The sequence below is a fragment of the Micromys minutus genome (genome assembly GCF_963924665.1).
Source record: "Micromys minutus genome assembly, chromosome: 3".
NCBI classification, from domain to species: Eukaryota; Metazoa; Chordata; class Mammalia; order Rodentia; family Muridae; genus Micromys; species Micromys minutus.
This window is the reverse complement of record NC_137972.1, coordinates 86,757,923-86,902,101: the sequence shown is the minus strand read 5'-3', so window position 1 is coordinate 86,902,101 and position 144,179 is coordinate 86,757,923.

The window sequence follows — 144,179 nt, the reverse complement described above, 5'->3', positions numbered from 1 at the left end:
CTTACCAGTCTTTAAAGCTTTAGGAGCTGCTGATCTGAGTGGCTGATGGGCTGCGCCCTGTTCTGCGCCCTGAAGTCACCACCGGGTGGAAACAGAAGTTCCAAAGTTGTGTTCCTGGTCCCTGGATCAGGCAGGCCTGGGGGTGCGCTTACCATGTGCCCTCCGCAGAGATCTCTCTGCTCCCTGGCTGCCCAGATCTCCTACTCACCAGTCTTTAAAGCTTTAGGAGTTGCTGATCCGAGTGGCAGATGGGCCGTGCCATGTTCTGAACCTCAGCATAACTTTAAATTAAGCCAGTTATATATGGTAATTTTCATAGCTTCATGATTAATCTACAAAGGGGTAACTGTATCCCCACATTATGAGTAAGAAAATTAAAGCTGCTTTTATGTTTAACTTCTTTGAATTACTTGATCACATCTTTCCCCACTTTTATGTTAAATATTTAGTCTTTAGTTCTTCAATTTTAAGATTTCTCCCAAAGAAGTTTTCTTGTTGCTGACAATTGATTTCACTATCCTAGGTTTTTTGTTATTCCAGATGAATTTGGAAATTGCTCTTTCCAACTCCGTAAAGAATTGAGTTGGAATTTTGATGGGTATTGCATTGAATCTGTAGATTGCTTTTGGCATGACGGCCATCTTTACAATGTTGATCCTTCCAATCCATGTGTATGGGAGATCTTCCCATCTTCTGAGATCTTCTTCAATTTCCTTCTTCAGATTTGAAGTTCTTGTCGATCAGATCTTTCACTTGTATGTCCTTCAGTAGAGGAATACATAGAGAAATTGTGGTACATTTACACAATGGAGTACTACTCAGGTATTAGAAACAATGACTTTATGAAATTCCTAGGCAAATGGATTGAACTAGAGAATATCTTCCTGTGTGAGGTAACCCAGTCACAAAAGAATACACATGATATGCAGTCACTGATAATTGGATACTGGCCCTAGAAAGCTCTGAATACCCAAGAAACAACTCTCAGACCATATGAAGCTCATAAAGAAGGGAGGGCAAAAAGTAAATGCCTCAGTCCTTCTTAGAAAAATAAAAGAAAAAGAAAAAAATGTGTATTTATCGTATATTATTATATAACAAATCTGTGAACTATAATATTTTATAAAATAAAAAAAGATTTCTCCATATGTAAGCACTTTCAGATTTTATTTTCAACCTATGTTACAAGTATTTTGTGTCCCTAATTTGTCTTTTTATTATAATTTTTGATAGGCAAAGGCATTTTTCTTTTTGCCCTAGTCAAAAATTACTCTTTTAATCTCTTAATTTTATTAGCCATATATTATTTCAAACATAACTTGAAAGTCTTTTCATATATTAAATTAAGGGATAATTCCCTTATATTACTGTATGACTTTATTTTCACATTTAAGATTTTGGTGCATTTTGAATCGTCATTTTGTATAAAGCATGAGACTACATTTACCCACTTAATGTGGTTAATAGTTTGATTTTCAGTTGTTATGTCTAGGATTTAGGAATTTAGATCAGTGACAGAGCACATCCAAACCAAGTTCAAGGCCAGGGTTAGGTCTTCCACTCCACAGGGAAAAGGGAGTCTCTCTTTATGTTTATTATATACCAAATTTTTTATAAACTTTGGTTTAGTATTGAGTGTCTTAGTCCTCTTGTCAATTGCTCTATACATTTCAATACCTTATTATTTTAATTACAGAATCACTTTAATTGTTACTTGATATCTGATATAGTTACTTCACCTTAGTAATTTTTCCTTTTCACTGCTTTTCTGTATTAAGATTTTTTAAAGCATTGCAATATTAATATATAAGATTATATCAATATGCTAATTCACATTTATACTGGTGCAGTGGAATGCTTAGAAACTTTTAGGAAGAACTCACATCTTAGTAATGATGTTTGAGTTAGCTATATTTTCATCCCTACCTCCTCCCAGTAACCCCACATTCAGTCCCCTCCTCCTACAACTCCCCTTCTCCTCTGGAAAAGGAGATCATACCCTGGGTATCACCATTCCTCTGGCACACCAAGTGCATCCTCTCCCAGTGAGGCCAGACAAGACAACCCAGTTTGAAGAAGGGGTCTACAGACAGGCAAAAAATTCAGGGACAACTCTGCTCTAATTGTCGGGAGACCCACACAATATCTTAAATTTTAAGGTGCAATATTATATACATAGAGGTATGTTTTATTTTCTATTCTCTAATTACAATTTTGTTTTGCATGTAATTGGTTTTCATCTGTGACCTCATCAATCTCCATGGAGATGTGTATATGATCTCTCCGTGGAGATAGTAACATGATGTGCCACCTTAACTTGCTCCCTAATGCTGAAACAAATCTGGAATGAATATCACCTGACTGTAATATATTATTTTCTTAATGCAGTACTTTTCTTGAATTTAGATTATCTCTGTGTATGGCAGTTTTGTCTGTATGTACATTTGCACCACATGCATGCTTGGTGCTCACAGAAGTTAGAAGAAGGCATTGGATGCTCTGGGAGTAAAGACATAGTTGGTTATGAGCTGTCATGTGGGTACTTAGAACTGAACCTTGGTCCTCTGTAAGAGTAATCAGTACTCTTAAACTCTATCTCTCAAGGCCTAATTTTAATTTTCTCTTTTCTAATTACAATGACTAATATATTACCAAAAAAGTTGAAGCTTAGTGAATATTGTGGGCATCTAAAAGATTTATTCTTTTTTCTAATTGACATATCAGCACATGCATATTTATAGGGTACCATGTGATATTTTAATAAATGCATACATTGTATAATATATCAAGGTTTCCATGTCTTCCCAATCTTTATCATTGTTTTATAAAATATCACTCAATTTCTTTCCTTCTGGCTTTTTGTTTCTACTAATTTACAGGACAATGTTTTTCTAGCTTCTGGTAACTACTATTCTAATTTCAACTTCTATGAGTCAGTTAGACCTCACGTAAGAGTGAGATCATGACTCTCTGGGTCTGGCTTGCTTCCCATTCATTGGCCCAACTGGTAAGACTTTGTCTTTTCATAATTAATTCATGGTATCCATTCTTCATAATTGTGAAAATACTCTTGTGTTTCCCATTAGTACTATCATATTTAGAAAGCCTCACCTAATTTCTGTTTACTTGGATCATAATAATGTCATTTTAATTGCATGTATTCTGCTGCATTTGCTATGTTTCTTGTTCCTTAATTTGTTTACATTGTTTTTGCTCCTAACTGAAATTTTTTGAGGACTTAGAAAACCCGTTAATAACCCTGGGGTCTGCTCTTAGTATCAAGCCATGTATTTTCACTGCCAAACATGTTGATGTTGTTAAAGGCAAGTTTTATTACAATGGGCAGGAATGAAATTATTCCCAGGACTAGAAGGGCTAGCATGATCAAGCTATACATGTTATTCTTAAAGCTTGACCAAGATGAAAATGCTAATCTCAGGCCATAAATACTTTTATCAGCAATACCTGCAGCACCAAAGCTTAGTGGTGCAACATTTCTTGAATTAATAATCTCAGTGAGCATCCAGAGAGGTGTTAGAACTATGCCAAATACTCTGCAAGTGTCTCTGAATCTTCTCCCAATTATAGTGACTATCATTGTCAAGTTTATAAGTAACACAAATCTATTTGTATTTAGTATGACACTCGAAATGGAGTCTTACTTTTAAACTCAGAACTTAGTCCCCAACAATTTGAAAAATCTCAGAAAGAGCATCAGTTCATTGTTCTAAATGTCTGTCTAAATCCTTTTGAATATTCAAAACTTTGGTATCTTTTTTTGCTAAATGATTTTAAAAGTAGCTGTCTTAACTTTTTATGTCAAAGCAATTGCAGAAGCAGTGTTATTAGCTATTAATGTAATTAAAGCGGTTATTCTCCAGCAATAATCAAGTCCAATACCCTCTTGCTTCTGTTTAAAGCATGACTCACTTTTAGTATCTGCAAGACCCTTTTTTCTGAATACCACAGTCCTGTAATACTCACTGGCGATAAAACAAAAGCTGGTTGGTAAACAATCATTACAGACATGTCAGATTTTAACATTAACACAATTAGAAGGTGTATCTTTTACAATTTACATTAAATATAATAGAAAAAACAAAAGTAATATTAACACGACCGATTAATAATAGATTAGTGCTTTAACATATGTGCTAACATTTGTTCAAAGTCTAGATCCTGTCCCAATTTTATTCATTGTGAATGGAATTTCACAAGGCAATTGTGATTTTTAAATGTATGTTAAAATATCCAGAACTGGTATTCTCAATGAATACTGTTATTTCTAATATTGGGATTGATATCTAAACCAATCCAAGATTGAGTCAGAATAACTGGTCACATTAAAGAAAAGAGAAGAGTCATTACAACTCTTCTTTATTTGATTAATTTTTCTAAGTCATTTTCCACAGTCCCCATGTGCTCTGTTCCACAAGGTCTAAAAGCTTGAGGCAAGGCAGCCTGTTCAATCTGGGTTAAAGACAACCAAAGCTGGGTCAGGAACAAATGTCCAGTACAGCTTCCTGGTCACCATTGACAGGGAACACAGCAAGCTCACAGGTCAACATGATCCTTTGTCCCAGCATGAGCATGTCTCAACAGTCACTCTGGCAGCCAGCATGCTGTTGCAGCATCTTGTGGAAAAAACAACAACACACCCTCTTCCTAATATTAATTCCTGACCAAGATCATGCCATATGCCAGTATGTGGATCCTTTCATTTCACCTAGATATAAGTATGCCCAGTTGTAGAATGCCATAGACATTCAGCAGAGTGTTCCTTGACATGCAAATTCTAAAATAAAAAGAGCATGATTTAAATAATTGTGGTGTATAAGGATATAACTCCCCTTTTATTTAATAAATATATTGTTTTATAGTTCCACAATACCTTGTTCTTGAGAATTATAAGGGATCCCAGTAATATGGGTTAATATTAAATTGTAAACAAAGTATCTCAAATATGTGACCGTAATAGCCAGTTCCATTACCTGTTTTAATCTGATTTGGAGCACCAACCATAGGAAAACAACATAGGCCATGAGAAATTACACTTTTAGTTGCTTCTCCTGTTAAAGCAGTTGCAACTATAAAACCTGTAAAGGCGTTAATATTCAAATAAGTATTTTAATTTTCTAAAATCAGAAATATAAGTAATATCCATTTGCCATAATTGATTAGGTATAAGTCCTTGGGGATTAACACTATTATGTCGTATAGGTACAAATCAAGGACATTCAGTACAAGTCTTTACAAGTTGATGTGCATTGTCTAAAAATGTCAAATTGTTGTCTTAGGCTATCATTATTTTGATGGTATACAGAATAAAATTGTAATCTGCCTGGAATACAAACTCTCCTGTGCTGAGCTTAAGGTGAGGTCTTAGCCAATTAACATATATAACAACTTTTGAAAGTAATTTAAACTAAGTAAAATTTTTTTTAATTTTCTGTGCCACAATAGCTATGTGTGAGGTAAAATCCTGAGCCTGTGATGGAGCTAACAACTGCAGAGAAAGTAACACCAGCAGTTTAACCACAATCTTTCAGTTTCCTTTGCAACACCAGAGCACAACCGTAACTTTAGAAAGCAAAGCTCAAACCTCCAACAAACAACACAGTCTCTCCAAAATCAACACCAAGTGCATCATCTTCAGTCTACAAAATTTGGCTGCCAGTTGCGGCACATGAACACAGGGCAGTGCAGCCTCCAATACCTCACCAGACACTGCCCTAAATCCTGTCTTTTATAAGTCTGATCACTAATAGCAGAATTAAATATTACTTGATTTAGAGGTATCTGAGAGATCTTTTTCCCTGGGTTGGTTGATGCCTAGTGTTCTTGTCTAGAGTGACTTCAACTAAGTTACTAGTTTTAAACAAACTTTTAATTACCAATGTTACAGATCTTTTAATCATACCCAACGTCTCACAGATAATCTATAACCAAGACATGCAGAGAATATTTATACATTTAAAACCATTTAAAAACAAACATGAAAAGACCACACATCTTATAAATTTAAGCCAGATAAAATTCCCACTTTTTCTAGCTGTAATTTTAAGAGAGGAGCACCATGTCACCCGCTGAGCTCAACAAACACAGAGATTTTTCTTGGAGAAACAGTGAACAACTCTAAGCTGAGAAGCTGCTGACACCTTTAAGAGTGGCTTGTGCAGACATTCAGCTCCAAGCAGGTCTTCAGCTGAGCTAGACTCCTAACTTCAGGTTCAGGTCTCCAAAAGTCAATTGAGACTTTTTATTTTTACCTTATATTTTTCCCCTTTTTGACACTGGTTAAAACTAAATCAAGGGGTGAGCAACCAACAGATAACATTGTAACCATTTTTTTTTTCTTTTGAACATGAAACACAAAGCAACACACAAGCAATATGAAAACACAGACACAAGCTGACACACATGGACAGATTGGTGAGCCAGTAGACAAACAATACACAAGAGAGAAAAATAGCCTTCAATAAGTGGGATACTGCTGTAAAGAAGGTGTGCACAGATTAAATTGTGGACCAGCAGTGATAAACCCTGTAAGAAGGAACAAGGAAATGGTAGAGGTAATAGTAAAATGTTTTTTAGTGTATGTATTTACAGTTATGCTAAAAATTTAGAGGAGCAAAAATAATTATCATAGGTGGTTTTATGTCTTTGTACACAGATTAGAGACAGTTTAGTCCCTAGACTTGAGAGAGAATGGATTTGAGAAAAGCAGTCCTCCTGCCTTCCCGGGGATGGTTTGTTGAAAGAGAGGAAAATGAATGTAAACTCTTCCAGAGCTCTCCTAGGGACAGGGGGAAGTCAATAGATGCCCTGACTCTCTGGTTACTGCTGGAGAAATGGCTAGTCTGGTTCTGGGTCCCTTAGGAAGGATATCTGGGTCTCTTCTGACATCTATTAACACTGCTGGCCCACAATTTACTCTGTGCGCACCTTCTTTCCTGCAGTGTCCTTCACTGTATCCCACTTATTGAAGGCCCCGTGTCATGGCCAATTGACCAAGACCAGCTCACTCAAACAACAGGTTCCCCAGGGCAGAAGCAAGGATTAAAAAAGAAAGAGACAATAAGACAAAACTGTAGCTTGAACCCCAGCCAGTTCTGAGGCTGAAAGGTGTGTTTAATTCTTCCAGTCTCCTTTTATACCATTTTAATTACATGCAAGTAAATATGAGGTCAGCTCTAGGTTAAGGGAGCAAGCAAGACAATGAACACAAATAGACAGTGAACAAGCAAAGCCATAAACAACATCCGATAATCACTGTTTTTAAGGGCTCATAAAGATGACTAGGATATCTGAGCCTACTTCCCTATCCTAGACAAAGTCATACTCTTACCTGAAGCCTACTTCTTTGTTTTAGCCTAAAATCAGATTCTTGCGTAAGCTTACTTCTCTGTCCTAGCCCAATGTCAAATTCTTGCCAAGTGACACAAAAAGCTCTCTACAGCATCTCCCAAGAGCCCACCTACATAAGCACTTGACAGTTCCAAGAAACATGCCGTATTGGCTCATCATCTGAGTCTAAATCTAGTGCTCCAAAATATGTTTCTGAGAAAGACACTGCACTGACGTTGACACAAAGAACATTTAATGCAGTTGAATGGAACCAGAATTTCTTTGCAGAATAAAACAAAGCTCTTGAGATAATGTTTTACAATGTAAGAGACTGAGTAACAGTGTCAGGGGTACATCATGTTAGAATGGAAGACTGTGCACAGGCAACAGAAACATCATGTTCACCTGTATGAGTGTCCAGAGGCCTACTTTTACCCATTGACTCTGCGTACCCTAAAATAAGGAACGGAGACACGTTCTTTTATCTATAGACAAATAATTGCCTGCAAGATGTGTACAACAGTCTTAATAAGGTGACTGGTGCACAAAGGGAACAGAAATGATTCATTCACAGTGATTCACCATCATTTGCTCTGTAAAATAAAAATAATAAGCACCATGTAATATGAAAGGTTCAAAATCTGTGACCGATTATTTTCATGACGTGTTTAAGAATCTCTCAGTAAGGAAAAGTTTCTTTCGATAAATGGCATGAAAATAATGTTGGTTTCTTAGATATTAGATACTATTGCTTCTTTTTCTAAAATAGATCAGATATTGTGGTGAATAGTCATACCTCCATTGTATTCATAGGAAAGCTGCTCTGGTCTAGATAGGAAGAGGTCAATAAAAGAACCAAGTAAATACACTGTCAGAATTGGTAAGACAGTGGTGCAGTGATAAAAGACTGGACTTAAACCCCAAAAGTATGCATGCAACACACTGGGACATAAACAGGTTATTTTTGCATAAGCTGTCTGAAAGAATGCTAGGATGCATGAGATTCTGCATGCTCCATTGTAACATAACATATCATAACATCCTGAGCCTTGTACCAGCAAGAACTGGAACCTTATAAATGAACAGATTCTAGGTCAGTGTATATCAACCTGTGGGTTGTAAACCCTTTGTCAAACCCCTATCTCCTAAAATATTTGTTATAATTCTTAACAGGAGCAAAACTACAGGTATGAAGTAGCAATGAAAATAGTTTTGTGGATGGAGTCAACACAACATGAGGAGCTGTATTAACGAGTCACAGCATTAGAAAGGTTGATATCCAGTGTCCTATGTGATAGAAACATAATAATTAAACTTATATGAAACTGGTATATAAATCAGAAAGGCTAGTTATGACAGTCCTAGTGAAGTTACGGCAGCCATAGAACTTCAGGATCTTTCACAGGATGCCCACTGAAGCTATGTTGTTAAATAACAGTACTGAGTGGAGATACTATGGTCTGTTCATTTCTACCCCAAAACAGACTCTTCTATCTATGGGTGATATATAAACCCCTGTTAGCCTCGTAAAAATTTCCTCAGAGTTATAGCAGAACAGAAACTTATTTTCCCCCTTTCACAAATATAAGATCATCTCTGCACATTGTGAAGGCTCTCCCTGCTTTCTACTGTTCTTGCTCTCCTTTGATGAATATTATGCCCAACACATCCCTTGTACATCTAACTCTTTTGGGGGGAGAGTCTTTTTCTACAGTTCCAACAACCCAGGGAAACTCTCAATTTCTTGTAACTAGAGTCCTTCATGTTTATGGCACTGCCTTTGTCTTCTTGCCAAAGTATCAGGAGAGCTCAATCAGACATCTGTGCGTTGAGTCCAGCAGTAAGATGCAGCCAGATTCTGGAACTCTAGGCCAATAGCAATAAAATACTCATACTTTCTTCAAGTTTACCTTGCACCTTCCTTCGCTTTCCTGATTTGTTCCATTTATATTTTAGTATCAGTTTGTGTATTTCTTCTCCCAGGAAAACTTCTCTTACCTGGTCTCATCCAGAAGCTTTGGGTAGCCCTGTTTTATTTCTAAAGTTATTTAAATAGTTTTCTATGCCAATCACACTAGATGACACAAAACCTACATGGTTCCTCACCCCAATAGGATGCTTATCTTGTAATCAGTGACTTTATTTTGTATGTATTCATATCACCCATACCAAGCTCAGTATCTAATGTCAACTTGTTTTACAAGCGCCTGACATGCAAATATTTCTGATTGTGAGTTGACAGCAGAATCAGGCAACTTTAAGACACTACTGAAAGTGCCCAGCACTAGATGAAATAGCAGAAACATTCCTCTGCTTCTGCTTAGTGGACAAAAAGGATTATTCTAAACTTCAGAAACAAAATATTCCTTGAACCAGACATACCTGTTCCATGATGCTGTGACTCTCCTTGTGGAACACTTGGTGGGGATACAGAGGGTAGCAATCTTAGCAATCTGGGATCGAATTCAGTGACCACACAGCACAGAAACCAAAGATAATAGGGCTTAAGGCCAAGAACAAGAGCTGGGATTGAGTTGAGACACTTGAAGAACTATATTTTTGTAAATGTTTTCACTAGAGATAAAAAATTCTCACCAGTAAAAGAAACCTACCTGTACTGGACTTTGAATAAGAATAATAAATGTATACATAGGAATTTGAATTTTAGGTCTGTAGTTTCCTTTGTTCATGAATCAAGTTTGTGTTGCCCTACAATCTACAAACAGAAACTAACTCAGCCCTTAGTGCTAATCAAAACTACAAAGAGAAACCTTTTTGTATGCACCTTGTTTTAGCCTAAGCTAGAGATCCCATCTGCAGACACAATGACCTAAAATCACAGGCAACAATTCAGTGAATTATAGACAAGAAAACTGAAGCCCAGAACTGCTAAGCCATCTGAGGAGAACCAAAGCAGATGATGAAAACAGTGTCTGAGAAGACAAGGGTGAAATCCTTCTACCACTGTCCTATAAAGTTTCCTGTCCAGTACCATTAAACTGTCAGAGTGAGCGATAACTCAAGAAATAGCAAGTACATTTTAACTCTTCCAAATCTAACCCATCAGTAAGCATTTCATTAAGATCCCCAAGTTCCTTCAAGACTCACCAGGAAAGAAGGCTATGACCATTTAGCAATGTCTCCCATTGGTGCAAAAACACCAGACTTAGCAATGTTCCCAGTATATTTGTTGTTTCCTAATGGTGAATTCTCTGAAGAGCGCCTATCTTTAACTCAAGTTAGAAGTATATAAAGGAAAATAGTAATGACTATCACTGCTACTCCTGACATAAACTCTTCTTAAGTTACTATTAGTAAGTGCTAACCCCAAATGCTTCAAATATTCCACACTTTTTAATCAATTAAAAAATGGCTATTCATCTACAGAAATATGATGAAATTATATGCTTTAATTTTTAAAAATAAGTTTTTCCACCTAGACCAGCTGAGATCCAGGGGAACAGGCCTGGTGAGGTTGCATCATAAGTAACCAGAACACAGAGAGGGCTAGGCTGTGCTTGTGAAAAAGGATCCCCCAGCCCACACTAAGGGCCAGGCCTCTGTCAGAGAAACTTGGTATCTGCCCAGAAAGCCTGTGCTCTTGGACTAAACACACAAGCTCTATCCTACCTGGACCAGAATAGATCCTGGGGCACAGGCCTGGTGAGGTTGTGCCATAAGTAACCAGAGCACAGAGAGTGCTTGGCAGTGCTAGTGGAAAAGGTTCCTTTCCAGCCCACAGTAAGGCCCAGGCCTTTTTCAGAGGGAGCCTGGATCTGCCCAGGAAAGGCAGTCCTTGAAGATCAGCTCTATAGGCCCTCTTACACCTGGACCAGAGGGGAGCCGGGCACATAGGCCCAGGGGAATCACACCGGGACTTCTCAGAGAGTGCTGTACTCTCTGGGAAAAGGTCTGTTTTGGCCTAGAGAAAGAGCCAGGTCCCCATCAATAGTAATGAGAACCTGTGGACAAAGGGCTGAGCTCCCAGAACAGCCTCTGCAAGAGCTCCCACACCTGAGCCCAGAAAGACAGAGCTGAGTCACGGCCACCAGAACTCACTGCTTGCTCACAAAAAGCTGAACACTCAGAAGCAATTTTCTTCCTGAGCCCATGGGCCAGCAGATTCACAGGAGAGACAGGTGCCAGTCACAAGTCCACGTATAATCACAGATAACAAAATGCCAAGAGGAAAACAAAAGAACTTAAGCAATGAAAACCAAGACAACCTGGCAACATCAGAACCCAGCTCTCCCACCACAGCAAGTAGTGGAATGCCAAACACTCCAGAAAATGAAAACTCAGACCTGAAATCATAGCTCAAGATGATGATGAAGATCTTTGAGAAGAGCATGAATAGCTCCCTTAAACAAGTACAGGAGGACACATTAACAAAAAGAAACTTTTAAAGAGAAAACACGAAAATAACTCAAAGAAATACAGGAAAATACAACCAAAGAGATGAAAGAATTGAAACTGGAAATAGAAACAATGAAGAAAACACAAAAAGAGACAACCCTGGAGATGGAAAACCTAAAAAGGAAATCAGGAGTCACAGATGCAAGCATCTCCAACAGAATACAGAGATGGAAGAGACAATCTGAGGGGCCGAAGAAAATATTGAAAACATAGACAAAACATTCAGAGAAGATGCAAAAACCAAAAAGGTTCTAAACCAAAATTTCCAGGAGATCCAGGACACAATGAGAAGACCAAACCTAAGGATAATAGAAATAGAAGAGGGCGAAGAATATCAACTAAGAGGCACAGTAAATATCTTCAACAAAATTGTAGAAGAAAACTTCCCTACCATTAAGAGTGAGATGACCGTGAGCATAAAAGAAGCCTACAGAACTCCAAATAGATTGGACCAGAAAAGAAACTCTTCCTGACAAATAATAATCAAAACACCAAGTGTTCAAAACAAAGAAAGAAAACTAAAAGCAGTAAGGGAAAAAGAACATGTAACATAAGAAGGCAGACAAATCAGAATTACATCTGACTTCTCAATAAAGACTAGGAAAGCTAGAAGATACCAGAGACATTATACAGACACTAAGAGAACACAAGTGTCACCCCAGGATACTATATCCAGCAAAACTGTCAATCACCATAGATGGAGAGACAAAGATATTCCAGGACAAAACTAAATTTACACAATATCTGATCACAAATCCAACACTACAAAGAATAATATATGGAAAACCCAATACAAGGAGGGAAACTACATGCTATAAAAAGCAAGAAAATAGCTAAGCAAAAAAACCAAAAGAAAAAAGACACACAGACATAATCCTACTTTCCAACAGCAAAAATTGCAGGAAATAACAATCACTATTCCATAATATCTGTTAAAATAAATAGACTCTTTTCCCCAATAAAGGGACATAAACTATCAGACTGGATACATAAACAGAATCCAGCATTTTGCTGCATGCAGGAAATTCATCTCAGAGACAAAGACAGACACTATCTCAGAGTAAAAGGCTAGGAAGAAAACCATCCAAGCAAATTGCCCCAAGAAAAATGCTAGAGTAGTAGTCATTCTAATACTGAATAAAATAGATTTTCAACCAAAAGTTATCAAAAAAGATAAGGAAGGACACTTTTTACTCATTACAGGGAAAATTTATCAGGACAAATTCTCAATCCTTAATATATATGCTCTAAATACAAGAGAACCGATATTTATAAAAGAAACCCTACTAAAGTTCAAAACATACATTGCACCACACACAATAATAGTGGGAGACTTTAACACCCCACTCTCATCAATGAACAGATAATGGAAACAGACACTGAAAACAGACAAAGCAAAACTAGCAAAGGTTATGAACCAATTAGAATTTGCAGACATCTACAGAACATTTCATCCTAAAAAAACAGAATATACCTTCTTTTCAGCACTTTACATGACCTTTTCCAAAACTGACCATATAGTCAGTCACAAAATAAGCCTCAATAGATATAAGAAGATTGAAATATTCCCATGCATCCTATCAGATCACCATGGACTAAGGCTGGTCTTTAATAACAAAAAGACAACAAAAAGTCCACATATACATGGAAGCTGAACAATGCTCTACTAAACGATAACATGGTCAATGAAAAAAATAAGGAAAGAAATTAAAAATTTCTTATAATTTAATGAAAATGAAAGCACAACATACCCAAATCTATTGGATGCAATGAAAGCAGTACTAAGAGAATAACTCATAGCTCTGAGTGCCTCCAAAAACGAACTGGAGAGAGTCTACACTAACAGCTTGACAGAACAGCTAAAGGCTCTAGAACAAAAAGAAGCAGATACACCCAAGAGGAGTAAACAGCAGGAAATAATCAAACTCAGAGCAGAAATGAGCTAAGTAGAAACAAAAAGAACTGTACAAAGAATCAACAAAACTGGGAGCTGGTTTTTTGAGAAAATCAACAAGATGAATAAGCCCTTAGCCAGACTAACTGGAAGGCAAAGAGAGAACATCCAAATTAACAAAAATCAGAAATGAAAGGGGAGATATAACAACTGAAACTGAGGAAATTTAAGAAATCATCAGATCCTATTACAAAATCCTATACTCAATGAAAGTGAAAAATCTGGAGGAAATGGACAAATTTCTACACATATACTAGATACCAAAGTTAAATCAAGATCAGATAAACCATCAAAACAATCTCATAACACCTAAAGAAATAGAAGCAGTCATCAAATGCCTGCCAAACAAAAAAGCCCAAGACCAGATGGGTCAGTGCAGAATTCTATCAGACATTTATTGATGACCTAATACCAATACTCTCCAAACTTTTCCATAAAATAGTGACAGAGGGAACACTACCCAACTCATTCTTCAAAGCCATAATTACTCTCATTCCTAAGCACACAAAGACCCTACAAGGAAATAGAACTCCAGTACAAACTACTTAATGAACATTGATGCAAAAATACTCAATAAAATTCTTGCAAACTGAATCCAAGAACACAGCAAAATGATCATTCACTATGGTCAAGTAGGCTTCATCCCTGGGATGCAGGGATGTTTCAATATACAGAAATACATCATGTAATTCACCATATTAACAAACTTTAAAAAAAGAAAGAAACAGCATGATCATCTCACTAAATGCTGAGAAAGCAATGACAAAATTCAACACCCCTTCATGTTAAAAATCTTGGAAAGAGCAGGAATCCACATATCACACTTAAGAATAGTAAAAGCAATATACAGCAAACCAATCACAAACATCAAACTAAACAGTGAGAAACTTGAAGCAATCTCACTAAAGTAAGAAACAAGACAAGGCTGCCCACTCTCCCTCTACCTATTCTCTACCTATTCAATATATTACAGGAAGTCCTGGCCAGAGTAATTAGAGAACAAAAAGAATTAAAAGGCATAAGGATCTAAAAAAAAAGTAAAAATTACACTATTTGCAGATGACATGATAATGTACATGTGACCCCAAAAATTCCACCAGAGACCTTCTACAGCTGAAAAACAACTTCAGCAAAGTGGCTGGATATAAAACTAAATCAAACAAATCAGTAGCCTTCCTCTACTCAAAGGATAAACATGCTGAGAAAGAAATTAGAAAAAAGATACCCTTCACAATAGCCACAAACAATATGAAATACTGTGGTGTGTTCTTAACTAAGCAAGTGAAAGATCTGTATGACAATAATTTCAAATCTCAGAAGAATGAAATTGAAGTAGATCTCAGAAAATAGAAAGATTTTCCATGCTCATAAACTGGAAGGATCAACATTACAAAAATGGCCATCTTGCCAAAAGCAATCTACAGATTTAACACAATCTCCACCAAAATTCCAACATAATTCTTCATAGAGTTATAAAGAAGAATTTGCAAATTCATCTGGAATAACAAAAATACTTAGAATAGCAAAATCTATCCTCAACAACAAGAAAACTTCTGTAGAAATCACAATCTCTAACCTCAAGCTATATGACAAAGCAATTGTGTTAAAAAAAAAAAAAACCCACGTTATTGTTTCAGAAATAGGCAGGTAGATCAATGGAACAAAATAGAAGATCCAGAAATGAACTCTTATACATATGGTTGCTTGATCTTTGACAAAGGAGCTGAAACATTCAATGGAAAAACAGCAGCCTCTTCAGAAAATGGTTTTAGCTAAACTAGCAGTCAGCTTGCAAAATAATGCTAATAGATCCTTTCTACTCTGCTTGTACAAAGCTCAAGTACAAGTGGATCAAAGATCTCCACATAAAACCAGGTACACTAAAACTATTAGAAGAGAACATGGGAAAGAGCTTAGAACACAAAGGCATAAGGGAAATTTTTCTGAAAAGAACACCAATGGCTTATGCTCAAAGATCAAGAATCAATAAATGGAACTTTATGACACTGCAAAGTTTTTGTAAGACTAAGGACATTGTCAAGAAAACAAAATGGCAGCCAACAGTCTGGGAAAGGATCTTAATAATCTCACATCTGATATTAGTCTAATATCCAATATATACAAAGAAGTCAAGAAATTAGACTCCAGAGAATCAAACAATCCTATTAAACAATAGGGTACAGAACTTAACAAAGAATTCTCAACTGAGGAATATCGAATGACTGAGAAGCACCTAAGGAAATGCTCAACATCCCTAGTCATCAGCAAGATGCAAATCAAAACTACCCTAAGATTCCACCTCACACCAGTCAGAATGGCTAAGATCATAAACTCAAATGACAGTAAATGCTGATGAGGATGTGAATAAAGAGAAACAATCCTCCACTATTGGTAGGGTTGTAAGCTGGTATAACCACTCTGGAAATCAGTCTGGTGGTTTCTCAGAAAATTGGACATAGTACTACATAAAGATCCACTTATTCCACTTCTGGGCATATACCCCAAAGATGCTCCAACATATAATAAATACACATGCCCCACCATCATCATAGCAGCCTTATTTATAATAGCCAGAAGCTGGAAAGAACCCAGATATCGTTTGATAGATGAATGGATACAGAAATGGTGGTATATTTACACAATGGAGTACTATTCAGCTATTAGAAACAATGACTTTGAAATTCTTAGGCAAATGGATGGAACTAGATAATATCATCCTGTGTGAAGTAACCCAGTCACAAAAGAACAGACATAATATGTAGTCCCTGATGATTGGATACTAGCTCCAGAAAGCTCTAAATACCTAAGAAACAACTCATGGACCATATGAAGCTCAAACAGAAGGAAGGCCAAAATGTGGAAGACTGAGTCCTTCTTAGAAAAAAAATAAGTGTATAGCAGCCTCTCAGAGTGTGGTACAACTAAACATCAAATCATTAATAATTCAAAAGCTAAGAATACAGCCTGGTGGTAATCCTTGGTATTTAGAAATCATCATGTTTAATCTTTACACACAAAGAAAAAATTGACTATTTTCATGTTACGTTTTGTTTTATATGTACTTTATGCTCATTGTAACTAGTAAGCTTTCAATGCATGCTATCAAACCTTTAAAAAAAACAAGTACTGACTAAAATATATATTCATATAGTTTTATGTAAAAATTCTTTTAAAATCTGTACATTTATCTCTGTTTTTAAAATAAATTCATTTAATTAAAAGAAAAAAAACTAGGTACACTGGAAACTATTAAAAGAGAAAGTGGGGACGAACCTAGAAAACATAAGCACAGGGGAAATTTTCCTGAACAGAACACCAATGCTTTGTATTCTAAGATGAATCGTCAAATGGGACTATATGAGAATACAAAGTTTCTGTAAGGCTATGGACACTGTCAAAAGGACAAAATGGCAGCCAACAGACTGGGAAAGGATCTTTGCCAATCCTACATCTGACAGAGGGCTAATATCCAATATATGCAAAGAACTCAAGAAGTCAGACTCCAGAGAATCAAATAATCCTTTAGTGCAGAGATAAACAAAGAATTCTCATCTTAGGAATATGGAATAGCTGAGAAGCACCTAAATAAATGCTCAACACCTCCTGTCATCAGGGAAATGCAAATCAAAACAGCCCTGAGATTCTACCTTATACCAAAGAGAATGGCTAAGATCAGATACTCAAGTGACAGCAGATACTGGTGAGGATGTGGAGAAAGAGGAACACTTCTCCATTGTTGGTGGAGTTGTAAGCTGGTGCTACTGATCTGGAAATCAGTCTGGTGTTTCCTCAGAAAATTGGACATAGTACTACATGAAAACTCTACTATTCTACTCCTGGGCATATACCCAAAAGATACTCCAACATATAACAAAGACACATGCTTCACCATGTTCATAGCAGCCCTATTTATAATAGCCAGAAGCTGGAGAGATCCCAGATGTCCTTCAACAGAGTAATAAATACAAAAATTGTAGCATATTTACACACATGTAGTACTACTCAGCTGTTAGAAACAATAACTTCATAAAATTCTTAGGCAAATGGATGGAACCACAAGCTGTCATACTGAGTGAGGTAACCCAGTCACAAAAGAACACACATGGTATGCATTCACTGATAAGCTGATACTAGCCCCGAAATGCTATAAATAACCAAGAAACAATTCACAGATCTTATGAAGCTCAAAAAGAAGAATGGCCAGAAGGTAGATGCCTCAGTCCTTCTTAGATGGCAGAACAAAACAACCATGGGAGGAAAAACAGGTCATATATAGGAGTAGGGATTGAAGAAAAGATCATTCAGAGATTCTGCACCTGGAGATCCACTCCATATGCAGCCACCAAACCCAAACACTACTGCTGATGCCAAGAAATGCTTACTGGCAGGAACCATATATGGATGCCTCCTCGGAAACTCTGCCAGTCATACGGATACAGTTGAGGATGATTGCAACTAACCATCAAACTAAACAAGGGGACTCCAATTAAAGAGCTAGAGAAATGACTGAAGGAGCTGAAAGGGATTGCAACCTCATCGGAAGAACAACATTATCAAACCCCTCAGAGCTCCCAGGGACTAAAACACCAACCACTGAGCACACATAGAGAGAACCATGGCTTTAGTTGCACATGTAACAGAGGATAGCATTGTCTGGTATCAATGGGAGAAGAAGCCTTTGGTCCAATAAGATGCATTCATTTTCCTAGGAGAATGCCAATGCACTGAGGTGGAGAAGGTAATTGAGAGAGGAAGCACCTTCATGGAAGAAAGTTTAGAGGAGGGTGGATGGGGGAACTGGGATAACATTTGAAATGTACATACAGAGAATATCCAACAAAAATTAAATTTAAACAAAAGCCCTCTTCCTTCACAACCTTCCCAGTAGTATTTGTTATTGTTTCATTTTTTGATGATAACCATCCTGACTAGGGAATTAATTTGAAAAGAAAGGAGAGAGAGACAGAGACAGAGAGAGACCGACAGACACAGAGACACGCAGAGAAACAGAGAGAGAGACATACCTGGAGAGAGACAGAGATACAGAGAGAGAGGAAGAGAGAAAAGGAAAACAAGGCAGACAGGAATGAAAAAAAGATGGAAGGAAGGAAGGAAGAATCATTCTTCAACATCCTTGAACAGAGCAAGTGAGACCTGGGCTCTCAGGTTGGGTTCTCTTTAGTTCCCTTTGACCTCTGAGCTCAGCTTCCTGTCTGTCAGAAGGGGAAAAGTCCAGACCTTTGATTTTCAAAATGTTCTCGTTTCAGGAGAAAATACATGAGGAAGTTCTTGTAACAGTCACAGAGTCTCACAGAATGAGGTGTTCCTTCAGCATTGGTACCTCACTTGCCGTTTCCCAGCATGAGCTTGCCTCATGCCCAGTGAGATGGATGTTGGCCATATCACGATTCAGATCCGCGGACCAACTGTTGTTTGTTCTTACGCTAGAAGCCATAGCAGCTAAGGTGGGCCTCTTTCCAATCACATGCTTTGGTTTCTAATTATCTTACACAGCACCCACACAACAGTAAGTCCTGCCCTGTCACTATAAGAATTATCAGAAATGAAACTTCTTCCTGAAATACTTCAACTCTGGAACTGTAAGTTTTCCCCAAGGGTCTTGCCTTTATGCTATGTTTCAACTCCAGCCCCCTCTGAGACTTACCTATCTTTGAGATATCCTTGCCCATGCCAGAATAAAGAAAACTTCACAACTACCAGAGCAAGGAAAGATTGTCCTTGGTTCAACAGGCAAGTTTTTGGGCTGCATGTTGGGTGTGTATATAAATGGGTACATGCTTTCCCTAGCCTCTAGGTCTAAACCCTGTCCACCACCTATTTCTTAGTACAGGAAATTCCTACCACTATAGATGTCTGTGTTCCTACCTTCTTATCGATGTCTGCAATATACTTAGAAATTTGAGTGCCTCTTCCAGTTCTTAGACTCCTGGCCTGCTCTCTTTGGTTTATAACAAGTTCTTTGACCCTTTTGTTATTCTACAAATTCACAGGATTTATTGCCCAGTGTTTCTCCAGCTCCCTGGACACCCAGATGTTATCCTTGCCTGTATATCAAACCATCAGCCTCAGTCAACCTGCCAGGACCAGTTCCATTCAAGAACAGAAATGCAGATGCTCTCCCTTCTCTAGACACCAAACCCTGCCTTGGCTATCCAGAAGTCTCTGCTCTCTCTAACTCAATGACTCTGTTTCCAGAGACTCACTACAGCTCTCAGGGTACATTCTTTTAAATAACCTCACCTGCTAGAGTAGAATCAAGAACAGAAAAGGACACAGATCATAAAGAGCCCCATAAGTGTTCAGAGTAAACACCCCGTGCAGTTCTCACCTGGAACAAGAAAAGAACATCACCAGCAGTGGAGAAGTTTTTCATTCTCTTTCACGATCACAAAGTCCCTACTCATGATAAAGAACTATACAACTCAAGCCATTATTAGTCAAAGCAGCCTGGTGCCTGCTTCTCCACCTAAAATATATGATTCCTATCACTTCTCACACAACAAATCAGATTTGCCTATCTATTCCTCACAGGTATCAAATCATACAGCCTCTCATTCCTGTCTTCTAGGTTCATTTTGATGCTTGTGAGACTTTCTCTTATAGTCTGTGTACTGGCAGTTTATTCTTCTATATCATTAGTAAATGTCTATCATATAATCATATCATTGTCTACTTCTCATAGGCACATAGTTATTTCCAGTTGTGTCCTATTTCAAATGGTAATTTTGTAAATATCCTTATGCATAATTTCAGTGGGCCTAACACATCTCCTGTTGTATATGTAACCAGAAGTAGGTACACATGTCTTGACTTTTGGTGAGTGGGAGATTTTCCAATAATAAAATACCAGTTTGTAATGCATCAATAGCATATGGCCTTTCATTGTAAACTAACATAATTTCCCTAGTGACTAATGTTTATTGGCCATTTGTGTATTCATTTTCCTAAGGGTCTGCTCATGACATATGCAAGCATATTGTATGGTACAATTTTCTTTTCCCGTATGGTTATTTGTGCTGTCACTCTGTTCATGGGGTTGATGAAGAAAAGCTCTTAACTTAAAGAAAATCCAAATATCTAATATGTTGTCTGGCCTGAAACACTACAGGTAACACACTGCCTTTGTGGGGGAGGGAAAAAAACACTTTTATATCAGGTCTGCTGACTTGAAAGTCACTCAAAATAGTTTTTGTGGAGCTAAAATTTTAAATTTATCCTGAAAGTTTCTGTTCCTGTATTTGGCCTGGCTCATATGTGTTTAGTTAGACAACTAGACTAACCCTTGCAGAGCTATATTCTCATCCCTGTATTCTTCCTTTCAAGTCACACGTTCTCTGAGAACTGCTTGCTTACAGACGTTCTAGAAGTCATCTTACAGAGGCTCGTTTACATTAAGAACTGGTAAAGGGTCGACACTCATATTTTTGTTCATACCACTTTATAAAATATAATACTGTATCTCTTGGAATTTTACTAGTTGCTTTTTGAAACAGTCTCCCTATTTGTTTTTCAAATATGAAAACCTTTTGCAAAAGAAGACTACATTCTCGATCAAAGTAGATGGGAATTATGGGAAGAGATGAACAGATGTCTATTTATCCAAGATAGGAAACCAACATCGAGTGAAAGGAATGACTCCACTCAAGTCTAGATGAGTGAACCAGTGAGTTTTGTGGGTCACTTGCTGACGCACAAATAAAAAATGGGTTACAGGAGTGCAGGTAATTCAAAAACAACCGCATCACTACAGAGCCATCCTAAAATGAAGACAACCTGTGAATGCAACATCCCTTGGGCTCCCTGCACAGTTTGTAGGCAACACTGAAGAGTCATCACTCATAATGAATGCAACTTTCATTAATTTTTAGCTTCTTGACCTTTCTAAGTATTGTAAGATTTGTGAACTTCCTGAGCCGCTTTAATTTTATTAGCTTCCTGACCTTTATAATGCTCCTCCTAGCCGCCAATGGAGGAAATAACTATACAACATTACTCTAAATTTGATGACTTGAAACATTAATTAATTTTACCATGCCTGGTCACCTGTTTACGTTGTACTAATATCAGTGAGTACAACATCAGCTAGACTCACTCACATATTTGTGCATGACCTGTAGGCTACACATAATTCTACTTCTAGAACTTGAGCACATATCTGATGAGTGAGTTAGGTCATATGTTCGTCAGCATTCAGTCAGTTTGGGCTTATTTTTAAGATGGCTACCAGGATCTAAGAAAGCAAATATTTAATTTAAGGCCCCTTGAAATCTAGTCTCCAAAAACAAATTTTTAAAAAAATGACTATTGCTACACATACTAGTAGCAAGTAATAAAACAAGCCCAAACCAAAACAGTAAGAAACTATACCTTAACAGTGGGGATACTGCAAAGACATGGATACAGAAACAATAAAAGTTGCAGTCATTTTGAGAAACATATTAGTAAGTGTTAGTTATCTTTAAAATGCCTAATATGCTGTGATCATATTCATCCCGCCATGATCCTCTCTGATGCTTCCTCTTCCATCCACTGGTCCTCTTTCTACTTATGGACAGTTTTAAAACATAAGTTCTTTATCCATTTACTACTTTCTGATTTACCATCTGAGAATTTATAAAATTGTTTGTGCAAAGATCAAAATATACTACAATTAGTATACATACAAATCAAACATACTAATTCTGTCTTTCATGACTGGAGCTTTAATCCCTCTAATAGAAGAAGGCTTTCATGCAGTTATTTAAATGAGGATTTACTTTTTCATTCATTAAATGGGCAAATATCTTAAAATTCTAACAAGCATGACTAACAAGAAAATAAGATATGGATATGCATTAATGTACAAGTTTATAAAGTCAGAAATTCGTGGTGAGAAAATTACAAATGAGTAATCACAGATTTCACAAAGACACGATCCTGAGGCCATTTCATAAAGTTCTTTTTTAATAATGAAAGGCTGGGCAATTATTCAAAAAATTAATTACCTGAAGTCATTATGATTTAACTACATATAGTAGAATACCACAGTAATTTAAGATATGTAGAAAAATGCTAAATGATACAGGAGGAGAACAAATTAAGGTAGAAAAGATTACATATGCTATTATTTGCCTTATCTATAAATTAGTGACTGTTTCTAAAGTTATTAAAATTAGTGCTTCTGTGTGCAATCAGGATGAATGTTCTTCATAATAAATATGTCACCTACAGCAAATATTTTACCAACAAAATCCCACTCTGGGTCTGTCTTCAATAATGTTCTATTATCACCAGGCTTTAAAACTCTCTCCAGCTGTGAGGATTCCACTAACTTAAGATGCTTCTGTAGATTGTAAAACACCAGGCCCAAGTCAACGTTCTGTTCTCATGGTGGCTGTCAGGGCTCCGTAAGCAGCCTTTCTGCCCACTTCACAGATGTGCCAGAGTTATCTAAGTACATGCTCTTCTACAAGCCAGGCTTTCATAGAGAAAAGTTGAAGGAAACACTCATTATGTACGATTACAAATTCTCTCCTGTACTGACCTCAGGGACTGACACTTGTCCCAAATTTAGTGGTTCAGTGACAACCGGCTCTGTTGAAACTGTGACCAAGTTTATATGGGTTCCACTCAAGAGAACCTCAATCTATGCCCACACCACATATTCTTTTGCTTTCTGCTCCCTGCACCCTTGGCTTCTCTCTTGAGGAAAAAGGTTCCAATATAGTCCCCCAAATAATAACATAGGCCAGATGGCTTGCTCATGCTACAAGACAATTGTGTCTCTACTGGTAAAAGTGATCCATCCTAATAGCCACAGAGGACAAGGCTTGATGGCATATGATGGGCAAGATGAGAAGTTTTGAAATAGAAGGTTCCCTGAAGCATTTGTTGGAGATTCCCCACTCGATAATATTAATAACTGGAGAGTTAAAGCAGTCATAGCTTCATGTAAACAAAGCACATAACCTTTAGGGGTTAACAACCTAGAAAAGCATCTCAGATTAACTGAAGCACTGATCATAGGTGTAATATATCTAGGAGACACCACGGAGGAGTAAGATAATAAATTTCATTCTGGGCTTTGGAGGGTCATCTGTTTCTATGGCAACTATAATTTGCCTCATTATTTCCATGGCTTTAGGACTTCTCAGAATTGCTGGTAGCAACTGCCTTAAAAGTGATCTCCTAGAATATTGTCATTTTCCAGAGAGTTTTTCATGTTATAGATTAGGAATGAAATATAGTGTTTATCACAGCTCTGAGATGTCCAGCCACACTTATGGGACACACATAGGCTTATCTATGACATCTAAGGAAATATCCTCCATGGAGCTAGTCCTGAACCAAGGCAGACAGAAAGGGCCAGTGAATAAATCCTTCTCCGTTTGTCCCTTGAGCATTCTTTCTTACACTCTAGCTATTTATACTATCTATCATGAAAGATGATCTAGTAAGATGATGCCATCAATGTTTCTGCTCATGCCACATGGTTATGACCTAGTAATCTACCTTTGAATTATCCTCCCCATCTTTGTGAATCATTCTTTTATTCTAATCTATTACAGCACTTCCCAATAGAGAAGTTACACATAACCTTTCAGCCCACAGAGAGGGCCAGGGCAGTTTATACTCCTATTTAAAAAATGGGCTATAGAACTAAACATAGAATTCTCAACTGAGGAATATTGAATGGCTGAGAAACTCCTAAAGAAATGTTCAACTTCCCTAGTCATCAGGAAAATGCAAATCAAAACAACCCTGATATTTCTCCTCACACCAGTCAGAATGGCTAAGATCAAAAACATAGGTGACAGCAGATGCTGGCGAGGATGCGGAGAAAAAGAAAAACTTCTTCACTGTTGGTGGAGTTGTAAGCTGGTACAAGCACTCTGGAAATCAGTCTGGTGGCTTCTCAGAAAATAGGACACAGTATTACCTGAAAACCTAGCTATTCCACTCCTGAGTATATACCCCAAAGATGCTCCAACATACAAGAACACATGCTCCACCATGTTTATAGCAGCCTTATTTATGATAATCAGATGCTGGAAAGAACTCAGATGTCCTTCAACAGAGGAATGGATACAGAAAGTGTGGTACATTTACACAATGGAGTGTAGTGTTCAGCTAGTAGAAACAATGACTTCAGAAATTTGTAGGCAAATGGATGAAACTAAAGACTATCATCCTGAGTGAGGTAACCCAGTTACAAAAGAACACTCATGGTATGCACTCCCTGATAAATGGATACTAGACTCCAGAAATCTCCGAATACCCAAGAAAAAAAATTTACAGACATTTATGAAGCTCAAAAAGGAGAAAGGCCAAAATTGGATAGTCTCAGTTCTTCTCAGAAGGGAGGACAAAATACTCATTGGAGGTCATTTAGAGGAACAGGAATTGAAAAAAAAAGATCATTCAGAAGCTGCTTCACCCAGGGATCCACCCCATATGCATCCACCAAATCCAAACACTATACCTAATGCCAAGAAGTACTTATTGGCAGGAACCAGAGAGAGATGCCTCCTCAGGACTATGTCAGAGTCATATAGATACAGCTAAGCATGCCTGCAGCTAACCATCAGACTGAACACTGGAACCCTAATGATGGTGCTAAAGAAAGGACTGAAGGATCTGAAAGGGGTTGCAACCTCATGGAAAGAACAACATTATCAACCTTCACAGCTTCCATGGACTAAAACACCAACCTTTGTGCACACATTGAGAGACCTATTGTTACAGTTGTTTATGTAGCTGAAGATACCAGTGTCTGGTATCAATGTAGGAAGAGGCTTTTGGTCCAGGGAAGGCATGTTTTCCCAGTGTAGGGGAATGCCAAGGCAAATGGAGGGAGAGAAGAAACAGGAGTGGAACAGGGGGAAGGGATAACAACTCAAATGTAAATACAGAGTATCTAATATATTTTTTTTTAATTTTAAAAAATGTAGATCCAGAAATAAACCTGCACACCTATGGTCACTTTATCTTTCACAAAGGAGCTAAAGACATTCAATGGGGGAAAAAAAGTTCTTCAACAATTGGTGCTGGTTCAAGTGGCACTCAGCATAGTGAAGAATGCAAATCAATCCATTCTTACTCCCTTGTACAAATCTCAAGTCTAAGTGGATCAAAGGCCTCCTCATAAAACCAGGTACACTGACACTACTAGAATAGAAATTGAGGAAGATCTTAGAACACATAGGCACAGGGGAAATTTTTCTAAACAGAACACCAGTGGCTTATGTTCTAAGATCAAGAATCAACAAAAGTGACCTCATAAAATTCCAAAGCTTCTGTAAGGCAAAGGACACTTCAATATGACAAAATGGCAACCAGCAGATTGGGAAAAGATCTTTACCAATCCTACATCTGATAGAGTGCTAATATCCAATATATAAAAAGAACTCATAAAGTTAGCTTCCAGAGAATCAAATAATCCTAATAAAAATGGGATACAGAGCTAAACAAAGAATTCCTGAGGAATACCAAATGGCTGAAAAGCACCTGAAGAAATGCTTAACATGCCTAGTAATCAGGGAAATGCAAATCAAAACAAACCTGAGATTCTACTTCACACCAATCAGAATGGCTAAGATCAAAGCTCAGGTGACAGCATATGCTTGTGAGAATGTGGATAAAGAGGAACACTCTTCCATTGTTGGTGGGATTGCAAGCTGGTTCAATTGCTCTGGAAATCAGTCTGGTGGTTTCTCAGAAAATTAGGCATAGTACTACCTGAGAACCCAGCTATACCACTGCTGAGCAAAAGATGTCCCAAAAGACGTCCAACATATAACAAGGACACATGCTCCACCATGTTCATAACAGCCTTATTTATTTATAATAGGCAGAATCTGGAAAGATCCCAGATGTCCTTTAACAGAGGAATGGATACAGAAAATGTGGTACATTTACACAATAGAGTACTAATTAGTTATTAAAAACAATGACTTCAAAAAATTCTTAGGCAAATGGATGAGGTAGGTAACCCAGTCACAAAAGCATACACATGGTTTGCAGCCACTGATAAGTGGATACTAACCCAAAAAGTTCATAATTCGCAGACCTCATGAAGCTCAAAAAGAAGGAAGGCCAGAATGTGGATGTCTCAGTCCTTCTTAGAAAGATGAACAAAACACTCATGATGGGAAATACAGTAACAAATAGAGTAGCAGGGATTGAAGAAAAGATCATTCAGATGCTGCCTCACCTGGGGATCCATCCCATATGCAGCCATCAAACCCAAGCACTATTGCTGATGCCAAGAAGTGCTTACTGGTAGGAGGCTGATATGGATGCCTCCTCAGAGGCTCTACCAGAATCATACAGATATAGCTGAGGATGCCTGCTGCTACCCTTCAGACTGAACAGAGGGACCCCAGTGAAGGAAAGTGAAAGGACTGAAGGAGCTAAAAGGGTCTGCAACCCCAGGAGATGAACAACATTATCAACCAAACAAACCCTCCACAACTCCCAGGGACTAAAACACCAACCAGTGAGCAAACATGGAGAAACCCATGGCTCCAGTTGCATGTGTAGCAGAGGACGGCATTGTCTGGCATCAATGGGAGGAGATACCTTTGGTCTAGTGAAGGTTTGTTTTCCCATGGTAGGGGATGAGGTAGGAGTGGGTTGTTGGGAGAGGGAGCATCTTCATGGAATCATTGGGAAGAGGAGGGAGATGGGAGTGGGCTGGGGAGAAAGGAAATAACATTTGAAAGGTTAATAAAGAGACTATCCAATAAAATGGGGGGAAAACACTGAAGACAAGCTAATCTGGAGAAAATGTAGACCAAATTGTACCCTAACCCTTGCATACCTCAGAGAGTGTCAATAATGCATTCAAGTCTTTCTTGCCCTAAGTCATATCCTTATAACAATGTAAACATTCACTATAGCATGTCACTATGAGGATGATTCATTTGGACTCTCTGAGCCCCACCCCTTAACTGCCTTAAAGATTGTTGGTACTAGCTAGTAATTAGCTTATTAGGTGTTACTCAGACTGCTAAGATGACCCTTGCATGCTTTAGAGACAAACTTTCATGTTACAAAACCAAAGAAAGGAATGAGCATTTTGAGACAGACCATGAAGGACCATTACTTTTGAAGTCTAGAAAGAGAACTCTCCAGAAAAGGCCAAGAGTCAGTAGATGCCAGCCATATAATGAGGTAGGGATTTATATTTAAAACCTTACCTGAAAACTTAAGATAGGGCTCTTACAAAACTTGTATTTACTGTAAGTGACATAAACCTGAAAGTCCACCTTGGGCTGCCAATTAAACAAAAGAGTTTGAGCATTTGCTTATTTTTCAGACATAATAGAATACCTTTAACCACAGCCACGGTCCTAATTTTGTAGGAGGTTCTGCAGTTGACTTTGTATAGTCATTGCAGAAATTCATGAAATAAACCATGCTAGGGGAACTGCTTTATTTTGACCCATGGCTCCAGAGAGCTTTCAACCCATCCTGTCATGTAAGACAATCCAATTGCTGCTCTGTATGTTGCAGCATGACAGACACATGTTCTCACGGTAGCAGGTCAGGATGCAATGATCAGCCAGACTACAGGCTAGACAATAGTTTTCAAAGTCCTAGCCATTGTGCCCTATTTCCCACCAATAAGTCCTTAGTCCTCAAAGGCTCCGTGGTCCCACAAAAGCATCACAAGCTGAAAAACAAGCACTGCAGAATCATCCTGTAACATTTTAGATTCAGACTATAATAAATACCCATAAATTTTGTGAGGGTATGGGAATTCAACAAAGACTTGTGTGGTCTAATAGAAATTCACCATTCTCTTCTTGGTTTAACCCCTGACAGCAAAGCCACCAAGACTGTCCTCAGCCAGAAGATGAGAGAATTCCATGAAAAAAAAATAGCTCAAGAGAAAATCCTTAATATATTGACACTGGCACTTTATACTCTTCTCTGTAAAATGTCAGGTGACACCTGATGACAGATGTCAGTGGACCTCTTGTTCAGGCCAGATTATCCAAATAGCCTGTAAGTGCCTGGCTTGTAAACCAACCAGCTAAGGATCAACAGATATTTGAGACATATCCAAAATGAAGAGTAACCAAAAGGTGCAGAGAAAAAGTAAGGTGGGGGGGGGGGGGGAGTCAGAAGGAAAGCAAGAGCAGAGAGAATATTTTCAAAGAACTGTTAACTATTGAGCTCTAGAAAAGAATTTTTAAACATTATAAGAAATATGTTACCAAACAAAAAGTAAAAGAATGCAACAAGAGATAGCTTGTGAAAATTAAAAGATAAGAGACACATCAAAATGCATTGTGTTAAAGAAGATGAAAGCTGATTAGGTCTCCAGGAAGGAAGGGTGCTGATGGAGTCACTGAACCCCAGCCACCTGGGCTGGCCCCACCTCAACTAGATCCTGTCTTCTCTCTTCTTTCACAGAGCTTCATCCACCCTATCAGGTCTGTCCATCTAGCACTCAGAGTCAGACACAGGCCCTTGAGCTTTTGTTCATTCTTCTGCTCACACAGTGCCAAGGCCCCTGAGTCTACACAACGGTTTGTGAGACAGACAGGTTAGCCCAGAATGCCAGCTACCAGGATGAGTAATTTTGTCTGTGCAGGTACTGCTGGGAGACCCACAAAATGCCCATTTACTGTGCACCATGAACTACAAAGAAGAGGGGGTCCACTCCCTCCCAGCGTCTCCAGATTCCTAAGTCAAGTCCAAGTGGATGGTGAGACCAGATGCAAGCACCAGTCTTTGCCACCCATCCTGCTAAATGCTGATTACTTTAGTGTGCAGGCTTTTGCCCTGATAAAGAAAAACACTTCTGCCTCTCTGTGACTCTTTTGTCATGATTAATCATCCATGATATTCACAAAGGAACAAAGAAAAAAAAACTTACAGCCTATAGAAGTCTAAGTTTTACCTTCTGAATAACTACTGATATCAAATACTAAAAATATGCTTTAGTTTACAACAGAAAAATATTATTTTTATTTATTTACTTACTTTACCTTTACATGTGTCGAATGTTTTGTCTCCATACAAGTTTGCGCACCATTCCTGATGATTATGGAGACCAGAAGAGGGCATCAGATTCCCTGGGCCTGAGTCACAGACAATTGTGATTAGCCATGTGGGTACTAAGAATCAAACCCCAGCCCTCTACAGAGCAGCCAGTACTCTTAGCCATTTCCTCAGTTCCAGCACAAAATTTTTAGCTAGGCGTCTTCTATTGGGTGTTATCTTCTTCTCTTTAGCAAAGCACATATCACATCTGCATTATCGTCCAATTCTGGCATGTGACGTCCTTAAATTTCTGTTCAAAAAGAGCAAAGTAAATTCTGGATCTCTTCTGCTATCAAAGCACAACAGAAGTGATTGTTTACCCATCTATGTAAAGCTCCAAGCTGGTAAGCAGGGAAGCTTGTCAGCAAACTGTCCTGGTTCTGAGCAGGACTTGCTGTTCATTCCCAGGACACAAAATTTCCCCAGTTGCATCATTTAAATTAAATTGGTGTGATAGAAATTTGAGATCCATTTGTCAAATTAAGAACCAGAAAGCGAGATTGCATGCAGTGGACACCAGGCAAATGCTTTAGGGTACCAACAGGTTTTGTGAGAGTTATGGTATAAGAGCAGAACAGAAATATAGCTTCTTCTCTTAGACCTCCAGCCTGCCCTACCCCCCAAGCACAAGCATATACAATGGGTTTAACATAGGGCCTTAGAAGATACACACAGATGATACCGATAATAAGCTAAAGCACCCCTTTTTCAGTGACTCATTAAGGCCCTTCCAGGGCTTTGGGACATAGATAACATGGTTTCTGCCCTTCAGGACCTTGAAATACAATTATATAATTAAAACAAAATAGGGTAGTAGAGGCACTGTATGCAGATATAAATAGCAACCATTCTAATACCATAAAAATTCCAGAGCTTATCTCTGGAGGAGTCTGGAGGTAATCTATGCAGACTACTTAGAACGTATCTGTCAGTCATGGAATGATATGTAAATATATTGGTCATATGTAGTCTGACATATATTTTAGAATTCATCAGTCAACATGTCAGTGAAAACCCAGAAGCAATACAGAAAGTCACTCTGTAAAAGAGCTAGGAAATGAGCAAGTAGCAGGTGAGGCAGGGTCAGGGACATGGTCAGTGGGCACAGGATAGAAACAGGTCTAGCCTGACCCTCATCCAGTAATCCCTTTGAGAGAGTTTTAACTTTCCAGTTGGATTATCTCCAGGTGTCACGCAGGCAGACAGGAGATTGTTTGAGTTTCTCACCCAAATGCATATTTTGATTCTTATTCTAAGTTTAGCATCTTCAAAAAAGAGAAATCCTTACTGACCAACCCAAACCCACTGTCTCTTCTGTCCCCTGAACTCAGTATGAATTGCAAGCACCTAAGGCATGCCTCACGTGACAGAACATCATCCCAAGATGATTGATTGCTTGACAGTTTCCAAGGAAGAGGACAACCAGAGGACAATTAAAATACCAGCCTCCAAATATGGTGGCACAGGTTTGTAATCCCAGTACTGAGGAGGAAAAGGCATATGGGCTTGCTAGCCATCCAATCTAGACTATTGGTCACAAAAGCAAAGTAGAAAATCTGTTAAGGAATGATACCAGAAGTTGACTTCTGCCCTTTTCATTCATGCATGTACATGCATGCACAGTTGAATGCAAACAAACAACACACAAAAGAATACAGCATCTTCTCTTAATGCTGGAATTTGCATCTTTTAATTTTGTCATCATCCAAACACATGGGTGTTCAATAAGCACTAGAGAAATGAACGTGTTTTATGCCTACATGAAGTCTGCTTTCCCCCTCTTGGAAAGTGAAATGGATACACTTCTCCCTGGTCATCTGACCAAATATAACTACTACTAAAATCTCTGGCCGGTTTCCTCCAACGCATGAAGCTGACCTGGTGACAGGGCACTCTGTACCCACACCCCGCTGGGAGAGAGCCAGTCTCAGAGAGGCACTGACACATCTGAGAGCACGGGAAAGACTTCCACCACTGTTCAAATTCCTGTCTCAAGAGGAACCCACCGGGAGCACTCAAAACACTGGAACCATAGAGCAGTCTGGGAAAGGACCCTTTCATTTTCTGCCTGTACCAGGAGCTGACGCTGTGCCACAGCTCTCTATACCCAGTCAATCCTGAAAGAAAAGTGGTCCCCCAGAAGTGTTGAAACAACTGAGAGCACAGGTAAGACCACAATTTCTGCTCTGTGGGTTTCACCCAGAGCCCTCAGGACGCAGGAACAGAGGCGCAATCTGGGAGAGAATCCTTCAAATTTCTCTCTGTGCCCCGTGCTGACCCTGTGCCACAGCTATCTCTACCCAGCCCCTGCTGAAAGATAACTGGATCCCCAGTAATACTGACTCACAGGCTTACAGGAGGGTGAAGCCACTGTCAGAATCAGCAAGACCCCTTAACAGCAATGATAAGCAGATGGCAAGAGGCAAGTCCAAGAACATAAACAATAGAAACCAAGGTCACATGGCATCATCAGAACCAAGTTCCCTCCACACACCCACACACAGCAAGTCTTGGATATCTAGACACACTGGAAAATCAAAATTCTGATTTAAAAATTACAACTCATGATGATGTTAGAGGACTTTAAGAAGGTCACAAATAACTCCCTTAGATTAAAAACAGAACAACATGGGTAAAAAGGTAGAAGCCCTTAGAGATTAATAGAAAAACACCAGCAAACAGGTAAAGACATTGAATAAAACCATCCATGATCTAAAATTGAAAATAGAAACAATAAAGAAATCACAAAGGGAGACAACCCTGAAAATAGAAAACCTAGGAAAGTGATCAGGAGTCATAGACCCAAGCATCACCAACATAATACAAGAGATGGAAACGTGAATCTCAGGGGCAGAAGATACCATAGAGAACATTGACATAATAAGCAAAGAAAATGCAAAATCCAGAAAGTTCCTAACCCAAGAAATCCAGGACACAATGAGAACATCAAAGCTGAGGATAATGGGTATAGAGGAGAGGGAAGATTCCCAAGTTAAAGGGCTAGTAAATATCTTCAGCAAAATTATAGAAGAAAACTTTCCTAACATAGCAAAACAGATACCCATAAACATACAAGATGCCTATGGACTTTGGAATAGACTGGACCAGAAAAGAAATTCCTCACATCACATAATAGTCAAAACAGCAAATGCACAAAATAAAGAATGAATATTATAAGCAATAAGAGAAAAGGGTCAAATAATATACAAAGGCAGACCTATCAGAATCATACCAGTTTTCTCAAAAGAGACAATATAACCTAGAAGCTCTTGGACAGATGTCATACAGATCCTAAGAGACCACAAATGCCAGCCCCGGCTACTATATCCAGCAAAACAGTCAATTAACATAGATGGAGAAACCAAGATATTCTTTCCACAAATCAAGCCCAACAAAAAATAATAGATGGAAAAATACAACACAAGGATAAAAACCAAATCCTAAAAAAAGCAAGAAAGTAAGTAATTTTCTTTCAACTAACCAAAAAGAAGAGAGCCACAGATACATAAATCCACCTCTAACAACAAAAATTAAAACAAAAAACAACAATCACTATTCCTTTATATATCTCAACATCAATGGACTTAATTCTCCAATAAGAAGACACAGACTAACAGACTGGATACATAAGAAGGACCCAAAATTTTGCTGCATACAAGAAACACACCTTGGTAACAAAGACAGACACTACAGCAGAGTAAAAAACTGGAAAACAATTTTCCAAGCAAATGAACCCAAGAAAAAAGATGGAGTACCCATTCTTATATCCGATAAAATTTATATTCAATCAAAAGTTATTTTAAAAAAGGTAAGGAAGGACACTTCATACTCCTCAAAGAAAAAAAAATCTACCAAGATGAAATCTCAATTCTGAATATCTATGTCCCAAATTCAAGGACACCTACATTCATAAGAGAATCTTTACTGAAGCTCAAAGCACACATTGCACATCACACAGTAATAGTGAGAGACTTCAACACCCCACTTTCATCAATAGATCATCATGGTACCATCTCCAAAACTGAGCATATACTTGGTCACAAAACAGACTTCAAGAGATACAAGAAGATTAAAATAACCCCACGCATCCTATCTGATCACCATGGACTAAAACTGATCTTCAATAACAACAAGAACAACAGAAAACCCACATCCACATGGAACATGAACAATTCTCTACTCAGTGATAACTTGGTCAAGGAAAAAATTAAAGACTTTTTAGAATTTAATGAAGATGAAGGCAAAACATACACAAACTTATAATAGCAGTGCGAAGAGGAAAACTCATAGCTCTGAGCACCTCCAAAAAGAAACTGGAAAGAACATATACTAACAGCTTGACAGATCATCTCAGAGCTCTAGAACAAAAAGTAGCAAATACACCCAACAGGAGTAGAAGTAGGAAATAATCAGACTCAGAGCTGAAATCAACCTAGTAGAAACAAACAAAAAAAAACTATAAAAAGAATTAATAAAACCAGGAGCTGGTTCTTTGAGAAAATTAACAATATTAATAAACACTTAGCCAGACTGATGAGAGGGCACAGAGAAAGTATTTAAATTAACAAAATCAGAAATGAAAGGGGAGACATAACAACAGAAACTGGAGAAATTCAAAAATCATCAGATCTAACCACAAAAGCCTATACTAAACAAAACTGGAAAATCTAGAGGAAATGGAAAATTTCCTAGACAGATACCAGGTACAAAAGTTAAATCAGCATGAGACAAACAATCTAAAGAGCCCCATAACCCCTAAAGAAGTAGAAGCAGTCATCAAAAGTCTTCCAAACAAAAAGAGCCCAGGACCAGATGGGTTCAGTGCAGAATTCTATCTGACCTTCATAGAAGATCTAATACCAATTCTCTACAAACTATTGCATACAACAAGAACAGAAGAAACACTACCCAATTCCTTCCATGACACCACAGTTAAGCTTATAACCAAACCACACAAAAACCAAACAAAGAAAGAAAATCCCTTATGAATATCGATGTAAAAATACTCAATAAAATTCACACAAACTGAATCCAAGAACACATCAAAACGATCATTGATCACAATCAAGTAGGCTTCATTCCAGGGATGCAGAGATGGTTCAATATCCAGAAATTCGTCAACATAACCCACTAAATAAACAAACACAAAGGAAAGAAAACCACGTGATCATCTCATTAAATACTGAGAAAGCATTTAACAAAATTCAACACCACTTCATGTTAAAAGTCTTGGAAAAATCAGGAATTCAAGGCCCATACCTTAACATAGTAAAAGCAATATAAAGCAAAACAGTAGCCAACATCAAAGTAAATGGTAAAAAACTCAAAGCAATCTCACAAAAATTAGGGACTAGACAAGGCTGCCCTCTCTCTCATAACTATTAAATATAGTGCCCAAAGTCCTAGCCAGAGCAATTAGACAACAAAGGGAGGTGAAAGGGACACAAATTGAAAAGAAAGAAGTCAGAATATCACTATTTGCAATTGATATGATAGTATATTTAGGTGACCCAAAAATTCCACCAGAAAACTCCTAAAACTGAGAAACAACTTGAGCAAAGTGTCTGATATAAAATTAACTCAAACAAATTAGTAGCCTTCCTCTATTCAAAGGACAAACAGGCTAAGAAAGAAATTAGGGAAATGACAACATTCACAGTAATTCCAATCACAGTAATATGTAAAAATTCCTTAGTGTGACTCTTACCTAAGCCATGTCAAAGATCTGTATGACTAGAACTCTAAGACTCTGAAGAAAGAAATGGAAAAAAGTTCTCAAAAAATGGAAATATCTCCCATGCTCATGGATTGACAATTTAATGTAGTAAAAATGGCCATCTTTTTGAAAGCAATGCACAGATTCAATGCAATCCCCACCATAATTTCAACTCAATTCTTCATTAAACTAGAAAAAAACAATTTGTGAATTCATTTGGAATAACAAAAAACCCAGGAGAGCAAAAACTATTCTCAACAATGAAAGAACTTCTGGGGGAATCCCCATCCCTGACCTCAAGCTGTATTACAGAGCAATAGTCATATAAACTGTATGGTATTGGTGCAGAGACAGGCATGTAGATCAGTGGAATAGAATTGAAGACCCAGAAATGAGCCCATACACCTATGGTCAATTAATCTTTGACAAAGAAGCTAAAACTATCCAGTAGAAAAAATATACCATTTTCAACAAATGGTGCTAGTTCAACTGGTGGTCAGCATGTAGAAGAATGCAAATCATTGTATACTTATCTTCCTGTACAAAGCTCAACGAAGAATGGATCAAGGATCTCCACATAAAACTGGATACCCTCAATCTAATAGAAAAGAAAGTGGAGAAGAGCTTAGAACATTTAGTCACAGGGGAAATTTTCCTCAACAAAATATCAGTGACTTATGCTCTAAGATCAAGAATCAACAAATGGAACTTCATAAAATTGCAAAGTTTCTGTAAGGCAAAGGACACTGTCTTTAGCACAAAATGGCAACCAACATATTGGGAAAATATCTTTACCAATCCTATATCCAATAGAGTGCTAATATCCAATACGTACAAAGAGTTCAAAAAGTTAGACTCCAGAGAATCAAATAATCCTACTACAAAATGGGAGAAAGAGCTAAACAAAGAATTCTCAACTAAGGAATATCAAATGGTTGAGAAGCACCTAAAGAAATGTTTATCATTCTTAGGTTTCAGGGAAATGCAAATCAAATCAACCCTGAGATTGCACATAACACCAGTCAGAATGGCCAATATTAAAAACTCAGGTGACAGCAGATGCTGATAAGGATGTAAAAAAAGAGAAACATTTTTTTCATTGTTGGTGAGATTGCAAGCTGGTACAATTGCTCTGGAAATCTCTCTAGCTGTTCCTCAAAAAATTGGACATAGTACTACCTGAGGCCCCAGGGCAGAAAAAGAAATAAAACTTAATATTAGCAAAAAAATCTAATTATTTATGCTAAAAGCAATAGATAATCTCCAAATAAAACTTAAAACAAAAGACAAAAGATATATAGTGAACAGAAAACCAGAACAGTAAAAATGTCCCAGAACTTTGGCCTCTTTCTGTTGCTATGACAAAATACTGGAGGAAGACTAACTTTATAAAGAAAAGAAGTTTATTTATAGGTTCAAAAGCCTGCTGTGGCATCAGTTTGGCTCTGGAGCAGGGCTTATGTATATAAAAGGAAGAGGCTACATTTTAAAGTTTGGAGCCCCATTTTATAGAAGTGCATTCCTCTCTTGGTGTTGACAGAACTGCTCTGAAAATAGGCCAGCACATAGAATAACTCAACAACTCTATAAACAAACAGTTTCTAATCAACACTTACAGACCACTCATCTGAACAACAGGAGAATATATATTCTTTCCAAGCAGTCATGGGACATATATCAAGAGCCGCCATATCCTGAGGCATTAAACAACCACAAATCACAATTAAATCAAATTAGAAAGCAATAACAAGGTCATAGAAAATAATAAAATTCTAACAACTGACTTCTAAGTGTTTGTAAATAACCCAGGGAATAAATACAAATTTACAGAGAAAACATATCCAAATTTGGGGAAGAAAACTAAACCCTCATGAAGAAAGTAGCACTAAATAAATGAATTAGCATAAAGACAAATGTCTCCTGTCTCATATGCCAGCTCATATCCCAAATTAGACTGTAAAAACAACCAGCTAAACCAATCTGATTTGAGAAAGGGGAAGAAAATAGTAAAGATAAGATTATAAATAAGAGATATTGAAAAAGAAAACTCACAATAAAAATTAATTGAAATTTTGTCCTCTTTAAAGACCAGTATGGTCATAATACCTAAAGCAAGTCTAATAAAGAAAAAGAGGAGATACAAATCTCCAACATCAGGAACGACACAGAAATCATCACAGAATCTGCAGACACAAAACAAACCTGAGAGAGTACTAGAAATATTTCTGTGTGAATAATTATTTGCTGCCATCAAATGGATCATTTCCTTCAAACCTAAGTTGTCACAATTTACCAAGGATAAAATATAAAACTTGAAAAACACTGTAATTATTTAAAATACCTGATTCATATTATGAATTTCTTCCCCTAAATTTTGAAAATGGGATACATGCAATGGAGAATTCCATCAAAGAATAAATAGTAACTGTGAAATGCCTCATTAAACATGAAAGAGGACTGAGAATATTGCTCAGTCATGGAGTGCTTACCCAGCAGGCAAGAGGCCCCAGGTTTAACCCCAGTGTCTAAAAGTAAAAATTCATATTACCAAGCTGATGATAAAAACATGTAACCCCAGGAGGCTGAGGAGGAAGATCAAAAGTTTAGGACCAAACTTGGCTGCACTATATCACAAATCAATAATAATAATAATAATAATAATAATAATAATAATAATAGTAATAATAATAATAATTTTTGCTTCATTTTTGGAAGGCAGTATTTTCCTGATATCAAAACTACACAAAATGGAGGTAGGAGAGATGGGGGAAAAGCCTAAACCAATGTTTGTCACAAATATAGATATCAAAAATTTCTCAAAGTATAACCGCAGATAGCAATACAATTTAAAAAGTTTATGCTATGGGTCAGAAAAATTACTTCCATGGGTGCCATATTGGTAGGATAAAATTTTGTATATCTGTATATAGGAACAAGACAAGGGTCTTCTGCTCTTACCATAGTGACTCATTGTATTTTATATTCTGTCATGAAAGAAAGCAAGAAATAAAAGTTAAGGGGGTATAAAGTGAAAAGGAAGCAGTAACTATTTCTGATTATAGATAAGTGGTTGTCTTCGTGGAAAGAAGGAAAGAATAGAAGGAAGGAAGGAAGGAAGGAAGGAAGGAAGGAAGGAAGGAAGGGAAAGAGGAAGGAAAAAGGGAGGAAGGAAGAAAAGAAACAAAATAGTTTTAAAATATTAAAGCCCTTCAAGAACTAATAAGTGTCTTCCAAAGTCATAGAATATCAACACAAGAATAAATTGTATCCACTATACTAACAAAAACAATACCAGTGACTACAGTATAACAAAACCAACAAAGAAATAGGAAGATGCAAACTTAACAGACAATGATAGGACTTGGATACTAAGTCCAGGATGAGCACAGCATTGGGAGCTGTAAATAAGTGGAAAAATAAACAATGTTCATGGGTGACCACAGAGATGCTAATTTTTCCCAAACAGACAAACTTGCTTGAATGTCAGCATCCAAGCAATATTATTTAAACATATAAATATTCAAAATTTTATGTAAAAAGGTAAAATAACTACAGTAGCTAAAACAATTTATAAAATGATAAAGTTAAAGGAACTCAGTCTGATTTCAAAATTATTATAGGACCAGGAGGATATGATACTGAAAGAAAAAGAGGAATGCATGTGAATGAAATTGAATTCGGAACATGTGGATAGACTGAAAGAATGTGCCTGACTGGTTTCCCCTATCTGTGAAAAGTAAGTTAGAGTGAGGAAGAGCCTTTTCATTAAATTATTCTGTTTTGGTTAAACATCCATGTGTATAAATAAAAAACTTAAAAAAAAAATCTCACACCAAAATATGTCCACTTAACTCAGGATGACACAATATTAATATATAAAACTGAAAACCTTTCAGAAAAACATCTGAGAAAACCTTCAGAATCTGAACAGGGCTAAGGGTTCTTAGTCCCAAGACAAAGAGCACAATTCACAAAAAGGAAATTTGCTAAGCAGGCTTTTCTATATATTCTAAACCTTTATGTGAAAAAAAAGACCCTACTGATAAGGTAACTGAAAAGCTGAAGAGCTAGGGTAAAAATTTATCAGCCACATCCTTGACAATGAACAGGTATCCATAGTATCTAAGTAAAAAACAGTCTTTGAGTCTGACTACGGTTGGTATGTGGTGTTTTTATCTATTTCTAAGTCTTGTAAATAGTAAAATGAAACAAAATAAATATTTTTAATTTTCAAAAAGTTCTCTAGTAAAAATGGTTATTATACTTTTAATCCAATTTAAAAATGGATAAAATAATCTGTGCCCTGGAGCTAATCCTGTGCCATAGCTCTTCATACTCAAATTTCACTCAGGGAGAGCAGGTCTCTCAAGTTGCTTTCATACCTAGGATCAATGGTTTACAGACTCACAGGAGAGACAAGCTCCAGTGAGAGACAGCAGACCAGCTATCACCAGAGATAACCATGATGATGATGAGAGAGGACTTCAAGAAGGTCATAAATAACTCCCTTAAAGAAATATAGGAGAACACAGGGAAAGAGGTAGAAGCTCTTAAAGAGAAAACAAATAAATTCCTGGGAGAAATACAGGAAAACACAACCAAACAGCCAAATGAATAGAAAAAATGGTTATTTCCAAGATGAAAAATGGAAAGAGGAATGATGAAGAAGTTACAAAGAGAGACAACTCTTGACAGAGAAAACCAAGAAAAGAAATCAGGAGACATACATTCAAGAATCACCAACAGAATACAAGAGATAGAAAAGAGAATCTATCTCTATCAGGGGCAGAAGATACCATAGGAAATATTGACATAACAGTCAAAGAAAATGCAAAATGCAAAAAAGTTCCTAACCCAGAATATTCAGAAAATCCAGGACACAATGAGAAGACCAAACCTAAAAATAATAGGTGTAGAAGAGAGCAAATATTCTGAACTTAAAGGACCAGTAAGTATCTTCAACAAAAATATAGAAGAAATTTTACCTAACCTGAAGAAAAAAATAACATGAATGCACAAGAAGCCTACAGAACGCCAAAAAGATTGGAGCAGAAAAGAAATTTCTTACATCCCATAATAATCAAAACAACAAATCCATAAAACAAAGAAAGAATATTAAAAGCAGTAAGGAAAAGGGTCAAGTAATATATAAAGGCAGACCTAACAGAATTAGACCAGACTTTTCAACAGAGACGATGAAGCCTAGAAGATCCTGAGCAGATGTTAGATAGATCCTAGAGAAAACAAATGTCAGCTCAGGATACTATACCCAACAAAACTCTCATTTACAATATATGGAGAAAAGAAGATAATCCATTACAAAACCAAATTTATATAATATCTTTCCACAAATCTACCACTACAAAGAAAAACAGATGGAGAACTCCAACACTAGAAGGCAAACCACAACCTAAAAGGCAAGAAAGTAATTTTTCAATGAAACCAAAAGTAGAGAGCCATACAAACATAATTCCACCTTTAACAATAAAAATAATAGGAAGAAACACTCACTGCACATTTATCTATCATATTATCAATGGACTAAATTACCAAATAAAAAGACTAAAGGATTGGGTACAAAAACAGGACCCAGCATTTTGCTGCATTTAGAAAACACACCTCAGTAATAAAGACAAATACTACCTCAAAATAAAAGGCTGGGAAAAAATTTCCAACCAAATGGTCTCAAGATACAAACTAGTCATTCTAAAGTCAACTAAAATTGACTTTCAACAAAATGTTATCAAAAACAATAAAGAAGGACACTTCTTTCTTGTCAAAAGAAAAATCTACCAAGATAACCTTTTAGTTCTAAACATCTATGCTCCAAATGCAAGGGCACCACATTGTCAAAGAAACTTTAATAAGACTCAAAGCACACAGTGCAACTCACACAATAAAGAGTGGGAGGCTTCAACACCAGACTCTCATCAGTGGATAGATCATGGAAACAGAAACCAAACAGAGACACAATAAAACTAACAAAAGTTATAAACCAAATGGATTAACAAATATCTATGGCACATTTCATCCTAAAACAAAAGAATATACGTTATTCTCAGCAACTCATGGAATCTTCTACAAAAACTGACGATGTAGTTGGTCTCAAAACAGGCCTTAACAATACAAGAATATTAAAAATAATCCCATGCATCCTCTCAGATCACCATAGACTAAGGCTGGTTTTTAATAACAACAAAAATGACAGAAAGTCCACATACACATGGAAGCTGAACAATGTTCTACTCAATGATAATGAGGTCAACAAAAAATAACAAAAGAAATCAAAAACTTTTTAAAATTTAATAAAAATGAAGGCACAAAATACCCAAACTTATGGAACACAATGAAAGCAGTGCTAAGAGGAAAACTTGTAGCTTGGAGTGCCTCCAAAATGGAACTGGAGAGAGCATACGCTAACGGCCTGGCAGCACACCTGAAAGCTTTAGGCCAAAAGGAAGCAAATACACCCAAGAGGAGCACACAGCAGGAAATAATCAAAATCAGAACTGAAAGTAAGGAAGTAGAAGCAAAGAAAAGAAACTATATGAAAATCAACAATGCCAGAAGCTGGTTCTTTGAAAAACTCAACATGAGATGATAAACTCTTAGCCAGAGTAACCAGAAGGCACAGAGACAATATGCAAATTAACAAAATCAGTATGAAAAAGAGAAACATAAGAACAGAAACTGAGGAAACTTGAAAAATCATCAGATCCTCCTACAAAAGCCTATGCTCAACAAAACCGGAAAATCTGGATGAAATGGACAATTTTCTAGACAAATACCAGGTACCAATGTTAAATCGAGATCAGATAAACCTTCTAAACACTCCTATAACCCCTATAAAAATAGAACCAATTATTTAAAGTCTCCCAACCAAAAAAAGCCTAGGACCAGATGGGTTTAGTGCAGAATTCTATCAGACCTTCATAGAAGACCTAACACCAGTACTCTTCGAACTATTTCACAAAATAGAAGCAGAAGAAACACTAACTAACCCAATCTATGAATCCACAATTACATTTATGCTTAACCACACAAAGACCCAACAAAGAAAAAGAAATTCAAACCAAATTCCATTATCAATACAGATGCAAAGAAAAATTAATAAAGTTTTCAAAAACCAAATCCAAGAACACATTCAGCATGATCAAGTAGTCCTCATCTGAGGGATACAGGAATGGTTTAACATGAAAATCCATAGTCCACTATATAAACAAACTCAAAGAAAAAAACACATGATTATCTTAGTAGATGCTGGGAAAGCATTTGAAAAATTCAACAAACCTTTATGATAAAAGTCTTGGAAAGATCACGAATTCAAGACACATACCTAAACATAGTAAAAGCAATATACAGCAAACCAGTAGCGAACATCAAATTAAACAGGGAGAAACTGGAAGCAATCCCAGTAAAATTGGGGACTAGGCAAGGCTGCCCGTTCCCTCTCTTTCCATTCAATATATTACTAGAAGTCCTAGCCAGAAATTAAACAGCAAACAGAGGTCAGATGGATGCAAATTTGAAAGGAAAAATTCAAAATAAAACTTTTTGCAGATGATATGAGAGCATACTTAAGTAATCCTAAAAATTCCACCAGAGAAATCCTAAACCTTATAAACAACTCTAGCAAAGTGACTGGGTATAAAATTAACTCAAATCAGTAGCCTTCCTCTATTCAAAAGATAAACAGGCTGACAAAGGAAATTAGGTGAATGACACCATTCACAATAGTCACAAATAATATAAAATAACTTGGTGTGACCCTAACCAAGAAAGTGAAAAATCTGTATGACAAAAACATTAAGTCTCTGAAGAAAGAAATCGAAAAGATCTCAGAAGATGGAGAGATCTCCAATGCTCATGGGTTGACAGAATTAATACAGTAAAAATGACCATCATTCTGAAAACAATCTGCAGATTCAATGCAATCCCCATCAAAATTCTAACTAAATTCTTTATAAAATTAGAATGTGCAATTTTCAAATTTATTTGGGATAACAGAAAACCCAGGACATCAAAACTATTCCCAAGCAATAAAACAACTTCTGTGGGAATCACCATCTCTCACCTCAAGCTGTATTACAGAGAAATCATGATTTAAAAAAACTTCATGATATTGGTACAGAGATAGAAAGTTAGATCAATGGAATAGGAATGAAGACCCAGAAATGAACTCACACACCTATGGACACTTGATCTTGGACAAAAGAGCTAAAACCATACACTGGATAACAGACAGCATTTTCAACAAATAGTGCCAATCTGCATGTAGAAGAATGCAAATTGACCTATTCTTATTTCCTTTTACAAAGCTTAAGTTCAAGTTGATCAAGGACCTCCACATTAAACTGGATACACTTAATCTAATAGATGAGAAAGTGGGGAAGAGCCTAGAATACTTGAACACATAGACATTTTTCTGAACACACCAATGGCTTATGCTCTTAGATCAAGAATCTACAAATGGAACCTCATACAGTTGCAAAGTTTCTGTAAGGCAAAGAACACTGTCAATAGGAAAAATCAACAGATTGGGAAAGGATCTTTACCAATCCTACATCTGTTATAGAGCTAATATCCAAGATATACAAAGAACTCAAGAAGTTAGACTCGAGAGAACCAAAAAACCCTATTAAAAATGGGGTACAGAGTTAAATAAAGAATTCTCAACTAAGGAATGTCAAATGGTGGAGAAGTACCTAAATGCTCAACATCTCTAGTCATCAGGAAAATGCAAATTAAAACAACCCTGAGATTCCATCTCACATCAGTCAGAACTGCTAAGATTAAGAACTCAGGTGACAGCAGGTTCCAGTGAGGATGTAGAGGAAGAAAAACACTCCTCCATTTTTGGTGAGATTGTAACCTGGTACAACCACTCTGGAAATCAGTCTGGTGGCTCTTCAGAATATTTGACATAGTATTACCTGAGGATCTAGCTACACCACTCCTGGGCATATATCCAAAAGTTGCTCTAACATATAGTAAGGACATATGTTCCACTATGTTCATTGCAGCCTTATAAACAACCCAGATGTCCCTCAAGAGAGGAATGGATACAGAAAATGTGGTACATTTACACAATGGAGTACTACTCAGCTATTAAAAACAATGACTTCATGAAATTCTTAGGCAAATAGATGGAACTAGAAAAATATTGTTCTGAGTAAGGACATAGTATGTTCTCACTAATAAGTGAATTTTAGGCAAAAAAGCTTGGTACATCCACAATACAACTCACATACCAAATGAAGCTCAAGAAGAAGAAAGACCAAAGTGTGGGTGTTTCAATTCTTCTTAGAAGAGAGAAAAATACAAGGGATAGGGGGTATGAGGGAATTGGGAGGTAGAGAGGCAGGGGAGGTTTAAAAAAATGTGGCAGAATCAGGTATGGGAGAAGACAGGCATGTATACAAAGGGTCATGAAACTGAACAGAATTGTGTAGCAATGAGGTATAAGGAACTGGGTGTAGCCACCAGAATGTTCCAGATGCCAGGAAAGCAAGAGGCTCCCCAGACCCAACGGGAATGACATTAGCTGAAATGCCCAGCCTACGGGAGGGAAAACATATATAGACCATATCTAAAGGTTAGGCAAGACCCCCCCACCATTGGAGGATGGGGTCATTCACTCATCTCCAAATATTTAACCCAGAATTGGCCTTGTCTAAAGGAAATACAGGGACAAAGAGTGGAGCAGAGACTAAAGGAAAGGCCATCCAGAGAATGTGAGACCTGGGAATCTACTTCATACACAGATACTAAACCCAGCACTATTGCTGATGCCAAGAAGTGCATGCTGACAGGAGTCTGACATAACTGTCTCCTGAGAGGCTCTGCCAGAGCCTGACAAATATAGATGCAGATGCTCACAGATGGGACTAAGCATGGGGAGCCCAATGGAGGAGTTAGAGAAAAAACTGAAGGAGCTGAAGGAGTTTTCATCCTCATAGGAAGAACAACATCAACCAACCAGAACACCCCAGAGCTCCCAGGGACTAAACCACCAACCAAAGAGTACATATGGAAGGACCCATGCCTCCAGCTTCATATGTAGCAGAGGATGGCTTTGTCTGGCATCAATAGGAGGAGAAGCCCTTGGTCCTGTGAAGGCTCAATGCCCTACTTATAGGAATGCCAGGGCAGTAAGATGGGAGTGGGTGGGCGGGTGGGGAAGCACCCTCATAGAAGCAGGGGGAGGGGGGACAGCATAAGGGGTTTGCAGAGGGGATACCCGGAAAGGGGATAACATTTTAAATGTAATAATTTAAATATCCAAGAAAAATGTATAAAACACAAAGAGATTTTTTTAAGTATAGAAAGTTGTCAACTACATACAAAATGATATTCCAAATATATGAAAATGATGTTCTGTGTATATTTTGTATATATGAAAATTTAAAAAGGGGGATTCAAATAAAACCACAGTTGATTTCACCTGATAACTCCTGAACACATTTATCAGAGTAATTAAGGTAAAAAATTGTTGGCAACACCAAACACCAAAATCTTCCTGAGATCGCAGAAACTGCTTCAGCCATGCTTTCTGCTAATGGAATGGCAGATCAGCATGCAGCGTGCTGAGAAGGTAGTTTGGTTTTGCTTAAATCAAAACATGAGCGTACAACTCAGTGACCACCTTGGAGGCTGTATTCCACAAGGCACGGCATCTTGGCATAAATGTTCATTCGTAGCAGCTATTTTTGTAATAGCCCAACCTAAAAAGAACTCAGAAGCCTTTCAACAAGGGGACAACTAAATCTGCACTGCAAAATAGATAATATCCGGAAGAATACGATGAAAGCAAAGCCCGGGTCCTGAACGCTGTGTGCTACACAGCTCTATTCGGCTGCTATCACTGAATTTGCAAACATGGTAAAAACGATAAACCACTGAACGGACGAATAATTGTCAGAAGGGCAAAGGCTACCAGGGGCATCAGGGGTAGAGATACTCTGTGGGTTGACTGCATCAGTAGCAGCATCCCTGTCAAGGTATGAGACACTTCAGTTTTCCATGATGTTGCTCTTGCAATGAGCTTGGTAGAGAATCCACAGACACCCTCTTCAGTATTTCCGGCAGCTTCCTGTCAAGCTTTGATTCTGAGAAGCACACTCTCGAGTTTAAAAATAAAGTACCATTCTTCACAAGCTATCATGAATAAAAATTTACACGAAAATATTTCTTCCTTGGAATGCTCTTCAGTATCGTTCCCTGGATACCATCTAGTCTGCAGGTCTAGGAGGGCTACTGCTAGAAGCAGCCTGGTGGTCCAGAGGAAAACCGCACACGTAACACAGCTCATCCTGCTGAGCACCGGACTTGGTCAGTTGAGTGGTTGCAGCTGCAACTCAGCCCCAGCTCCACTGGCAAAGCAGGAGAGTGATTAAAACCACGTGAGGACTTTATGTTACTGTATATTTTAAAGGCCATGAGGACAGCATCCCCAGGTATCCCGCAGCATCGGAACAAAGAAGATAACCAGGGTGACCTCTGTGACGGTGCTCTGGAGACATGTCAAGTGAAAAGATAACCTGTGTGAAGCAAGAGGAGAGGTGTTCGCACTGGGGAACGTCAGATGCCTGCAGTTTGCAACAGAAAATGAAGTAGGGCTGAAGTGAAAAAGCAAAAATCCTTTTAAATCCCCCAAGCGCCTGTTTGGGGTCTAAAATACCCATCCCACCGTTTCAGCCACAAGCCCTTAAGGATTCTCTTCAAAATGCATGTTGCCAGTAACACAGGAGAGTCCTGTTCCGATCGTGTGGCATCTCCTGTAATACAAAAAACCACTGCGTCAAGTCATTTTATAAATCGTAATTCTGCAATAGTCTGCACTTCAGAGGAAGCTTGATTCGCGGATTGAAGACACAGAATCATCCTTTATCCCAATGCCAACACTGCTCTCTAGTGGCCATAAGAAATACCTGGCTTCCCAAGTGTTCCGTTCACTGCATTCTACACAATGGCCCTGTAGTTCAGGAGGCAGGGAGGCCCTTGGTCCCAGGGAGGCTTGATAACCCAGCGTAGGGGGATGCTGGAGGTGGGGCAGGAGAGGGTGGGTGGATGGGGGAATACTCTCATACAGGCAAAGGGTGGGGGGGGCAGATGTGCGATGGGGGGGGGCTGGTGGAGGGGAAACCGGAAGTGAGATATCATTTGAGTTGTAAAGGAGTGAAATGATTTTTTTTAAGTCCCTGTTGCTGTTGTTATAGCAAATAAAATGTTCAAGAGCAAGCTGCCAAAATTCACATATTTTCTAAGTGACGTTTTGTCCTTCGTTGACTTTCTTGGGCATGGATGAACTGCTTCAAATTTACACCTAATATAGAACTAATTTATGCAAAACATATTATATACCCTTCTATATCACTTTCCAAGGCCATATTCCTATTTCTATTATACGCCAGAGATTGTACATATTGCTCTCCGTGTTTGTGAGATGGGTATTTTCCCATCAGGTTTCTAGAACAGGCGACAAAGACGTCACAAAGCTGAGCGATTTCATCTTGTATCCCCACAGCACGTGCCTACTCCTCACACAGATCCCTAAGTTCCCAAGCCCTCGTGCAGGCAGAGTCCAACATGAGAAACTCCAGTCTTAGGTGAAAACAAGGTAATCATTCCAAAGGAGCCCCATTGTCATCCTCGGTCCAGAATCATCTACGGAGGAAATCAGGACCAAAGACAGCTCAATGGCTGGGGAGTCTCCTACCTACCCATGATTCCATCTGCATTAGCGGAATGAATGCCTCTCCTACCTTCTTTCTAGAACATTCATGGCCCCGCTGCATCCTGAGACACAAGTTTGTCTTAGGTTGTTGGGGACGGGGGCGGGAGGGAACTTGTTTGTTTGTTCTTAAGAAATTTTCAGTAAAATCTGAACAGATTGACTAAGTATCCTATCAGAATTCCAGTGACTCGGCCAAGCATTCACCAGACCAACGCCTGTATTCTCCAACTGCATCCATTACTTCCCAAAACATCTATACTGGGAGATGTCCAGTAACTGTTCAGCTGTTGTTCCGCTGGACTGGCCCAGATGCTCACCTTGCCATCTGTGTCCCTAGGAAACCAATCGTGTTCATCTTCATGCTTTGTACTGCTGGCTTCCTACGCTCAAGTGGGTAAAGCCCTTCAGAAGATAAATCTGTGTGCCTAGCCCCTTCTAGGATGCCCTGTGAGGAGTAAAGCCAGAGGGAATCAGAGAGGGAAGAACGCATCCGTGCAGTTCAATAGGAACAAGTCATCCTCAAGCACATGGGAACAACCAAAATAGCCTGGCAAATTATCTTGTCCCCTACCAAAAAATAAATAAATAAACCTCTTCAGTATATGCAGCTGCAAGCAATTGCTCACCTCCATTAAACACTCATGTAAAAGACTGACTCAAATGACCTCGCTGCCTACTCCCGTGAAAAACACCCTGTAAGAGACAAAGAGGGTCTGCGGAGACTTTTATCCATGTATAAAACATGTAAATGATCACTTCCAAGTATCAAATAACTAAGTGTCTGTGTCTGGTGGCTGCATGTTCTGGGCTATCCCCAGGACACATGAGTTATTGATTCTGTTGTTAAATATCTCCAGCTTCTCACAGAAATGTGAATCCTGTGCACCATCTTTAAGAACTGAACAAGGACTCGAAAGTCTCTACTGGGCACTTCTACACGGAACAGATGCTTGGAGGTTTGGAAACCACCAAATGTCTGTACTGAGCATGTGCAGGAGACTCAAGATCCCGGGGGTTCTACTGACGCTCGAGGCAATATGGTAGAATCTTCTGTAGCTGATTTCACTTCACTTTTACCCCACATCTTTGTCATTATCAACATTAGTATGAAGGTTTAGAGCAGTGGCTCTCAGTGACCCCCTTTGGGATCACATAGAAGATTCCTACATAGAAGATATTTACATCACAACTAATAACAGAAGCAACATTACAGCTATGAAGTAGCAACAGTATAGTTTTATGGTGGGGGGGGGTCACCACACCCATATTAAAAGGTCTCAGAGTTAAAAGAGTTAAACTCCTGCATTAAGACCGTTTCAAGGAAGGAGGAGACTGTCCCTGGTCACAGGACTCCAAAAAGGTCAAAGAATCACCTGCAAGCCCAACCGCAAAATCTTTAGGTGCTTTGCCTGCCCGTCAGAGAATAGGTCATTTAATACAAGAAGACTCAAACTTGGCTGCCTGTTAGTCACCTAAGGAAGTGTTGTTAATGGCTGGTAATATGAATTCAAACTCTGGGGAAGCTGACTTAACTGGTTTCTGGGGGTGTCCTGGACAGTGCCACACTTTACAACTTCCGGAGGCAACTCTAGTGTGTGGCCAAGGCTGGGAATTAAATAATACATCAGGAAGTGATTGCACACTCTTTTTCTCTCCACACTGTGTGCTGCACATGGGACATGTTTTGTTAGCTTGGGATTTTCTTAAATTTAGATAAGCCATTATTGATACAGGTTAAGGGGGTGGGCTAGAAGCTGTCCCTACTCAAAATCCAGTGAAAGACTCAGAAGGAAATGTAGATTTATTCTAAAAAGAACCAACAAGGAATGCACACAGAACAGAAGTGTATAAACAAAATTATACGGATGAATCAGGGGGGTGGATAACTCCAAACATAACTTCTAAAAACTGATACAGTAAAAACACTTCTAAGTACAGTGAAAAGAAAATGGGGCGATCCTTGGGGAGGCGTGGGTGGTAGAAGAAAGGGAGGAGAATAAAACCAGAATGAAGTCTATAGCAGTGGGTCTCCACCTTCTTGATGCTATGACCTCACTACTGTTCCTCATGCTGGGGGAAACCCCACCCACAACACTCCTTTTGTTGATATGCCATAGCTATAATTTTGCCACTGTTATAAATCATACCACAAATATCTAATATGCAGGATGTCTGATACATGACCCTGTAAGACGGGTCGTAACCCACAGATTGAGAACACGTGTGCTAGAGTAACTTCTTATAGGTCCTCTAATATTGGTTACTCCTAGGTAGGAGCCTTATAAATAACCTTGCAAACTCTTGGCTTGCCTGGGCTTTTTGTCTGTCCTGGAGAACTGCGTTCACCTTGGTTCCCTTCTTCCAGTGCACACCAGCGGCCTCTGCTGGCTACACTCAGCTTTGCAGTAGATGCTCTGACCTTGTAGAGAGTTCTGGCACTGCGGTGATCTAGAGTGCTCTAGTTGGGGGTTTAGGGGTCTTCCACAGTCCAGCCCTGTAGTTCCATGGCAGAGTGAGATGCCAAGTCAAAACCGTAAACAATGTAAGAGACAGATGATTAGGAGAACTCCACCGACCTCTCAAGTCTAGTTGGCAGCTGGATGAGACCAGGAATCTGATAAATGAGAAAGGTCAGTAAAAAGAGAAATCCCATTTTATCACTCTATTGACATTTTGTCTTTTACTGTCTATTTTAATGCTAGGTGAAGGCCCCAAGATCTGGAGTCTGCACGTAGCCCAATGTGCCCCCAAGTTAATTCTGATTGGTAAATAAAGATGCTGGGCAGAAGAGATGTAGGTGGGGTTTAGTTTTCCGGGGCTTGGTTTAGTTTTCAGAGGTAGGAGGGAGAGGTATCCATGGGTTAAGCTTCAATATAGCATGGCTCTGATGGCTGTGAATTGCAGCTAAGAGCAGCTCAGATGAAACATAGTAGTAAGTAATAATTTGGAGTTATCGATAGGAAAACAGTCTAACAGCATGGAGGGTAGGCAGCTGCCCAGCTTTTGTGCCGCTTAAGGTTTATTAAAAATATAAAGGCTGTGTGTGCTTTTTATCCAGGAACTCACTATCCAAAGGTGAGGTAGAAAACCTGGGCCAGGATTAAAACAATTTCTACAATAGGATTTAGTGAGGGAACACTCAGGACAGGAGCTATCGGGAACAGGAGGAAAGGATGCTGACAAGGTAAAGACTGGACCCACAGCAGGCCAGCTCACACAGAAAAACGCATACAAACAGGGCGCCCTAGTGAAGATGTCAAAAATACAAAACAAAGAAACAGTTTTAAGAACCTGTAGAAGAAAAAGGTCAACGTATGCTAGAAAGGCAAATACGTCAGAATGGCATGAGCAATCCTAGACACAATGAGCACATGGACTATGTATCTCAAGCCTGGAAGCAAAGGACTATCAACCAAGATTGCTACATCCCAGGGAGAGATCCCTTAAAATAGACAGGGGAGTTAGGACATTTCAAAATAGCATGAAGTAAGCTCGTCCGTGTCAATCAAAGGATACGCAAAGGAAGAATAACAACTTCCTCTCAGAGTACAGGAAATAATAAATGTCCTGAGAAGATATGGACGCAGGGCAGCCAGGAAGGAGTCCAGTGCATCTGACACAACTACAGAGACCATGCTTACTGCAACTGAGCAGGCTGTAATGCAGTCAGCCAGGGAAACTGTAAGGAGTGATAGACAGCCAGTCACAAAGGAAAGGTTAGTTTTCTCCAGTGAAGTCTCACTGGGCATACAAAATGCACCTACGGCAGGCCCCAAGCCGAGCAGTAGAACGCCAACACAAGATGAACTCAATGGCATTTTTGGTGAGGTTTCTGGGGTTTTGGTTTTGTTTTGTCTCATGATGCTTTTCTCTGGACCTTTTATCTTTTCAACCTTTTGGGTCATTGGCTATGTGTTTTCTGGTACTGGGTTTTATGGGATGCCTGTAAGTGTGAATGTATGTGTCTTTGCAGCGTGTGTGCCTCTTTTGCCTTTCACTCCCCCTCTTTTTTCCTGTTTGGTTGTTTATTTTGTCATATTCTACTTTGTTTTTATTTTATTATTTAGATGGCATTTGTTTTCTAATGAGAAAGAGAAAGTAATGAGAGGAGTTGGGGGAGGGGAAACCATAACCAGAATGTACTGCATGGATTTTTAAATTTTTCAATTGAAAACGAAACAAAACAAAAAGAGCTGGTAAACATGGCTTGATGATACCCCTAAAGTGCAAATGCCCTCGATGCATGGTGAGGGATGCAGTCTGTCTGGTTTTAAAAACTAAATCCAGTTGCCTCTTAGAGGCTCTCAGAGAGGGGCTCAGAGGATGGAAGACAACCAAGCCAGCGAAGAGAAGCCAAGGAGAACTGGCACAGCCATTCAGATAAGCCAACTTCAAAACAGAACAGAAACGAGATCCTAAGATTACACGCTCCAAGGGGGGGCAGAGATTAGTCAGTGAACTCACCCCAACTCCTGCAAACCTAGTGGGGTTTGCCTACAGTTCACCAGCAGAATGGGAACGAAAGACCAGAAAGGTCTCTTGTTCTTAGGGCCCCAACTGTTTTGCCCTCAGCAGTAATGAATGTATTAATTTCATAATAATGGGTTTCTCAAATGTGATCATGAGGAGGTATTAGAAGATAGGAGTAAAAACATTCATACTGCGTCAAAAAAAACAAATAGTCTATTGGAAATGAAGCACAAGTCAATAGACTCCTGGGGGGAAATCTCTGCAGCTTCTTTAGATCCCATGGATGTCATCTAATCCTCCCTTAGTCTGTAAATAAACATCTACTTACAATGATGTTGAAATACCAGCAGGAGCAATCATGCGACATTGCTGCCTGCTTTGTTCTGTGTCTAGCATCTCATCCAACTACTGTATGGTCTCATCCTGTTTGTCATAAGAGCCCTGACAGGAAGGCTTTTACTACTGCAGTAATATCCCTGTCTTATGGATGAGGAAACAAACAAAAGACTGAAGTAGACCATTAAAGTCACAACGCTTCTCCTGAAAGCAGTATTCTAGAAATTACTCCAATGATCTCTGTCTTCACATTGACTGAGTGCCCCAGAGTATGGTGTCAGTGATGAGCTGTCCCTTCTGAGATTAGACTTTCAAACTTTGTGACTTTCACCTTGAAACCACTCTGTCCCAGTTCTAGCTAGCCCATTCTAGTAATGCCAGCTACCCTAAAGAGAGCTACCCTGTGGGTAGATTCACACACCGTGAAACTAAGGTAGCCCAGGCCAAAAAGCCAGAGTAAAAATGTGGTACCCATATACTCCACAAGAAATCAAACCCTAACAACAGACATGTTAGTGACTCAATAGGAAATCTACCCAGATTGATCCTGAGAGTACTGTATCAACATCTGGACAGCTGTGAATTTTACAGACCAAAAACAGGATACAGCAGGATTCCTGTGCAGTCCACCAAAACTTCTGTAGTAGATAATTATGTCACACAGCTTTGGGATAATCTGTTTTAGTGCTGTTGATAAATAAGACATATAGTGGATTGAAGTTTCATGATTAAAATTCAGGGGTAGGTAACTTCAGAGCCTCTTACTTTATGTAGCAATGCCACCAATGATAGTCTATGGCAGTTCACATTAAGCCAGGCCACTATAGGTTAAATCCATGTGCTGTCTAGTTTCAAGTCAACTTGACACAGCCTGAGTCATTTGGGAAGAGAGCACTTCAATTGAGAAAATGCCCCAACCAGATTGGCCCATGGAAGATCCTGTGGTACATTTTCTTGATTGATGTTTGATGTGGGAAGGCACAGCTCATTGTGGGTAGTGGCACTCCCAGACAGGTGAGGCAACAAGTTATAAAAATGGGAGGGAACTCAGGGAGCTCTCAGAGCACAGGTAACATGGTGCTCTCTGGGAACAGGTCCTTTCTGGCCCAGAGAAATAGCCAGATCACCACCATCAGGACATAGGATCTGCCCACAGATGGCTGAGGATTCAGAACAACCTCACAAGCACTCTTCCACCCAAGTCCAAAGAGACACAACCAAGTCACTGGCATCAGAACTCACTGCCTGCCCACAAAGAGCCAAACACCCAGGAGCAATCTCCTTCCTGACCCCATGGGCTCTCAGACCCACAGGAGAAACAAGCTCCAGTCACAGACAACAAGATCACCTAACATCACAGATAACAAGATGGCGAGAGGAAAGTGCAAGAACCTAAGCAATGGAAATCAAGACAACCTGGCAATATCAGAACCCAGTTCTCCCACCATAGCAAGTAGTGGATTTCCCAACACATCAAAGAAACAAGATTTAGATGTAAAATAATACTTCATGATGATGATGGGGATCTTCAAAAAGTGCATGAATAACTTCCTTAAACAATTACAGGAGAACCAGGAGAATACATGTAAACGAGTAGAAACCCTTAAAGAGGAAACACAAAACTCACTCAAAGAACTACAGGAAAACACAACCAAACAGGTATAGAAATTGAAAATTAAATTAAAAATAATAAAGAAATCAAAAAAGTCAACACTGGAGATAGAAAAATCTAAGAAAGAAATCAGAAGTCATAAGTGCAAACATCATCTACATACAACAAGATATGAAAGAAAGGATATCAGGGGCAGAAGACAACATAGAAAACATTGACATGTCAGTCAGAATAAATGCAAGAATCAAAAATCTCCTAACCAAAATTATCCAGGAAATTCAGAACACAATAAGAAAACCAAACCTAAGGATAATAGGTGTAGAAGAGGACCAAGAATATCAAATAAAAGGAGCAGTAAATATTTTCAACAAAATCATAGAAGAAAACTTTCCTACCCTTAAGAACACGATGACCATGACACACAATAAATCTACAGAACTCCAAATAGATTAGAACAGAAGAGAAACTCCTCCTGACACATAATAGTCAAAACACCAAATGTTCAAATCAAAGAAAGAAGACTAAAAGCAGTAAGGGGAAAAAGAAGAAGTAACATATAAAGGCAGACCAATCAGAATTACTCTATACTTCTCAACAGAGACTATGAAAACTAGAAGATCCTGAGCAAATGTCATATAGACCAAAAGAGAACACAAATGCCAGCTCAAGTTACAATAGCTAACAAAACTCTCAAACACCATAGATGGAGAAACCAAGATATTCCAGGATAAAAGCAAAATTACATAACATCTGTTCAAAAATCCATTCCTACAAAGGATAATAAATGGAAAGCTCCATGACAAAGAGAAATTTTTCACCGTAAAAAAAGCAAGAAAATAATCACACAAGAAAACAAAAAGGAGAAAAGCACACAAACATAATTCTACCTCTAACAACAAAAATGATAGGAAACAACAATCACTATTCTTTAATATCTCTTAACATCAATGGACTTAATCCCCTCTCCCAAAAAAAGACATACAATATCATACTGTATATGTAAACAGGATCCAGCATTTTGCTGCATACAGGAAACTCATCTCATCATCAAGGACAGACACTACCTCAGAATAAAAGGCTGGGAAAAAACTTCCAAGCAAATGGTCCCAGGAAAACAGCTGAAGTAATAATTCTAATATAGAATAAAAATATATTTTCAACCAAAAGTTATCAAAAAAAATAAGGAAGAACACTTTTTACTCATGAAAGGTAAACTCTATTAAGATGAATTCTTAATCCTGAACTTCCATGCTCCAAATGCAAGGGAACCCACATTCATATAAAAAAAAAAACCCTACTAAAGCTCAAAGCATATATTGTACCACACACAATACTATTGGGAGATTTCAACACCCAACTCTCATCAATGGACAGATCCTGGAAGCAGAAACTGAACAGAGACACAGTGAAACTAGCAGAGGTTATGAATCAATTGGAATTAACAGATGCCTACAGAATATTTCATCCTAAACAAAAGAATATATCTTCTTTTCAGCAGCTTCTCTAAAACTGACCATATAGTCAGTCACAAAACAAGCCTCAACAGATATAAGAAGATTGAAATACTCCCATGAATCCTATAAGATCACATTGGGCTAAGGCTGGTCTTTAATAACAACAAAGACAACAAAAAGCCCACATGCACATGGAAGCTGAACAATGCTCTACTCAATGATAACAGGGTCAAAAAAAATAAAGAAAGTAATTAAAGATTTTTAGAATTAAACAAGACTGAAGGCACAGCATACACAAACTTATAGGCTGCAAAGAAAGCAGTGCTAAGAGGAAAACTCAGAGCTCTGAGTAACTCCAAAAAGAAACTGGAGAGAACATACACTACCAGCTTGACAGCACACCTGAAAGCTCTAGAACAAAAAGAAGCAGATACAGGAAAGAGGAATAGACAACAGGAAATAATGAAACTCAGAGCTGAAATCAACCAAGAAGAAACAAAAAAAAAAAAAAAAAAAACTATACCAAGAATCAACAAAATCAGAAACTGCTTCTTTGAGAAAAATCAACAAGATCGATAAATCCTAGTAGCCAGACTAACTAGAGGGCAAAGAGAGAGTATTCAAATTAACAAAATGACAAAAAAGAAAGGAATACATAACAACAGAAACTGAAGAAATTCAAGAAATCATCAGATCCTACTACAAAAGCCTTTACTCAATAAAATCTAGAGGAAATGAACTAATTTGTAGGTAGATATCAGGTACCAAAGTTAAAACAGGATCAGATAAACCATCTAAACAGTCCCATAACATGTAAAGAAATAGAAGCAGTCATCAAAAGCCACCCAACAGAGAAAACAAAGGCCCAGGACCAGATGGGTTCAGTGCATAATCCAATCAGACTTTCATAAAAAACCTAATACCAATACTCTCCAAACTATTCCACAAAATAGAAACAGAAGAAACTGTATCAACTCCTTCTTCGAAGACACAATTATGTTCATACCTACCCCACACAAAGAAAGGGAACTTCAAGCCAAATTCCCTCATGAATGATGATGCAAAAACACTCAATAAAATTCTTGAAAACTAAATCCAAGAGCACATCAAAACAATCATTCAACATAATAAAGTAGGCTTCATCTCAGGAATGCTGAGGTGGTTTGATATATGAAAATCGATCAACGTAATAGACCATATAAACAAACTTAAAAAGAAAAACAATATGATCATCTCACTAGATGCTGAGAAACATTTAACAAAGTTTAATACCCCTTCATGTTAAATGTCTTTGAAAGACCAGGAATCCAAGGCCCATACCTAAACATAGTAATAGCATTACATAGCAAACCAGTAGCCAAAATCAAAGTAAAGGGTAAGAAACTCAAAACAATCCCACTAAAATCAGGGAAAGAAGGAAATTGAAAAAGATCTCAAAAGATAGAAAGATCTCCTATGTTCATGGGTTGGAAGGATCAACACTGCAAAATGGCCATCTTGCTAAAAGCAATCTACAAATTCAATGCAATACCCATCAAAATTCCAACTCAATTTTTCATAGAGTTAGAAAGAGCAATTTGCAAATTCATCTGGAATAACAAAAAGACCTAGGATAGCGCAATCTATTCTCAACAATAAAAGAATTTCCAGGGGAATCCTCATCTCTGACCACAAGTTATATTACAAAGCAATTGTGATAAAAACTGAATTGTATCAACAGAACAGAGTTGAAGTCTCAGAAATGAATCCACACACCCATGGTCACTTGATCTTTGACAAAAGAGCTAAAAACAATCGATGGAAAAAGCACAGCCTCTTCAACAAATGCTGTTGGTTCAACTGGCAGTCAGCATGCAGAAGAATGCAAATCGATCCTTTCTTATCTCCTTGTACAAAGCTCAAATTCAAGTGGATCAAAGACCTCCACACAAATCCAGGTACCCTGAAACTATTAGAAGAGAAAGTGGGTAAGAGCTTAGAGCACATAGGTACAAGAGAAATTTTCCTGAACAAAACACCAATGGCTTATGCTCTATGATCAAGAATCGACAAATGGGACCTCATGAAATTGCAAAGTATCTGCAAGGCTATGGACACTGTCAAGAAGACAAAATGGCAGCCAACAGATTGGGAAAGGATCTTTACCAATCCTACATCTGATAGAGGACTAATATCTAATATATAAAAAACTCAAGAAATTAGGCTCCAGAGAATCAAATAATCCTATTAAAAATGAGGTACTGAGCTAAACAAAGAGTTCTCAACTGAAGAATATCAAATGCCTAAGAAGCACCTAAGAAATACTCAACATCTCTAGTCATCAGGGAAGGGCAAGTTAAAACAAACCTGAGATTCGTCCTCACACCAGTAAGAATGACTAAGATCAAAAACTCAGGTGACAGAAGATGCTGGCAAGGGGAAAGAGGAACACTCCTCCACTGTTGGTTGGGTTGTAAGCTGGTATAACCACTCTGGAAATCAGTCTGGCAGTTCTTCAGAAAATTGGACATAGTACTACCTGAAGACCCAGCTATTTCACTCTTGGGCATATACTCCAAAGATATTCCAATACATAACAAGGACATATGCTCCACCATGTTTATAGCAGCCTTATTTATAATAGCCAGAAACTGGAAAGAACCCAGATGTCCTTCAACAGAGGAATTGATACAGAAATTGTGGTACATTGGAGTACTACTCAGCTAGTAGAAACAATGACTTTATGAAATTCTTAGGCAAATGTATGGAACTATCGACTATCATCCTCAGTGAGGTAACCCAGTCACAAAAGAACACTCATGGTATGTACTCACTGATAAGTGGATACTAACCCCAGAAAGCTCTGACTACCCAAGAAACAACTCACAGACCTTATGGAGCTCCAAAAGAAGAAAGGCCAAATGTGAATGCTTCAGTCCTTGTTAGAAGAGAGAATAAAGCACTCATGAAAAGAAATACAAGGTCAAATAGAGAAATAGGGATTGAAAAAAAAAATCATTCAGAGGCTGCCTCACCTGGGGATCCACCCCATATGCAGCCACCAAACCCAAGTACTATTGCTCATGCCAAGAAGTGCTTACTGGCAGGAATCAGATATGGATGCCTCCTCAGGGTCTCTGTCAGAGCCATATTGACATGCAGTTAACCATCAGACTGTACTCGGGGACTCCAATGAAGGTGTTAAATAAAGGACAGAAGGAGCTGAAAGGGTTTGCCACCTCATGGGAAGAACAATATTATCAACCAACCAAACCCTCCAAAATTCCCATGGACTAAAACACCAACCATTGAGCACACACTGAGAGACCTATGGCTCCAGTTGCATAGGTAGCTAAAGATAGCAGTGTCTGGCATCAATGTGAGAATAGGCCTTTGATTCAGAGAGGGCATGTTTTCCCAATGTAAGGGAATGCCAAGGCACTGGGGTGAAGAGAGTGACTATGAGTGAGTACACCTTCATAAAGACAAGTGGAAAGGGAGGAGGGATGGGAGCAGGGTTGGGGAAAGGGATAGCATTTCAAATGTAAATACAGAGAATATCTAATAAAAAATTAAAAAGAAAAGGAAAGAAATGACTGGAACATTTCAAAGTAAGACATGGGCTGGGATGAGGCTCAGGGAGTGATCTAGTTTTGTTGCTATTGCTGAGATAAAACACTCTAACCAACATTAAGTTGAGGAGGAAAGGGTTTGCTGTGCTTAGAGTTCCCTGTTACAGTCCCTTACTAGGAAGAATATAGGACAGAAATGCAAGGACTGAAGCAGAGACCATGGAGAAATTCTGATTATTGGCCTGCTCTCAGAACCCATGTAAGCCCTTCATTTGTAAAACACTTTCCTCCAGAAGGCACCACCCACAATGGCTAAGCCCATCTTTATCAATTGTCAATCAATTAATTCCCCACAGACATACCACAGCCATGTCTAATGGGGGCAATTTCTCAACTGAGGTCCCCTGTTCCCAGCCGTCTTTGGTTTATGTGAAGTTGGACAAAACTAACCTAGCCAGGGGATAAGACCGCCTTGTGAAAGCATGGAGCCTGGGTTTGATGCTCCAGTCAAGAATGGCTGTTTGTAATCCCAGCACTGGGGAGTTGGGATATGTGGAGCCTGGGAGCACTCTGGTCAAATACCCTAGCCAAAACGATGAACTGTTCAATGAGGGATTCTGTCTCAAAGAAATTAGCCTAAGAAAATAGAGAAAGTCACTCTGTGCATTTCTCTGGCCTTCACATGGGTTTGCATTTGCAGCCATGCACATGTGAGAATGATAACATGTAGCTTATGTGATGATGCTCTGACAATCAGAGGATGATGGAGAAGATGTTGGTGCTGATGCTGACATTCCAGAGGATCGTCAAGACTATGTTTAGTTTATCAGACTGACAGGCTATGGAGTGACAGCTTCAGAACAACGTGCTGTTTTTTCTCACGCTGTTTGTTTAATGAAGAACTAAGCCTACAGATTAAACATTGTCACAATTTACATCTTAATCTATACAAATATTTCTGCTTCTAGTAGTTTAGATAGCCTTTGGTTTTCCTATTTTATTAATGGTATTAGCTTTGCTTGCTATTTTGGCTTCACGTTTATTATCTTTAACTTTGCCACTACTGTGTACTCCTCTTTACAAATGAGTCTACCATGAGAATTAACAAAGAGCCAGTGGTCACCCAACACAATTTCTAAGTAAAAAGAATATCACTCTAGATATTCCTAATGGATCATATATTGAGCATAGAAGCATCTTCTTGGGAAATTATTCACCAAGAACCAAAGACACAATTTGAATTTCCTGGTGCCTCATCTTCCATTGTGTGCCCAGGACTAATGAGCCCACAGTAGTGTCAAATGCTCTGCCTATAGAGTTCCTATCCAGGATACCAGGAGACAAGAGAATCAGGCCTGGTATAGTCAGAAAAGCATATCTAAAGAAGACCCTAAGGAGGCAGGGAGTTAAACTAGATAGAGCCACCAAACTGACAGCATCAATAGTAAAATAGACATGGACCACAGGAAGCAGCGACAGGAAAGTATTGGGTTTTTTAAGGTGATGCTGCACTGGAATAAAAACCCAAACCACACAAAGTATCTCATGTGCACAGTCTCAACACTTGGGAGATGAGACAAGAGACGGCTGTGAGTTGTAGGCCAGCCTGGGCTGCAGTGTGAGAGCCTGTCTTTAAAAGACTAGGAGTGAAATTAAATGAAAACGCAGTAGTAGACGTGATGCCAGAATGAATGAAGTAAAACAGTAGATGAGGAAAGGAGTTTGGACTGAGGGACCCTCCCAGGACACAACAAGAGGTCCTGAAACAGACAGTGAGGACAACATCAGAAGGGACAGGAATGTGCAGAGAAGAGAACTACAAGAAAAGGATCTTTCCCAGAGCTACAGAAAGGCCTGGACCTGCGATCGAGTTCGTGAGCGCGCGCACACACACACACACACACACACACACACACACACACGGTGTTCAGACTGTGAAGATGTTGCAGGGGACAAAGTGACTTTGGAGACTCGCTGTGATGATGTTCTGTGCAAAAGCAAAAGACTTCTGAAGGGCATCAAGAGAAGCTAATCTCCGAGAGCAAGCCTGAAACTGATTGAGATTGTTCAGCCGAGGAGCGAACATGAATACAGTGTGCTAATATCATCAAGCTGCCAGAAAGAACAATCATTCATCTCAGAACATCACCCCTTACTGTGCTAGAAGGCAGCCGGACAATAAAGGCGCTTCCAGGCATTCTATAAAGATGTCGGGAAATACACCAGCCTGGTGCTTTTAGGGAGGAAAAGGGAGAGACAAATGCAGAAGGAAGCAGGAATTCAAGGGAGGCAAGCAGGAGGGATTTAGAAGCCTCTGAGAGAAGAGGAGAAAGGGAGGTGAGAGACCCTGTGAGGAAAAGCCAAGGGCATTGAATAGCAACCTGGGATGTAAAAGAAAACTGCTTAGCATATATCAAAGGAACCAAACAAACAGATGCAGAGCAAGAAAGAAGGGAGAAATGGGTAAACAGAAGCTCCGGTGCCCGTTATAAATCCATACGCATAAACATGGCTTTTGTCTGTTTAGAAATAACCATTACAATAAAAACTTCAAATTCAGCTTTCCGGTGGATCTCCTCAAAACGGTGTTTTTTAAAAAGCATAGGAAGAAGCCCTGAGGTGATGCCCAAACCCTTAATCCTTCTGCCTCCCTTAGTCCTTTTGTCCTTCAGTCTGTAAATGTGAATCACATTAATACATTCCCCATTATAATTCAACTCCTGAGAGAAACTATAATTAATCATACTTTTAAATTTTCTTACTAAAGAAAATACTGATTTTTTTCATCTATAGTCATAAAAATCAAAGATGCTGTCACTTTAAGTTTTGTTGTGCTGAAAATATTTTGGTTTTGGTATATTTTGACAAGTTCCTGCTATTTCATCTAACTCAAACTCAAGCTTGTAATCCTCCTGCCTCAGCTTCCTGAATGCTGCTGTAACAAGTATACACCCCTAGATTCAGCCACTTACTGTTTTTTACATTTACATTGATTAATATGGTGCTATAGGTTGTTGTTTCAGATATCTTTTTTTCTTTTACTGCTTGTAGGAGGGTAGAAATGTCTTTAATGGCCAAAAAGGGAGTTTTCTCAATTTGCCCTATTTTTAGTTCCAGATTTAGCACCCCAGCTTCGTATCATTAATGGTCCAGCACCAGTTATTTGCCTGCCTGACTTCCACTTTCTTTCATACCATAGCATTTCTTTTGCAGTTTCCCATACTGGTCTTGTGCTCTTGGTTTAGTTGATTCCCTATAAAAACCTTTTTTGACTGCCTCATGGTTTCGTGCAAAGCAGTGAGCAGAACTCCAAGCCCCCCAGGTCAGTCAGTCAATCCTAGCATCCGTCTGTGATCAGCATCCCAAATATTCCTGGCAGAGATGGCACTGAATCCTTACATTGCTGAATAGTAGAAGCTAGCGATTTGATATCTATAGAAGACACAGCCCACACATGCCTAACACAACTAATGATGGGGCATCTCAGAGGAGGGTCTTCCAAGGAAACAGACCAAAGTTTTGAATACTTTCAACACTGTTTCTACTCCCCTCTCCAACTGAGCATTTGCAACCTCGTACTGAATTAAAATGACTCTGAGTTACTAGTGTTGTCAGAGTGGGAAGGAGTTTGGCAGCCTTTAGGAGGAATAAAAAGCATCTCAAAATATATAAACTGAAGTTATTAACTTGCTACATACTGCTTCCTGTTGAACTAGAGTGGAATTTTAAAGCAAACCTCGTTTGCCAGTATTTATGGTGAATAGAGAGGATTATACGGGACAAAGTTTAGATTTATCATGGTTAGCCTTAAAAGAAAAATGTACATTTAGTTCAGTGTTCTCAAGCACAGACCGTGGGTAGAACATCCATGGGGATTACAAAGAAGGACATGAAAATAGCAGACGACAAAGAGGACGTGAGGTGTGCCTGTCTACAGGCATTTGACTGTGACACTTTAGTCTTTAATCCTCTGGTCATCAGGAAAGCACATCCCACCTCTGCTATATGCAGAAAACGTGTAGATCTTCTAAAGAAATGAAGCTTGCTTCTACTTCATCAAGCAAGTGAAGATTATTGTGTAAACTGCCAACATGAGCTATCAATGGTACAGCTAAGGGGAAGGTTTTCCTTGTAGACATGAGGGAGAGAACAGCCAGAGGCATCTGGACAAGTCCAGAGCAGAAAGAGAAAGTGGTAGACTGGATATAGCAAGCAGACCAGACCTGGACAGGGGAGAAGCGGGAACAGAGTAGACAGAGAGAGGGGGAGGGGGAGGAAGGCAACTGATGAGGATAAAGAGTGATAAATTCTCCTGTGAATTCTCCTCTGTGTCTGTGTGTCTCAGTGCATACTGGGTATGTGCTTCGAAGACAGAGAACAGCACGGTTCTCTCTGCCCTTTGAAGGACTCCTGCACAGGCAATGAAGAGATGGCCATTGAAGATGCAGAGGTCACCACTTTCTAATCTTTTTCCTTAAAACAACCTGAGATACATAGCCCTTCATTTCTCTTAATAAAGGGTAACCTGTGTGTGATGGTTTGAATGAGAAAGTCTATGATAGGCTCATGCATTTGAACACTTAGACCCCAATTGAGGGCACTATTTAGGAGGTTTAGGAGGTATGGCCTTGTTGGGGGAAGTACATCATTCGAGGCAGGCTTTGAGCATTTAGACTTACATGAATCTCTCTGCTTCCTGCCTGTGTTTGAGACCCTGAATAATCTCTTTGCTCTCTAAGTTGGCTTGTCATGGTGACTTACCAACAGAAAATTAACCAAAACACCAAGTTGGAGGATGAAGAAACAAACAAGCATGCATACACACTGGGCGGGGGGTTAGGGGGCTAAATAAACAGACGTGAAAAGCCCTGGGGCTACTTCTATGTTAGCTCTGCACTCTGAAAACTTTCCCTTATTTTAAAAAGTTGAATTGTTGAATACTGTGGAACTTCAAAGTCAACTTGTCTGCAGACAATTTTATTTTTTCTCACCTGTATTTTTAGCTCTTTAAATGACTGAGTTTCATTCCTTGAAACTTAGGCGGCCAGAGAAGACCAAGTTGTGTTTGCTTGACTTCATTCTGTCTGAGATACATAAAGGTAGCCTCTGAAGCCAGGATTCCTTTGCACACTTCAGTCCAGTCTCCATCACTCCCTTAGGCTTCCCCATCTCACAGGCTGTCTTATGTCACCATCTCCAGCTGTTGTGTTTCTTTTAGATACCTGGCTCCTCCCACATATGTTGGAGCTGGAACCACAGGCAGGAATACATCCTCTTGTCTACAGTCTCCTTTCCCAGCTGCCCCCAGCACCTGATTGCAGTCAGGATCTCCTCCCCATATTCAACACTGCCTTCACGATCACCCAAATCTCTAAAGGAAACTACAGAAGGTGGCAGTCAAGGGGTTTGCTCCAGAGGTTATTGTTAGAAGTAATCATAACTCAAATCATTCTGACTCACTGCCTGGTCTTAACAGACGTCAATTACATCAGTTGACAGTGGCTGGCCCAACTTTGGGTAAGACTCGAGCGTGAATTCCAACAGCAAATGGCTCAGATGTTATCACACGAGAGCCCTTACTCTGGGAAAAGAATAAGCCTAATTTAGTGAGACTTTCTTTGTCATCACAGTGTCTCTATTTTTACTTTTCCTCTGACAGAGGAAACAACATTATCAGACCCGGCACCTATTAGGAGGGTGTGAACAAGCTGTACTTGAGATAAACATGGATGTTTTCCTGCATTTATTTTTCTTACTAAGCTAGATTATTTCATTTTCTGCCTCAATATGTAGAGATGTGGAGTTTCAGAACTTACCAGAATCCTGTAATTAGACCTCCTCTCAAACCTACTCTCTCCCTTCAAGAGTACAGTGACTCATCCTGCTGGAAGATGTATCATCTGGGTTCTCCGGGAGAATCTGACTGACACAGACATTGCACCTGCAACTCAAGGCATCACACAGCCATAGGTCCACCAAAGAGGTCAAGGTTGACTGCTCTGTTCCCCTTCCCAAGTCAAAGCTAAACCTAGAAGGGTCAAAGTCACTTCAAAAATAAATAATAGGCACTCTCTGTTCTGGCGAAGCAGTCATGGGGTGAAGGGTGGCAGACAAATTGGGCAGAGAGAGCTGTGGCCAAATGCCACTCCTATGGCTTATATTTTTAAATACTGCCCAATGTGTTTGTCTGTCTTCTTGGCAAATGTTTATTGCCCATCATGCCTCTTCTTGCCTCCTAGAGCAGGGGAAAAAATGGTATCTGCAGCAGAAGAGAAACAAGACATAGAGCAGCTCCTGTCAATCAACAGAGAAGCTGATTAAAGAGCATGCCAGTCTTCCACGGGAAATGGACAGAAGAGAAAACAATATCTCCCACCTCTCATGGGAGATAAAACTGAAAGGACTGTGAGAGATGACAAAATTTTATAAATTTAAGAATACTCCTAAGGCTTAACTAAGACTTTCTAATGGTGTTAAGTCAAAACCAGAGTTTTGTGGGGGTTTTTCACCCCTTAAGTAAATGCCAAAATAAAAGGCAGAAAGACTGGGAATAAGTAAAACATTTTAAAAATTAGGAGCAAGAGTCCAAAACCATGAGGCAGGCCATAGATGTTGACCCCCATCCGCACCATACCTCTAGTGATGGATAATGGTCACCCAGGATTCATAGTGGAACATCTCTCCTCTCGTGTGAAAACAGCAGAGCAAAAATTCAGATGCTCTGGATGAGTCCTTCTGTCTCCTGTGCTGGAGATCTTGCAAATAACACAGGACAAAATATAAAAGTAAGAGCCAGAATGACAGGCACTGTCAAGACCAAATGCAGAGGGAAGGGTGGACACAAGAGCAGACAAAACCAAGCACCACAGCGGACGCCTGGACTATCTCTCATCTGAATAACATGCTTAATGAACTTTCCATGACTTTCTTGATCAAATCTCAAAGCTTGGACCAAACCTTTTAGTGTGCTTCACCTCTTTCCTTATTTCCCTAAGGCATGTAGAAGTTTCTCATTTAATTAGAGTTATGCTCAAGATTAAAGGTCCCCAAATCACAAAGGCATGTAATGAAGGTCCTATGAATTCAGTCTTCACCTCCTTTTTATTCAACTCTTCTAACCAACTTCTCAACACCTTCCAAGGGAATCTTCTTTTTTTAATTATGTGATTATTTGAGTCCTGGTATACATCCCACCCTAGAGTACCATCTATCCTAGCTCCTTCTCAGACAGTGAGTCCCCTGACCCAGACATCACTGACTGGACTTTTCACTGCTTTAAGCTAGTAAATTCATATTCCTTGTTCTTACCCATCAAAAAGAAATGGTTCCCCTTCTAGAATTTTCTCTGCCTAAAAATACAAATTCTAGGAGTTCCAGTTTTACTGATTTAATATTGAATCAAGCAATGGCTCTTCACAGCAGTAATGAGATTTTCAAGATTGTTTTTTAATTGACTTAGAAGATCTCCAGAGAATAAGATAAGATCTTGATCAAAATATGCTGCATATGCCAGAATTAATTAGCTGTTGCAACACTGTAATTCATAATAAGAAGTAGGCTTTGGCCTTTGATTATTTCCTGGCATAGAACACCCAAACCCGTAATCTCCTGAGAAATAGTGTTTGTGGGTATATTTCTTTTTCACACTACAATTCTTATCTTCATTTCCTGTTGTAAAATTCTTAATCCCTCACAGCTTCCCAATGCTGAGAGTTTCTTTGATGAGATCCTTGATGGTAGGATTTTTTTTTTTTTTTTTTGATGGAAGTTTCTTCAGTGTGCTCCTGGGTGGGATAGTCTCATTTGTAGGTACCTGGATGGGCACAGATCAAGCAATGAATGTAGAGATTTCACCTGCCACCTCCACCATTCAGGAAGGAGAGGGGGAAATGTAAATCAAATGACTGACTAGTCATCCAAGTGATAAAACTTCCATTTAAACAACCAGAATGAGATTTAAACAACTTCCAGTTGGGTGGAGATATCAACATGATGAACATGGCTCATGCCAGCTCCACAGAGATGCTCCAAAACCCTCACCTATCTCTGTCCACATCTGGCCATTTACCCTAGTGACACATGAGCAGTAGTGGTGAGCTGTTTTCCAGATCTGTCCTGGGATCTGTTATAGGGTCTGTCCTATCAAATAACTAAACCCGAGGAGAACCTGTGGGAACATGCTTTCTAGTTTGTCAATAACAGGCATGAATTAAAACCTAGACGTGGAATGGGATCTGAGGTGAGGACAGTCTTGAAGGACTAATCCTTTCACCTATGTAGTCTTTGCATCAGAATCACGTTAAATTGTGGGATGCCCAGCTGATACAGAACTGGTTCAAGTATGTTTTGCAAAATGTGGAGAGCGGACACATCTAGTAACACACACACACAAACATTAACACAGAAAGATGTACATATGCATTCAAACACATACATACATGCACACATGCACACACATATATACACATGCATGCACACACATACATATGCACATGCACACATACATACATACACATACATACACACAAAAAAAACTACCATATATGGTGGGTCGAATTCGAATGATCCCCATAGGATCGTATGTTTGAATACTTGGTCCGCAGTTAGTAGAACTTTAGGGGAAGGATTAGGAGGTGTGACTGGGGTGAGCTTTGACAGAAGTTACCATTCCCATTAAATTCTCTGCTTCCATTAGTGGATCAAAATGCGTACTCTCAGTTGCTATTCCAGCCTCCAGCAGCCTGCTTTCCACTCCACTATCATGGACTGAAATCCTCTGGAACCATAAATCCCAAATAAAGGCTTTCTTCTACGAATTACCTTGATCACAGTGTTTTATCACAGCAACAGAAAAGTAACTAAGTCATCATATGATCCAGCAATCCCATTATTGGGTGCATATTCAATCAAAAGTAAGGTTTCCAATCAATATTTATATACACACACGATAAAATTATTCACAGTCAAGAAGTGCAAACAACCTGTGTCCAGCCATCAGTAAGTGGATCAATAATCAAAATATTGTATATGCATAAGTTAGAATATTATTCAGCCATCAAGAAGACAATTCTGTTACATGTTACATGTGTGTTGAGCTTGAGGACATTACACTAAGTGAAGTAAGCAGCCACAGAAATATGAGAGGTACATGATTCTAAAGAGGGCAAATGCTTCACAAAACATGAAGCAGAAAGGTGGTAACTAGGAGCTGCGGGGTGGCAAAAAGGAAGCATTTAACTGGCATAGAAGTGCCCCTGTTGTGAGGCAGAAGTTCTAAAGATCAATTTCACACCAATGTAAACACATCCAGTGTTACATGCTGAAACACAGTTAAGATGCTCCTCAACTTTAGGAGATTTTGGACTCCAGTTTAAAAAAAAAATTTAAAAATGAAGCGCTGACAGATTTGTATTCAAATATTACCTGTTTGAGTCTGGTAGTATGTGAGCTCAGAGTAAGACCGATGGCACAGTTGAAGTCAATAAAGCATGCTGCTAGATTCGTGTAAAATTAACATGCTGAGATTTGCACTGAATCAACCAGTATATTAATCTGCCAAATATGACCAAGCTAAGTAATTGCTGATGTATCTATAGCAAAGCCAGGGGTCTATGATAGCACCTACATGGCTGGTGCCCTGTATGAACATGAAGTATTTACCACTGCATTGGAAGAAGGCAAGACTCTCACAACAAGCACTTCCCAGTTAATGGTTGAGAACACTTTAAATTTTCACATTGAAAAGTCTAGAAAATGCTGACCAAATATATTGAAATTTTGGCTTTCCTCTCCTAGAACCACCATGTCTTGGACAATGAAGGAACTTAGGGTCTCTGGCGTCGCCCCTTCATCTTGAGCCTTCTGCACCAAGCTTTCACCGCTGATGCCTCAAGGCTGGTGACTGCATCTCCCACTGCTGCCTCTGAAGCCATCCTGTCTGGTCAACAGGCTTCATGGGGGATATACTCAAGTGGTTCAGTACTGTACTTAGAGACTTGAGCATGCTGCATAGGGTGCTGGGGTATTAATTCCTTTGCAAGCAGGCAAAGAGAAAAAAGTTCCTTTTTTTTTTTTTTTTTTCATGTTCTTATATAGGCTTCCAGCAGAAGGTGTGGTCCAGAACATAAGGGTGTCTTTCTGCCTCAAGGTCAGGATTAGAAGCAGATCTTCCTACTTCAGATTAAATGACAACAAAAATCCCTCAGAGATGAGCCCTCTATCTCTGAGGATTATTAATTCCAGTTGACAACCAAGAATAGTTATCACAGCTCCTTTTGGTAGGAGGAAAACAACTTCACAAGTTCCTGAGGAATGCTGGCTTTTGCCTAACCTCCAGAGTTTGAGGAAACAGTTTCCTTTGGAACACTGGACACTGACCAGGAAGTTCATCCACATAACATGTCAAAACGTCCTGTCTTCTTCATAGTGTGAGTGTAGAGTGAGAAGAAGCGAGCTTTGCTGTCCAGAGCTCAGTTGGTGGTAATTACCCAGTTTTGGTTTCTGTATGTGCAGAGTCCATTGTGGGCTTTGGAAAGCAATGAGCAAAGGGGTTTTAATTGTGATGAACAGAGGTCTGATTTTCACACCCTGGAATTCTCAGCCCCAAACTAAGATGCATTTGTAAATCTGGTGTGAGAGATGCTCTGGGAGAGAGGAATGACAGAGCGAGTGTGTAGACGAACAAGGGGAAAATCCCAGGAAAAGGCTTTGGGTTGGCACTGGATAGACATGGCCGCCCAGAGCAGAAGTCACTTACCCTCAGCCCTCCATCAGCACCAGCTAAGGCCTGAACTCCAGGGCAGGTAGCACAGCTCAGAGACTGTGCTCCCCCTCCTGCACCACACTGCTTTCCAGAGGATTCTTCTGCTGCCTCTGCCTTTAAAATAAGATTTAGAGAACTGACTTTAAACCTGAATTAATCCATATCTAAAAAAAAAGAAAAGAAAAGAAAAAAAACCCTGACATAATTAACAGTCCCATGGTCATGTTATTTTATCTGACTTTTTGGGTTTTGCTATCCTAAGATATGGTCCCCCATTGTACCCCAAACCCTGAGTGTGCCCATGGGCTCTGAAGAAAACAAGATCTGCTTTGATGGCGGAGCCATTCCTTCATTCCAGACATCTGTAGAGCTTCTAGTAATGGAAGCACTGAGCCTCTCCAGAAAGTGATAAATAACAAAGACAGCCCAGGGAGGGTCTGCTTTCCAAGCTTTAGATAACCTTGGGAGATTTATTTTCATTTTGAGTTTTTCTTCCTATAGTGGAAATAGATTTGCCACCTATCCCTCACCCCTGACCACAGCCAAAGCTCATTAATGTTTATGTGTGTCTCAGAAAGGCTCTGAAACCTTTAAAGAAAGAAAAGCAATCGGGAGCTTTCTGATGCTGGCTGACACTCATGATCCTGCAGGGACTTACCAGTCACCATGGCAGTGACTATTTTGAGGAACCAGCTCACCGTAAACCATGTTAACTACCCAGGGGGGAGGGCCTGTCTGCCCCAGTCATATTAAACTATTTTCCATCAATTCCGGCTTGCTTTCCAGCGGTTTTCTTCTTGTGATAGGTTTAATTTTTTGTGTCATAAAAGACCTTGAATGATACCAGATGTAATTAAAGTTACCAAAAGAAAGGTTCACCAGAACATATTAAATAGATTGTTCCAGAGATACAGTTACGGTGAAATTGGAAATCAGTGTAGGAAGCGTTCATCATCACTCCTGGGGAGAGTGGGCTGCCAGAACAGCAACCTGCCTCCCTTTCTAGCCTCTACTGGTATCATCAGTAGCCCCAACTGACATGCTTCCTAGGTAACAGGCACTGGAGTCATGTGCTTTAGAGGCACCACTGGCCATGGGAAAGAGTGGTTCTCAACATTCCTAATGCTGCGACCCTTTAACACAGTTCCTCGTGTTATGGTGACTGCCAAACATAAAATGAGTTCATTACCACTCTGTGACTGTAATTTTGCTACTGTTATGAATCATAATGTGAATATTGGTGCTTTCTAGTGGTCTTCGAGGACCCCTGTGAAAGAGAAATTCAAACCCCCCCAAGGGTCGTGACCTACAGGTTGAGACGCACTGATCTAGAAACTGTATGGATGGCATTGTTTACATGGCGCAGCTGAGGAAGCAATGCTCAGATCAGAGACTTGTCTGAGGTCACAGAACTAGGAAGTGACTGAGCTACCATTTAAGAACACCTAGCCTGACTCGAAATTTTTGGTCCCCCCTCCCCTGTCTCGCATGCGCACACACACACACACACACACACACACACACACACATTGACCCTACAAGTGGTCCACTGGAGATCCCTGACTTTCTGGAGATGGGAAAAGAAAGAATAAAGAAAGCTGATTCAATCAGGTATGTATTTCCTAGGTACAAAAAGTGATATCGTTTACAAGACAAAGGGAAACCTGAGGGCGTATCACCCTAAACGCCACCAGCGCCATCTCTACAGGAAGGAGTGACTAGTGTGAGACACACACAAAGTCTGCTTTCTGTGTTTTCTTTATCATCAACAAAGCCATTCTCTTTCCATTCTGAGTTACTTCCAAGTGACTCAGCTACGAACAGTAAGCACTCAGAAATATGAAAACCCTACACCTCGTCTTTGCCATCTCCGGTCTCCCCTTCTTTTATTCACCCACTGTTTTACAGAACAAGCACACAAGCCAACAGAGTAAACCCGGGTCAACACAAGGAAAGACCATGAAATGGCCCGAGTGTCTCTTCTGCCCTGCAATTTCTTACTATGCTGAAAAGGAAGTCAGCGTCCTAAACAGAACTCTGCCTTGGCCAATGTGTGCCTTTTAGGTTCAGCTTTCTATTCAAATCCCAGCTTTGTGTGGGAAATAGAGTGTATTTGATAATATGCTTTCAAATATGATTTCCATCTTCCGTATGGCCCAGCTTCCAGAAAAAATCTTCACACCTCATAAAAAAATTGATAACTTTATTAGAATTTAGTTCAAACTAGTCTTTTTCTGCACCCCACCGTCTGTCTGGTGTCTGAGTAATAAACATGCCTCCAAGAGCGGGCTGTAAACCATATTACTTAGGATATTACATATGGCTTGGCTCACCTGATAAAGACACCTTCCAAAATGACAAGTGAGGAGCAGTAGTTGAGATCAGATGCTTTGAATTGATTCAGGGAAAAAAAAAGCCATTTTCCAATTCATATTGAACTGTAATTTATTTTGTTTTGTCTTTTTATAGTGTTTTAAAACTCCTCAGTATTGCTCACCAAATAAATTTCTGGGTCCATGTTCGCCTTTTAGCCAGGTACAACTGACTGGTACCCCGTCAATGTCTAGCGAGAATTCGGGTTTCTGAAGGGCAGATGCCAAATAACTCAGTTTGGCCCCTGCCTCAGAATCTTGCACATAATGTTCAATATGTACAGAGACTAAAACAGCAGAATATGTAGGCCAGAGGGTACATTCCTGGTTGTTATACTGGGTTGCTAGACTGCCGATGTCTTTAGGATAAGAATGACACTTTAGGCAGGAGTATTCTGTACATATGATTTCCTGAGTGTCTGAATGTAGAAATTAGATTGAATGCTCTATGGAACAAACAATTAGCTGGTGAGCTGCAGAAAGCAGCTTGGGGTCCTACTTCAGCCCTTTGGGGAAGAATGGTTAATGACACTAATATTTTTAACTGGGAGGATGAGGGAAGAGGTGTGTATGAAAGAATCGTTTTCCTTGCTGGGTTAAGGAGAGTGACTATCATGTGGTAGGGTCCTCTTACCTGTAAACATTCCACTTTTGTGACTATTATAGTCTGTTATCAAGTTCCCTCAGGAAGGCCAGACCGGTCTATCTCCATTCCACACCAAGGCTCCAGAGATAGATATTCTGGAACAACTCTACTCCCCAGCAAATAGCTGGGGATAGTGAGGGGAGCCACTAGGGAAGAGCGCTTACTTCTACTGTTAGCACAGGCTGGGCTAGCCTACTCCATGGGAGATCATCAGCTAGACCCAAAGGCCATATCTCCATTACATATAGTACCAAAACAATTTTGCTATTTGTATCAAAACATGGTAACCCTAATCTCTGGCAGATATGTACTTAGAATTCAGAGGTCAATGATAAGCCCAAATTCTTGTGACATCTCAAATCCTTAGAGGAAATGAAAGTGTTTCAGAAAGCAGTGAATATCACCATACTCAAGGTAGGTGCCAACAAAAACAGCTCCCAGAAGTTATTGGAGAAAAGAGAAATTTATTTTCTAGAACTGTCTTCTTTAAATCAAAACCTCATCTAATGAGAGCAGGACACCCAATAGGGACAGGGCATCTGAAAGTTCAAACCGTATGTTTCCTTTATTGTAATCTCTTGAATTTAGGATATTTAGTGGCATTGCTTCCAAGCTATAATAAACAGGTCATAAAATTCTGCAATTTTTCTTTAAGGTTGGATATTAACATTGGTGCTTAGACAGCCTGCACCAATAATCTCTTCCAATTATCTCTATATTTAGACTTAAAGAACACATATCGAAACAAGATTAGAAATCATGAAGATATGTGTGCAACAGTAAAAGCTTCAAATAACTGTGATGGAAACAAAAAAAAGCAACCACAGAGGTGTCACTTTAAGAAACTCCTCCTATCTGAGGATCAGGTAAGCTGAGAGATTGTCTCTCCTAGAAATGAGAAGAAAATGTCACTCATGATTCCACCAATCGAAGCATACACAGGCTGGACCTAAGTGCCCAACACATATTTAGCATATGTGCAGCTTGGTCTTTATGCAGGTCCCCCAACAACTGAAGCCAGGGCTGTCCCTGACCCTGTTACCTGCCTATGGATCCTGTTCTCCCAACTGTGCTGTCTTATCTGGCCTCAGTGGGAGATGATGTGCCTAGTCCTGCAGTAACTTGATGTGCCAGGGTGGGTTGGTATCAGGGAAGGAGACTCACCCTTCTTAGAGGAGAAGGGTATGGAAGACAAGGGGTGGCATATGATGGCAGACTGGGAGAAAGGGGGCTTGCAGCCAGGATACAAAGTGAATAGACAGACAGAAAGACAGACAGATAGACAGACAGACATAAACAGGGGAAAGAACAGGCATGGTAATACATACCTGTAACTCAAATCCTGGAGGTTTTACATAGGCAGATTATGGGAGCTTTCTTGCCAGCCAGCCTGAGACAGTAAGCGCCAGTCCCAATGACACATGCCACCTCAAAACCTAAGGTGGAAAAGAGCTTGAGGAAAAATACCACATCACCTATTTGTGACCTCCATACCCTCATGGGAAAACATGCCATTACATACCACAAACACGCACACACACACACACACACAAATGCCTTCTTTACAGGAAAGTCCAGAATTTTGGCATGTTTTCCTAGTAAGTTTGCACATAACTTTTAAAGCATAGGATTGACATTATTTTCCAAAACACAAGGCACTAAAATGTATTGTAATAATTCTGGTATGTTAATTTTAGTCCTGTTCCTTCTTTCCTTTCAAAGAACTTGAACATTAAAAGGGTTGAGAATTAAAATTTTGTTTTTACCTACATTCTATGCCTGTAAAACATGCATAAATAGTAAACTTATTGGAATGTATTTACATCATTCTCCTTAGTCAATCTCTAGATTAGAGCTATAAGAAGAGATATTCTTGAGAGTCTTCTTCTTCTCTTTCTCCTCCTCCTCTTCCTTCTGAATACAAACACTTTGTTGAGGGCTCTCAAAATCATATCAGATCCTAAGGACTTGCTGCCCTAAATTTCTTTTTATTTATAATATTTAAATCATTCAGATTTATTGGGGATATATGAGAGAAAACACAAAATGTGATGCTCCAAAACTTTCAGAAACCTCAGTACACAATCACAAGAGTTCTATAAAGTAGAATGGGTTCAGTTGTCACAAACATGGAGTGAGCTAAGTGCTACCAGGAAACAAAGCTAGAGAGGTACTGTCAACTGGAAATCATGAGAAGACACCACAGATGGAAGACCAGACTTCCAAAGACAAAGAAGGTTATGGTAGACAGGGTGAAGCAAGCCATTTCATTATGACAAGTAAAACGTGTCCTTGAAAAACTCCAGAGAACGAGGGTTGAAGAACTTGGCCGGATCATAGGATAAATGTGAGACCCTGGAGAAGAGAAAATGAGCAAAGAGTCTATGGAGGATCTTGAAGCTAAATATAAATTTGGGTTCTCTCTTTCAAAAGAGAGTAGAGAAAAAAGAAGGAAATTCCTCCTTGGTGCCCAGTTCTGACACAGTAGAATCCTGACTGAACTTCCTTGAGAAGCACATCACATAAAGGAAAGCCAAAAACTTGATGAACCAAAGGCAAAGAACTGCTCAGTGCCTCCAAAATGCAATGTCCTTAGTCATCCAAAGCAATGGATATAATTTGAGAATGGTACCGTCATTATTTGACTTGCCTACCAGCATTTTGTTTTAGTAAATATGACTGCCAACCCTTAAGTGTGCTTTCTACCAACCAGCCAAAATGGTCACAAATGAGTTCTTTAGTGAAGTCTACCTCACTGGAGTTGTCAGGTTGCTCACTGATGTCCAGATACAATTGAGCATCTCAAATAACCAGTAAGATAATGTTATCTTATCATGGCAAAATTATAGAACAGTTTCCCAAAAATTATGAACCTTAATAATTGGTTTCTATACAGCTACAAAAGCAATTAATTCTAAGGGATATTTTAGAAACACAACGAGGTCTAAGTAAAACCAGTCAAAGTAATCAAAGGGACAACCCTTATGTGTCATCAGCTGATTGCTTTTCTTGGGGGATATTTCATGTTTTATATATTTACCATCATATGTATCACTTATATCATGAACTGAGAACTAGCCTATAAAAAAAATAGTAACACAACATTCTAGGGGTCAGAACCCTAAGATAAATGTGGGAGAATAATCTTGGATAAATATAAGAAAACGTGTCTATCTGAAGACAGCTATGTAATAGTAGAGTGGTTATCTCTAACCATAGTAAGCTGTTTATCATAGAAATGTTCAATTAGAAACCCAGTCAGCACTGGTTAAGGCTGGAGATTTATACCTTACGGTAGTGGTAATCCTAGTATTTCATACAACTTTATCTATGTATTCACATCCCAGGCTGTATGTTCTTCTGAGACTCATTTGTTTACAAGAATTGAAAAATACTGAAAGCAGAAAACAAAGGGAGATTGTTCTTGAAGAACCTAGATATGCCCTATAGAAGCCAAGAACAATGTTTGGAACTCAGAAGGACCAGAAACAGGAAGAGGAGGTGAAAAGAAACAAGAATGCATCTTTCTATCTCTGTCCAATAACCCCTCAGTCTTTGGTTAAGACCAGTCGATACTTCTCCGTGTCTCTTCTTGAGCCTCCCATTCACTTCATTCTGCTTCTCTTGCCCTGTGTCAGATCAGCTTTCCTGTGTTCTTTTCAGTTTTGTAATTAAAACCATGTGAAATCTCATTATAAAGCCTCAGCTTTTAGATCTGCCCCTCACAGGCTTAGAGGCCATAGCTTGCTAATCAGGTTGTCCCTCTAAGGCTGAATCACACACGACTCTATGGTATGAGCTGGGATTAAAGTCACTCTTTTCAGAGAAAGAGATGTCAAAATACGTGAAAGGACGAAGACTACAGGGTAGGGATTATTGACAACCCTAACACATTAACTGAAATTACTTGAGTTGCCTGTCTGCCTAATGTCAAATTTCCTGTCAAAATCATAAGAGAATGGCAAGGCTTTGGTATAACTCAAAAAGAAAACAATATGTGGGAGGGATTGAGCATCAGGCTTCTTCATTATTATTTAGCTTCAGCTTTTAAGGGAAGGATAGCCTCGGGTAAGTTGTTTAATCTCTCCAGACCTCAGTTTGTTTATCCATAAAATTAGTGAAGTCTGTGTGTATGCATGTGTGCATGCATGTGTACATGCATGTGTGTGTGCATGTGTGTGTTCCACTATTCAGAGAGTAACAGTGCTTTCCACTTTAAACTTCAAAACAACTATGGCAAACCAAATGGTTTGTCTTCATTTCAGAGAGTGACTCAAAATTAAATGAAATCTGCTGCTCTTGCAGTTAATGGCCTAACTGGGCCTGCATCCAAAATATCCAGAGTCCTTTAAAATACTCTTCCCACACAGCATGCTGCTTCTCTGGATCAACTTTGTTGTTTATTGTTTTGATACACTCACAGCAGAATTATTTCACAGCCTGGTGAACAACTTACAACTTCTCAAATATTTCTTGGCACAACATGGTGCTCTCAATAACTCTGATAAATTAAATTTTCCCTTGAAAATAATTTCAAGGAATATTTTGGGCAAGAACAGATTTATAACTGTTACTTCCTTTACCTGGTGCACACCTCCTCTAAAGCACACATGCTCCTCTTCCCCAGTGCACATGTACAAGCACATGTAGGGACTATCTGTTAAAAAGTCCATTACACTTCAAGAATCAGAATCCCCCATAATTAAAAGATACAACTCTCACTGTGTGCTCAATTTTCTGATCAACACCTCAACCTGCAATCCCAGATCAGCATTCTACACCCTGGAGCCAACAGCTCAGCTTTCCTGCCTGGAGGCCTGCGGCCATACAGGTCAGCCAGAGGCCTGCTGCCATTAGGAAATACCAGTTACATGTGCAGTCCCAGGGGCCTGCTACCGCCAGCGACTACCAAGCCAGCCAACACTAAGGACAACCAAATAGCTAGAGGTCAATACAAGAACAGAACCAACAAAATGCAGGGCAATATGGCACTATCAGAACCCAGCTCTCCTACCATAGCAAGCCCAGGATACCCTGCCACACTTGAAGAGCAATACAATGACCTTAAATAGCATCATGTGAAGAGGACACAGGAAAGAGATAACTTTCTTAGAGAAATACAGGAAAATACAACCAAACAGATAGAGACCTTTAAAGAGGTAATGAATAAACATAAAGAAATACAGAAAAATATAATCTAATGGTGAAGGAAATTAATAAAAATATTCAAAACATAAAAATGGAAATAGAAGCAATAAAGAAAACACAGATGGAGACAATTCTGGGGATGGGAAACCTAGGAAAGAGAACGGGTGTGAAGGAAATATCTTATGTTTATGGATGTGGCACCTGTCAATAATAAATCTGATGGCCCATGCCTTAGGCAGAAAATGGGAGGTGGGACATCTGAGAGCCAGAAAGTATTCTGTGATGAAGCCACACTTTCAAAAACCTAATACCAATACTCACACAGACTCAGCAAAGAAGGATAATTTCAGACAGATCTTCCTTTTGAACATCAACGCAAAAAATAAAATACTTGCAAGCTGAATCCAAGAACATATCAAAAACATCATCCTCCATATCAAGTAGGCTTCATCCCAGGCATGCAGTACTGCTTCATTATTCGAAAATCCATCAATGTCATCCACAATATAAAACAAATTGAAAGAAACACATATCATCTCATTGGACACTGAAAAAAGCCTTTGACACAATCCAACACCCCTTCATGTTAAAAGTCTTGGAGAGATCAGAGATACAAGGAACATATCTAAACACAGTAAAGACAATATACAACAAGCTAATAGCCAACATCATCTTAAATGGAAAGAAATTTAAAGCAATTCCACTAAAATCAGGGACAAGGCAAGGCTGCCTACTCTCTGTATCTATTCAGTGTTGTACTTGAAATCCTACCTCAAGAAAGAAGACAGGCAAACAAGACCAAGGGGATTCAAATTGGAAAAAAGTCAAAGCACCTCTATCCACAGAGGATATGGTAGTATACATCAGTGACTCCGAAACTCTGCCCAAGAACTCCTACAGCTCATGAACACCTACAGCAAAGTGGCGGGTTACAACATAAATTCAAAGATCAGTATTATACAAATGATAAATGGGCTGAGAAATAAATCAGAGAAACAACATCTTTCACAATAGCCACAAATAATATAAAATATCTTGGTATGACACTAAGCAAGCGAGTGAAAGACCTGTATGACTAGAACTCCAGGTCTCTGAAGAGGAAACAGGAAAATATTACAAGAAGGCAAGATCGTCCATGCTCTCCAGAGAGCAGCATCAAGGTTTATTATGCACTACAAATGCACATATAGAAAACATACTGTGTTTGAACCATCTCAAGCCCTAAATACTCAGTCAACCATATCTTACCATGCTGTTACCACACACTAATGAAAGTCCCACCTGATGAGGTAACTCAGAAAGGGCCAGAAGAATGAACTGAAATCTGCAGCTGGTGGGAAGAGGGGTACAGGAGTGTCTCTAGGACATGCCAGAGTCCTGGGATTGGGGAAGTTCCCGGGAGTCTGTAAGGGTGACTTTATCTGAAACTCCTAGCATTGGGGTATGGAATCTGAAGTGGCCACCTCCCGTAGCCAGGCAGGATCTCCAATGGACGAACTCACAAAATTTGTAGTGTTTACAAGAAATACAGGGACAAAGACATAACAGAGACTGGGGGAATGGCCAACCAATAACTGGCCCAACTTGCGATTCATCCCAAGGGCTGAACACTTAATGATACTGTTATGCTTGAAGACAAGAGCCTAGAATGACTGTCTTCTGAGAGGCTCCACCCAACCACTGACGGACACAGATGCAGAGACCCACAGCCTAATACTGAACAGAGCTTGGGGAGTTTTATAGAAGAGTTGGGGGAGAAATGAGGTCCCCAGAAGGGGATAAGGACCCCACAAAAAGACCAAAAGAGTCAATTAACCTGAGCAATTGGGGTCAATCTCAGAGACTGAGCCATCATCCAAATGGACTTGACCTATGCCCAAAACATATATAGAAGGTATGAAGTTCAGTCTTTATTGGGGTCTCCCAGCAACAGGAGCAGGGGCTATCCCTAAAGCTGTTGGATCTCTGTGGATGCTGTTCCCCTAACTGAGCTGTCTTGTTTAGCCTCAGTGGGAGAAGATAAGCCTAGCCATGCAGAGGCTTGATGTGCCAGAATGGGGAGACACTCAGGGGGGCCTTCACCTTCTCAGAGGAGATGGGAAAGAGAAGAAGGGACAGATTGTGTTGGGAAGGACCATGAGGGGGGGGGGGCAGTGACTGGGATATAAAGGAAATAAATTAATTAATTAATAGAGAGAGAAAAAAAGCAACTCTCTACAGTCACTTTGCTAAAGACACAGTTCCTCTACCAAGTTAGGTTGCATATAGTCCTGGGGGTATGTGAGATATGTTTCCAATGGCATCTTGAGTCTACACTTAAACCTGTTAACCCAAAAGAAAAAGGGGAGCTGAGAAGGAAAGAACAGCTTCTGTTGGTTAAGAAGAGGAGGTCTTTTGGTACTTTATTTTAAGCTGGAGAGAGAGACAACACGGCATGTGGAGTTACAGGAGAGGAGTCTGTGTGTATGGGGTACAAGCAGCAAAAGCAAAAGGAGGATTGTGGGAAGAGACCATTGGTTTTCGGTCACCTGGCAAATTGAACTTAAACTTAGAACACCTCTTCATAAGTGATGGAAATTTAACCCGAGGCAACTAGGAAGTTCATGATTCTGATTTCATGTGTAGCTCTGAGTTGATGGTTAGGATTGGGTTTCTCCATCTCTTTATTCTGTCCTGACCCCCCTGGCTCTGGCCTTAACCCTACACTACACGAGGCAGCCCAGATGTTTCTCCTAGCTTTGACTGGCCCTGCATCGGATGCCTATCTCTTACCCATGCTCTCTGACTTGGAGAAAAGGCTATTTGACTCGCCGCTGCCCATGTGTCTTGCTCCATCCCTTAAATCAGGCATGTTACCAACACCACACCTGAAACACATGCAGCTGATGAAAAGATGGATAGTTCCCCCAGTGGAACATGAGTGTTTTTATGCAAAGGAGAAGCAAATTCTAGAGGCAAGAAAAACTGATGTGCACTCCATTGTTCATCTAAGCTTAGGTCTGACTTTCATCCTAGTTGACCTAGAGAAATTGATTCTAACTTTCCAGAATTTCAAGACTATATTAAAAGTAACATAATAAAAACCTGGCAAACAAACAAAAGTGGATTTAAAATCATGGTCAAAGGTCAACTGTTTAACCTCTCAGCACTTGGCTTCCAGATGGTGTTGCTGTGTTGGGAAGTTTTGACACCTTTAAGAGATACTACAACTTCCCGACATAATGGATTGTATCACTTCTTAAACTGCCAAAAAGCCAAAATAACGTTTTTCACTCTTTTAAGTTACTCCCTGTCAGATGTTTGGTAATGGCAATGAGGGAAATAACACAAACACGGTTTAAACAGTGTATGTCACTTAATAACAGACACTTATGGATTTCACAGTGATAACCTCACTGTCGATGATGACAAAGATGGTAATGATGACAATGATGATAACATTGACGACGCTCAGATCTAGAAACTGTCGCTCAGATCTTAGTTATTAGGCCATTTTTCTATGCTCATCAGACTTGTAGTTAAGGAACTCAGAGTGGTCATCCTAACATAAGTGTTCCTCCTCCTTTGCACCCAAAACCTTTCTTACCTTATCACCAGATTGATTTCTTCAGCCTTGCCATTTCTAAACAAATCCTAATATACAATAAGTGTGGTAAAAGTTGCATTTCTTCCTTTCTCTCCCATAAGATTAAAGGTTCCAAATAGATGCACTTGTGAAAGTCAGTGTCCCTACAGTTAAAACAAAATGAATGTTAAAGCCCTTAGGCAGCTGGTCCACTCTGCCAAGTCCTGCTCTTTTAACAGAGGCATCCTGCTCCCGTGCCACACTCAGAATTTTACCATTCTCCTTTCTCTAAACAACCAAAATATCATTCCTATTTACTAATAACAATGATCAGACCAAGTCTGGGAGAGCTGGCTTGGCTGGTAAAGCACTTGGTACTCCTGCAGGACCAGAGCTCAGTTCCAAGCACTCTCATCTGGTGGTTCACAGCTGCACATGACTCCATCTCCAGAGGATACAGTGGTCTCTTTTGGCTTCCACCGGTGTGTAAATGTGCACACGTGCTAAAAAATGAAATAAAATCATTTTCAAGTGTTTAAATCCCTTTCCACATCGGCCTGAGGCCAAGCAGCATGGAGCTCCCCCTGATGTACGGACATTCTGGCTACTTTTCTCCCCATTAAGTGCTGACTGAACCTCAGCTTCTCAATGACCCTGAGGTCTTTCTCAGACCATTAGATGGGAGGTAATATTTCTCTGCACATTTTAATGGGTATGTATTTCTAATTCTTCCTATGTCCTTTCTTTGCCTTTCACTTAGGACTAGAAAATCTTCACAAGGCCCCAGAGCACTGTCTATAATTCATCTTGTCTTCATCACATTTCATTCCACCCTAGAGAACGAATAATCTCTGATCACTGTCATTCATTCACACTGGGAAAATCCTTCTCAGAGGAGAAAAATCAATGCCCTATAATACTGGTTAAAATCTGAAGTAGTATTATTCTATGTTTTTCAATTATTGAAAACTGCTTTTAATAATAACAAACAACCAAACCTCGATTCTCTATTACTCTTTAAAGACTCGTTTCCTAACATTTACTCAGGGTCACCAGATTACATTAGTCACCAGTAGACCATGACACACTTGTTACCTTCTCTTATATTTAGTGTAGCTTAGGAAATGAAAGGGATCAAGGTACGCTGTGTATTCCAGTATATATGCACTCAAGGAAAGGGCCAGTCACGTGAACTGCATGTTTGTTCATCATCGTGATGCTCAGTAGGGATGAAGGCTGTGCAGCCAACAGTAAAAATGGAACGGAAATCCAGTGGGTTCTCATGGAAGCTCACACATCACTAAGCGGCATCTGAACCCATCCCACCCCACCTTCTTCATAGTAACTAACTGATACATTCACTTTTGTAGACGGTACAGTTTACAGAAAGCACTAGATAAGCAAGAATTGTTAAACACACAGACTTTTTCTCCTCAGAGGAAGGTAATGACACCTGTTCATCCAGAAGGCTGGAGTGGATGCTATCTAACAACCTGGTGATCTTTTGCTGTGCTATGGTGTCAGTCTTTATCGAATTCCCCAGAATTCTGAGCATTGTCTCCTGATCAATTGAACCCATCTTTATCCTTCTTATAAATCTTCCCTCTGTGGGCCTTTACCTTAAGCACTGTTCATCAATAGAACCATCTGTGGTTCTTTGCTTCTTTGTAGGCACCAAAGGTACAATTTGGCATCTCAATGATCCTTAGTCAATAAGGGGAAACAAATGTAATAAATAAAAATGTTGTATTGGCTGCCATCTAAGCACATGACAAGCATGCTGTACCCTAGCTTGCCTGTTCTACTACCTGAAATGGAACTATAAGAAAATACCCTTCACAGTGAAGCAGGAAGGAATTAGCTGAACCTCTATGAATAGCTGGTCTTTGTACAACCCCACAAACCAGGTGGCATTTAGATCTTTGGGCTCTAATTTCTCAAGGAAGAGAACTCTTTAAAATCCATTGTGAGGGGCCAAGAGTCCACAACGAAGCAGATCCAAGAAAGCCAAGCCCAGTCTCAAGAAGGGACTTCCTCCCTGGGATACCTGGGATCATTTTGAGCTCTCACTATGAAAGACATATCCTGCTGTTATAAGCATTTTGAAGAAGAACCGTGCAGTAAGATGGAAACCACACTGAGGCCACATAGCTGGTGACTGAAAACCCAAATACAGACTCCCCGACCCAGATCTTCCGGCCCTAACCTCTGTGTTACGCACACTCCATGACCATTTTCTACTGCGGTCTCCTGAAAAAAACAAAACAAAATAAAAAACCTGACCACAGTGTGGAATCAACGGCCACAGATAGAAACAGAAGCCCTTGTCTTCCAGCCCTAGCTGCCAGCCGTTTTGGGACCCCCGGTGTATATAACCAGTTGCCGGGTGTCTACACAGTGTGCATGGTGGAACACGATAGGTAAAGGCTCAGCCCTCCTCCTTCTGGAGAACGGCCGTGCTCCCACGCAGAAGTCTGCAGGACAGAGAAGCTTGGGAAGAACTGGGTTCTGTGAGTGACTGCCTTTAAGAGACAAGGGATCAGAAGAAGCTTCGATAACTAGACTCCTCAAAGAAAGGAAGACCGCTAAATTTAGAGAATCCCTGAGTTTAATAAAGTATCTATACAGAACATCTTTTTAAAAAGTTACAGTAAAAAAAGAAAGAAAAGATTGTTTTTCAGGCCTTCTGAGGTTGGTTTTATACCATCTTTGATACAGTACCAATAAGCTCTTGGCCACCGGAGACCTTGGGATTTATGTAAGTTGCAGAAAGAACCAATCAGTGCTTTACTTCTCTTTCCTTTAAGAAACAACCGGAAGCCTCTCAGGAGTGATTCGTCCTCCCCGTGAGCTCTGCTCCTAACTGTGCCTCTAATAAATATCACACACTTTTTCCTATTCAAGAGAACAGACCAGAAATTAGACATCCGAGTACCTTAAAAAAAAAAATCAAGAGAAAAAGCAAGTTCTAGTATAATATAATCACCCACCTTGGGACCAGAAAAATTAGCCACATATACAGGGATTGAATGTGTTTCTTCCATGGTGTTAAAAAATAAAGCTGATAAGGCGGGGGGGGGGGGGGGGTTGTTCGGGATGAGTATTTTAGTCCTGGAGGGAGCACACACACTATGAGATAATTAGTTATCCTGTGATAGACTGTTTTGCCAACATTTTACATAGTGAAACCTTGGGTAAAGAGTCCATTAAATTCTGTTTGCTCTCTGGGGACAGACTTCCTGCTCTGTAGAGAGGAATCATGAAACTGGGACAGTCACAAAATCTCAGGAGGTAAAATTAAGGAAACAGCCTCACCTTGGCTGGGAATAATTCACCCCATGAACAACTCAGGGAAACAGGCTAAAAACATCAAAAATGAAAATCTGTGTCACATCCAGTCCCCAGTTGCTATAAAGATTTACCTTTATTGACAAAAGCAGATTTTTCTGCCGTTAGTCGAGAATGTTCCCCGAAATAGTGACCAGCTCCAGAGCAGAAATAAAGGGTGAAGGGACATTTTCTCTTCCAACAATAGCAAAACCCAGTCTTTTGGAAATCCAATTTCCGAATAGAAGAAGGACTCTAAAAACTTCTACCTAGGCACATCGTCCAGAAGGCTTCAAGTCACCAGCTTCTATATTGTACTCAAGAGCCTACAGAGCAAACTGCTCCTAAGTACAAATTCCTTCTGCTCTCATGATAGCTTCCTTTCATTTGAGATAAACTCCAGTGGTTTTTGGGTCCATTCACAGTGCTTTGTGACCATCACAGCCTTGACTATTTCGTCTCATTAGCAACTCACTCCCCATCCCCCCACCCGTCCCCAGTCCGTGGCATAATGGAATAATGCACACCTTTTGAGTTCAGCTTCTTTCTCTCAGCAGAATACTTTTTCAATTCATTCCTGTGGTGGCATATCTGAGTACTTTTTAATTTGTCATTGCTGAATAATATTCCACTGTCTAGATGTACCACTCTTGTGTGTTACCATAGTCATTGGGGTCGTTGCCACCTTGGGACTCCTGTGGCAGTTGCTGCTTTGAAGTGGGCCTCTGGTATTGCTGTACCTTACTCCTATAAAGCGCTATGAAATCCCTAGTGATCTGTTAGAGTTTGGTCCTCCAGCACTTGTGCTATGTACCTCTTGGATTAGTTCTGAGGCACAAAAGATGACCAAGTCATTCATTTACTTGACGGTACAAGCCAGGGTCATTGGACTTTGACAACCGAACTCTCTGTTCTTCACACAAGAAGACTTTTTTGGCCCCAGCTATTCTGTTTTCAACTCAACCCAGCTTTCCTTGGACATGTGAGGGCAGACGAAATCGTTTCAGGCTTCCTTCCATTGCTACTCAAGGCTGTGGCTCCATGTCAGGCTCCTAAAGGACGTGAGGCTTCTTCACCGTTGCAGCCAAGACACTGTCTAGCAGCATGAGGCTGGGTGGGAATGCACAGAAAGCAGGAGCAAGAAGAGAGCCGTGGGCTGTGGACAGATGGCTATGAGCGACATAGACTCATGTTGCAGGCATTGTCATGAAAAGGGTTGTGGTCAGGTGGCCAATCAGCAGAATTCCTTACAGGCTACTTGCTGCCTTTCTTTTTCTTCCCTTTCCTTCTTATGAGACAATTACCCTCTTTGTAAATTAACATGAAAACAAAAGCCAAACAAACTAACAGAATCTATTACCCAAAGGGCGATAATCTAATTATACTATTGCAAGGTTATCCATTACCTTTACGGTATGTGCCCATCCATCACCGTGATAAATTATGGCCCCAAATACATCCATCTTCCATCCAGATAAGCCTTGGATTTACATACGCCCTTATGCCAAGAGTACAAACTTTCTACAACATTGAACCACTTGAATTTAAATTCTGATCCAAGAGTCACAAAATGTCAGAAGCCTGCAGAGTGGAGAGTCAAAAAAATAAAAAATAAAAAAAGAAAAAGAAAAAGAAACAGAACTGGACCTGAGAAATGGCTCAGTGGGCAAAGATGTCTGTCTTCATATCTTACTACCTGAATTTGATTACTGAGACTTACAGGCTGGGAGAGAAATGGTTCTCACAAGTTGTCTTCTGACCTCCACATGTGCATTTTAGTATACACACACACACACACACACACACACACACACACACACTAAATAAATCAATCAATAAATAAATAAATAAATAAATAAATAAATAAATAAATGTAACAGTGTTGAGAAGAACATCCAAAGTAGTTCATTGTTGCCAAAGTTTTAGTAAGAAAAATGAAGTTACATGTAATAAAATGATTAATTGTCCAGCTAACATGTAGCAAACTCATGAGTTTAAACCCTGCTTTCTAATTAAATCTGTCATTCAGTATACAGTTTGTCCTTAACTTTAAATGTGGGTCAGAATCTTGGAGAAGCTTCTTAAATTGCAGATTGCAAGCATAGGAACCTGGAATGTGAGTCTAATGAGCTCCTGAGTGCAGACAGTCTTAGAGTCTGTACACAGAAATAGCTGCCTGCCCATCTGCCACCCCACTGCAACTGTACAGAAAGAAGCTTCTCTACATTCCCCACCATTCACTGCTCATTGGGGTGGATTAGGCCTTAGTTGTGACTCTTTTCTCCAGTCAGGTCTTTCAACTTGTTCCCTTGCCTTTCAGAGCATTTGGACACAGCAGTTCACCCAAGAACTGCATGACCCAAACAAGAATATCTGGCCGTGTTATGGACCTGCTAGTTGTGCCGTCAGCCTGTTTAATGTCCCTTCAAAGACCCCTTACAGTTCTGCCACTCCATTCCTGTGAATGAGTTTTCTAGTTGAGTTCAAAACATTTTCAGATTCTGAAAGTGGAGAGATTTTTCTACTACGGTAACTTCTTTGAATAGACTGTCCACACCTAATTTTTTTTTATTTGACAGAATTTTCACCTTCCTGGAACGTTTCCCATAGAGAAAAGAATTTGGGAATACATGAGGCTAAGTTTGACATATTGTAATGCCCACAGGAAATGCCCTTTGTCCCCCACTCCCTTCACTAGCTATTTAAATACTTCAGAATCACATCAAGATTAGGCTTGCAGTCTAACCTGCATTCCTAAACGTCTAGAGCAATTGTTTCTATTCCTACAACTCCATTAGAGAAGTGAGAGAGAGAGAGAGAGAGAGAGAGAGAGAGAGAGAGAGAGAGAGAGAGAGAGAGAGTGCATGTGAATTGTGGGTATGTCTATGTGTATCACTTTTACCACTAAATCGTAAACTTCCCAGAGTTTTGAGATTATGATGTGCACCATGTGTGTGCCATACAGTATGTTCTAGACATGACATCTATCCTAACAATCACTGATACTTGTGACTGATTGATGGCATCATGTTATCAGCAACAATGATACTTTGTCCTGGGGAGCCTGAGGAAACTGGGACAATTCATTCTTCTCTCTCTTGTCATCACTGTCACCTCTTTCTAACCCCATGTCCCAGAACCTGGTCCTAGAAAAGGCTGCCCTCTTATCTGAGATGCTGAAGAGTGCTCAGCTGGAAGGGGGTTGGGTGTGGTTATGGAGGTAACTTACCAGTAACACTTGTTTGTCAAAATTCTAAGGTGCCCACAGTTTTCTCAGGCACAATTATAGCATAATCAGAAATTCCCAGAGCCAATGAACTCAATGTTATAGGGGAATTATGAAATGAAATGAAAAAGTGAAATCGTATACTTCTTGAAGAACACATGAAGAAGGTCCCTGGACTATAATGTGGGATGGGGCCCCCTGGGAGGTAAGGCAGAAGGGAATGTAGGTAGGGCTGAATGAGGAAGCCTTCTCAGCTGCTGTCTTCAGTGCCCCACCCTTGGACACTCAGTCTGTATTCTCAATGGTGCTCGATCTCCCTTTAAAAATAGACAGGGCCATTGTTCCTCAGCCACATTTAAAATGCAAATAGCTCCAGTGTTTCAATTAACATTAAGTCGCTAGTGGTTCCTGTCAGATTCTTTGCCAAGTGTAGCCTTTGAGAGCTGAATGATAAGAAGAGATCATCAAATGGAAAAAGAAGTCCAGAAAAGAAACAGGAGACTCGCTTTTGAGCCCAAAATAAATTTCATCCTAGATTTTGGCCCCAATTATATCTTCTCTAGAGTATTAAATCTACAGAAACTAAAATAACAACTGACTACCATAGGGTGGGATGCAGGAAATCTTCATGAATATGTATGGCTTGAGTTTGCCTCCCAGAGCAATCCTGTCAGGTAGACAGGAAGCCCACCTGATCAATGAAAGATACACACAGAGATAAAATGTGAGGCTCCAATAAACTGTGCGCATTGATCACTTGAATTCACTCTCAAAACTCAGCCACCTGCACATTTAGTTAACAAATAGTTCTGCCTAGCTTCTAATAGAGTTGTATTAAGTGTTAGAAACAAGCTGACGTTTAAAACAAACAAACAAATAGAAAACAGTGCAGACTCGGTCCTTAGAGAACAGGAAGTGCAGCTAAGTAAAAAACTGTCAGTCAATTTGTGACAGAAATAAAAGCAACATAACCGTTGTTTAAAAGTAAGGTTGGAGGAGCTCGTGAGATGGTTCGGTGTGTAAAAGAGCTTGGTGCTAAGTCTGACTTCAATCCAGAGGACTCCCATGGTGAAAGGAAAAAAAATGACTCCTAAGCTTTTACACACACACACACACACACACACACACACACTCACACACTTTAACACACACAAATAAGTAAATGGTGTAATGTAAAAACAATTTTGAAAGGTTGTAGTGGTAAGAGGATGAATAAATGAATGATGGTCAGAAATGTTGAACTGTCTGTTTCTGCAGAGTGTGAGGCAGGCCAAGAGGTTTTCAAACCCTCCTCACCAATCCAAGCAAAGACCCTACAGAAAGAACTTTATGGGCCTGGGCTGCATTCTAGGAACTCCACAGAGGGCAGTACGGCTGAAGGGAGGGAGAGCAGAGAGTGCAAGAAGGAAGTGTAGGGTACAGATGGAATCTGGGGAGGCAGAGATTGGGACTAGATCACGAGAGACAGGTTTTCCAGCATGGACTTAGATGTTTCTAGTAACAGTGCTATATGGTTCAAGCAAAATGATTTCCAGAAGGATCTATGAACCTAGAGCTCACCATTTTCACCTTTAGAAATAGAAGGTTGTGTCTCGAAAGGCACAGGGTGGTAAAAGGGGCTGCCGTCTAAGCACTTACACTTGTACATACTCACCCATACACACACACACACACACACACACACACAGTATGAGCAATAGAAAAAGATAGCTCACAACAATTTCTGGCTTTCATGCACCTACATGTGCATGCATGTGCACACAAATACATGAACACATTCTCACTCATTAACAAATACATAAACTAACACAGCATACACACACACACACACAGAGAGAGAGAGAGAGAGAGAGAGAGAGAGAGAGAGAGAGAGAGATGCTTTTGAAGACAGGGACACCCAACTAAAAATGCATAGCATGGTAGGTGGATGCACATATACATGGTAGGCACTGCACACATACATGGTAGGCGATGCACACATACATGATAGGAGGTGCACACATACATGGTAGGCAGATGCACACATACATGGTAGGCAGATGCACACATACATGGTAGGCACTTCACATATACATGGTAGGCACTGCACACATACATGGTAGGCAGGTGCACACATACATGGTAGGCAGATGCACACATACATGGTAGGCAGATGCACACATACATGGTAGGCAGGTGCACACATACATGGTAGGCACTGCACACATACATGGTAGGCAGATGCACACATACATGGTAGGTGGTGCACACATACATGGTAGGCAGATGCACACATACATGGTAGGCACTTCACATATACATGGTAGGCACTGCACACATACATGGTAGGCAGATGCACACATACATGGTAGGCAGATGCACACATACATGGTAGGTGGTGCACACATACATGATAGGCAGATGCACACATACATGGTAGGCAGATGCACACATACATGGTAGCAGATAGCACACATACATGGTAGGCAGATGCACACATACATGGTAGGTGGTGCACACATACATGGTAGGCAGATGCACACATACATGGTAGGCAGATGCACACATACATGGTAGGCAGATGCACACATACATGGTAGGCAGGTGCACATATACATGGTAGGCAGATGCACACATACATGGTAGGCAGAGAGCATACATAAATAGTATGAAAGCAGACAAAAGCTTGAGAAGCCTCAGTTCTTTCTTGAAGACACAGCTGGGTGTAAAATCCATAGTTTTCTGAAATCTGACTCTGGCAAACGAAAAATGGTGTTTCAGATCATCTTGGGGGCCACATTCAGCAGGCTTGTAACTTCCTTGGACAGATAGAACATGCTCTTGCCAGATTTCTGAGGTGGCTTCACCTGAGATCACATCAGAACTCTCTGTGTCCAACGTGGTAGTGCTCCTTAGCTTTCCAAGCCGGCCGTGCTGGATTTGAACAATAGCAAAGCGAAAATGTGAAATCCATCGAGCCAAAGCAGGCAGAAAACAGGCCAGGCTAGCATCTATCCTCCTAGATATCTCTTCCTTGATTTCTTTCTAGTGAAGTGGGGGAAAAGGAGAGAAAACCTCACACATTTTTCAACAGGAAAGGGGACAATAACACGCTTGGGACACCTTTACTATGCAGCCTTCTCCAGTATTTTTTCTTGCCACATTTAAGTATCACTGCCCTCCCCTTATCATTCCTACCCCTACCCTCCCACAAACAAATGCAAGCATTCACACAAACATTCATACTCACATACACACACATACACATTCACATACATACACACATATACACACATCCATACACATACACATTCATACATACACACATTTACACATACACACATACACACATATACACACATTCACACATACACACATTCACATATACACAAAAACACATTTACACATACACACATATACACACATTCACACATACACACATTCACATATACACACACATACCATTCTCACACTCAGCTCTTCACACATACATCATGACATACATGTTCAAATTTGCAGTCCCTATTTATTGTGTCCCTACTGATAAATATTTTAGCTAGGCCTGGTGACACATGCCTACAATGTCAGTGTTCAAACTACTGAGTCAAAAGGATCAAGATTCGAAGTGAGCCTGGGCTACCTTGCCATGGAATCTGGTGGCCAGTTTAAAGCAAGTTTTCCTGATTTATTTGTTAGTAACACTGTGGCCGTGTCAAGAAATAAAAGGACACACAGGTGATTGGAAACTTAGGGAGTTAACTCACAGCCTAAAGTTTCTGGGTGTAGATTGTGTACCACTCCCTGGACGCCACTACAGCTCCAGGAACTCGACCTCTGCGGCAGCTCTGCACTCCAAGCCCAAACTGTGAAAGAGCGTCCTTCAAGCACCTGACTGGTGAAAGCCAAACCATGTGCAGATCCTTACTGCACAGAAGTCATAAGATACCCCCTGCTGTGTAGTAAGGAGCACAGGAAGTTATGAAGTGTAAAGTGCATGTTAAGGGACTTGGTACAGTTTTTCCCATTGATTTTTAACACGATGAAAGTGACTCTAAAAAAAAAATAAAGAAAAATCTGAAGGCATTTTATGTTCGAGTCTGGCAACCTCTCAGTCATCCTGCAAAGAGTCTCTCAATGGAGACCACCTCCACTGCAATCGGTGAGGTTAAGGTCACTTTTAGCTAAAGGAGGACTAGTTTTGATAAGGGACCTTTGAAGACTTTAGTTCACTAAAACCATCAGCAGAGCCAGGAATTGAGGGCCAGCCTCCTCTGTGCCTAGGAGAAGGTTAAAGACAGGAGAAGACAGCCAGAGCACAACAGCCCTCTCCGAGGTGGGCAGGAGTTAAAGTCCCCAGGAGCTGTATTTTGCTTGCCTGTCACTACTGGGATCCCTCCAGCTCTTGACACTTCTGTTTCCCATGCTGAGGACTTGGCAAGGGAGAGTAGCCATTTCAGTCCAAACCAGCAAAATGAAACACTTCCCTCTTCCACTTCTTGGGCCAAAAAGGGGGGGAGTGACTCACTCCTTCCAGCATCACCTTTGTTTCCAACAGTCTGTGTTTTCCAACTTCACATCAGATGGGCCAGAAAACAGGTGTAATGAGCTGTGTGCTTCACACTTATTTGAATAAAAGAAGGAACTAAAACACAAAATGAAAAAAAAAAAAACCTGTATTTTTAGTTCCTCCCATGAACCAGACCCTGAATTAGCAAAAGGATGCATTACTTAATAAAGTACCTTGCTACTCTGTAAAATAATTATGAGTCTCTCACTTCCACCCCCACCCACACAGAAACTGAAAGCATTTGAACTCGGCACTGCTGCCTCTATGCTGGTGGGTGGGATGCAGCTCCACCTCTGGTTCCACAGCCCTGGGCTTCGATTACAATGTAGTCCTCAGCTCTTTCTAACCAAGCCTTTGCCAACCGCTCCTTTCTGTAACTTATAAAAATAATGGACACTGTTTACACTTTCAAGATGTTATAGCATTTTACTTATAAACATATAATCATTATGTCGTATTTACTGTTTCACAAGACATACCTGTCTCGATTTCTACTGAGGTTTTAGAATACACAGTCCCTCACCACTGGCATTATGCCGTGAAGGATAAAAATAATGTCAACCTACCAAAAATAATTGAAAAGTAAATGAGAATCCGTGAGCTTTAAAAACAATCACCTTGAAGTAAACAGCTCGAACTGAAGACGGAATTGGAGGGGCGGAGCTAGATCTATGCCTTCTTTGTGTTGCATGACGGTACAAACCTCAGAGAGCTCTGAAGATGAACTATGAATCTTATCTCATCCAAAATACCTCAGAAATCAGATTCCTGGAAGACAAAGATGAAATGGTATATTTGGATAATGAGGTATCTATAACTATAATGACTCCTATGATATGAATATGCAATATTCACAATCAAAATAATTGTCAACATAATATTCTGAAAGATATTTGTCCCAGATGTTTATATTCTCAAAGCGAGAAGCATGGGCTAAAAAGCTGAAAAGAACACAGGTGCCCTTCAACAAAGGAATGGATGCAGAAATTGTGGTGCATACACACAATGGAGTACTACTCAGCTATTAGAAACAATAACTTCATGAAATTCCTAGGCAAATGGATGGAACTTGAAGCTATCATCCTGAGTGAGGTAACCCAGTCACAAAAGAACATACATGGTATGCAATCACTGATAAGCGTATACTAGCCCAAAAAGCTCAGAAGACCCAAGAAATAATTCACAGAAATTATGACACTCAAAGAGAAGGAAGGCCAAAAGGTGGATGCCTCAGTCCTTCTTAGAAGGGAGAACAAAATACTCATGGGAGGAAATAATGGGACAAATAGAGGAGCAGGGATTGAAAAAAAAAGATCATTCAGAGGCTGCCTCACCTGGGGATCCATCCCATATGCAGCCACAAAACCCAAGCACTATTGCTGATGCCAAAAGGTGTTTACTGACAGGAACCTGATATGGATGCCTCCTCAGAGGCTCTGCCAGAGCCATACTGATACAGAGGAGGATGCTTGCAGCTCACCATCAGACTGAACACTAGGATCCCAATGAAGGAGCTAGAGAAAGGACTGAAGGAGCTGAATGTGTCCAAAACCCCATTGGAAAAACAAAATTATCAACTAACCAAACCCACCACGGCTCCCAGAGACTAAAACACCAACCAATGAGTTCGAATGGAGAGACCCATGGCTCCAGGTGCATATGCAGCAGAGGATGGCATCCTCCGGCATCAGTAAAAGGAGAGGCCTTTAGTCCAGTGAAGGCACATTTTCCCAGTGTAGGGAAATGCCAAGGTGTTGTGGTGGGAGAGTGTGGTTGGGAGAGGGAGCATCTTCATGGAGGCAGTGGGAGGAGGATGAAGATGGGATTGAAAGAGATGAAATAGCACCTGGAATGTAAATACAGAGAATATCTTATTTCAAAAAAACATGGGTTTGTAGTGAAAGAGTCCAAAATAGTAGTGAAAGAGTCCAAAATACTGTTTTTAAATCCAGTTCCTCCACACAAGAATGAGATATAATTTAATCTCCATGTGCCTCTTTCCCTTATCTTGAAAATGAAGAGTTTTCTTACATTATGGACTTACAGTGAGACACATAGGTGCGCTCTCTCTCTCTCTCTCTCTCTCTCTCTCTCTCTCTCTCTCTCTCTCTCTCCCTCCCTGTCTCTCTCCTCTCTCTGGATATATATAGTATATTTTATAAATTATATTATATTGATATCTTATCACTATCTAATTTACCATTAATCCAAGAAAACACAATCATCTTTGGCAGAATTTTATTTAGGAAACAAGGATTAAATGTGTGTATATGCATGTGTATGTATATGCTACTGTTGCGGATTAAATGTGTGTATATGCATGTGTATGTATATGCATGTGTTGCTATTATTCCTAAAGAAAGTTATCCAATAGACTAAGAACACAGTGCTTGCTATTTAATGACAATTGAAATATTCCAATCTCATAGCTTCCTCTGGGAAATATACAGATGAAAACTTTGTATTCTTTCAGTGTTTCTTTGAACATTCCAATACTATACGTGCGATGAAAGTATAATTTTTTTGTTTTACCTTTAAAACTAGTTGTGGACAACTTCTTGAGAGTTTCATACCATACGTTCTGATCACGTTCACTCTTCACTTCTCCTCACAACTTTTCCTCAACTCACTTTACCTCCCTGTACACCAACCTCGTGTCTTCTCCCCCTGCCCCCGTCTCTTTCGCAATTAATAATCTGTGCAATGCAACTTGTGCTGTTGCCTAAATACTCCTGAGTGTGGAGCCGTGCAACGGAGCGGGTCAACCCACCAGGAGCCACATCCTTAAAGAAAACTAACTCTCTTTTCCAGGGAAGCCATCAACCATCCAAAGCTTCTCAGCTGGGGTTCAGGGTGCTCGTGGAACCCTTTTCACTCTGTGTAGAATGCTGATGGTCTCCAGGGCCACCCCAGATTCATAGCAGACCTTCTACTATGGCCTCCACCTGTTCTCTGACTCTATCTCTAAATAATCATCCAGATCTTCTTCTTAAACCTTCTTCCCTTTGCCCCAGCCTTCAACTTCCAGGAATTCCCTGTGAAACCTCCAGTCAAGTCTGGCAGGAAAACAAGCAGGCCAACAAAGCAGGGAGGCAAGCATCAGCTCATCACTATCGCTCTGCTCTTCTGTATTCACTCTCAGTCTCAACCCCTGCAGCACACTACCTGGTGTGGCCTTAAAGGAAACTAAGCAAATCCTGGTGGAAGACCCCACCTGCTTCCCACCACCCTGCCCCCATTCTTGTGCCAGCTCTCCGTGCGTAAATGTAAGCTCTCGTTATCTGAAATGCATTCTATCCAGGTCCTTTAACAGCCACACCTGAAAGGATCCCGAAAGAATTCCCTACCACCCAATACACTGCTACCACACTCTCCTAAGAAAAAGAGTGAGCAGCAGAAGCCAAAGAACAAAACACCATCTCCATACAAAGATAAGACTAGATATAATCACCTAGAATTACAATCAACCCAAACCCAGATGCCTAAAAGCCACATAAAAGCAAAATCACTAACAGCCAAGACAGTATGCCTCCATTAGAGCCCAGCTACCCTGCCAAAGCAGGCCCTGAGTATTCCAATATAACTGAATCATGAGAAAAAATACTTGAAAATATAATATAATAGAGATCTTTAAAGAAGAAATTAATAAATCCCTTCAAGAAGTCTATGGAAACACAAACTGGAATGAAATGAACAAAACGCTTCAAGATCTGAAAGTGGGAACAGAATCAATAAAGAACACCCAAATCTGAAAATAAAATTTAGGAACCCAAACAGAAGCCACGGAGGCAAGCATTACCAATAGAATATAAGAGGTGAGAGAAAGAATCTCGGGGCTTTCCATCCTAAGCAGAAGAGTCCTTGGGAGCTTGGAAGAGCAGCAAGAACACTTTCCATCATAAGTGGAAGGGCCAGACCCGGCCCAGCTGAAACCAGACAGCTGAAACATGCACAGGTCCCTGGGAGCTCCGAAGAGTGGCAGGAACACTTTCCATCCTAAGCAGAAGAGTGAGTCAACTTCTTCTACCCACATTCTACCTTGAAAAAAGCTGCACAGAGCTCTCACGGTTCAAGCAGCAGAACTTCTGGACGAGCGGCCGAGCCCACATCTGGACGAGCGGCCCGCCCACGCAGAGGTTCCTGGGAGCTCGGAAGAGCTGCAGGAACTCTTTCCATCCTAAGTAGATGGGCCACACCTGGCCCAACCGCATCTGGACAGGCAGCCCACCCACGCACAGGTCCCTGAGGGCTTAGAACAGCCTGAACACTTTGCATCCTAAGCAGAAGGATCCACAGGAGAAAGGGGCTCCACACAGAGACAACAGCATCACCTATAATCACAAATAACAAGATGTCAAGAGCAAAGCAAAAGAACCTAACCAATGCAAACCAAGACAACCTGGCAACATCAGAACCCAGCTCTCCCACCACAGCAAGTAATGGATTGCCAAACACACCAGAAAAACAAGACTAAGACTTGAAATTATACTTCATAGTGATGATGGAGATCTTGGAGAAGTGCATAAATGACTCTCCTAAGCAATTACAGGAGAACAAGGAGAAATCACTCAAAGAACTATAGGAAAACACAACCAAACAGATAAAGATACAAGAAGACTGAAATACACCCATGCATTCTATCAGATCCCATTGGAGTAAGACTTGTCTTTAGTAACAACAAAAACAACAAAAAGCCCACATACACATGGAAGCTGAACAATGATCTGCTCGATGATAGCTTGGTCAGGGAAGAAATAAAGAAACCAAGGATTTTTTTAGAATTTAACAAAAATTACACATACCCAAACTTATTGGATGCAATGAAAGCAGTTCTAAGAGGAAAACTCATAGCTCTGAGTGCTTCCAAAAAGAAGCTGGAGAGAGCAGACACTAGCAATTTGACAGCACACCTGAAAGCTCTATAACAAAGAGAAGCAGATACAGCCAAGAGGAGTAGAGGCAGGAAATAATCAAACTCAGAGCTGAAATCAACCAAATAGAAACAAAAATAACTATACAAAGAATCAACAAAACCAAGAGCTGGGTCTTTGAGAAAATTAACAATATTGATAAACTCATATCCAGACTAACTAGAGGGCACAGAGAGAGTATCCAAATTAACAAAATCAGGAATAAAAGAGGAAACATAACAACAGAAACTGAGGAAATTTTAAAAAATCATCAGATCCTACTACAAAAGCTTATACTCAGCAAATTGAAAAATCTAGAGGAAATGTACAATTTTCTAGACAGATACCAGGTACCAACGTTAAATTGGGATCAGAAAAACCATCTAAACAATCCCATAATAGCTAAAGAAAGGGAAGCAGTCATCAAAACTTCCCAACCAAAAACAGCCCAGGACCAGGTGGGTTTAGTGCAGAATTTTATCAGACTTTCATAGAATACTTAATACCAGTATGCTCCAAACTATTCCACAGAATAGAAACAGAAGGAACACTACCCAACTCATTCTTCGAAGTCACAATTATGCTAATACCTAAACCACGCACAAACCATACAAAGAAAGAGAACTTCAGACCAATTTCCCTTATGAAAATTGATGCAAAAATACTCAATGAAATTCTTGTAAACCAGATCTAAGAAGACATCAAAATGATCATTCACCATGATCAAGTAGGCTTCATTGCAGGTATGCAGGGATGGTTCAATATATGGAAATTCATCAACTTAATTCACTATATAAACAAACTCAAAGGGAAAAAATTATAATCATCTCACTAGATGCTGAGAAAGCATTTGACAAAATTCAACACCCCTTCAAGTCTTGGAAAGAACAGGAATCCAAGGCCCATACCTAAACATAGTATAAGCAATATACAGCAAACCAATAGCCAACATTAAACTAAATGAAGAGAAACTTGAAGCAATTGCACTAAAATCAGGGACTAGGCAAGGATGCCCTCTCTCCGCCTATCTACTTAATATGTTACTGGAAGTCTTGTCCATAGCAATTAGACAACAAAAGGAAGTAAAATAAATACAAGTCAGAAAGGAAGAATTCAAAATATCAGTATTTGCTGATGATATGGTATTATACATTAGTGGCCCCAAAAATTCCACCATAAAATTCCTATAGCTGATAAACAACTTCAGAAAAGTGTCTGGATATAAAATTAATTCACACAAATCAGTAGCCTTTCGGATAAACATGCTATGAAAGAAATTAGGGAAAAGACACCCTTCACAATAGTCATAAACAATATGAAATACCTTGGTGTGATCCTAACTAAACAAGTGAAAGATCTGTATGACAAGAACTTCAAATCTCTGAAGAAGAAAACTGAAGATCATAGAAGATGGAAAAATCTCCCATGATCATAGATTGGAAGGATAAACATTGTAAAAATGGCTATCTTGCCAAAAACAATCTACAGATTCAACACTACCCCATTAAATTCCATCTTAATTTTTCATAGGGTTTGAAAGACCAATTTGCAAATTTATTTAGAATAACAAAAGACCTAGGATAGCAAAAACTATTCTCAACAATAAAAGAACTTGGGGGAAATCACTATCCCTAACCTCAAGCTATATTACAGAAGAATAGTGATAAAAATCCTCATGGTATTGGTACAGAGATAGGCAGGTAGATAAATGAAACAGAATTGACTGAGAAATGAACCCACACACTTATGGTCACTTGATCTTTGGCAAAGAAGCTAAAAACATTCATTAGAAGGACAGCCTCTTCAACAAATGGTGTTGGTTCAACTGGAGGTCAGCATGAAAAAGAATGCAAATCAATTCATTCTTATCTCCTTGAACAAAGCCCAAGTCCAGGTGGATCAGTGATCTCCACATAAACCCAGGTACACTGAAACTATTAGAAGAAAAAGTGGGTAAGAGCTTAGAACACATAGGCAGATGGGAAATTTTCCTGAACAGAACAACAATGGTTTACGCTCTAATATCAAGAATCGACAAATGGGACCTCATGAAATTGCAGTTTCTATAAGGCTAAGTACACTGTCAAAAAGACAAAAAGGCAGCCGACAGATTGGGAAAAGATCTTTATCAAACCTACATATGATAGACAACTAGTATCCAATATATACAAAGAACTCAAGAAGTTAGAATCCAGAGAGTCAAATAATTCTATTTAAAAAATGGCAGACAGAGCTAAACAAATAATTCTTATCTGAGGAATAATGTCCAATGACAGGCCTCATTTTACCTGGTGTCTGCCTTCACCTGCACAAAGGCGACTTACAAATCCGAAGTGTTGCTCACCAGACATCTTCTGGCCTGCTTCCTGCTTCGGGTTTTCACTTCCTCATTTCAGAGCAATTTCATCTTCTGTACTATTTTACTAAATGAATCATAAAATCTCCTTCTATTCATTTACTTCCTGGGATAATGTTCTGTTGTTACCAAAAGAATTTTAAAAACCTGGATTGCCCCTTGTTTCAAAAATGTTCATCCTAAACCAAGCTAGAAAGTTGGAACTCTATCTTTCAGCTAGAGATTGCTCAAATGGAAATGCGGTCCTTTTGAAGGTTCTATTATTTGGTTTTCCCTTCCGTTATGCTGGCCATGTGTTTATATAGAATAATAACCCCAAGAGGGAGATTTCTTAAACTGCATGCTTTATGAAGACTAAAGAAATTCTTGGTGTGATTGAACTCATTTTTGCCAGCAAACATTATACACCACTACATGGTTATATATAACAATGTATAAGATTTAGCAACTAGCAATAAGCTTTGGTCGTCACAACTAAAGGAACAGTGTGATGTCTCTGTTCAACTCCTGTGTCTTTCTCCAGCATGTTCTTCCCCTGGTGATCTGCTTTAGGGCATGCAAAGTGCTACAAACCCTGCTCTCTTCCTTTCCAGCTGAAACCTTATGTTTGTATAACCACTTCCCGGAACATAATCTGAGCACCGTGGGATTGAAGGAAAAAGCATTGCATTCGCCTAGTAATGTGGCTTCAAGTGAACCCCCTACATTTGCTTTGTGTCATCACTTTCTGTGTAGTCTCAATGCACACTCTCTAGCCTGGCAGTGTAGCTCTTAAGCTTACTGGTACAATGTTTGATTAGCATGTGTAAGAGTTCCATCCTCACCACTACAGGAAACAACTGCTTAAACACATGCACACAGATACACATGCACATGTGTGCACATCCAAGTTGCTGAGCCAACAATTTAAGAGTTTTCAGGGTATTGCTGTATTATGTGCTTATATATGTGTGCATACATGTTTCTTCATGTTTAAATATACAGATATGCATGTGTGAGAGGATACTAGAAGCCATCCCTTGGGTGTCATTCATCTCTATTTTTAAGACAGAGAATCTCATTAGCCTGGAGCTCACTTATGAGAATAGACTAGCCAGTGAGTCCCAGATCCTCCCTTCTCTACCTCCTCCCCAGCCCTAAGATTACAATGCACACCACTATGCCTGGCTCCTTTGCATGGAATTGGGAGCTAGAACTCAGGACTTCATGCTTGTAATACAAACACTTTACTGACTGAGTCATCTCTCCAATCCAAAGCATCATTATTAAAGTGTCCTAATAACCAACCTTTTGTACTGCAGGCTGAGACTATGAGAGGTTTCCTTTAAGTGTCTACTGCATTTAATATATACCATTATATTATAATAAATATAATATTATATATATATATATATTTATATAATAAAGCAATGTGCTGAGCTACTTTACATCCATACGTTAATTTCACAATTGTGAAATGTTAGATAAATTATGCATAATTTTCAGTATGTGCGTGTGTGTATGTGTGTGTGTGTGTGTTGCATATGAGAAGGGGGCATTTGTATTCATCACAGTCTATAAAGTATCTATTATGGTACAACAGTTGCTCCTTAAATATTTGAGGATGTTCCAATTGTACTCATTTCAAACTTTTCTAGGAAGCATTTCTAGGATAGCGAATGAAATAAAGCATTTGCCAGTTTAAAAAGTTTGCAAAATAAATCTGCCAGAAGTCCCCAGAGGCACACAGCATATGAAAGACCTTGAGAAGTCCTGTAGTGTAGAAATTCAGTTCTCTCTGTGCAGCCAATTTTTCTCCAATGAGAACATAATAATCCTTTTTCTTTGGCATAAATTTTTTGTAGAGCAATGCCCCATGATTTATCAACCAGTTTGAAAATTCAATTCTTCAAGTCAATGTCTCTCTATATAAATATTTTATTCACCTCATCTTACTGTGGCAAAAAAAACTTAATAGAGACCAAAGGAGTCATTCTTAGTCTCAGTTTTCTATTAACTAATAATATGATCAGGCCAATTCATTTCATGGGGTGTGGTTCTTGCCACAGAATATTACTAACACATACACATGAGGGACATGTGAATTTTGTCATATGAGCATTAAAAACCCTGATCACAAAACTTTGAGATCTAAAGTTCTATCTCCTTTAAGTTCTGCTGTGATTTACAAGGTTATCAAGCATATCTGAAAAGCCAATTTAATATTGTTATATAAAAGGAGCTGTCATATAAACTAAGCAGTGCTGATTGCTAATTAGCTAGCCACTGTGGAAGTAACACCTTTCATTTCCTTTGTCTCTTTTCTTGGCTTCTCTCCATCTCTTAAGGTGAAATACTGTCATCCAAGAACTTTCACTGGCAGTCATCCCTAACTCTTTCCTTTCTTATCTAGCTGTGTCCAGATCCAAATTTAGAGTTTATATAAACAAGAGCTTCATCTTAGGAACATTGTACCAGGCATCAGGAAGTCCCTAAGTCCCTGGGCCATGTGTGTGGGCAGTGTCACCTAAACCACTAGCCAACAAAATTTCACATGAGAGAAAAATAATTTTCTACCTTGTTTTTCCCTTTTCCCTATAATTGTGTTTTCTATTCTTCACAGCTAATTCTAATCTTAACTAAAAAAAAAAAAAATTTAATCTGCAGCATGTGACCAGAAATGAGATAGAACTGATTTAGCATGTGTCACTGGAGGACAGTGGAAAAAACGACATAGAAATGTATCTATGTTTTAACATGGAAAAAAGTGAATTTTTTTAAAGACCGAGTCTCCTATAGCCCAGGCTGGTCTTAAATTCCTAATTCTTGGTCCTCCGTCACTCAAAAATAAAATATGTCTCTTTTATACTGCCCCTTGATTTACCTTAGGGTGCTACAGGTTCACCAAGACTGACACATCTGATTAAATGCTAGGAAAAAGAAATCCGAATGTTCTAGTCATACACTTCTGACTGTAAATGTGATCAACCGAGCCTATACCCAGTTAGTTTTCAGGTTGAGTTGTAAAGTGTGAGGTGGGATAGCAAATGTTCCTTCTGCATATAATCTTTAAATGTTCTGGCTTGCCCTCAGTGATGGGCAAGTTCCAAAGACACAGCTATAGCAAGAAATAACTGATGTTCTACCATCTAAAGGTCACAAAATCTCAGGTACAGACCTGAGATCTCACCTCTGCCCACATGGCATCCTTAAAATGAGAGAAAGGAGTAGGTCAACACACACGGGTTGAAAATTAATCTTTGGCCTTCAAATCTTGTCCAGATAAGACCATGGCTAAGGCACTGCCTGGACATGTGCTATATTTGCATGAGAATGTTATGGTCAAGGTAACAATTAGCTAGCCAAAGGCTGCAACAGACAAGTCACAGGGGTGAGTGAGTCATAAGCATTCATATAGACCAACGGGTTAAATAAATGAGATGCCACTTCACTCCTGTCAGAATGGTCGAGATCAAGACCACTAAAGTCACCAAGTTCTGACGAGGATCTGGAGCAACAGAAACTGTCTCCATTGCCAGTGGGAAGGCCAAGTCACACAGCCACGTAAGAGGAACATTAGGCAGCAGATTGGTAAACTCTTACCATGTCATCCGACAATCATATTCTTTCTCCAAGAGTTCAAGACTTGTCTCTGCCCAAAAGATCTGCTCAAAGGCACTTATAACAGCTTTATTTATAGTTAGTCAAGAGTCAGAGGCAAGTGATAGAATAGGAAAGATCCTGACATTGTACCTATGTGAGGTGGTCAGCTCCTTAAGTGGTAGGACGATAAGCCCGATGAACAGACCATTGCCTTGTATCATAGATGTGAATCCTCTTTAAGAGGACAGGATGGTCCTGTATTTCTTGCTAGTCTTCAGCCTATGCTTTTGTCGTCGCAAACATTCTTTTCCTAGGCATCACCTCACAGCCAGGCTTCCCAGAATCATGTTCTGTGAATTAAGAGCTACCTTAAATTCAGGGTCAATGCTTTACTGCACACGGAACAAAATAAAATAAATCTGAGTTCTCCCAAAGGTAGTTTGTCTTAGTCGCAAATGTCCATGCTTTGATCCATAAATACTGGAAAACCTTGAAGAATGGTCCAGAGCTCAAAAGAAAGATTTTTATTTGTTAAAGGCATTTCTTATGTCCCTCAAAATATACTATATGGGTAAATCCTAACAAGACATTGGGCTCTTCTCACTCCAAAATCAGTTTCAAAGACTAGAGAGCTGGCTCAAAGGCAAAAAGCTTGCTGGGCAACCGTGAGGTCCTGAGTTACATCCCCAGAACCCATGTATAAAATGCACTTATAAGTTCAATGCTGGGGGAGGGAAGACGGGAAATGGTCTGGTGTGTGCTGACCAGCCAACTTAACCTAATAGGCAAGCCTCAGGTCAATGGAAGACACTGTTTCGAAATACAAGGCTAACAGCACCTGGGGAGCAATGCCTGAGGTTGACCTTTGGCCTCCACATGGGCATACATGTGCACCCACATGAACATGCATACACTGTTAAAAATTTAGATTCAATATGTAATAAAGAATACAAGGAACCCTAGGAAAACAAGAAGATAAGAGAACATAGCTAAGGGAGAGAATGTTTTGTGTGGGTAGAAAGGTTGCTTTGCCTAGACACATAGATCGAACATTGGAACAAGGCTGTGGAGTTGGAGGATAGCAGAAGATGAGAGAGAAGAGATTTCACCATCAATCTTCTCTACACAGTTTCAGAGTTAATAGAAATAGAAGTTTTAGATTAAATATCTCTTGAGCATCATCTAGACAGGAGAGGGGACACTAATAATTCATAAATTATTTTTTCCTTGCAAAACAAAGGAGAATTAGAACATTTTATGCCACAAAAAATAGATGGGTTTCAACCTTCCAAAAGAATAGGGGATGTTAAATATGAAAATAGTGCTTGGGAATTAATAGTGTCGTTAACATTTTAAAACACTATTTTGAGCTTAAGCAGCAGCAAATTCTAATACAATGGTGTTGGTGTGGCTAACAGATCACTGCTTCTATAAGCCCTGCTCTTGCATAGAGCATAGACACAGAAGTGGGTTAAACCCTTGCTCTTCCTTCTTTATGGTACACACAAGCAGAATTTTCAGGCAGCTCCAAGACTACCATACTGACACTGTGGTTCTCCGTCCGTTCTTCTCTTCCTACTCCAATCAATTTTACAACAAAATCACAATAGAAAGTAAGTATGGATCCCTTCAAGGAATCCAAGCACTTTCTCTTAAATTCATGACCAGCAGCACAATTATTTTCTGTCCTTTCACATATATTCACTGCATAATAGCTATACTTCTTGGGAATGATCAACTATCATCGGTCAACGAATTGCTAATATTTTGTTCCAGAACAATAAAATTGAAGTCTGAATACAGATTTTCTTTTATTTTTATTTTATGTGTGTGGGTGTTTTGCCTACAAGTATGTGTGCACAGTATATGCACATGTATGTATGCACAGTCCCCATGGAAGCCAGAAGAGAACTCCCCAAATTGGAGTAGTTACGAGTAGTTGTTAGACTCTTTATGAGTGGTGGAAATCAACCCTGGGTCCTCTGGAAGAGCAAGAAGAACTTTTTACTGCTGATCCATCTCTCCAGACCTTGAATATAGTTTTTAAATCTTATGGTGCAAGTGAACTCAAAAAAACACATTAACAAGCTATTTTCTTCTAACTTATTAGCCTTGCACTTTCTGAAGAAGAGTCAGGGAGACCAAGGAAGGCATCATGCTGACTGCCCAGCCCTGGAACCACTGACCTTTGCTTTCATTCTATAGCATTAAGAATGTGCTTGACCACCCGGTCTCAAGCACCACTGCCAGTGCCCCTTTCCTCCCTATCTGTCCTCTTTTGCACCGCAATCTTATAGTCTGACGTTCCATGCTTTACTATGAGTCTCACTAATAATTTACTTCCCGAGGAAAGCCAGCGAGTTTGGGAGCAGAATAAATGCATGCAGATGAGATCCATCAAACAGATAGACACTAACTTAGACCCTAAAAACCCAGAGGGTAAACAACTTCTAATGACCTATTTCTTTTCCCAAAGCTACCCCGACATAAGAGACTAGATTAAAAGCTTGAGAGGGAAACCCTAACTCCACAGGCAGAAGTCTTGGTGGTGGCCTTTAAAGTGTACCATGGGAAAGGTAAAAAGGCTCACAAATACCATATGCTGGCAAAGGCTTCCCGACCAGCCCCAGCCACTGCTACACCACCGGGCCCCTGCTACAGATGTGGTCAATAGGTCATTGGACAAAAGCTTGCTCCAGCACTCACAAGCCAAGGGACCATGTCCTAAGTATGATTCAGAAGAACATTGGGCTGTCGATTGCCCTGTGTCACGCAAGACAGAGGGACATCACGCCCAAATAACCCTCCAGCCTTCTAGGCTTGGCTATAGACAACTGAAGAGGCCCAGGCTCCCTTGACCTGACCACTGCCATCACGAACAGGGAGCCACGGGTAGCTATCATGGTATGTGAGCAGCCCATCTCCTTCCACTTAGACACTTACTCGGTCCTGACAGAGTTTTAGGGACCTACTTCTCCCTCCCATTTTCCTATTGTCGGGTAAGAAGACACCTTACCTTCCTCACCAGATTCCAGCACTTATATTTTTAGGAGTGTACCTCTCAGTCATTCCTTTTGGTAGTGCCAACATGTCCTGTCCCTTTATTGGAGAAGAGATCTTCTAGCTAAGTTGGGAGCCTCTATTTCCTTTGCTCCCCCCCCATTTGCCTGAACCCAAGCTCGCTAGCAACCCCACTGCTTTTTCTATCTAGTCAACCTACTAACACAAACATGTTTCCTTTACCAGTTTCTCAGGTAGACACCGAGTCTGTTGCTAAACACTCTTCTGTTGTCATCCAATTACTAGACCCTACCAGGACCCTTTTAAGGTGATTCTTGAGACACCTGCAGCTCTTTTACCACATACAAGATCCATGAGATCCCAGATGGGAGACAGAAGTTGTTGTTCCTGTTACAGGATTACCAGCCACTGTCCATAGGGGAGCCTGATGTGAACATCTGCCAGGTGGATCCCAAGGGTGAAAGCCAGCTGCACCCCCTTACGACGCCCCAAGACAGCAGGAAGTAGCCAATGAGACTCAACGCCCCTATTCCCCTTTCACCATCGGCCTCCCCCTCCCTTTTTTCTCCTTTTTATAATAAGAAAAGGGGAGGAATGGCAGCATTAGGACTGCTCCTAAAAAATCTTTCTTCCAAACCAAATATACTTAATCTCTACCTATAATGTATACACATGTGTGTTCCAGCATCTTGTCAAGTCCAGGTGCTTATTACATCTAGAACAGCTCCAGAGAAGCAACCTACAGATGCTTCAGCCTTCTCTCTCAGACACAGACGCTTCCACTGGACCTGTTCCTTCTGACCTATTTTCAGATGGTTCCACAGACCCTGGACAACAAGGAAACAGCCAACTCTTAAGACTAGACAAACATCCCTACCCCCACTTTTCTGGACTCTCTAAAAACATCACCCCAAACAAGCATGAAGCAGTTAAGAGATCACAATGACCCTATTCCTGGTCCACCATCGCCTCTAATTCTTATTTTTAATTAAACAAAAATGGGGGAATGTTGGGATTCTGTAAACCCCACCCCTCAGTTACTTAGCAACAGCCAGGTATACCCCACCCCTCAATTACCCAGCAGTGGCCAGGTATGCTCCGCCCCAGTGACCTGACACTATAAAAGGAGCTGCTTGACCCCTCCTCTCTCTCTTGGCCTCTCTTGCCCTTGTGCTCTTGCAGCCTTGCTCTCCCCTTTCCCTTCCCCCCTCTGTCCCACGTGCTCATGGCCGGCCTCTACTCCTCTACTCCTCTACTTCTCTCTCTCTCTCTCTCTCTCTCTCTCTCTCTCTCTCTCTCTCTCTCTCCCTCCCTCCCTCTCTCTCTCTCTCTCTCTCTCTCTCTCTCTCTCTCTCTCTCTCTCTCTGCCTCTACCACCCTCTTAACTCTCCCATGACCTGAATAAACTCTATTCCGTACTAAAAAAAAAAAAAAAAAAAAAAAAAAAAAAGTGCTTGACCACAGCTAGAGAGATGCCTTCATGGGTAAGAGCACTTGCTGCTCTTGTAGAGGACTTGGTTTTGTTTTCTGCTTTCCACAGGCACCAGATATGCAAGTATGCATACATACAACACTCATACATGTAGCAAAACAAAAATAAAGAATAAGCTTGTCCTAGAAACTAAAAAAAAAAAAAAAAAAAAATTGCTCTCTCACCTATAAGGTATGAGACTTTAAGGAAGGGTTTTGCAAAACTTCACTTCCTCTATTCATAATTCTGCCTCATGAGCTCTCTCTGGAGCATCAGATCCATGAATCCAATTGTCTTTCTGGCATTTCCACTTTAACAGTCCCAACAGAGAAAACCGGAAACTTTGTTCCTGGCTCTTAGCATCTTGCTCAAAACATTGAAGAAACACAAAAAGGAAAGCAGCATGGTATTTTATCCAAAAGCAACTTGAAAACAAAGAATAGAGAGGACCCAGTGGAATTGGCTTAAGGGCCCTAGGGTAATTCTTGGGGCTTCCTTTCAGGAGGAATAGTTGGTTGCTAAGAACAGGATGTGGATGATTTACTGTTTTGATGGTCAGGCATGGGTTATGTAAGCCTTTGCTCACTGAGTCTTTCCCATCATGCATCTGATTTAATTATATGCATGCTCATGCATAGGCAAAGATAGTAAATATGGTGGGACATTTTTTCCCCATAAAAGGTTACTCAAAAGGCAGAGGTTGCCTTACTGCACAAGAAACCTACAACAGGCTAGACCTACCCACTTCCCTGTAGTTCCAGGTTATGATCCTGGTCATGTCCAACTACAAAAAGGAGTCAAGGCTACTAGGGCACTTCTAGGGAGTTGCTGAGGTTTGTTAGGGAAGAATGACAGTTGTCTTATTTGGACAAGGGCAGATGGCTTGTAGGTTGATGGAGGTGCATCATGGGTTACTAAACTACCTGTGCAAACTGCCTCAAAAGAACCTCAGTTTAGTAAAAATCTGATGTATGAGCTTATGCTGTGAGCTTGTCTCCCTTCCATTTCCTCAGCTCTGCAGAGCTAGCCACATATGAACCTCTACTTCTGCGTGCATTCCAGTGTTACGTTCTATTAAGCTACCACTTTGTGTTTTGACCCACATGTGTGCATTTCATGCCACAGTCCATCCATGCCACCTTCACACTCACCAGGACTACTCTGAAAATGTTGCCATTCGCCCACTGATTTTTTCCTGAAGTGCAAACCCGTATCGCATGTTGGCATTCAGGAATCTGGCCAACCCCCTGATCGTGAACAGGCCTCTGAGTTCCTTCACTGTTCTGTGCCCCACCCCCATACACACACACACTCCACAGGGCCTGAGGAGATTCTGTCTCCCAGTCTTCTATATTGCCTACCAACATCTGTCCTTCCATCAGGCCTCAGTCCTCTCCCACTCAGAGACTCTCGCTTCGCCTGCTGCTGCTGCTTATAATGCAGAGTCACAGCACACAGCCATAGCTCCTCACTTGTTTTGTGACTCTCAATATCACCTGCTTTCCCATTTGACAAGAAGTTCCACGGAGAAAGAAACCAAAACTTGTATCTGATGTGGCAAACTCCAATAAACATCTGTTGAATAGCTGAATGGGTCAGTGAACATAAATTAATACAACTAGAAAAGTACATACCATCTCAAGGCTAAAGTCCCCCAAATCTGCCATATAATTTCTGTGTGCAGCCCCTTTTTATTAAAACAAGGCAGTATTGCATGAATCCAAAAATATGGCTTAACATATATACTTCATGGCTAGCATAGGAGTGGAACTTGATATATTTCTCATAAATATTTTTAAATTTATTTATATATTTATGTAATGTATAAGCATTTATATAAATAAATAAATATATAAAATAATTTAAACATAATATTTAGAATAAGTATAGTATAAATGAAATATATATATATATATATAATAAAAGCATATAAAAGCTATATATTTAAATTGTTTTTCCTAGAAGGACATAAACAGGACCATCTATCAAGAAACTAAAGGAAAGGCACCCAAACTGGAGCATTTTGGTGGACAAGGTACCTAGAAAAATCAGAGAATGGTCCAGGCAAAGAAGGAGAAAACCAATATCCCAGAGAAAGAAGCTCTGATTGGGGAGCAGAGCAGTGGAAAGCTTTCGAATGTTGAGCAAACAAATGAGCAGCTTGACCCCTCACAGGAAAAAGAAAGAGAAATAAATAGGAAGCCATGAATTGACAGAGCTGAGTCACTGATCACCTGAAGAGCCATGTGTAGTGCAGGCTCTGGCTACACAGCTGCCCTAGGAAACACTTGAGGTGGAAGTATGTATGTATGTATGTATGTATGTATGTATTTATTTATTTATTTGCGGTGCATTACTTACAACAGCAGTTCCACTGCTGAGTTTTTATCTTTTGGAAGCCTAAAAGATATCAGAGCAATGAGAGGCAATGGTCCTTCCTGCCTGCACTGTGTGGTTTTGTTCCCTATGCTTGGAGCAAAACAGTTTGAGGCCGGCTATAAAGGAGAGTGTCTTGATTACAATGTGAGAACTCTCACTGTGAGCTCTGTGAACAAGGGCAAGGTTAGAGGCTCCCAAAGGCCCTCTGCTTGCACGCTTGCTCTTGCTTTTGCTGACTCATTTTTTAAACAGCATACACACACGTACAAACATACTCGTACATACCCACATACACACACATATACAGAAACACACATGCACACACATACACATACACACACATACATGCACACACACACACACACACTCAAATATATGTCTCTTAGGCCCAACATGGAGGAGCTGGTTTACAAAAAGTATTTCACCCAACTAAAAAGAAGATAAAAGCATATGACACTGCCTTACTAGAAAAAGAGGAGGATGGAAAACACTCATTTATGATGTTTCTTTCACAGAACAGATGTCTAAGAGAAACTAGGGATGAGGCTCAGTTAGTAACTGTTTGTGTAACACACACAAAGCCCTGGGATCTAGCACTCAGGAGGTAGAAGCTGAAGGAGCAGGACCTCACAGTCATCCTTGGTTACCTGGTACCTTGAAGGGAGCCTGGAAAACTTGTATTAAAAACAACTCTAAGGGATACGGTAATCAACTTAAACTCTTGCCCAAGTTCTAATATCTTGAGTCCTCCAAAAAGTCTCTGGTGTACCATAATTTCCATGTGGAAAATTCTAAACTATCATGAGGACCTTCTCTTCAGATCTCCATAAATGCCTTTCTAACACGACAACTGAAGGGTTAGAGATGGAGAAACCCTGAGTTTCCTAACAGTGTCATTCTGGCCAATCTCAAGCACTGTACAGGACAGCCAATCATTTTTAAGGAACTACAGGTTTGAAATGCAAATCCTGTGTCCCCATATATGTAGCTTGAAGGTCACAGTATCTGCAAAATGTCTCAGCAAAAGAAACAGAAAAGATATAAATCCTTCATAGTATCCTGATGGCTGTCTGACCTGTCTGAAAAGTCACTATGTTTAGTCTCCAGACCCTGCCTATTTTCAATTCAGGGAGAAAAAATCAAGAAAATGTAGACCTCAAAGCAGAACTCTGAGATAAAACATTGCTTCTGTCAAGTGACCTGTGGAACATTAGCAGTGATTATAGAAAACACGTGTGTTACATTTATGACAACTGCAGAAGCTAAGTGTAAACTAATGAAGCCACTGACCACACAATAACGCAGAGCAGTACAGGTTCCACAGTCTATAACCTAGAAATAAATCTAAATTGTACAACCAGTCCGTATTTATAGTAAGAAGAGGAAAGGCAATTCATATTAACATAAAAACCTGTATTACCATGAAGTTAATTTAATGATCATAAAAATGCACAAAATGAACAGAGAGATGTTGCCTTCATCAGACAACTGGTCTCAAATAACATTGAGAAACAGGCGACATTGCTCCGAGAAATCATCTCACGCCTTCAAAAATCTTCCAACTTCTGTAAAAGCATTTTCTCCTCAAAGGTAGCTATTCTCCTGAATACCTGTCTGAGGACCCTACAATTTTATCATTGGCTGTAGGAAGTGTAGATGCCGATTCAGCTGAGAGTAGAATTCACATCCTCTAGTCATGGTTCCTTTAACTAGCATGTGTGAAAACTGCTGAGTAGGAACTGAGCGATTTGAGCCCATTCTGTTTATGTGATGGCTTTGACGGCTTTGTCTTGGTTTTGCTTATGTGCGATTCTGTTTGAACCGCGGTACCAAATACACTAAAGGACTGACTCACTGGAGAAGCTGAGAATAATGTCCTCCACAGTTCTAAATATTTCAAAACCAGAATGCTTCAGGACGAGAAATAGTTACTATGTACTTGGCACCTTCTAAGGTAGCCACGGGGAGTGTAGATATGTTATCCCCACCCCCGCCCCAACCCCCAGCCTCCTACCCCAAACCTTTCCTCTCCCCAGGATCCACTCCTTCTCCACCTCCCCTCAGAAAATAAAGCAGCCATTCCAGCGACATCAACCAAACACAGCATCCCAACTACAGTAAGACTCTGAGCATACAATCACATAAAAGCTGGACAAAGCAACCCAGCAGGAAGGAAAGGGTCCCAAATTAGACAAGAACAGCCTCTGCTCCCACATTTTAGGATTTCCATAAGAAAACCAAGCTACTCAGCCATAACATATATGCAGAGGGCTTAGTTCAGATCCCTACAGGCCCCCTTATCCTACAGGTTCCCATGAGTCCCGGTCAGTTTATTCTGTGGGCTATATTCACCTGCTGTGCCCCTGAGCCCTCTGGTTTCTCCTATTTTTCTTCTCCTTCCTCTGCAGGACTCTCCGACCTCCGCCTAATGTTTGGTTGTGGTAGTATACATCTGCTCCCATTATGCTGGGTGAAGTCTCTGTGGTATCTTTGATACCAGTTCTAATCAGATCCAGTCTTGGGATACTCTACAGGCAGAATAAATTATAGATCAAAGGTTTTATGTCTGGGTTGACGTTCCAAACCCTCCACTTGGTTGGTTCAGGCCCCACATCCCCCATTACTAGAGGTCTTTGCTAGGGTTACTCTTGTAGACTCCAAGGAGTTTCCATTACACTAAGTTTCCACCTAGACCCTGAAATGCCCCCTCCATTCCAGTTGTTTCTCCCACTATTTTTGCTTTCCCTTCCCCTCACATGGTCCCTCCTGTTCCCAACCCCACACGCCCCTAGTCTGCCTGAAAAATCAAGACTATTTGCCCTTCACTTCTGTCCCCCTTTACCCCTTCTTGTTATTTATTGGCTGGTGTTTTCAATGCAGCGCCACAATCCCGTCTCTAAGAAAGTCAATAGTTCATCCTACTCAAGACATGAAATGTCGTGAGTGCATGATTTATACTGTACAAAAGTCCTCCCTGAATGCTAATGAATACATCAGGACACGGTGGTGGTGTCCCTATTGACTCAATGGTCCTACAAATGGACCAAAACCTCAGACTTGAACTAAATGCAATATCCAATATCAATGTCAGTTCCTATTGCTGCTTATAAAAGAGCATCCATCCAAGTCAAAATCTAGGAGTAAGTCTACCACGGTCAATACCACAGCTTTTCTTTAATGTCTTTTTGAAACTCATACTCTCTAAAGCCTGCAAGTCACATAATATCCAGGTCTGACTCCTTTGGGGTCATGATCTGGGATAAGAGCCTTGGCTTCCTGTAATGTCTTAAAAGTAATCAAGGCACTTTACCCATGAGGCACTGGACCTGAGCACAGCCCCTGATGGAGGTCAGCTCTGTATTCTGTCACTTCTCAATCACAGCTATGGTGGTTTAAATACGAATGGCCCCAAAGACTCATGCGTTTGAATACTTGGCCCATAGGAAATGGCACTTTTAGGAGGTTTGACTTTGTTGGGAAAGTACCAATGAGCTTTGAGGTCTCCTGTATTCAAGCTAAACCCAGTCTCCTTATGCTGCCTGCAGATCTAGATGGAGAAGTTTCAGCTCCTCCAGCATCAAGCCCATCAGGGAGATGATGGACTAAACCTCGGAAACTGTACACCACCCCCAACTAAATGTTTGCCTTTATCAGAGTGGCCATAGTTGTGATGTCTCTTCACAGCAGTGGACACCCTAACTAAAACCACAGTACATCTCCTTTGCTGCAGGGATACTCTACCAGACACATGAATGATGGTCAGAGCAAGCCAGCTCATGGGTTCATTATGCCCCAGGCTGAGCCTGGCAGATGGCAGATATCAGACAGATGCCCTCACATTCTGGAGGTTTGAAGTACGGCTTTCACGAGAAAACATTGAGTGATTCCACTTCTCTTGGGGTTTACTAAGAAAAAATATTACCAGGAAAGATAAAGACTAACAATACATCTAAGCCATGTTCTACTTTGTGTGTGCCAACTCACAAAGTGCCCAAACACCACAGAAATAGTCACTTCATGAGACTCTATTTAGAATATGCCTCTTTATGGGACCCGCATTTTTACAGTTTCAGTTATTCTAGATGGCCCTTTCTCGGGGTTACAATAGATTATTTTTAGTTACGTTTTAAGAAACAAGGTAAAACTAAACAACTGCTGTATTCTACACCCTCTGATGAACGGAAGCTGTGAGGGAGCACGTATGATCCCTCATGGAGATAATGCTCCTTAGATTCCAAAGAGCAGTGGTTCTCAATCTTTCTAATGCTTTGAGCCTTTCATACAGATCCTCAAGTAGTGGTGACTTCCCCAACCACATTTTTTTTTTTTTTGCTACTTCAAAGCTGTAAGTTTGTATCTGTTGTGAATGATAATATAAATATCTAATAAGCAGGATATCTGATATGTGACCCCTGTGAAAGGGTTATTAGACCCCCAAAAGTGTCTCATCCCATGGGCAGAGAAGCGCTGCCACAGGGAAATGCATTGCAGAAGCAACCCAAATTTTGGTTCTTACTAACACCAGGAATGCTTAATACTCCCCCAGGGTGCTCGCCTTTGTGTAACATCATAAAATGGCAATAGACCCACAAATGCATCATTGGTAACTGGAGGGGTTTCCCCTGTGATTTTTCTTTCCTTCACTTCTCTGCTCAGATGATTGGTTTAATTTTGGGGAAGGATAGTAAGTGTATATCACACACAAATGTTCCTGTTGATGATGTAAAATAGGATTTACATCCTGGGTTTGAGATTTTGCAGTTTCTGCATGCAAGTCAGGCATGAGTTTCATCAGAAACCCTCATATAGTGGTAGGTGAACAGTTCTTAACTTTTCACAAAATAGGAGATATAATGGGAAGTCATTTGCTTTGTCTCCATCCTCGAGCAGATTTGAAGAGTGGAGTAAAAGAGAGGGAGAGAGGAGGAGGAGCAAAGTTCTAATTGTCACCTAAGAACTAAGGACAACCTTGTTCTAACACTCAACTTCCTGAGAAACTGAAAAATAGTTCTATAATCTTTTACTGTCCCTCAAACAGTTGGTGTGGTTAAATTCTATATGCCTGGAGTATCAACTCTTCTGATATGTCCTGTATGTGTTCTATGTAAGACTAGCCAGTTCAGAAGAGAAGGAAGAGCTTCTTCGATAATTCATGAGTGCCCACGTTCAATCCTCCGATGGTCTGTCATGTAATCCACTGACCTTCATCATTCAAGGAAACAGTGGTTTAAAGAGTTTATATAATAAACTCATAGATAAGGATGTAAATCCAGTCAATCTGGGTTCAGATTCCCACATTTAACCATAGAGAAGGCCATCAGGAAAAACATATGAGTACATTCTAGCTTCTTAAGTTCAAGACTTATTTATTTTATTTTGTATGCTTAAACATTTTGCCTACATGTTTGTGACCACTGAGGTCAAAAGAAGGCATTAGATCCCCTGGAACAGGAGTTAAAGATGGTTGTGAACCATGGATAATGGGAATGAAGCGTGGGTCCTCTGCAAGATCAACTGCTCTAACCACTGAGCCATCTCTCCAGCCACCATGCTAAATTTTGAACATCTTTTTTTTTAATTCAGATTTAAGACAGATATTTCCAACTTAAAAAAGAATCAGAACACGTTTCCTACAAAGACTTTTTATAAAACTTCCAGCATGTTAATGTTGGAACAGAGTCTAGTAAATGAGTTAATTAATACAACATCCTGTCACCAACTCGGCTATTCGGGAACATTATCCGACATACTGCACTTGTTTCTTCCAGACATATGAGCATCACTAGAAGATCCAAGCATTATGATGGAGTTCCTTACATAAAGTCTAATGCATATTGTGATGCTCTCACCTCTGCATCTTGTTACCGTTGCATGATGTCAAGTTTTCTCTCCTTTTCATCTTACTAACTACTTCATCCTTTCCATCTCCAGTGGCAACACTGGAGATGTTTCACAAAGCTCTTAATGTTTTCTTTACTTTTTATATATCAAGCCTCCATCTATTGGTGACCACCCTGGGATATAGCACATGATGATAAATACTCTACATATGGCAAAAAAAAAAAAAAAAGCATGAAGTAAAAACTTTTAAAATTTCCATGTTCTGCCCTTTGTTTTTGGCATCTACGAGAATGATTTCACATAAATGAGGTATAATAATTTGTATATGCTCGGCCCAGGATGTGGCACTATTAGAAGATGTGGACCCGTTTGAGTAGGTGTGGCCTTGTTGGAGTGTGGAGTGAGTGTAAGTGAGAGCTTTAATACCCTATTCTTAGATGCCTGGAAATGAGTATTCTAATAGCAGCCTTCAGATGAAGATGTAGACCTCTCAGTTCCTCCTTCACCATTCCTACCTGGATGCTGCCATGTTCCCACCTTGATGATACTAGAATGAATCTCTGAACCTGTAAGCCAGCCAAAACTAAATGTTGTTTTTATAAGAGTTGCCTTGGTCATGGTGCCCGTTCAAAGCAATAAAACCCTAACTAAGACAGAAGTTGGTACCAGAAAATGGGGTGTTATTGTGATAGGCCTAGCCATGCTTCTATTTGGAAGAATGTGTATTTGGGGACTTAGGATTTGGGAAGCAGTGGAATGCTTTAAGTGGAGTTTAATGAGCTATCATGGTAGAAATTTAGGAATATGGAAGACTTTGTTACTGACAGTGATTTGAATTGTATAGACATGGCCCAAGAGATTTCAGTGGAGAATTTCAATATGTGGCTTAGAGACTGTTTTGTGGTATTTTGGTGAAGAATGTGGTTACTTTTTGCCCTTGTCTGAAGAGTCTCCCTGAGACTAAGGTGAAGAGACTTAGATTAATTGCATTGACAAAGGTTGTCTCAAAAAATCCCATCATAGACTTTGTTCTCCGGTTAAGTCTCATAAAGAGCATTTTAGACAAGCATAGCAAGCTGAGAAAGGAAAAATATAAAATATATTGTTTGGTTATTAAAGAGGCATCAGGAAGTGAAATGGAGCTGAATCCTATGTTCTACTAGATAACAGATTAAGAGAGTGGGGCTTTGGGGTAAAATCCCACACCCCTAAATTTAGATTCAGGCATGGTGGTGCATACCTTTACTCCCAGGAGATAAAGCCAAACATATATCTAAGTTCAAGGCCAGCCTGGAACAAAGCAAGTTCTAGATGAAGAAAAGCGTAAGTCCAGGCAAAGTGATACACACATTTAATCCCAGGAGACAGGCATACAGATCTCTGCATTCAAGATCAATCTACAGTGCAAGATCCAGGACAGTCAAGCTTAGGCAAGGAAGGAGTTAGAAATCATAAAACTAGTGATAATGTTTAATAAAACAAGGAAGCCTTATTCCAGCTCCTAAAGCAGAGAATTTTGGCACCTTCGGCCATGTGTCTGTGACTTTAGAGTACATCATAGAAGGAACACTGAGACAATTGATGCTGGTTGGATAAAGCTAAGAAATTAGTGGTGGTTAAGAAGAGACCAGTATGCTTGCTTTGGCAGCATATACACTAAAATTGGAATAATACAGAGAAAATTACCATGGTCCCTGTGAAAAATGATATGGAAATTCATGAAGCACCCCATATTTATTAGAAATCAAGGAGCAATTTGGGACAAGATCATTCCAGGTTCAGTCTCTGCCTTTTGATAACCCTGTGCTACTGCTCTCTGTACCCAGACACTGGTCCCCATTAGTATAGGTACACAGATTGATAGGAGGGTCAAGTCACTGTCAGAATCAGCAAGACCACCTAACACCAGAGATAAGCAGATGGAAAGAGGCAAGTCTAAGAATCTAAGCAACAGAAACCAAGGTCACTTGGCATCATCAAAACCAAGTTCCCCCTCCACAGCAAGTCCTAGTTACTGCAGGATCTAAAATAGAAAATATAAACAATAAAGAAATCACAATCCTTGTGGTAGAAAACCTAGGAAAGAGATCAGGAGTCATAGACATAGATAGGCATCACCAACAGAATATAAGAGATAGAAGAGAGAATCTCAGGGGCAGAAGAAACAATAGAAAACATTAACACAACAGTCAAAGAAATTACAAAATGCAAAAAGCCAATAATACAAATCATCCAGGAAATCCAGAAAACAATGAGAAGATCAAACCAGAGGATAATAGGTATAAAAGAAAGCAAAGATTCCCAACTTAAAGGGCCAGTAAATATCTTCAACAAAATTATAGAAGAAAACTTCCCTAACCTAAAGAAAGAGATGCCCATGAACATACAAGAAGCCTACAGAACACCAAATAGATTGGACCAGAACAGAAATTCCTCTTGTCACATAATGGTCAAAGCACCAAATGCACAAAACAAAGAAAGATTATTAAAAGCAATAAGGGAAAAGGTCAAGTAAAATATTAAGGCAGACCTATCAGAACAACAGCAGACTTCTCAACAGAGACTATGAAAGCTACAAGATCCTGGGCAGACATAATATAGATCCTAGAGAGAAAAAAATGCCAGCCCAGGTTACTATATCCAGCACAACTCTCAATTAACATAGATGGAGAAACCAAGATATTCTATGACAAAACCAAATTTACACAATATCTTTCCACAAATCCAGCCCTAAAATAATAATAGATGAAAAATTACAACACAAAGAGGGAAACTACACACTAAAAAAGCAAGAAAGGAATCTTCTTTCAACTAACCCAAAAGAAGTTAGCCACACAAACATAATTCCACTTCTAACAACACAAAATAGCAGGGAACAACAATCATTGGTCCCTAATATCTCTCAACATCAATAGACTCAATTCTCCAATAAAAGGACATAAAGTAACAGACTGGATACATTAAGAGGACCCAAATATTGCTGCATACAGAAAACATACCTCAGTGACAAAGAGTTTTGTGTCTGTGTTTTCTGGGTTGTCTTATGCCCCTGATATCCTCTCTTTTATCTCTTGTAGTCTGTTTGTGATGCTTACATCTATGACTTATGGTTTCTTCCTTAGTTTTTCTATCTCCAAAATTGTCTCTTTTTGTGATTTCTTTTTGCTTCTATTTCCATTTTCAATTCCTTCACCTGTTTGGTTGTGTTTTCCTGTAGTTCTTTGAGTTATTTCTCCTATTTCTCCTATAATTGCTTAAAAGAGTTATTTATGTACTTCTCAAGGATCTCCATCACCATCATGAAGTATGATTTTAAGTCTAAATCCTGTTTTTCTTGTGTTTTGGGAAATCCACTACTTGTTGTGGTGGGAGAACTGGATTTTTATGTTGCCAGTTTGTCTTGGTTTCCATTGTTTGGGTTCTTACACTTGCCTCCTGCCATTTTGTTACCTGTGATTATAGGTGATCTTATTGTCTCTGACTGGAGTTTGTCTCTCCTGTGGATCTGAAGGCCTGTGGGCTCAGGAAGGAGATTGCTCTTGGGTGTTTGGCTCTTGGCAGGCAGACAGTTCTAATGGCAGTGACTTGGTTCTGTCACTGTGGGCTCAGGTGTGAGAGGGATTGCCAGGCTGTTCTGGGAGCTCAGCTGTCTGTACCTGAGGGTCCTGAGTCCTGCTGGTGGTCATACAGCCCTCTCCCTGAACTGGAAAGGACCCGACCCCTGAGTGCACCATGCTATCTGTGCTCTGAGAGATCCAGGGAAATCCCTTTCTGATCTCCTGTGGAGGTGCGAGGCTGACTCGCTGATCCTCAGGTCTTAGAGGGATTGCCAGGCTGTTCTGAGAGCTCAGCTGTCTGTACCTGAGGGTCCTGAGTCCTACTGGATGTCACACAGTCCTCTCCCTGGGCCAGAAAGCTCATCTCTAACTTTTAAAGTATGCTTTGTCTCTGGCATAGCTACACTAGTTTCCTTTCTGAGCTTTCAAATGCTTTTGCTGTATACTTAGACTTTAAATGTTTCTGTCTTATTATGTCCATGTGTATCGCTTATAGACAGACAAAATTCCACAGAGGGAGTCATGAAGCTCCACCCCTACCTAAGGAGCTATTGGTGGCCGATGGCTCATGGGATATGAAGGTCATTTTCCTGAGAAACTACTGATGCAAGCACATAGCAGCAGCATTCAATGGACTTGATGAGTTCTTAGAAACAGAGGATGTGAAATTGGAAAGACAGTGGAGCAGGTAGGGGAAGGATTGGGGAAGAGAGAATGGGACGGGATGGTGATCAAAGTACAGTGTCAGTATGTATGAAATCCTCAAACAGTGATCACCAAATAACAGTGTTCAGCCTTACAGGTGATGATTGTGTCAATTATCTTGCTCCTTTGATGAACTCTTTATAGCATTCCCTCCTTGAAACTAGAATTTGCCTTTTATATTTCACAGTTTCTTTGTCTATAATATGTGCAATAGGTGATCAGTAATTTTCATTCAATTGAGTGGCATTGGAAATTAAATCTAAAAAATCAAACTAATCTTTGTATTCAATAGTCTTAAAAGTGGGAGATAGATGTCTAGAAGGATCCATGATATTCCCAAATCATTCCCCTTGAATTTGACCTGGAGATAATAGCATTAACAAAACAATCAAGTTTTAGAAAGTCAAACGTCATGTGACTTCTGTCATTAGCGGAAGTCTAGATTTAAACTTATGTGGATGCACATACAAAGGCATGGACATAGAAGGGGATATGAGAAGGGAGGAGAGCAAGGCGTACAAGAAGTCAATGGCATATCCGTGGCATGAAAGCAAAAAGGAACCTATTTAGGAGGAAGAAGGGGATCAGGAAGGGGTGGTGCTGTAGGAGGGTGAGTAAGAACACAGTATAAGGATATAGATATTTAAGAATGCCATTGTGAGCCCATCATTTCTGTGCTGTCTTATTTACTTCCCTGATGCTGTGTTTAAACACCATGATCAAGTCGGCTTATACAAGAAAGAATTTGTGTGGGCTTACGGTTCCAGAGGGGTAAGAGTCTGTCACTGTCTCTCCAGGCTGTCATGGTGCCTAGAGCAACTGCTGAAAGCTAGGCTGACCCGAGACATTTTCAGATGAGGGACAAAAGAAACTTCAGGTTTGGGTCACTCTCAGGAGTGGGTGTGACAATACTTATCTAGTGCTAGAAGGGATGCCTCAAAGGAGTCAAAATTTCAGTTCCTGCGAATTTGGCTTTCCCCCTGAAGAGACTAAAGTTATCAATCCCAAGGACACTGGATACTCTGGCTGTATTTCTCTTAGGATACATTATCCTTTGTGCAACCTTGCTTGATTAGCCTCCTGATGATCTTGTCCCATCATATGATAGATGCTGCTGACTCTACACCACTGCTTCCTGTGCATCTTAACAATTTTGCTTGGCATAAGACATACTTGTGCAAGACCTCCTGATCCCAAACTTTACTATCTTCTCTATTTTCTATTCTCTATATCTTCTCATCTCCAGGGGGCTCTCCCTCTCTCTCAGTCTCCCCCTCCACCTCCTACCCCCTCCATCCCCCCCCCTCTCCCCTGTCAATGTAGGATGACCTGCTGGTCCAGGTCAAGCAACAAGCTGAGCATTCATATCTTGAACCACAAGCATGGAGCAGAAGCAGAAAACGCAACCAGAAATGGTGTGGGTGTTCAAACTCTTAAAGACTACCTCCAGTGACTTGCTTTCTCCAATGAAGCACTTCTCTCCCCAAACAGAACAACCAAATAGAATCCACATGCTCATATACATAAATAAGCCTATGGAGAACATTCTCACTCAAACCATCATTTGTGACTTAAAATAATCCAGCTCCAGTGCCCCTGGGATGCTTTTCTCCCTACCATAGTTTCCCTCAGAAAATGTCTTTTTTGTAGTGGTTTTCAGCCAGCTCCTCTGAAAACTATGTAATCATTTAACATAACTCCTGATCACATCCCTCTCAGTGTACATGTGATATATCTTGTCTTGTTTTAATACCTTGTCTTCTTTTTCAGAAGTCGGAATTCAGTATATAATGCTCTGCTCTGTCCATCTAATTTATAGTCAGGTCACTCCCCCACGCCCCTCCGTAAAGACCTGGAATTAAACTAGAACAAGTGAACAGAACCCTGGCAAACCTTCTCCTTCCTTTTTTCCTGACCAGAGACTCTCTGAAGAAAAATATAGACACTGCACTCCAAGTAACTCAGCAAATATAGAGACCGCAAGCCTTAAATTTTGATTCCAGTCTCCTCTATTTAACTCTGATTATTCAAACACCTTCCTTTTACTAAGAATCTGCATAACTTTTTCCTTGGAGCATAGGCACTCTAAAATATCATCAAGGAAGGTTATATAAAAGTAGCTTCTTTACTTATCAGCTTGGGAAGTTGTGACCTGAGACTAAGTAACCTTTCTACATGAAAACTTCTCAGAGCTGTCAAAACCTTGCTGTACACTACCAATGGACAAAGGTGGATAAAGAGCAAGTAACTCCTCGAGTATATTTTCTTGTCATATTAGGAGATAAACCATTGACATTCTGCTGGTACGTAAATCATCTCTGTGTAGACATGATGAGTGCAGATAGAAACCCTAACTAAAGCCGAGTAGGAAAGGAGGATCTTTTCCCAGAATCGTCACTTGAAGGGGTTTCAGAGATGGCTGGATGACTAAGAGCACTTGCTATTCCATAGAGACTAGAGTTCAGTTCCCAGCACCCTTGCCAGGTGGCCCACAAATGCCTGTAGCTGGGAAGCTTCAGTAGTAACAGATCCTGCCAGTATCTTTAGTGGATGAAATAAAGGTTAAGCAGCAAAAGCAACTAGAGACCAAGCAAGTTCAGAGTCATAATACATTTGTGCTTTCTTTTCCCCTGTATTTTGCATGGATCCTTAAATGATGAACTACTACTTGGACAAATTATCTTTGTTATCTGGTGGGCAACTCATCTTAACTTGGCCTCCTACAACTTCCTTAATTGCCTCTTTCTAGCCTCAAGAGAAAACTATTCTGCCTGCTTCCCAATGTGTTTCCTGCCTGCTTCCCTGTGGTTCCTGCTTGTTTCCCAGTGTGTTTCCTGCCTGCTTCCCTGTGTGCTTCCTGCCTGCTTCCCAGTGTGTGTCCCATATTCTTTCCTGTATGCTTCCTTCCCTGCTGGGTAAGGCATTTCTCACTTCTGTCGGTCCACTGAGTTTTTCCAAATCCATTTTCTATCTCAGGCACACCCAGGAGAAATGAATGAAGAGTTTATGAACAGATATACTCCCACAGTGTCTGCCAATGATGTAGCCATCAAAGACAGTGACTTCAGTACATTCACATCAATCCAGAAACCGCTCTGAGAATACTTGTGATGATTAGAGAATCTTGATGGCAAGCTAGTAAGACATGATTGACAAGAAGTTAGAGGTTACTGAGATAGTCCCTATTCAGCCCAATCTTTAAAAACCTACTTCCACACCTGATACTTTACTAGTAGTGATGAAAACAGAAGCATCTTCCTCTCAGAGGTTTAAAATACTTTTCCAAAAAGACTGCCCACTTGCAGGAAGACAAAGTTGCATCTGCGTGCAATTCTCCAGTGCAGTTCTCCTCTCTCTTCTTGCCCTTCTTGCCCCTCTTGTAACATCAGCAAAAATGGGAACCTGTCTGCAGTCACTAAAGTATAATGTAGATGCTCAATTTTAGGTGCCCAACCAATTCTACTCCTAGAAGAGTATTCCAGAGAGATGGTTTAACAAAAACAAGTGCTGTGCACATCAAAAAGTCACTAGAAAGTGTACTGGGGAATAAAACACAGGATATAACCAGCATACTTAATTCTAGGAAAATGGTAAATAGTTCAGCTGAACTATAAAATTACATAGTTTTAGAATATAGGACTAGAAACACTATAAATAGCAAATGAGAGGGCAAATTATAAAACAGTTCATCCTTAAACTCTAAAATGTGCATATAGGGATACACTTGAAAATGCAAATCAAATAGCAGGGTAGCATTCACTGTTGGTTTAGGTGAAGGTTGCATCTATTCTTTGGGGAGATATGAATTACACAGCCTTACATTGCCTCTGTGTGACTCAGAATTGCACTGAACAATAAATAATAGATTATGTGTATTAGCAGTTAAATTCCAGTTGTTAAAATGGAATTTTAGTGAAATTGCCTTCCGATGTAATAGCTAGTATGCATGTATGCATCTAAATATGTTCTTCTGTGTAATTCAAATATAGCTAGTGCTCAAAGCAACAAATGAAATGAGGAGCTGATAAAGGAAGTTGGTAGTTTTATTGGGGGACATTTAAGTGCTAATAATCCCCTTCTTGTCATCTGTATTCAGACACACACACACACACACAGAGAGAGAGAGAGAGAGAGAGAGAGAGAGAGAGAGAGAGATAGAGAGAGAGAGGCAGAATATTTTGAACTTCTTGTGTTTGATAGAATGTCTCTCCAAGAGCAGCTCATCCCAGAATAGACTCCTAGTATGGTTCCTAGTGTGATTAAGCAGTGCCAGTTGAAACAAGACTCCATCCTACATAACCATAAACACAAAATGAGCCATGGACGTTTCAGTCAGAAATAAAAAACTGCCCTGATATTCTCACATGGACAGTAGCAGGCGCTGAAACTTTGGGCATTCATCCTGTGATAAAACTTCAAATAAGAAAACTGAAGTTAAAATGTGAATTATTCCTTTCACAACAGTTCAAAAACCAGTGACCCACAGAAGCCAGCCTTCTGCATCTGTACCTTTAGAATAGTTGCAGGAGACAGAAATGTCTGTCTTATAGAAATAGTACCAGAAGTTAATATAAATGTTAAATCCCTTCAGATTCACAGTTGCTTCCTCAACAACAACACCAGTATCCTGGCCATTGGAATTTTTAATGAGGAGTCATCAAGATGTGCTCAAAAGTACAGTGGACAACTTGAAGATCAGCAGTTCAACGTCACATTTTACAACTTAAATGGAGATACTGGCAGGTTGAGTTGTTCAAAGTCATATCTACTCCACAGTATACATCTAGGAATAACTGAAGTTCAATTTGTCAGTCTTACGACCATGCGGAAGAATGACTAAAGCCCCAACCCTGACAGCACAGAAGAATCAACCAAGACTAGATGTTCCACAGTAAGTGAGAAGCAAAGACAAGGGTAACAAGGGTAATTTCTGGTGTTGTATCTTCAACAAAATCCTTGACAAATGCTAAGGTTATGATAAATAAATATTCATCAGCCATCGCTCACACTGCAGAGTCAACTGCAAATGGAATCATACTGATTTCCATTTTCCAAGCCAGTGACTTTTGCAACGGTGACAATCTGCTCCGCATTCAAGACTACGGGGGTGGGGGTGTACAGACCTCAGTCTGAAACAACCCATCAAACAAATAAGCAAAAAACAATCTCATAACCATTGTTGACAAGAGATCTAAACGCCTCTCCATGGGATACTGGAAGCTTAAAATAGTAGAAAGCAGCCGCATATTATTTTGTGGCCTTTTGTGGTAGCTTGGTTATACATCAATAGCTAAGTTCACTCCCAAAATCCAGAGTCATAAAGCTAGTATACATAATCGTTATATGACATCAGATAAAGTGGAAAGACTGCAACAGGTTAGAAAGTTTAGAAAGGTATAACCAAGGGTTTGTTTCTCTCCTGGACCCAAAATGTCCCAGACCAGACAAGAGCTGCTTTTCTTTCATCCATGATCATATTGTGTTGGATACACCCAGTGGGCAAAAGTGCACCAAGCAAGCACCAGCACTGTGCTGGTTGTTTTCAGTCCTTCTCCAGCACCTGGTGCTACAGAAGCAGCTCCCTTCTGTATGTTTACTTCCCCCTCTGAGCAAAATGCTTTGGGAAACATCTGTCTCTGAGAGGCGATGGATATTTTTAAATGCCTTCTTTTGGGGACCAGCCCCGTTTCTGCCCTTTGCAGCCTGCAGTTGCTGCCCAGACAGGGAAGGCTGTGGGTGGCAGGTGCTAGGTTTATTAGGCACCATCTGACATCCAAGCCAATGGGAGAGAAATTTTGCTTCTGCACAGCTGGATCTCACCTCTCTCATACTTTACTCTAATGCCAGAGTGGGAGAACCCTAGTTTTCAACTTCCTGAGCTTTCTCAGCCCTTGCTAATATAACCTAAGAAACCAAGCTTTCCTATAATTAAACTCAAGAAAGTTTGCCTCTGAATGCATCCACACTATTTCTGGAATAGGGAATAATTGCTGTGAGTTTGTAACTATCCAGAACACCTCTTAGCACAATGATTCTGCATGTTTGTGGGTACAATATGATGTTTCAATGTATGAGTCTACTGTCAGATTTAATCAGGATAATTGGTATATGCATTACCTCAACACTTATTATTTCCTTGTAGTGGGAACATTCATAATCACTTTTAGCTCTTTTGAAATATATAATTCATTATTGCTACATGTACCACACAGCAGAATACCAGGACTCATTCCTCTGATATAAATACACTCTTCCACACACTGACAACCCTGCCACCCTCTCCCTACCCTCTCCAGCCTCTAAGAACCTTTTACTTTTCTTCTAGTTCCACGAGCTTGGCTCATATTCCACATATGGATAAGATCACGTAGTGCTTGTCTCATTGTGTCAGACTTAGTTTACTCAACATGGCATCCTCCAGGTTTATTCATACTTTGCAAACAATATTTCCTTTCTTATCAATAGCTTAATATTATTTTGTTGAATAGATATATAGACATGATAGAGATAGATAGATAGATAGATAGATAGATAGATAGATAGATAGATAGATAGATAGGGTGGTTGGGCAGGCAGATAGACAGACAGACAGATAGGTAAGTAGGTAGGTAGGTAGGTAGGTAGGTGGACCATCCCTTCTTCCATTGATGGACATTTAAAATGACTCTACATTGTAGTTGCTGTGGATATGGCTGGGTATACATGAAAGTGCAGATGTGATCTAACATGCCAATTTCCTTGGTGATTACTTTAATCCCAGTGCAGAGAAAGAGAAAAGCCCTGTATACTTGAATTAGTAAAGGAAGAAAAAGAAATTGCTGTTTTGCCACTGTATTTGACTGGCTCACTGGCTGGCAAGTTCTGGGAATCTTCTCACCTCTGTTTCCAATCTACTGATGGGAATACAAGGATGACAGATGCTCATGCTGCTGAATGCTACTTCTAAGTGTGTCTGGGGTTTTGAACTTGGATTGTCATTCTGTCTCAGAGGTGCGTTAATCCGCCAGGCCTTCTCCCCAGCCTTGGATAAACAGATCGGAACAACATATCCAAAATTATAGGACACAATAAAAGAAGTGAGAATAAGAAAAGTCATAGCTATTAAAACTATAAAAACAAATTTTTAAAAAACACATGATTATCTCATGAGAAGCTGAGAAACATGTGAATTTTCTTTTCCTTTGAGTTTGTTTATATGGTGAATTACGTTGATAGATTTTTACATATTGAACCATCCCTGCATTCCTGGAATAAAGCCTGCTTGGTCATGGTGGATGATTGTTTTGATGTGTTCTTGCATTCAGTTTGCAAGAATTTTGAGTATTTTTGCATCTATGTGTAGGAAGCCGTTGGCGCCAATAGATGGCGCCAGCTTCCCGCCCATTGTTCAGCCTACAGAAACCTTTCCCCTCGTGTTGCTTGGCAACCACATAAGTCACAGCCCAATCTCTGGGCACGTGATTGAGCTACAGGAGGATGCACCAATCAGGTAGCAACACAAGTCTCTTAGGCATATATAGCAGTGCATTTCTCCCCCACGGGGGGAGATTGCGGGAGATAGTGGAGAGATTGTGGGAGACCCCACGTGGAGAGAGACCCGATAAGAGAGATTGCAGAGAGATCCCACGTGGAGAGAGACTGGGCAGAGAGATTGCACGTGGGAGACTGCACGTGAGAGGTCGCCTATATAATAGACCCCGGTAGGGAGTCCCTGGCTCAGAGAGAAGTTTCCTGCTCAAGAAGTCCCCTGCTCAGAGTGCTGTACAATAAAGGTTGTCCGCAGAAGAATCTGTTTGTTGTTGCACGCCTGTTCCTATCGGCGGGAAGCTGGGAGTGTGACATCTATGTTCATGAGAGAAACTGGTCTGAAGTTCTCTTTCTTTGTAGTGTCTTTGTGTTGTTTAGTATGAGAGTAATTGTGGCTTCGAAGAACAAGTTGGGTAGTGTTCCTTCTGTTCCTATTTTGTAGAATAGCTTGGAGAATAGATATTAGGTCTTCTATAAAAGTCTGCTAGAATTCTGCACTAAACCCATCTAGTCCTGGACTTTTTTTAAATCTTTTATTTTATTTTATTTTATTTTATTTTGGTTGGAAGGCTTTTGATGACTGTTTCTATTTCTTTGGGTGTTATGGGACTGTTTAGATGGTTTATCTGAAACTCATTTAACTTTGGTATCTGGTATCTGTCTAGAAATTTATCCATTTCCTTCATATTATCCAGTTTTGTTGAGTATAGGCTTTTTTAGTAAGATCTGATGATTTCTTGAATTTCCTAAGGTTCTGTTTTGTCTCCACTTTTATTTCTGATTTTGTTAATTTGGAAACTCTCTTTTTGCCCTCTAGTTAGTCTGGCTAAGAGTTTATAAATCTTGTTAATTTTCTCAAAGAACCAGCTCTTGGCTTTGTTGATTCCTTGTATAGTTCTTTTTGTTTCTATTTGGTTGATTTCAGCTCTGAGTTTGATTATTTCCTGCTGTCTACTCCTCTTGGGTGTATCTGCTTCCTTTTGTTCTAGAGCTTTCAACTGTGCTGTCAAGTTGCTACTGTATGCTCTCTCCAGTTTCTTTTTGGAAGCACTCAGAGCTATGAGTTTTCCTCTCAGTACTGCTTTCATTGCATCCCATAAGTTTGGGAATGTAGTGGTGTAATTTTCATTAAATTCTAAAACAATCCTTTATTTCTTTCTTTATTTCTTCCTTGATAAAGCTATCATTGAGCAGAGCACTGTTCAGCTTCCATGTGTATGTGGGCTTTTTGTTGTATTTGTTATTAAAGGCAAGCCTTAGACCATGGTAATCTGATAGGATGCATGGGAGTATTTCGATCTTCTTGTACTTGTTGAGGCCTGTTTTCTGACCGACTATATGGTCAATTTTGGAGCAGGTAACATGAGGTGTTGAGAAGAGTATATTCTTTTGTTTTGGATGAAATGTCCTGTAGATGTTTGTTAATTCCAGTTGGTTTATAACCTCTGCTAGTTTTGCTGTGTCTCTGTTCAGATTCTGTCTCTATGATCTGTCCACTGATGAGAGTGGGGTGTTGAAGTTTCCCACTATTAATGTGTGTGGTACAATATATGCCTTGAACTTTAGTAGTATTATTTTTAATAAATGTGGGTGCCCTTGTATTGGAGCATATATGTTCAAGATTAAGAGTTCATCTTGATTGAATTTTCCTGTGATGAGTAAGAAGTGTCCTTCCTTATCTTTTTTGATAACTTTTGGTTGAAAAATCTATTCTATTTGATATTAGAATAGCTACTCCAGCTTGTTTCCTGGGCCCACTTGCTTGAAAGGTTTTTCCCAGCCTTTTACTCTGAGGTAGTGTCTGTCTTTGTTTCTGAGATGAGTTTCCTGTATGCAGCAAAATGCTGGATCCTGTTTATGTATCCAGTCTGATAGTCTATGTCTTTTTATTGGGGAATTGAGTCCATTGATGCTAAGAGAAATTATGCAATAGTGATTTTTGTTTCCTGTTATTTTTGTTGTTAGAGGTAGACTTACGTTTGTGTGCTTTACTTCTTTTGGTTTCCTTGTGTGGTTATTGTTTTGCTTTTCCTTGGGTGAGTTTCCTTCATTGTGTTGTAGTTTTGCATTTATCATCCTTTGTAGGGCTGGATTTGTGGACAGATAATGTGTAAATTTGGTTTTTTCCTGGAATATCTTGATTTCTCCATCTATGGTGATTGAGAGTTTTGCTGGATATAGTAACCTGGGCTGGCATTTGTGTTCTCTTAGGGTCTGTATGACATCTATCCAGAATCTCCTAGCTTTTATAGTCTCGGTTGAGAAGTCTGAAGTAATTCTGATTGGTCTGCCTTTTTTTTTTTTTTTTTTTTTTTAATGTTACTTGTCCTTTTTCCCTTACTGCTTTTAGGACTTTTTTTCTTTGTTTCGAATATTTGATGTTTTGACTATTATGTGTCGGGAGGAGCTTCTTTTCTGGTCCAATTTATTTGGAGTTCTGTAGGTTTCCTGTATGTTCATGGTCATCTCATTCTTAAGGGCAGGGACTTTTTCTTCTGTGATTTTGTTGAAAATATTTACCGTGCCTTTAATTTGATATTCTTCACCCTCTTCTATACCTATTATCCTTAGGTTTGGTCTTCTCATTGTGTCCTGGATCTTCTGTATATTCTGGGTTAGGGGCTTTTTGGTTTTTGCATCTTCTCTGACTGTTTTGTCTATGTTTTCTATGTTGTCTTCAGCCCCTGAGATTCTCTCTTCTATCTCTTGTAGTCTTTTGGTGATGCTTCCATCTGTGACTCCTGATTTCTTTTTTAGGTTTTCTATCTCCAGGGTTGTCTCTTTTTGTGTTTTCTTTATTGTTTCTATTTCCGTTTTCAATTCTTTTATCTGTTTGGTTGTGTTTTTCTGTATTTCTTTGAGTGTTTTCTCCTGGTTCTCCTGTAACTTTTTAAAAGAGTTATTTAAGTTCTTTTCCAAGATCTTCATCATAATCATGAAATATGATTTCAAGTCTAAACATTATTTTTCTGGTGTGTTTGGCAATCCACTACTTGCTGTGGTGGGAGAACTGAGTTCTGATGTTGCCAGGTTGTCTTGGTTTCCATTGCTTAGGTTCTTTCGCTTTCCTCTTGCCATCTTGTTGTCTGTGATTTTATGGGTGATCTTGTTGTCTCTCACTGGAGCCTGTCTCTCCTGTGGATCTGAGGGCCTGTAGGCTCAGAAAGAAAATTGCTTCTGAATGATTATCTCTTTGTGGGCAAGTAGTGAGTTCTGATTGCAGTGGCTTCATTCTGTCTCCATAGGCTCAGATGGGAGAGCTCTTGCAAGACTTCTCTGGGAGCTCAGCCGTGTGCAGGTGGGTCCTAAGTTTTGATGGCAGTTGCTTGGCCTTCATTTGGGGCTGGAAATGACCCAATCCCAGAGTGCACCACTCTAGCTGTCCTCCAGGAGATCCAGGCTATCCCTCCCAGGATGGCCTGAAGGGTGAGTGGCAAGCTCCCTGTGGGCTCAGGCAGAAGATCACTTGAAAGTCTGTTCCAGGGTCTCAGCTATCTATAGGCGGTTCCCGAGTCTTGATGACCAAAGTGTGGATGTTTCAGTCTTTCTTAGAAGGGGGAACGAAAATATTCTCAGGAGGAACTATAGAGACAAAGTTTAGAGCAGAGACTGAAGCAAAGACCATCCAGAGTCTGCCCCACCTGGGGATCCAGCCCATATACAACCACCAAACCCAGACAATATTGCTGATACCAAGAAGAACATGCTGACAGGAGCCTGATATAGCTGTCTCCTGAGGGACTCTGCCAGAGCATGACAGATACAGAGGCAGATGCCCAAAGCCAACCATAGAACTGAGAACAGGGTCCTTAATGGAGGAGTTGGAGAAAGTATTAAAGGAGTTTGCAATCCCTTAAGAACAACAATACCAACCAACCAGAGCTCCCAGGGATTAAACCATTATCCAAAGAGTACACATGGACTAACTCATGGCTCCAGATGCACATGTAGCAGAGGATGGCCATGCTGGGTATCAATGGAAGGAGACGCCCTAGGTCCTGCCAAGGATCAATGCCCAGTGTAGGAGAATGTCAGGGCAGGAAGGTGGGACAGTGTGGGTGGGTAAATGTGTGAACACCCTCATAGGAGCATAGGAATTTGGAATATGGAGGAGAATCCAGAAAAGGGAAAATATTTGAAATGCAATTAAAATATATCTAATAAATCAGTTTATATTTTAAAAAAAAAAAAAAGAATTTAGAGAGGTGTTTGTTCCCTTCGGTGCTTGGCTTTTAAAACTTTGATCCAAGGCTGACAAACAGATCGCACAATACCTTTTGTTATGAATGACAAGTGTATCCATGTCAATGGACACAAACCAGCAAATGGAAAAACCCAACAGGCTTTCATGGTAAAAGCTTCCACTAAAGTAGACATAAAGGGGATGTACCAGACCCACAGCAAATACTGTACTTGGTGGTGAATGTTGAAACCTTTGCCTCTGAGATAAAGAACCAAACCAGCATCCTCCATTTTGTTCCATCTTTTCAGTACAGTACTAGAAGTCCTTGCCAGAACTATTTGGCAAGAAAAAGAAATTGTCAAGGAATAAATTAAATAGCTTTTATTTGCCAATAACACTGTCTTGTGTAGATAAAGAATGTACTAAAGAATCTGCCAAATGAAAGAACAAAAACAAATTTAATAAAGATGCACACACACACACACACATACACACACACATACACACACACATACACACACACACACATGCATGCACACACACAACACACACAGAGATACCCAGTTTAGCTTCTTACCTGAATTTGTAGCAATATAGATGAGCCAGAGGACATTATACTAAGTCAAATAATTCAGACACAGGAATCTAAAAGCATGATTATATAAAATTATAGAAGAGGGTGGAGTGTCAGCTACAAGCAGTTGGAAGGAGGTTGGAATTGGAAGAAATAAGGATAAAATATCTATTTTATAATATATGCATATTATTAATAAATATTTCATTTTTAATTGCTGAAAGTATAATTTTAGTATTACTATTGTAGGAAATATTTTCAAGGTAATTACTTCAAGTTAGTCATTTTACAATGTATGCATACTTCAAACTATGTTGTATAAAATACATATAATTTTACTTGTTCATTTAAAGTTAATTAACTAGTCTTTTTTTCTCAAACTACAAAATCCCATGTCAGAAAGAGGGATAGAAAAGAATGAGTCAAAACACAAATAAGCAGAATAGAGGAGTCTTGAAGGACAACATGCCACAAACTGAGGGCACAGTCATATGTCCTGCTCCACCCAACTCCACAGTGATAGTCTCTGTCACAAGGGGCATCTGGATCAGCCATCGGGTCTTTGATGATTTGAATAGGTTTAGCCACGTAGACTCGTGTGTCTGAATGTTTGTGCTACAGGGAGTGAGACTAATAAGAGGTGTGTCCTTGTTGAAGAAAGTGTGTCACTGTAGGGGTTATCTTTGAGTCCTATGCTCAAGTTCTACCTAGTGTGGAAGAGCTTCTCCTGAATGCCTGCAGAAGCCAATCTCCTGATGATGCCTTTGGATCAAGATCTAGAACTCTGGGCTTCTTGCACTCTCTGCTTGCACCCTGACATGCTCCCGGTGATGATGATAGTGGACTGAAGCTCTGAACCTATAAGCCACCCCAAGTAAATGTCACCTTTTATAAGTGTTGCCTTGGTCATGGTGTCTGTTCACAGCAATAGAAATTCAAACTAACACAAGTTCTTTCCCAAACCCTGAAGCAGGTTTGTATCCTCATCCATGTTGCCTGCCTTTCTTCTTTATCATCTACTCTCACCTTTCCTCTGTGTGGTGTGTGTGTGTATGTGTGTGTGTGTAAAATTTTCTTTATTTATGCATCCTTCATACATAGGTGATCAAACCTCCACACTGTTTATTACTTTCTCCGTTTGCCTCCTTTCTTTCCCTTTACCTCTTTAACTCTTCTCTTCCAAAGTGAAAAAATAAAGAAGCATGTAAACATCTCAAATTGTAGGACTATAGGGATAATAATGGGTGACCTCATCATTAGCGTGATACATCAATGCAAGCTCCTTGTGCCTTGATCCTCACATCAGCTACCATAGTTTGAAAGCAGACTCTCCCAAGTTAGCATGTTGCCAGTGTGAGATATTAAGGAGTGAGGTGAGAGATATTAAGGAGGACATAAAGAAATGATTAAGACTTTTCCGTTGTGGATGGGATGAAGGTGCTTATGGAAACCTTCTCTTACCTTGCAGCCTCCTGCCATGTCATGTAAAGACATGGGATCCCTCTTTCAGAAAGCTGACCTCAGCCTTCAGCAGATGTTTTTAGATTTTCTGTTCTTTGGGATGCTGGGAAATAGTTTTTATTCTTTAAACTCTATTCTTTATTAAGCACCAGTACGAAGTGGACCACGATACCCTTCAGGCATGCATTTCCCTTGAGCTTGTTCTACAATACGAAGTGAAGCACAGAATTGATCATGGTGGCATAGTTAATCAGAAGCAAATAATAAATTGCAAATGCCATGGAGCCCAGTCCTATAATCCATGCTATTAATGACTAGTTCTGTGGTATGAGATAAACCACACTCTGCAGTTATACTCTCATAATTCCTCAAAATCCTAATCAGTCTAATCGTAACCTTTTACAAAATAAAGCATATTGATATTAACAGGTAAGTCTGCTAACACATATCTATGTTCACACCCAGGAAGAAAGGTCTAGATCTCATGCATTTACATTGAAAGGCTTAAGCCGTATGCAAGTAAATATGCAGTGAAATCTGAAAGGACCGAAATATTGTATGTAACATGGTAATCTTTATGTAACCTCTAATACAAAGAAATACCTGTATTCATGCTCGCATGCAAAAATTTCTATCCCTAAGCATTATGGGAAAGCAATGTCTAAGAATACACTCTTTTTAAACAAAGTAGTTTTAAGGTAAAATAGAGATCTGAAATAAAAAGAAACAAACATTTGTGTTAGTGGGTGGGGGTAGCTCTGTGTGTGTGTGTGTGTGTGTGTGTGTGTGTGTGTGTGTGTGTGTGTGTGTTAAGCAGTGCATGAACATGAGTGTGCCTGTTCTCATACTCATCCATTCATATAGGAAGCTAGAACAGTACACTAGCCTCTCTCTCTCTCTCTGTTTCTCTCCCTCCCTCCCTCCCCCCCCCACACACACACATGGCTATTGAGCTTCTGGAATCTACTGGCCCCGCCCCAATGCTGGGCTTTTATAGATGACTAGTCAAGGTCAGCTTGTTGTGGTTTTTAGTTATGTTTCTAATTATGGATGTGGGAATTTGATCTGGGGTCTGCATATTTGTAGACCAAGTGCTACTACAACTGAACCATCTCAACTGCCCCAAAGAGCATTCCTTTTAAAATTGTTTACATCATCTAATCACATGCATGTTTTGTCTTTTAAACAAGCAGAAAGGTAATAGTGGAGGCCGCTTGCTTGGCTTGTACTTTCTGCAGGAAAATAAAACTTAATATTCATAGTCTGCAGAAACACGTGTATGTTTACTTTAAACCCGTGGGTAACATGATCCATCAGGACTTTCAGAATCAACAATGTCATTCTGTGTGACACTGTTTATGAAGCTTTGCAATGATACAAACCGTAATTTCATGGAGAAAAAAAAATACAATATGGCGTCCCTTCACAAAAGCAGACAGATTCTGGCCTGGTAAAGTAGCTGGCAAAAGATTGAGCTCCCTGGATATGCAAGTATGTGGCCTTTTAAATAGACTTCTTAGCATAAGTCTATGCTCTGTTTCCTAGAGAGAATATGAAGCTGAGGGAGGGACATGAGACAGTGAAGGTTTCAGACAGCTTCAGAATTCGTTGCAAATCTATCGGATGGAATAGAACATGTCACTGTGAGAGAGTCCTCAGGAAATAAAGTTCGGATATTACCCGTGGCCTAGATGATGACCAACACCCAGGAATCTTGACTGATCAGACAGGTCACGGTTTACGGTGTCCAAGTGTCACTTCGCCTGGTTCAACAGTGTCAGACGTGGCTTCAGGCACAAGACATCCATTTCTCTTTGCTCACTAGCCAGAAAGACAACCAAGTGAGTGTATCACTGCCTGGCTGTCATTCCAGTTGTTCATGGCACCAGTCGGCTTGCACAGCTGCACAATGTCAACACCCTGGATCCACCATGGTGGATGGAGAGAAGGCACTTGCAAGGTATGAGTCATGGTTTGTATATGGTTGGGCCAGAAAGTGGCACTGTTGGGACGTATGGCCTTGTTGAAGTAGGTGTGTCACTGTGGGTGTGGGCTTTTACACCCTAGTAACAGCCTTCAGATGAAGAGATGTAGAGCTCTCAGCTCCTCCTGCACATTGTCTGCCTGGATGCTATCATGCTCTTGCCTTGGTGATAATGAACTGAGCCTTTGAGCCTAAAAGCCAGCCCTAACTAAATGGTTTTGTTTTTTCTAAGAGTTGTCTTGGTCATAGTGTCTGTTCACAGGAAATAAACCCTAACTAAGACAGTGTGCAAATTGACTTCCAGCCTACACACACTCACACACACACACACACACACACACACACACACACACACACACAGGCCAAGAGAAAGGGGGGATGCTAACTGGGTTTTTTTTTTTTTTTTTTTTTTTTTTGATGTATAACATGATTAATTGTAAACTAACAAATACCTTTTTAGATTAAAGTTTGAAACTAATTTGCAGCATTTAAAGAATTACCTTTAACTCCATCCAGACAAAGGATGCACTGGAAGGGGGGGAAATCTTTTTATTTATTTTTTTGGTAACAACAAAAAGACTTTCCCCTCCACGCAAAGCTGCATGTTCTAAAAGACCAAGTGTGCTTTTTATTTCATCTGTGTCAGTATTTGCCCGCATGTATGTACATACTTCACATTCATGCAGTGCCCTCAAAGGCCAACAAAAGAAAAGTGTTATATCCCCTAGAGCTGGAGTTACAGGATGTTGTGAGCTGTCATGGGAATTCTGGGAACCAAACCCAGTGGTTCTGCGAGAGCAGAAATTGCCCTTAGTCTTTGAGCCATCCCTCCAGCCCCTTCCTAAGAGTTCCAAATCTGTATGCAAATCTCTCTTGGAATTGGTCACAACAACCTAGTAGAATATGATCCAGGTTGAAGGTGACCCAAGATAACACTGTTTACAAAAGCAAAAGATTAAAAGCAACCAGAAACAGCACCCCGAGGCAAGCAGCCAGCGAATTACTGTGAAGTGATATTTCGCTGACTAAATACAAAATTGTTACAATTGTTTCCATTCAAGGCATGTTTTGCTTCCAGTTGCAGTTTTAACAAACATGAAAAGGGTCGGAGAGAGAATGTAAAGTTGCTTAAAGGGTTCTTTTTTCTGAATGACAGCCCATTGCCATCTCAGGGGTCCTCTTCAGAAGCACTGGTAGGAATCCTGCAGATGCTACTGCTGTCTGGATTTCTACTGGAAGAAGAAATTGCAAGAGTTGCAAACATGGACTGGAACTCACATTTCTCCCATGGTAGTCTTTCCATTGCCTGTTGACATAGCATCAAAAAGCTTCGACTCTCCCATTCTCTCACAGTGATGGCTGCTCCTGGATTCCTGCTCATTGGTGATAGTAGAAGGCATGCTGGAAGTAAGCCTCTTTGCAAGGTAAGTGGCTAAAATATGACAGAGGTGGCTCATTGTTGAAATACACTAAATAAGGTGCAGTTTGGTGCATGAAGCAAGCCATCATTTGCATGAATGTGGTAATAAAGACAGTAGGCTTTAACATTGTCTTATATGATTGTGAGTGCATGAATGTCTCAGAAAAATGCACACACACTCGCGCACGCGCACGCGCACGCACACACACGCACACACACACACACACACACACACACACTCAGTTATCTGGGCATGGGAAGGACAGAATGGTAGGATAGAAAAAACTACACAGAACGGTTTTCTTAAACAATCCCAAGCAACTGGAATGTAATATCAATTCAAAACACAAATAGCATTAAATTTTCATGGATCTACTCTTGCTGTTTTGAAAATAAGTTTGAAAGTGAAGTGTGTTTTTATTTCTCACCCCACATTAAAGCAACAGTTTTCATTGCCGGATAAAGCAGGTTTTTATAGAAGTAACAGGATTCATTGCTTTATGCATTCATTCTAAGAGCAAAGAGAACCCCAAAGGATGCATTACCACACGTAAAATGAAAGTACAAAATGGTTGGTAAATCACTCCAGGGCCACCATTTATATCATTACTAGTGAGTTCAAATATAACGTAAAAAGCTTTGCACCACAGGGAAATAGAAATGCCATTTCTGATCCATCCTCTTGAACCACACACACAGGGGCAGCAGACAGTCATTCAATAAGCCACTAAGTGACTATTATTACGGGAGACTAAGGACAAAAGTTTTGACTCCAAGGACTTCAGAATTTAGTACAATGGAAAGATACAAAGTCTACATTATGGCTCAATGTGAGCATAGTGCAAAGAAAAAGGGGTGACAAATACTTATCTTGGGATTGTACAAAGAAACTTATCACCTACACCGTCTATCCATCCCTCCTAGATTCTGTATTAAGTGTCGATACCAAAGTAGGTGATGATAACAGATATCTCAGTTTTGTTTGCAGTTGCTGTGATAAAACACTCTGACAAAAGCAACTTAAAGGCAAATGGGCTTATTTGGCTCACAACTTTAGGTTCGAGTCAGTCCATCATTGCAGGGAATCTAAGGTGACCAGCACTACAAGCAGCTAGTCACACCACATCTACAAACAACAGCAGAGAGCAATGGATCAATGTGGAATGCTATCAGCTCAGTTGCTCTACTCAACCCAGGATCCCCTGCACAGGGAATGGCACCACCCGAAGTGGTTGAGTCTTCCCACCTCAATGTCATACAGATACATGCCACGGCCAACTTAATCAAGACAGTCCCTCACTGATGCTCTTTTTCCAGGTGATCATGACTCTTGTTCAGTTGATAGTTACAAGTAACAATTACAGGGTCATCAAAGGTTATTAGGTCAGGAAAGTGTCACTCTAGGAATGGGATTCTCTCTCTCTTTCTCTCTCCCTTCCTACCTCCCTCTCCCTCCCCCCCCCCCACCTCATCAATCATGTAAGAACACAAGAACACATATATGACCAAAGAAACTGGCTCTGCTGTGGCACCATTCCCTATTCCCTGGTATCCCAAAACAATATAATAATACACTTTTCCCTTAGGAAAACTGCAGGAGTTGAGACAGTGATCAAGAGTATTATAATAACCTTGTAGAAACTGGTAAAGCTATGACAAACTCAGACCATTCTAACAGAGATGTTCATTATTCTAGAGACTCAGTGTGGCGCTGCATGTCATAATCCCAGTCCTTGGGAAGGGATTAAGTGTTCAGGTCATCCTCTCTAAATGCTAAGCTCAAAGCCAGCCTGTAATAGATAACACTGTGTCTCAAGACAAAACAAATATTTAGTGTTCTGGTTTAACAGTGTAAGGGTATTTGTTTGGAAGGAGTGTAAAGAATAAGTTGAAAAGATAAAAAGCAAATCTAATGCTAGGCAAGAGGAGAACACAGGATGTCAGAAATATTTTCTCAATGCTGGTAAGACTAATGCTTCAGGTCTGTAAGACCAAAACAAAGAACAATCAGAGAATATAGCAAATGGGTTGAAGAGATGGGAAAGAAATGACTAATAAACTTCAGATGGCTTACAATCATTCAAAGCATTGGTGGTCCAGTAGCGAATGCAGTCGCTGAGGCCATCTGTCAGCGTGCATTGGTGGTCCAGTGGCGAATGCAGTCGCTGAGGCCATCTGTCAGCATGCATTGGTGGTCCAGTGGTGAATGCAGTCGCTGAGGCCATCTGTCAGCATGCATTGGTGGTCCAGTGGTGAATGCAGTCGCTGAGGCCATCTGTCAGCGTGCATTGGTGGTCCAGTGGTGAGCACAGCTTCCTTCCTGGGATGCATTTCAGTTTTCACTTATATCTCCCTAAGTATTATCGGTTACAGAAAAGCACATAAGGGAGAAAAGCTGCATTTTCTTACCTATATTGAAGAGCAGTTTCAATCACGGGCCTTAAGTAGACTTATAAAAAGATATCATCTCAATTCACCATCTTTCAACTATCGCTAAGCCAGCCACCTCAGGAAGAGAAAAAGATACCCTATTTTTGAGGATCTCCAGAAAGACTTTCACATCTTCATGATTAATTTCAGTGCTTAATACCACCTTTTTTACGGATTTAATTAACCATTGTTCAGAGTTTTTATGGATATTTCTAAAAATCAAAGAGGAGGGCACATTCTTGGTGAATTAAATTAACTCTCACTCAGAACTTTAACAGAGGCTAAGACGAAAATTCAAAGGAAGAAGAACAACTGAACCTACAGCCTAAATCCTTTTCAGTCTGGCTGTAAGATACAGCAAGCAAATTTCCCTACAGGAAGTTCTATCGGGAAGGAGAGTGAGGTAAGGGTAGGAAGAACAGCCTCTTCATCATCCTGAGACACAAATCTCAGTGGGTGCAAGATTGATGGTCCTGAGGTGAATTGCCTGACTTGGTGGAAATCAATGAAAGTAAAATTCAATTTAAAGTTTTTATGAAAATAACATAAATTGTAAGATGTGGCTTTTCCCTGTAAATCATCGAGACTGGTGGGGACTAATAGAGGAAGGACGGGGTGGGGTGGGACAGCATTTGTGGACATGAATTACACTCTTGCAAGTAGACTACTGGCCTTCCAGGTTCATCAAGCAAAGACAGCCTGCTGTAGTGTAATATGCCATTGATGTCAACAGTCCCCAGAGATGGTGACTACTAAGGTCAAGTCGTTTAAACATCTATGTGCATCAATTATCAGAATTGCTGAATGTTGAAAAGCAGTCATGTTATATGAGGTCTTTTTCTAACATGTACACTGCAACCTGAGGACCAGCAAGAGTATAAAGACTGTGTTGTGACGTCACACTGGTACAGTCAATGCTGCTGGCTGTCTTGAACATGATCCTGAGGAAGCAAAATAAGTAAACCAAACAAATGCAAAACCAATAAAATAAAATAATTTTTTAAAAAGCCTTGTATTGATGACTCAGACCTTTAATCCCAGCACTCTGGAAGGAGAAGCACCTGCTTCTAGTGCGGGCTAGCCTGGTCTATAGAGCAAGTTTCAGGATAGCCAGATCTACACCCACACATACACAACAACAACAACAAAATCCTGTTTCAAAACAAAACAAAACAAAACAAAAAGTTAACCCAAAGCCCATCAAGAGATACCTGGGGTAGAAAGCCAAAAGAACTCAGATTCAACTGTGAGCTCACAAAAGGATCCTGATCTAGATAGAGTTCCTCCTTCTAAATATTCACAAAAGGGGGTAAATAGTGCCACAGTACAGAGTGGAACCAATGAAAGAAAGAGACTAAGAATTTAAGGTAAGGATATAATCAAAGATTGGTTGCATGATTCAGAAACAAGAATTTTTCAAAATACAGCAGCATGAATATAAAAGGGGGCAAATGAGCCTAAGTGGCTGGAAACCGGAGTCAAACAGCCATCCCCGGTCTCAGGGAAGAGTGATAGATGCAATCAATGTGAGTGATTACAACATGGAGAAGAGATGTGAGAGGAGAGTATTAGCCCTGTGTGCTAAGAGAATGGGATCCTAGAATAAGAACAAAATCAACAAAAAGAATGAACAGAACAGATACCTGGCGATTTCTCAGAGTTAACGGTTAAATGCCACCGATTTTAAAGGCTCATAATACACGCTAAGCTCCAAATGAAGCAGAGAGAAGGAAAAGAAGTCCAGACTCCAGACATGACAGGGGGAGTTGTATGGGCTTCAGAGTCCCAGAGAAATGGCTTAAAGCTTCTAAGAAGAAAGAACAATTCATTTACAAAGACTAGAATGCAGATTGTCACCTGGGACAGTGGGGAAATACTTTTAGTGTTCCTGCAGAAGAATGTCGGACACTGAGTGTGGAATCTGGAAAAGCTCTGCTTTAGGTATGTGATGGGTTAAGTTTAAGAACAGTAGAGGTGCTCATTTTTACACACAACTTCAGAAGGTTGACCATGAACCACAGCACCAAAAAAATTTTAAATGTACCATGAAATCATTGGGAAAATATATAGGAGGGTGTGATGGTGATGTAAAAAAAAAAAGTTTTTAGGGGCTTTGAGACTTTTCCAAAAACACCCATTCTTAGAACTCGAGACCCTAAACACACAGAAATGGCTGAAGTCAGACACAGAGATTTTCCAGTTATCCCAAGGCTATGAGACCCACCTATACCTGACAAATAAAAGCAATGGCCCAGAGTAATTTTCAGAAAAACCACAGAATGTACTGACTGACAGCCACCTGGCCCTCTAGAAACCCTAGATAGGGTCCTGACGCATGTCATAGTTAGCTCATGCTCTAATCACCCAATTCTGAGAAACAAAACAAGGACAAAACCCCTCAATGTTTTGAAATATATAAACCAGTTTCTGAAAATGTAAAAACAAAGTTTTAGTGGACAGGTCAAGCTATACTGACCAAACTGAGTTAAGACAAAACAAAAATGACTGCTTTAGGAACAGCTCCCCTACCCGTCCCTGTACTGAATTCCAAGGAGAATGCAAATTGTCAACAACATTACTGCCAAAGTTTCTCCCCTTTCCTCTCCTCTTTCTGAAAATTATACTTCTGATCAATAGTAAAATAGTAGTTCACCTCCCTCACAAAAAATTATAAAAGATGGATGCTTTTTGAGTTCGGGGTTGACTCTCCCTGTGAGGATGAGCAACCCTATGTACATGGAATAAAAACCTCTTGTTATTACAGCGCTCTATTGTCTAATTGTGTTCTGTGGGTTGCACCCCTGAGCTAAGACTCCTCATGGTCTTACAACAATGGCTGTTCCTGGTCACCAACTTGAATGCATCTGGAATGAGCTACAACCGAAATGGAAGGCACTTCTCTAATCCAGATCTTGAGGCTGACAGACAGGTTTCTGACCTAGATCTTGACATGGAGATCTTGGGACACAATGGCCATGAAATCTTATGCTCAGGAAATGTAGTACTCTAATTCCAGGAGACTGGAGCAAACAGGTCTCTGAGTTCAAGGTCATCCTGAGACAAGGCAAGTTTTAGATCCAGGCATGGTGGTACACACCTTTAATCTGAGCCATACTTTCTGCTGGAGGTTTGTATAAGAATAATGTAATAAGAAAGATTCGCTCTTCTTTGACTGCTTGCCCTTACTCGCCAGCACATCTGTTTGAACACCTACTTCTACAGAAGACCAGCTTCAAGATCTAGCCTCATGGGACTGAGCAACTACTAGATCCTTGGACTTCCCATGTACAGCTGCCCATTGTTGGGTTACTTGGACCACAGATTGTACATCATTACAATAAATACCTTTAATAGAGAGAGACATTCCATAAATTCTGTGACTCTAGAGAGTCCTAAGACAGAAGTTGGTACAAAGAGTGCGATCTAAAGAAGCAGAAGAATGAGGATGAATCTTTTAAAGAATCTGGAATCTGTTTAATAATTTGCCAGAACTTTATAATTCATTAGAACCTTCAACTACTGAAATTTCTTCAGATAT